The following is a 138820-nucleotide window of genomic DNA, read 5'->3' as shown; positions in this document are numbered from 1 at the left end:
CTGTCCATAAAATACACCACTGATGGTGGCCTTCCAGGGGTACTGAGGCTTACGGCCCTGTGTCCACAGCTGGATGGGGGTGGAGAGTGTCCATAAAATACGCCACTGATGGTGGCCTTCCAGTGGTGTTTTCAGAAGCAAAGCTAACTCATTGTAGGTTGAGTTCCTGAAGAACTTGCTGCCATCAGCTGACCTGGGCAGCCCTGGCTTTGAATCCCAGCACAGGACTCTGTGACATTAAACAAGGGAGTTAGCCTCTGTGAAATCCTGTCTCCATGTCTGTAAAATTAGGACATTAATGCCGGCTCACCAGGATTTTAAATTTTAAATTACGTGGAATAAGCAGCGAGTGCATGACAGAATTCTTAGGCTCTCACACGTGCCCAGCACAAAGTAATTCCTGCCTCTTTCCCCTAAAGCTTTCACCTCCCAGACTTCACGGTCCTGGTTCTACCTAATTTGCCACAGCCCTTTAGTTTGAGTAACAGCTGCGTAGGGCACTTCTGAAGGTTTGGAGAACCCTTGGCGACGTTACCCAGCAAAGCACCGGGCGTTATGAACAACACAGGCAAGCGTATGCAGCTGGGGGCGTCAGACAGAAAGCAGCAGGCGGGGGGCTCACCTGCAAGCGCATGCAGCCAGGGGCATCAGACAGAAAGTGGCAGGCAGGGGGGTCGGGAGCATTTCAAATGGACCTATGTCACAATTGCGTCTCAATCCAACCCTGCACCAGCCATCATTTTTGGTTTCTCTCCAGATTAAAAATAATAAGCAGGAAAAATTAAAGACCTATGACCATCCTGGGCAGAAAACCTGTCTATGTGTCCACAGGCCACAGGGCCGCTCTGGGCGGTCACCGGCTGAAAGCCCATGAGGCTCCGAACGGAAAGTTTTGGCACCAGCTCATGCTGTCATTCACGCACTCTCGTGGAGTCCAGCAGCCCTGCCGGCGGTGGGTGGTGGATGGGTGTCTGGTGGAAACGTGACCACATCGTGGAGTCCAGCAGCCCTGCTGGCAGTGGGTGGTAGATGGGTGTCTTGTGGAAATGTGACAGCAGGTGACTCATGGCTCCCGTATTGGGCTCTTGTATTTTCTTTGAATGAATGTCACTCACTGTCTTGCAGATGCCCACAGCCTGGCAGTAGGTAATTTTCTAAACAAGGACCGTGGAGCTTGAGTGTAGGGAGGGCATGGGTGGCAGCAATGGCCGGCGCTTGGCAGGCCTGATTAATTCACCTTTTTAGCATGGCTTGGGTGAGAGGCCATTGGAAATTCTTCCTTAATTATGAAGAAATTAACATGGAAGGTTTGTACCTGTCAGAATGCACACAACTTCAACATGAAGGACACGGCTTACCCAGTGTGGAAGGCTGAATCATGATGCCCGCGGTGCCATGCCCTAATTCCCAGAATCTGATGCCCGCAGTGCCACGCCCTAATTCCTGGAATCTGATGCCCGTGGTGCCACGCCCTGATCCCTGGAACCTGGGGATGTGGCCTTGCGTGGCAAAAGGGACTTTGCAGATGTGATTGAGGAAAGGGCCCACAGAGGAAAGATGACCCTGATGATCTGGGTGGGCCCTAAATTTCCCGAATTAATCACAGGCGTCCCTGGAAAAGACAGGCAGAGGGCCGCTGACCTCAGGAGAGGGAAGGGGCCCTGGTGTCAGGGGCAGGGGTTGAAGCGATGTCCTCTGAAGATAGCGGGGGCCAGGAGTCGAGGACCACGGTGGCCTTGGAAGCTGGAACAGGCAGGAAGGGGTTCTCCTGGAGCCTCCAGAAGGGGCCACCCCTGTGGACACTTTGACTTGGGCCCAGTGGGACTAATTTCTGGCCCACGGAACTACAAGATGGTAGATTTGTGTTGTTTTGAGCCACCAAATGTGTGTGGTTTTTGCAGCTGCAGTGGGAAAATCACACGCCCCATGTCATGAGTGCATCGCCCAGCAGGGCTGCGTGGGACTCGGGCTATGTGGGACTCGGACTCGGGCTGTGTGGACTCGGGCTGTGTGGACTCGGGCTGCGTGGGACTCGGACTTGGGCTGTGTGGGCCTCAGGCTGTGTGGGACTCGGGCTGTGTGGGCGTCAGGCTGTGTGGACTCGGGCTGCGTGGGATTCGGTCTACGTGAGACTCGGGTTATGTGGGACTCAGGCTGTGTGGGACTCGGGCTGTGTGGACTCAGGCTGTGTGGGACTCAGGATGTGTGGGACTCAGGATGTGTGGACTCAGGCTGTGTGGGACTCAGGATGTGTGGACTCGGGCTGTGTGGGACTCGGGCTGTGTGGACTCGGGCTGTGTGGGACTCGGGCTGTGTTGACTCGGGCTGTGTGGGACTCGGGCTGTGTGGGACTTGGGCTGCGTGGGACTTGGGCTGTGTGGACTCGGGCTGTGTGGGACTCGGGCTATGTTGACTCAGGCTGTGTGGGACTCGGGCTGCGTGGGACTTGGGCTGCGTGGGACTTGGGCTGTGTGGACTCGGGCTGTGTGGGACTCAGGATGTGTGGGACTCAGGATGTGTGGACTCAGGCTGTGTGGGACTCGGGCTGTGTTGACTCAGGCTGTGTGGGACTCGGGCTGCGTGGGACTTGGGCTGCGTGGGACTTGGGCTGTGTGGACTCAGGCTGTGTGGGACTCGGGCTGTGTGGGACTCGGGCTGTGTGGACTCAGGCTGTGTGGACTCGGGCTGTGTGGGACTCAGGCTGCGTGGGACTTTGGCTGTGTGGGACTCGGGCTGCGTGGGACTTTGGCTGTGTGGACTTTGGCTGTGTGGACTTTGGCTGTGTGGACTTGGGCTGTGTGGGACTCAGGCTGTGTGGACTCGGGCTGCGTGGGACTTGTGCTGCATGGGACTCAGGCTGTGTGGGACTCAGGCTGTGTGGACGTGGGCTCTGTGGGACTCGGGCTGTGTGGACTTGGGCTACGTGGGACTTGGGCTGCGTGGGACTCGGGCTGTGTGGACCTGGGCTGTGTGGACTCGGGCTGTGTGGGACTTGGGTTGCGAGGTACTCAGGTTGTGTGGACTCAGGCTCCGTGGACTCGGGCTGCGTGGACTCAGGCTGTGTGGACTCGGGCTGCGTGGGACTCGGGCTGCATGGGATTTGGTCTACGTGGGACTCGGGCCGCGTGGGATTTGGTCTACATGGGACTCGGGCTATGTGGGACTCAGGCTGTGTGGGACTCGGTCTGTGTGGACTCAGGCTGTGTGGGACTCAGGATGTGTGGACTTGGTCTGTGTGGACTCAGGCTGTGTGGGACTCAGGATGTGTGGACTCGGGCTGTGTGGGACTCAGGATGTGTGGACTCGGGCTGTGTGGGACTCGGGCTGTGTGGACTCAGGCTGTGTGGGACTCGGGCTGCATGGGACTTTGGCTCTGTGGGACTCGGGCTGTGTGGACTCGGGCTGTGTGGGACTCAGGCTGTGTGGACTCGGGCTGTGTGGGACTCGGGCTGTGTGGGACTTTGGCTGTGTGGGACTCGGGCTGCGTGGGACTTTGGCTGTGTGGACTTTGGCTGTGTGGACTCGGGCTGTGTGGGACTCAGGCTGTGTGGACTCGGGCTGCGTGGGACTTGTGCTGCATGGGACTCAGGCTGTGTGGGATTCAGGCTGTGTGGACGTGGGCTCTGTGGGACTCGGGCTGTGTGGACTTGGGCTACGTGGGACTTGGGCTGCGTGGGACTCAGGCTGTGTGGACCTGGGCTGTGTGGACTCGGGCTGTGTGGGACTTGGGTTGCGAGGTACTCAGGTTGTGTGGGACTCAGGCTGTGTGGACTCAGGCTCCGTGGACTCAGGCTGCGTGGACTCAGGCTGTGTGGACTCAGGCTGCGTGGGACTCGGGCTGCGTGGGATTTGGTCTACGTGGGACTCGGGCCGCGTGGGATTTGGTCTACGTGGGACTCGGGCTATGTGGGACTCAGGCTGTGTGGGACTCGGTCTGTGTGGACTCAGGATGTGTGGGACTCAGGATGTGTGGACTCGGTCTGTGTGGACTCAGGCTGTGTGGGACTCAGGATGTGTGGACTTGGGCTGTGTGGGACTCAGGATGTGTGGACTCGGGCTGTGTGGGACTCAGGCTGTGTGGACTCGGGCTGTGTGGGACTCGGGCTGTGTTGACTCAGGCTGTGTGGGACTCGGGCTGCGTGGACTCGGGCTGCGTGGGACTCGGGCTGTGTGGACTCGGGCTGTGTGGGACTCAGGCTGTGTGGACTTGGGCTGCGTGGGACTTGTGCTGCATGGGACTTAGGCTGTTTGGGACTCAGGCTGTGTGTACGTGGGCTCTGTGGGACTCGGGCTGTGTGGACTTGGGCTACATGGGACTTGGGCTGTGTGGGACTCGGGCTGTGTGGACCTGGGCTGTGTGGACTCGGGCTGTGTGGGACTTGGGTTGCGAGGTACTCAGGTTTTGTGGGACTCAGGCTGTGTGGACTCAGGCTCCTTGGATTCGGGCTGCGTGGACTCAGGCTGTGTGGACTCGGGCTGTGTGGGACTTGGACTGTGTGAGATTGAGACTCTGCCTCCTTCCGGTCACTCAGCTTTGCTCCTTCCGGTCACTCAGCTTGCCCCAACTTGCGTGTGGTCATTCTCAGGCTAGGTGTAAGAACACACCATTGCACCTAAGTAGACGAAATCCAGTGGAGAGGGGAAAATCTCAATCTCTCCGTATGTCTTTTTTAGAGCAAAAATCCTTCCCCAGAAACTCTGCAGCAAACCTTATTTTTGGACTAGTGAGGGTGTATCCCTGACAGCTGGGGTAGACTCAGCTTCCTCTGAGAAGCACCCGCTGTATCCAGGGCATTGAGCAGACGGCACACTCTGTGGAGAAGGAGAAACGGGGGGTGAGCGGGAGAACGGGTCCAACAGGCAGCTGATGGCACCTGGGGTAGAATCAAGGAGTAACCTCAGGAGTGTGTTCCAGTTCTGATGCTGATTTATTAGGTTGCCAGGGAAGAACAGTTTGAAAATAAAGTTGAATTAAATCACAGACAAGCAAGGACTGCTGACAGTTCTGGGAGAGGCTCGAGGGACTGACTGTCTCTTGCTTCAGCCAGGAGAAAAGAGAGGTCCCGGGGGCCTGGCCGCCCGAGCTCAGGCGTCAGCCGGTATCAGAGCCGGAACAGGAGGACTGTGCGGGAGATTGTTGGACTCACCGCGTCCCAGTGGGACTTGGCAGCTCTGGCCAGTTGAATATGAGTAGGTGTTTAACTCAAGTAGAAGAGGAAATCGGAAGGATCTATCCATCAAACTGTGCAGCTGGGAGGAGCTCGCCCACACAGCTCCATCTGCAAGAAGCACGTGGCCACACGGCCTGCGTCAGAACTGTCTTTCGGGGACGACCCCACCTCCAAGGCCAGGGGTGCCTGGAGACCATTCTATCAATGTCAGCCTTCCCAGCTGCATGGGCAGGGGGAGAGTGCAGACCACAGATAAGGAATTCTCAGGGGCAAGAACCGCAGAGACACTGAGGTTCCCAGAGCGCAGAATTCAGAACTAGCAGGTTTTTTCTGAGCTCCGCCCAAGGCTGTGTGGATATCAGAAGTCAGGGAGAGGTGACCTGGCCTGGAGGTCATCACGGTGGTGAATTCCAGGCCTGGAAGAGGCCGGGAAGAGTGGAAATGCCAACATCAGATTTAAACACTCACTGATTTCTTCCACTTACATTCACAGCCGGAGGCTGGTGGAAGAACAGAAAATGCCCACAAGAAAAATTCGAGTGATGACCATGTTGCCACGGGAATGAGCCAGTCCTGAACCCGGCCTGTCTGCCACGCCCAGCACTGTCGCCAGGATGCAGGTTCCAGCAGCTCCCTTAAAGGGAACGCAAGAAAGGCTGCCAGTGTCACTCCGGGCGGTGCTGGGGAATCCCTGGAGTTGGCACTGGGCTTCTCCACCATCACCAGGTGGGGCCCTCCAGGAAGTGGGGGGCGGTGAGGGTCTTGGCCCTTCATTCAGCTCTACGTCCTGGCTGCTTCACGACGCCAGCCTTCGCAGAGCCCTCTTTGGAAATTAAATACATACTTTACTGAATCAACAGATCACTTAGCATCTTGTGGTATGAAAATGCAAACCCCAAACCAAAATCAAACCAAACCAAAAGCCCCCAAGAGATGCCTGTACTTTAAAAACGCATTTAGCCATGTGCGTCTGGGACAGGGCCCTCTCCGCAGTCTCAGGCTTTTATTTTTACATTTTAACTACAGGAAGATTACAAACATCAGATTTTATGAGGCCCTGGAAAAAAGATATATTAGCTTAGATATTCTAACTTATCAAATGTGTGGACACCATTATGTTGATAAATTTAAGATGTTTACAAACAGACATATGGAGAGAGATTTTTAAGGGAAAACCATTTTAAAAAATTATTCCATCATATTGACCTGCTTCTAGAGACAGATGGGCCAAGAGTCTAGAGCTGGTACCCAACCTTTGATTCGATGTGGCTATTAAAATACAGGGTAATTAATTCTCATATTGAGTTACCTCGCTAAGAGCAGAGCCGCACAGCAGCGGGGACCAACCATGCCACAAAGGCTGAGAGGAAAGGCCAGGTGAGTGGGGGAGGCCCAGCTGCACCTGGTTCTCGTCTGTATCACATCACCCCAGAACAATTCCTCTTTTACAATTTTAAAAGGTAATTCAAAATTAAACACGGCTGTCCCGGCTTTTAAGATACAAAACCAGATTCGCAACTGCGTCTTATTACTAAATATCCATGGGCCATTTTCAAATAAGAACCCCAGTTCCTAACTGAGTATGTGGGCGGAATACCCTAGCGTTTACCTTGGCACTGATATTCCTTGTCTATAGTTGGGCTTTCTCATGCCTTCTCTCACTCAGGCTCAAAATAATACCCACGGCTGCTGTTTTAGGACTTTTTTTTTTTTTTGACAGGACCTCGCTCTGTTGCCCAGCCTGGAGTGCAGCGGCACCGTCACAGCTCACTGCAGCCTCAAACTCCCAGCCTTGAGCAATCTTCTTACCTCGGCCTCTCAGGTAGCTGGGTTACAGGTGTGTGCCACCATGCCCAGCTAATGTTTCTATTTTTTAGAGATGGGATCTCACTTTGTTGCCCAGGCTGGTCTCAAACTCCTAGCCTCAAGCAATCTTCCCACCTTGGCCTCCCAAAGTGCTGAAATTACAGGTGTGAGCCAACACACCCAGCCTGTTTTAGACCATATTTTTAAAATTTTCTATCATAATAAATTTTCCTTAGACACAGCTGACTATATTGCTGAAAAGAAAAGAGCCATGGATTTCTATCTCCCAGATTTCCCTGTCCACATCAGCCTCAGGATGTCCACAGGAGCTCATTCCCAAACAAAAACAAGAGGCAAGATGGGGCTGAAGAGGCAGGGGGAACAAAGGCCCTGTGAGGGGAAAGGCAGAGACTTTTAGGGGCTGGTCTAATCCGGGAGAACGTAGGACCGAGGCAGGGCCACGGGTTCCCATCAGAGGCTGCAGGCAGTGTGGCAGCCAACAGGGATCACTCTCCAGGCACCTGTGAGGTATCCGAGAACACTGCTTTCTTTAATTGGCACAATTGTATCAAGTCGTCATTATTATGTTCATCTTACAGATAAGACATTTGGATCACATGTGGTGATTAAGTTTCCAAAGCTAAATAGTGACAGAAATGAGACTCAAATCCACCCATCTGCCCCCACACCCATGCACTGTAACCTGCCCCAGGGACCTGTGGCTTCTCCATGGAGAGTCACTTTGATGGAGGGCAGGCTGGAGGCAGGTCCAAGGCCCACTCCCTGTCCCAGGGGAACGGTTGCTGGGCTGGCCTGACAATGGGTCTGGGGTAGGCCATCATGCCATGACTCTGTTGGGGAGGCACCAGGCTTGCAGCGTCCATAGAGGTGGTGATCCAAGATCCCTAGCCACCGGGGCTCGCGGTTTCTTGGCATCAGAACCTTTTTGCAAACATCATTCTTTGAAACCCCAACAAATGAAATGAGAAGAGCAGGGCTGACGGGGGAGAAGGGGCTGAGGGACCGGGGGTACCTGCTGTCAAGCACCCCGCCCTAGGTCACGTCTGCAAAACCCCAGCGCTCAGGGGACACAGTGCAAATGCCACTGCCCTGGGCAGCCGTGGAGTGGAGTTCACATGTTTCAGCAGCTGGCTAGGAGGACTCAGCTTCCAAAACCAGAGGTGCCATAGCTGAGCCTGGTGTCTGTTCTCACCCTGGGTCAGAGTGAGATCTGCCCGAGATCCCTCAAACAAGAGACACTGACCGCAGCCACCACAGGGAAGCTGCAAACAGGGCTTCCTCCAGCCCAGCCTCGGCGAGGAGGAGCCGGGAAGGCAGGGTGCCCTCAGCTGGCAGCAGACTCTGGAAGGAAGGGTCCCTTCCAACAATATCCCTCCCTTGTGTCGTCCAGAAAAGGGAAAAGGAGTCCACTTCGCACTTGCGACCCAGGTGCCTCGCGGGCTCTGTCCTTCCCAGGCTCCGAGGAGCTGTACCCGCCGGCTGTGTGGATGGCCGCTGGGCTGGACCTGAGCCAGCCCCCCGGGAGGCTACGTGCAGCCAGTGGCAGAAGAGGGATGGCGGGAGCTGGTGGGAGGAAGTGAGTTGAGTTTCACCTGAGCCTGTGTCTGCTGGCTGGTCATTCATGGGGTCCTGAGACTGGGACCATGGGAGGGTCTGGGTCCCTGGGTTGAGCCAAGAATCCTCAGCTCTGGAGCATCCATCCCCACCGCTCCTGGATTGCTGGAAATCACAGCATGGAACACAGAGGCTGAGCAGCTGGCCAGGCCTGGCCTCAGCCTCCCCTACTGTGGCATCCAGCCTGGACACCCACCTCAGCCAGCAGTTTAAGCCCTGGGATTTGGGCATTGAACCCCAGCTCCTTCTCCTTCCCTGGAGGACACCTTGGCTTGATACCTTTATCAGCACCTCTCTTACTTCTGGAAAAAGCAACACCATGTTCTATTCCTTGTCTTTAATAATTGCATGGGAAAAAACTACTTAAACTGTATCTACCGTAAAACGTTCTCCAAACTGACCATCAGAGAGAGTTTAGAAGCATGGAAGGGATCTGTCATTCCCATTCTTCAATGTACCACATTTGCTTGAAGAGTACATAATAAAAATAAGGAGAATGATTATTTTGCCACCAAATTCTGCACACTCATTGGTGGAAGAAGCTTGGGGCCTGTGGGCTGTAGAGACCCTGGGGAGAGCCTGCATCACAAAGGTGAAGAAGGGGCCTCCGGAGGTGCCAGGGACAGGACCCGGGCAACAGAGGCAGGCATGGGGGTCACACTGACTCTCAGTGTGACTTACGCCGGCCACAGAAGTGCAGTTCTGCCCTGGTGACTTCAGCCAGAGAGGACAGCAAAGCACATCTCCCACCTCTGTCTCCAGGGAGGATGAACCCTACCCAGGCTTGGGCCTGCAGCAAATGGATGGAAACACCACAGCTTGACCGCAGCGCCCACGTCTGAGCCTGACCCACAGCTCGGGCCATTTCCCTTGAAAGAGTTACTTTCTTCCACCTTCTTCAATTAAAAGAAAAAAGGAGTTATCTCCTTTTGATGCTGTCAGTTTTCTGATGAAAAGGGAGAACTGCAGATACGGGTCTTTCTAGGTAAATAAAACACCGTATTGGTTGGAAAGCGAATTCTCATCGCGGGCTAAGTCAACACAGGTGTTCTTTCATGGATGCAGGGCAGGTGGCCGTTTGTTTTCCTTTCCCTTCACAATCGTCTCTTTCTCTCCATTCGGTTCACATCTGAGCCCACATCCCTACGGGCAGCCACGAGGAAATGTCACCTGGCCCTTGTTAGGTATGAAATGTCCTTATCAATAACGGCCTGCTGTGCCCCAGCTTATCCAAGCTACAGGCACCTATAAAGCAATAAAAGGCGATTAGGAAGAGCTGCCCCTGCGGAGTTCTACGGAAGGTCTCAGCTCGGTTAGGGGAACCGTTGCTCCAAATCAACAACATTGACTTCTGAAGGAGCAAACGTTCACATCAAAGTAGCCTGGGTCTTCAAGGGAACCAAACATTGGCCATAAAATGAGCACAGCCCGGTGAATGAGGCTTTGTTATCCTCACCCAGGTGTCAGCTCTAAGACCTTCCATGAGACCACTCTTTTGAGAAAGAGACAGGCGGCCACACAGAATGGGTCATGGCGCCAGCCCTGGGTTTGAGGGGGAAAGCCCAGACGCTGCCTCACCATGAGACAAAGACCCCAGGGGCAGCCCTGAGCTGGAAGGCCACACGCCTGGCCATGGCCCAGCCCGGGATGTGGGTACATGCTGCACACATATGTGTGGGCGTTCATGTGTGTGGGCATGTACATGGGCCCAGCCTGTGATGTGGGTGAGTGCTGCACACATATATGTGGGTGTTTTTGTGTGTGTGCGTGTACATGGGCCTGGCCTGTGATGGGGGTGCATGCTGCACACATGCGTAGGCATTCATGTGTGTGTGTGCATGTACATGGGCGTGGCTACATGTGCCTGGGCCAGTGTGCATGTGCATGTACACCTGGTGCTGCTGGGCCTGACCTCTGACGCCTGGCTCCAGTGCCTCCGGCCGTTTTCGCCAGCTTGGGTCCTGGGTGTCTAACCAAGGTTCCTCCCAAAGGCACCTGAACAGCCATGATCATTCCTCACTTCTCCCAACATCCCCTCCCAGCCCTCCGGGGAACTGCATGTGGAGGCCAGGATCACCAGGCCACGGCGTCCTGGGCGGGTCTTTTCAGAATCAGAGTACAGAGCATGGGAACAGCACCACGTCCCTGAGAAGTGCAGGTCCCGGGATCAGTTTCCCCTCTGAGGAGGGAGGAGCACTGGGGGGCCCGTCCCTGAGGCTGCAGCACCGTCTAATGGTGGGAGAGCCACTCCTGCAAGTCCGTGACCTTCTGCACGGGGGACAGGAGGCACCTCGGCGGCCTCCCTGTCCATGCAGCCGGACCACTGGCTATGGGTTCAATTGTGTCCCCTAGAAAGAGGTGTCCCATCCCTCCCCTCAGCACCTATGAACATGAACTTCCTTGGAATAGACTCTTTACAGATGTACTGCAATTCAGATGAGGTCATCCTGGGTTAGGGCCAGCCCTCATCCAATGGCTGGTGTCCTTGTAGGACGAGGAGACATGGCAAGATGACTAGAATCAACTCTACCCGCAGGTTAAATCAGACCTGAGGGACAAGCTAAAAGGTGGTATCAAACACAAAACACTGTTAGTCATTTTCTGAAGGGAGGTGATTTTCCTGTCAAGCTCTGGAAACGAATTTATTCCCATCATCAGTCGTGGCCACAGGAGGTGTGCAGCTTTTCCTAAGATCAGTTCGTCTCAGGCTGGTCACGTGAGGCTCAAGCAGTCATTTCTTTTTAAATTAGTCTGATCAGTGATGGCAACAAATAGGTCCCCAGCAGCTCTCACCTCTGACCCTGCGGGATCAAACGAGGCATTTCACAGTGAGGAACATGCTGGTGGGCACCTTCAAACATTTGCCGCTTAAAAAGTTGGTGTTACTTTAGAGCGAGCCTCGTGGAAATGTAGCTGGCTCCAAAGCTAACATGAGAATGGTTAAGGGCAAGTGATGTAGGGGAAAAGGCAGGGCCCTCGCTCCCCAAATCCTGCCTAGGCTGTTTCATAAACACGTGCATCTGGCCGGCAGCCTCATCTCTCCTGACTTTCCAGGCTGGGCTCCTGTGCTGGTCAGATCGTGGCTTCTGCCTCCTTCTTTCAAAGATGACAGAAAGGGGGTCAGGCAGCCTTGCATTTTCTGATCAAAGCATTCATTACAAGCCAGGTTTGCAAAATAACAATTCGTCCGCGTGGTGTTTTTCTAAATCACACAGTCCTGTGTATCCTGGGGTGCCACGTGCCCACCAACCTGAGGGGACAAAGCGGGGACACAAGCTCTGCCGCTCCCGGGGAACCACACCCCGACCCTGCGGCCACGACATCCAGGGCCCAGCCTGGACTCGCCAAGACGCCTTGGAAAGATCCCCCCGGGCTCCTGCCGTCAGCCGATTGACCCCACGCCCTTCCCCGCTTTTCTCGCCTGCTGCGCCGCTGACATCACATCCGGGTCTCTCCGGCCACTCAGAGAGGAGGCACCTGCTCCTCGGGAGGCGTGGTTGGCTCTAGCGTGGTGGAGAGAAGATGATTTGAGGTTGGGTGTAACCGAGCTTGCAGGGAGTTGTGGAGACCTCTGTGCACGTCCACTCGTCCCAGGACTCTTTCTGCATCCCAGTGGAGGGTCCCAGCCCGGGCGCGGACAAGGAGGAGGGTCCCAGCCTGGACGCAGACCCAGAGGAGGGTTCCAGCCCGGGCACAGACAAGGAGAAGGGTCCCAGGCCGGATGCAGGCCCAGAGGACGGTCCCAGCCCGACCGCGGGCAGGAGGGCCGGGCTCAGCGTGAGCCGAGGGTGCCCCCTGGTGGCAGTGGTGATGCTGTCCAAAGCGGGCCCTGCCACGTGAACACTTTAATTCAGGAACAAGCGCGGGAGAGGGAGGCCGGCCAGGCCTCCCCAGCTCCGGGCAAATCTTCTCATGAATTCTTAATGAGGCAGTCACAGCCCCTCTCCTGTCTGTCAGCTCCTGGGCACTATAGCACAGAGTTTATGGGTTCATTTTATTGTAACAATAAAAAGAAACAGCATTGTATGTTACCAATAAAGTAACTCTAAGACACAGCTCACACTTGTGCTGATTGTTCATTTTCTCATTGCACCGAAAACGTATTCATCATAGAAACATTGTGTACAGTCGGATGTGACATTATATTGAGGGTTCAGGTCTATAAGCAACACACTGTGATTTTATGTTGTAGGGACGCAGCGTCAGGTACAGCATGAAATGTAAACGTCACGTGGATGACCTGCTGGTGAGCGTGTGCGTCTTGTGTTTTGTGTGCACGCACCACACGAGGCCCACGTGGGATTTCTCCCTGGGGCTGGAAAGCAGCTGTGGATTGGTGTTCAGCATCTGTCGGGATGGAAGGGGCTTTTCCATCCAGAGCTCTTTCCTACTTTTAGTAGGTGATAGAATCAATTAACTGTGGGAAAATGGAAGCATCTTCCTGTCTTTAAAAAAAAATGTAAACAAGAAGCTCAACTAGATACATTGTTTTAATTTAAATACCAGAGCAAGTATTTGAAGAGCCTAGCACAGCACTGACCTGAGCCTTCCGTTCCTTTTTTTTTTTGAGATGGAATCTGGCTCTGTTGCCCAGGCTAGAGTGCGAACGGCGCAATCTCGGCTCACTGCAACCTCCACCTCCCGGGCTCAAGCGATTCTCCTGCCTCAGCCTCCCAAATAGCTGAGATTACAGGCACCCACCACCACGCCTGGCTAATTTTTGTATTTTTAGTACAGACGGGATCTCATCATGTTGGCCAGGGTGGTCTCAAACTCCTGACCTCAGATGATCCGCCCGCCTCGGCCTCCCAAAGTGCTGGGATTACAGGCATGAGCCACTGCGCCCAGTCCTATTCGCTTTTATTCCCTCAAGGAAAGCTCCTGGGTTTCCGTCACGTGGGCTCTGCTCCAGGTGCAGGACACAGGGAGGAAAAGAGGGGGCTTCTTCCCACCATGGTGTGGGGAGCAGGGTGGGGTGCAGGGTTGAGCAGTACATACAGAAGGAGGGAGGCAGTGCTGGGATTTGCACAGGTGGGCACTCGAAAGATGGGTGTGGGCAGCCACCAGGATGGGACAGAAGGAGCCGCAGGAGGTAAGACCTTCAGGACAGCAGAAGGGGCAGCGCTGGGCCAGGCAGGCTGAATCCTGGGGTGGGAGGAAAGCTGAGAAACACAGCTGCAGAAGGCAGGCGGCAGGATAAGCTGTGTGGTCTCACATCCGTTTGGCTGTGTGTGCATTCGACGGTCCTGGAAGCAAGATCACACTTGGCCAGGTGGCCTCACTCCTATGTCCATTACTGCTGTTACCTTCTCCTGTGTTTTGGTCCTGACCTAGGCATTGTAATTGGTATGTAAGCAGGGAGAGGACCAAAATAAGGAGCCTGGGGTGGGGGGTGGATACTTACAGTCTGTGTCTCAGGGAATTTCCTGAGGCCTCCTTTCTGCTTGGTTTCCCCAAAGGAGCTTCCTGGATGGACCTGTCCTCACAAAGGCCTTCAGCTCCTTCTAAGTAAAGGAACAGGCAACCTCTGCCTTCCCCTGCCACGGATTCTCTGATTTTCGGATTCTCTGTGAGTCCGTTGATGTCCCAGAAAGCGAGTCCAGAAGTGACCTTCTTCTTGGGAAATTCTCCCTCCTGAAGCCCCCGGCTGACTTGAACACATTGCCAGGTTTGCGAAACACCGTGAATAAGAGAACTTTTTCCAAAGGATGTCGCACATTCCTGCCTCCAGGAAAGACCCTGCTATCCTGAGGAAAGGAGTATTTCACTGCATTACAGTTTAAAATCTTGAATAATTACTGTTTTTCCAGTTCTTCTTTGAAATTCAAAGAGAGAGGATAGAAGGAACAAATGCATGGCAAGTTTGATTTCTGCCACGGAAGGAATCCAAACAGGACTACTCACAGCTCATGGCAAGTTTGATTTCTGCCAGGGAAGGAATCTGGACAGGAAGGAATCCGGACAGGAAGGAATCCGGACAGGACTGCTCACAACTGAACTGGAGTGCCTCCTCCATCTCCAGTGTCACGGCCTCTCCTCTTGCTAAACTTTTTGTTTAAATGCAACACTCTTTTCTCATTTGTCATGGCATTTGTCAGAACCTTGAAAAGAGATTAAAATGGAGTTGCAAAACACTGAGAGATTCAAGGAGAGCCAGTGAATCTGCAAATAATTTTTAAGATAAAAATGAAAATAATAGTAACGCTTTGAGTGTCAGTGGAATTTGACTGTAAGTACAGTTTTACTAAGACGAGGTTTTCACCTAGAGGCTCCAACTAAGAACATAATTTTAATCTGCCCAGCATTGGGTTAATCTTGACTGCATAATAGTAAAAGGTATTAGCGATATTAGAGAGCTGTTTGCAATTTCTTGGGGCCGTATTCGCATTGATCATCTCTGATGTTACTCACTGTGTTTGCAGATGGAAGACATAAGGTTAAAAGACGTCCAGATCCATTTTAGAGACGATTGAAGTGAAGCAGTGAGATCATCTATCATCTGGCAGAAATTGGGCCAAAACCAGACATCCCCCATCCAGCCAAGCTGCGAAGCCTTCCAGCACAAATGCGTCTGACCACAGCTCACCTGGGATTGTGGCCAGGAGCCAGTTAGCCGGGATTGGAGAGCAAGCATGATAAAGTGCAGAGGCTCTCAGCCCTGGCAGGATATTTAGAACATCCTGGGGAGCTTTAAAGTCCTGATGGCCAGGCCACACCCCAGGCTGAGTGAATCAGAAGCCCCGCGGGACCGTGCACCCGCGTTTTTAAAGTTTCCAGGTGATTCTCAGATGCAGCCAGGACTGGAACACGCCAGTGTCAGGAGAGCCCTGAGGTCCGGCCCTGCCGCCGATGGGCAAAGCAACCCGGAGTGTGGTTTCCTCCGTGGTCAGTGTGTGAGCCTCAGACCCGCTTGGGCTGACTTCCTTTCCTCTACAGGATAAGAATATCAGACATGGGCACCTCTGTGCACATTTCCTTTGAGAGCCTGACTTCCAAAGTTGATCAATGTGAATGTTTTGTAAATAGGCCTCAGGAAACAGCCTTCTTGTGATTTTTTTTTTCCTTCTCCGTGAACCTGGAGTAATACTTTCTTCTTAAAATAATATTTATGGAGCAGTGCTTCAATATATTTTAAACGTTGAAATAGATTTACTTGATTTTTCCTAAATATGAAAGATACACGTGTTTTGTAATAATCAATATTGAAAGTGTAAAATAAAAGATAAAAATAACCCAAAATTCCTCTATCCAAGGATAGTAGAAGTGACACATATCCACCACTCAAAATTGTCCTTCCAAAATTTTCGTCATGTATGTTTCTACCAAAATAAAATGATGATGTGCTTTTATTTGTGACCAGTTTTCCTCACCTGTTGATATGCATGCAGTCAGATTTATTACTCTCTTAATGGCTACACCTGAGGTACAGGAAACAGCGAACCACACCGCCAGTTCTCTAGGTCCTAATAAACATTTTCCAAACAAGTGACTGAATGAGCACCAGGAAGGGAGGAGGAAGTGTGGCCAGATATGGCGCAGGGGACACTGTTGGAAATGCTTGTTCTCCGGTGCCGCAAAGAAATAGCACTTGAACATAAATTTAATTTATTCAGCAAGGCCATTTTTACTTTGTGCAGAAAGGGTACGCTCGCCAGTAGTTTTGCCACGAGAGTACACTGAACAAAGGAGACAGGGTCTTTTATAACCTGATGCGTCCACCCTACTGCTGTGTCTGGTTTCCATTGGATGGAATGGGACCTCACATTCTGTATTTGTCCCGACTACCTAGCAACTTAGAACTTTTTAAAAGAGGCAAAGGCAGCGGAGAACAAAGGAAGGAGGAAGTAACTTGTGGAATGCTGAGAAAGGTAAAAACACCTTCAAATAAGGAAGAGAAACAGGCTATGGCCTAATGCCCGCTTGGACCAGTGTAAGCATGCCAGGGCAACTATTTAGGCTAAATTGTGGGAGCTAAGAGCATAAAGTACATTGATTTATTACGGCTAGCAGATATTTAAGAATGTCAGCACAGGTCTTTGGATAAATTTTGCTTTGCTTCTAAGAGAAGTTACTGTTTATTTCTAATAAGACAGGGAGGAGAGTCTCTTTGAAGGGGAACCTCTACTTTACTTTTTACAACACCGTTGGTTTTAGCTGCTCCTAATTCCAGCAGTGACTCCATGGGGACTTGGAGCCCTGGCCCTGGTAGGTCACGGTGGGGTCGGTGTGGAGACGTGCCCCGTGCTGCCGTCAGTCGTGCTGACCCTGGGAGACCAGAATGCAAAGGCGGCAGCTCCCAGTCCCAGGGAAAGGATCCCGATGGAGAGTCTGGGCCCGCTCACCCCGCCCAGTGGTCCTGAGTGCTCTGAGGAGCCTCTCGGTGGCTGCAAGGTGACAGCCCTCCTAGACGCAGCTGCTTAATGACTTTCTGCTCATGTGTTTCTTCCCAAACCCATTTCTGCATAGCGGAGAGTTAGAAGGTCATGTTTTCAAATACAAAATGTCTAAGTTTTATTTTCCTAGGAGTCCTGAACAAAGTAAAATGGAACATTTCCATATTCCTTCGGAGGAGTGTTTTATGCCAGTGTGCGTGCCTGGACTCTTGACCGAGCCAAGGCCCGCCTTTATGCCCGGGGTGCTTGGAGCAGAGCCCTCGACCCAAAACTGCGTGGTGCCCACGGAGGCTCCAGGTGTCTGTGCATTTCCACACCCAGGAGGTTGAGTGGAGGAGGGAGCTGACACCAGTTCTTGCCCTCCCCTCTCTGCAGGCCAAGGCCGAGCCCCTGAGGGTGGCTCCCCAGCGCCAGGCACCTTCTGGGGTAGAGCGCCTCAGAGCAGAGGCCCCACACTGGCCCCAGGACCGGCTCCTCTTTGCCTTCCCCGACCCCGGCCCTCTTACCTCAGGCGTCCGTGTGCCCGGAAACGAATTTTGTGTTGGTCCCTCCTGCAAGCCCTCGTATTCAGAAGAGGAGACTGAACAGGCTCCCGTGCCCTGTGTGGCGGCACGGACACGGGCTCAGACCCACGCTGGCCTCCACAACCTCCCAGAGACTCCGTGTCGTGACCAACGTTCCCAGCGTGCTCCATCTGCAGGGCAGCTCCCGGCCGCATCCTCTACCACCCAGGCGACACAAACCCTGCTCTCTGGAAGCGCATCTGAGAGCCCTGAGAAAGGGCGGCCCGTCCACATGCAGCCTGATGGCCACACACTGCCTCCCCCACGTGCCTGCTCTGGGTGCCTCTGCTGCCATTTCTGGCCATGCTGGACGTTTGAGGAGAGTAACCGCCGTGGTGATATTTAAAAGGAACATTCACACCTGGGATCTCGGGGATGGAGCTGGGCTGTCAGTGGGCCTCCTCCTGATTCCCCGGACTTTCTTTTTCCTTCAGCTCCCTGACAGCTGATGCCTGCTGTGCTTCCTCCATGGCTCCCGGCCCACATGCAAACTCCACAGCCACCTTCCAGAGCCACCTTCCTAGGCCACCTACCAGGATCACCCCACAGGGCCAACACCCAGGGCCACATCGGGATCATCCCCCAGGGACACTTTTCAGGGCCACCCCCCCAGAATCACCTCCCAGAATCACTGCTCGGAATCATCTCCCAGAATCACCTCCCCGAGTCACCTCCCAGAATCACCTCCCAGAGTCACCTCCCAGAGTCACCTCCCAGAATCACCTCCCAGAGTCACCTCCAAGAATCACCTCCCAGAATCACCCCTCAGAATCACCCCCCAGAATCACTTCCCAGAATCACCTCCCAGAGTCACCTCCCAGGGCCACCCCCTAGAATCACCCCCCACAATCACCTCCCAGAATCACCTCCCAGGGCTACCCCCAAGAATCACCTCCCAGGGCCACCTTTCAGGGCCATCTTTCTAAGCCCCTTCTGGGGCCACCACTGGGCCGTCCTTGCCCAGGTTGACAGCTTCTTAAAGAATGTCTTGTTTTCTCCCTGTATTTCTTTACTCTCAATTTTTTTCTAATTAACGCCTTGATGGCCCCCTCCCGGAAGATATCTATGCCATTCTAATTGCTGTTAAATCAGCATTAACAAGCTGCAAATGCCCCCTGTTGTGTGTGTTGTGTGGCGCTGTTTTACCTCCGCTCCTGCCTCAAGATGTTTTCTTTTGCATGTGAACTAAGCAGACACAGAAAGGGCTGGGGAACTCCTCTCTCCCCTTTGCCTCCCTTTGCTGCCGTGGAGACCACGTCTCGCCCATCAGCTCTGTGGGGTCCCAGGACAGGCTCTATTCCAGAGCCACAGATGCCCAGTAAGGGGTGAGGGGTGAGGGGCAAAGGGCAAAGGGCAGCTTCCCTTCCAGGCTGCATGACCAGTGTGTCTCAGTAGAAGCCAGGTTAGTTTTCAACACCACCTAATACGTTAAACAAAGATCAATTTCACATGCCAAGATTACGTTAGACAAACAAAAATACTTTTATTATATAAATAACGAGTTCCAGAAACACTGCTCTGTCATCACCCACACCTGGCTTCATCTCCAGCACTAGCTCCAATCACAGCCACCAACTTTTCAAAGGAAGAAAAGCTTTATTGATGTTTTTCATCCTGGGAAAGGGGGGTGGTTCTTGATGGTTCTCAAAGAATGTCTTTTAATAATAGGCACATTTAGAAACACACTTTAAATAGCACATCATAAGCAATAAAGCATTTTTGAAAGTATGTGAGGCGCCCACTTGAGAATCGCTCATGCTCTCTCCCTCTCATCTCCCTCCCTCTCTCCATCTCAATCTCCCCTTCCCCCTCCATCTCCCTCTCGCCCTGCATCTCCCTCTCCCTCTCAATCTCCCTCTCCCCCTCCATCTCCCTCTCCCCATCCATCTCCCCCTCCCCCTCCCCTCCATCTCCCCCTCCCCTTCCATCTCCCCCCTCCCCCTCCATCTTCCTCTCTCTCTCCATCTCCCTCTCTCTCTCTCTCCATCTCCGTCTCTCTCTCTGCCTCTGTCTTACTCATTGCATATCTATTGATAGATGACATAGATAGATAGATAGATAATCATCTGAACTTCCTCTGCTTCAGCCATTTTTATGGGAGGAATATAATGCTAAAAGTTCTAAAATGGCAGACTTGCTTTCTCATTGGAAATGTATAACATTTTCTTGAATGATTCTGGGAACACAGGTGCTATCATGGGGGTGGACATGCATTTCCTGTAAGCTACTAGGTAGAAATGTACCAGTGCCAGTCACCCACAGTTAGATACTAATGTGGTAAATGTGTTTCCTTTTAGAAATGGAGTTGGTTTTCCACACTTCACATCATTCTGGCTTCTTAGGAGTAGAAATGAGGCTCCCGAAGCCTCTTAGAAAATCCCTTAGGTCTCAAGGCAGAGCCGTGAACAAGAGTGGCATGATCCGTGCATTTGCTATAAGCTTTGGGGGTAGGGGGCAAGCCCGGACTCTGGTTCCAGTGAAGGTGCGGCACAGCCCACCTGCAGGGCAGCGCTCCAGCCATGCTCTGCCACACGGATGCACCTGCACTGACCAGGAACCACCTAGATCTGGGCAGAGATCCTGGTTTTGGAGGAATCCAAGCAGAAGTTCCTAGTGAGGTCTTTATAACCTATGGGTCTGAAGCCAAGCTAGGCTGTGAAGCAGTGAAACTAGGCAGGAAGCATCCATTTCTGTTCCTAAACAATGGGGACTAGCTGGGCCTGGTGACCCCAGGCAGCTCCAGATTTCGGCATGCCTTCCAGATCACCAGGGGCTCCTCTCAGCCATCACCTGGACAGCAGATCAGTGTGTCCAAGCAGTGGGGTGCGATGGTCCTACCAGGCCACAGCCTTGATTGGAAAAGAGAGAAGGGGATGTGTGTGTGTGTATGTGTGTGTGTGTGTGTGTGTGTGTGTGTGTGTGTACCATTCACTCCTATTTTGAAAAAGAATGGAAAAATAAACCAAGACAATTTTTATTTCGGCAGAGGGAAGGAAGTGGGTGCAGGTGATAAGGACAGAAGTGACACTTCTCTCAGTGTTCCCTGTTTCATGGTTTTGATTTGGGAAACATATGTATTTAAATACAAAATGAAATGAAAAAGAAAATAGGCACCAAAATGGAAAACAAATAAAATTGATTATCTTTCGTTAGTGTCATAACATGGGAAACCTTTACTGCTGGTAACTTTCGTTTGTTTTTTAACTTCTTAACAACTTTACTGAGGAGGCGTCATAGGCATACAATTTACCGCATATCCACAGTGCAGCTTGATGCCCTCTGGCGTTTGGACACCCATGAGCCCATCGGTTAGGACGGGCAGCGTTGCCCTCTCCATGGCCATGGTGTCTCTCCCAGCTGCCCCATCCTCCCTGGGCCCCTCAATGCAGGACTGCTGCTGCTCTGCCTCCTGCCACAACAGATGACTCTGCATTTTCCAGAGTTGTATGCTCATGAAATCACACAGCAAATTGCCTAGAGAGGTCCAGCTCCTTTTGCTCTGTCACGATTCTGGACCTGCCTGTGCTGCTTTATGGATCAATAGTGCCTTCCTTTTCATTGCTGAGTAGTATTCCATTTTGTCAATATACCACAATTTGCTTACTACCTATGACCTTACTGCTGGCAATGTGAGTTGTTTCTAGTTTTTAGCTATTACAAATAAACCTACTGTGAATATCTGTGTGCAGATGTTGTAGACGCTTTATTTTCTCTTGGGTACACACCCAGGGGTGGGACAGCTAAATCACATGGTGGGTGTGTTTATCTTTCAAAAACCCCCCATACCATTTTCCATAGCTGCGTCATTTTGCTTTCTCACCTGCAGTGCACGAGAACTGCAGTTTTTCCACATCCTTGCCAACACCTGGCATGGTCATTCTTTATCATTTACCCATGTTAAAGTATAGATGGAGGCCTCATTGGGGTTTAAATTTGCATTTTTTCAATCTCTAGTAATGTTGAACATCTTTTCAGGTCCTTATCTGCCATCTACCTATCTTCTATAGGGAAATGTCTGTTCAAATGTTTTGCCCATTTTTTAATCAAGTTGTCTGTTCTCTTACTGAGTTTTTAGAGTTCCTTATGTTCTCTGGATGTAAATCCATCATTATCAAATATGTAATTTGCAATTAGTTTCTCTCAGTTTGTGGCTTACCTTTTCATTCTCCTCACAGCATCTTTTAAAGAGCAGAAGTTTTTAATTTACGTAATTTATGTTTACAATATGGGTTTTGTATGTGTGTTGGGTTTTGTTTGAGATCATGCTTTTGGTGTCATATTTAGGAAGCCTTTTCTTAATCCAATGCTATAATGATTTTGCCTATGCTTTTCTCTAGGAGTTTTCATAGTTTTAAGTTTTACATTTAGTTTTATGACACATTTAAAGTTTTTTTAAAATATAGTGCATGGTATGGACAGAAGTTTTGTTTGCTTGTTCGTTTGGAACACATAGGTATACAACAGTTTCAGCACCATTGGTTGAAAAGATTATCCTTTTTCCACTGAATTGTCTCTAAACACTTTCTGAAAGTCAAATGTCCACATATGTGTGGATCCATTTCCAGACTCTCTAATCTGTCTTGTTGATTTGTCTACCTTTATGCCAGTGATACACTGTTGTATATAATATGTTGTATACCACAGGTTTACAATAAATCTTATTTATTATGGTAATCTAAATATTATCATGCATTTACAATACATCTTGAAATTAGGTAGTATCGGTCTTACAATTTTGTAATTATTTTTCAAAAGGCAATTTCAATCAAAATCGCTTACGGTATTTTTTTTTTTTTTGGTAGCAATCGACAAGCTGATCCTGAAATGTATCTGGAAATGAAAAGGCTCTTGAACAGCAGAACATCATCTAGTTCTTCACACTGTGCTACCACCTCTTCTGTAGGTTTGTGATTATTTGAAAAATAAGTGTAGTTTTTAAAAAATTAATCAATTATATTTCCCAAAAAGTTGAAATCCCTGCGTTCAGCTCTCTTTCGTTCTAGAAAATAGCCCTTCAACTTTCTTGTTCAGAAATAGAAAAACGAACTTCATTCCTCATGTATCCTCATCGTGGGTCCCTTCAGTCTTCATGTTATCACCTTTTCTGTGTTCAGCTGTGACGTGCATACTGATTTTAAACAGGATTAAAACATCATTTTGTTTTCTTACCTCTCTCTCCAAAATTCTGACGTCCTCGAGAGTTTCCCACAGTTGTTAGTGATTCCCCATTTCTAAATATGGGATCGCACCTCCCACAGTCCTCTCAGGCTGCGATTGTGCACACATATTAAAGTAATTACGGGACCCTGGGAGGACAGCAGTGACTGTGTTTGCTTGTGCTGACGTGCTTCGTCAGCGTAGCTGTGAAATTACACACAATTAGTTGAAGATTCTCCTTGTGAACAAAAAAATAACGCCATCCACATAATAGGTGGTATCGTCATCCCTGAAATTCCAGGCCCTTACAATGAGCAGCGTACGAAGACCTGCGGTTTCCTCCCACCCACACGTGAAGGGGAAAGGGTCCTCGTTACCAGCCAGTGTGAGCCAAACACATCCCTGATGCGAACTGCTCATCAATGCCCCTGTTGAAAGAAAAATTCTAGCAGAATTAAGTTTAACAGAGTTTAATTGAGCAACGAAGGGTTCATGAATCAGGCAGCCTCCCGAGCCAGAACAGGTTCAGAGAGACTCCAGCACAGCCACGTGGTGGAAGAATATTTAGGACAGAAAAAGGAAAGAGACGCACAGAAGACGGAAGTGAGGTGCAGAAACAGCCAATTGGTTACATCTCGGCACTTGTGGTGTTTGAGCATGGTTTGAACAGTTGGCCACCTTTGACTGGCCAAAACTCGGTGATTGGTGCAAGAGTAGGCTATGGTCCGTTTACACCTCTACAGAGAACCTGTAGGTTGAATTTAAAATATGCAGACAGTGTAGCTTTAGGCTACACTTGATTTAAGAGATCGCAAAAGCTTCCCAAATGCTCAGCTCTCAAACGTGCCGGTTCCGCCAGCTGCTCAAAGATGTCTCTTCCACCTCTGCATGCAAATGATTCTGTGTGTTAGATAATCAATAGTGCAAGCAAGAACCCTGCTGCACCAGTAAAGTGGTATTTGTTAGCTAGGAGAACAAAACCATTTAATAGTAATGATGATAATTAAACATTCAGATTGGTGTCTGACAGGAGCGTCCTGCGGGAGGACAGACGCAGCTGAGACAAGGAGCAAGAGGACTGGCAGGAGGAAGCACCGGAGCATGGGGTGCTCACATCCACTGAGGGCTGCCCCTGCTGAGCACCGTCCTGGGCCCGCTGAGGTTCTCACACCTGCCTGGGGCCGCCCCTGCCGGGCACCGTCCTGGGCCGCTGAGGTTCTCACTCCTGCCTGGGGCCGCCCCTGCCGGGCACCGTCCTGCGCCCGCTGAGGTTCTCACACCTGCCTGGGGCCACCCCTGCTGAGCACGGTCCTGGGCCCGCTGAGGTTCTCACACCTGCCTGGGGCCACCCCTGCTGAGCACCGTCCTGGGCCCGCTGAGGTTCTCACACCTGCCTGGGGCCGCCCCTGCTGGGCACCGTCCTGGGCCCGCTGAGGTTCCCACACCTGCCTGGGGCCGCCCCTGCTGGGCACCGTCCTGGGCCCGCTGAGGTTCTCACACCTGCCTGGGGCCGCCCCTGCTGGGCACCGTCCTGGGCCCGCTGAGGTTCCCACACCTGCCTGGGGCCGCCCCTGCTGAGCACCGTCCTGGGCCCGCTGACGTTCTCACACCTGCCTGGGGCCGCCCCTGCTGAGCACCGTCCTGGGCCCGTTGAGGTTCTCACTCCTGCCTGGGGCCGCCCCTGCCAGGCACCGTCCTGGGCCCGCTGAGGTTCTCACTCCTGCCTGGGGTCGCCCCTGCTGAGCACCTTCCTGGGCCCACTGAGGTTCTCACTCCTGCCTGGGGCCGCCCCTGCCAGGCACCATCCTGCACCCGCTGAGGTTCTCACACCTGCCTGGGGCCGCCCCTGCCGGGCACCGTCCTGGGCCGCTGAGGTTCTCACTCCTGCCTGGGGCCGCCCCTGCCGGGCACCGTCCTGCGCCCGCTGAGGTTCTCACACCTGCCTGGGGCCACCCCTGCTGAGCACGGTCCTGGGCCCGCTGAGGTTCTCACACCTGCCTGGGGCCGCCCCTGCTGGGCACCGTCCTGGGCCCGCTGAGGTTCCCACACCTGCCTGGGGCCGCCCCTGCTGGGCACCGTCCTGGGCCCGCTGAGGTTCTCACACCTGCCTGGGGCCGCCCCTGCTGGGCACCGTCCTGGGCCCGCTGAGGTTCCCACACCTGCCTGGGGCCGCCCCTGCTGGGCACCGTCCTGGGCCCGCTGACGTTCTCACACCTGCCTGGGGCCGCCCCTGCTGAGCACCGTCCTGGGCCCGTTGAGGTTCTCACTCCTGCCTGGGGCCGCCCCTGCCAGGCACCGTCCTGGGCCTGCTGAGGTTCTCACTCCTGCCTGGGGTCGCCCCTGCTGAGCACCTTCCTGGGCCCACTGAGGTTTTCACTCCTGCCTGGGGCCGCCCCTGCCAGGCACCATCCTGCACCCGCTGAGGTTCTCACACCTGCCTGGGGCCGCCCCTGCCGGGCACCGTCCTGGGCCGCTGAGGTTCTCACTCCTGCCTGGGGCCGCCCCTGCCGGGCACCGTCCTGCGCCCGCTGAGGTTCTCACACCTGCCTGGGGCCACCCCTGCTGAGCACGGTCCTGGGCCAGCTGAGGTTCTCACACCTGCCTGGGGCCACCCCTGCCGGGCACCGTCCTGGGCCCGCTGACGTTCTCACACCTGCCTGGGGCCGCCCCTGCTGAGCACCGTCCTGGGCCCGTTGAGGTTCTCACTCCTGCCTGGGGCCGCCCCTGCCAGGCACCGTCCTGGGCCCGCTGAGGTTCTCACTCCTGCCTGGGGTCGCCCCTGCTGAGCACCTTCCTGGGCCCACTGAGGTTCTCACTCCTGCCTGGGGCCGCCCCTGCCAGGCACCATCCTGCACCCGCTGAGGTTCTCACACCTGCCTGGGGCCGCCCCTGCTGGGCACCGTCCTGGGCCCGCTGACGTTCTCACACCTGCCTGGGGCCGCCCCTGCTGAGCACCGTCCTGGGCCCGCTGAGGTTCCCACACCTGCCTGGGGCCGCCCCTGCTGAGCACCATCCTGGGCCCGCTGAGGTTCTCACACCTGCCTGGGGCCGCCCCTGCTGAGCACCGTCCTGGGCCCGCTGAGGTTCTCACACCTGCCTGGGGCCGCCCCTGCTGAGCACCGTCCTGGGCCCGCTGAGGTTCTCACTCCTGCCTGGGGCCGCCCCTGCCAGGCACCGTCCTGGGCCCGCTGAGGTTCTCACTCCTGCCTGGGGTCGCCCCTGCTGAGCACCTTCCTGGGCCCGCTGAGGTTCTCACTCCTGCCTGGGGCCGCCCCTGCCAGGCACCATCCTGCACCCGCTGAGGTTCTCACACCTGCCTGGGGCCACCCCTGCTGAGCACGGTCCTGGGCCCGCTGAGGTTCTCACACCTGCCTGGGGCCACCCCTGCTGAGCACCGTCCTGGGCCCGCTGAGGTTCTCACACCTGCCTGGGGCTGCCCCTGCTGGGCACCGTCCTGGGCCCGCTGAGGTTCTCACACCTGCCTGGGGCCGCCCCTGCCAGGTACCGTCCTGGGTCCGCTGCGGTGCTCACACGCTTGATCTTCTCGGCGTTTCCAGAAGTGGATGCTTTTGCACATTCATCTCACAGGTGAGGAAAGTGCAGCCTGGGGCGTTTCCAAACTCAGGGAAAAATATGTTACCGTTGGAGCCCGAATTTGAACCCTGGTCTCCCTGAGTCCAGACCTGCAGGAAAGAAGGGAGCAATTTAAAAAGAAGCAGAAAGAAGGTGCCAAGGGAGGCACGGAAGCAAAGGGAAGGGGCTAGGTGTGGCCCCGGGTTGTTTCTGCAGACAGCGTGTCACCGCCTGGTGGCCGGGGCCGCTGGATGTGAGATGTGGAGACCTCGCGTCGTTTGTCATTTGCTGTAAGTGCTGGGAGATTTCTCTGTAATTCTCATAAGGAAAGGGGATGCCTTTTGCTGCGTTTTTGGGAGGATTCTCTGCAGCTGCCTCTTTCTGGAGCCCTGGGTCAGGCTGAAGATCCCCGCGTCCCCCCTGCGTGGACACCAGGGGGCACCCCACCCGCACCAAGGAGGTGCAGACTCCCACAGCCATAACAGGGAGGAAGAGTCCAACCCACCCACGCAGACAGGCGGCTCACACTCAGTGTCGACCTGAAGCAAAGCATTTGGAGTTTCCGTGTGCTCTGACTTTGGGGAGCCAGGCTGTGCGGGGACCGAGTCCTTAAGTGCAGAGTTCAGCTGTGACCGGGCTGACAGTGACCCTGCTGTCTGTCCAACACGCAGGGCAGGAGGCTCCTTCTAGAAGCTGCTGCAGTCTGCAGAGCACGGTGGCTCTGGGGGTGCCCCTGGGGTCCAGTGCAGGGTGGCACGAGGCCAGGTCAGCTCCAGAGAGATGCAGGCAGCACTGCCCACCGGGCCCCACTGCCACCCCTAAGACAAAAGTCCCTGTTTTTGTCTCTTTGCAGACACCTGGGCTTTTTATTAAAACACAACATCCCTAATCAAGCAATAAAGATGGAATCTGAATCCTATCTCTGACATCAATTGTCTTCTCCTTTTTTTTTTTTTTTTCTTTACTGAGACGGAGTCTGGCTCTCTCACCCAGGCTGGAGTGCAATGGCGCAATCTCGTCTCACTGCAACCTCCACCTCCCAGGTTTAAGCGATTCTCCTGCCTCAGCCTCCTGAGTAGCTGGAACTACAGGCGCCCCCCACCACGCCCGGCTAATTTTTTATATTTTTAGTAGAGACGGGGGTTTCACCATGTTGGCCAAGCTGGTCTTGAACTCCTGACCTCAGGTGATCCACCTGCCTCGGTCTCCCAAAGTGCTGGGATTACAAATGACATCAATTTTCAGTGAACTGGGTTGGAACACTTTTTAAGACATCGCAGGCTGTTCTCTAGGCAAGGGTACAGGGAAACTGTATTCTTAATCTGCGCCGGTTGTAATTACAGTGGTGTAACAATTGCTCTAGGAAAAGTACCCAACGACAGATGGCAAAAGCTACAGAAATACTATGTCCTTTACCTGTTAAATCCACACAGAGGAATCTCAGCTAAGAAAAAATCCTAAGTATGGAACGTCATTACATATAAAATATGTTCATCAAAATCCCATTTCTAATAAAAATTGTTCAAAAATTATTTGAAAGCCTTAAAGTAGGGGTAATGTAACTCTGCTGAGTACCTCCACTCGGTAGAATATGGTCCAGGCCTTAAGATCTGGGGTCATCATTGTACACAACATAGAAAATGCCCTTTACCGCATTTGTGACTATGTAAAAGACAGGCACAGGAAAACAAAGCTAGAAGAAACTAAGCCAAAATATTAGTGCATTTGTGTTCCAATAATGAGATTCTAGCTCTTCTTTTCTGGGCTTTCGAAATTGTATGTGATATGGATTTATTTTAATTAACAATTGGAAAATAAATAAAACGTATTTCTTTTTTAAAATAGATTTTAAATTGTATTATTATGAGAATACTGACTGTTGCTCAATAGAAAGCCAAGATCTACCGTGACTAAGTCTACACCTCCAAGAGTGCATTAGCCAGAGTGCTCCCCAGAGTGACGACGTGCAGGCTTGGCAGGAAAATAATGGCAGCCAAGGCTGGGGAGAGCCTGTGGTCCCGCTCCGCAGCCCAGGGGAGGGAGGCTGCATCAGGGTCGGCAGCGAGCAGAGGACTCCTGGGCAAGCTACTTCCCTCTGCTCTGCATCAGTTTATCCGCCTGTAAAAGGGGTGTGAAAATATGCCACACCTTGCAAGCTTTTTGCAAAGATTCAAATGAAATAATTCATATTGGGCCAGGTGCAGTGGCTCACGCCTGTAATCCCAACTCTTTGGGAGGCCGAGGTGGGCGGATCACGAGGTCAAAAATTCGAGACCAGCCTGACCAACATGGTGAAACCCCATCTCTACTAAAAGATACAAAGAAATTAGCCGGGCATGGTGGCACATGCCTGTAATCCCAGCTACTCCAGTGGCTGAGGCAGGAGAATCGCTTGAAACAGGGAGGCAGAGGTTGCAGCGAGCCAAGATCACGCCATAGCACTCCAGCCTGGGCGACAAGGCGAGACTCCGTCTCAAAATCAATCAATCAATAAATAAATAATAAAAAAGAATTCATATTAAAACTCTTGTATAAAAGATGATTACAACAAAAAAATCCATAACAATAGATGCAGATCAGGTTTCCTCTTCCAGGTGACACAATATTAATTCATTCATTCACCAAAAATGTCTTGGTCTCATCTAACATGCAAAGCATCCGTCAACGTGCTTAGCACTGAGGACCTAAAGACAGAGGAGACATGATTTCTTCCCTTGAGCATTTTACAAAATCCATATGGAAAAGCCAAGAGAATCTTCAACAACTAAGTCTAATGCCGTGCTTCTCTGGTTGGGGATATGCTCTATGTGTTTGCATTAGTGGAAGCAACCTCGAAGTCACTTTATGTCACCCCACACTGTGGTAATTTCTTGATTTTTAAATTAGTGTGAATTTTTGTTTCTTCCTGGATTGTTCTATAATCACCCTTGTTCTCTGGGAAAAGAAGCACTTTCCATTTTAAAGAGGAAAATAATTTTGGAATTTTGTTTATGTGGTTTAAGTGGCAAATAAGAAAGACAAATGAATTTCCATATTGCCAGATAACCTCAAGGAAAGGAGAAATGCTTGAGGGTCATTCCTCCTCCAGTGTGGTTAGTCTGTGGATATAATTTGCCTCTGTCTGCCTTGACTAGATGCTCCCAGGGGCCCCACCCATTCTCTGGTGTCCAAAGGGCTTTTTCCCCTGCTCTTCATTCATTTTGGCATATTAAGAAATTGGGTTTCATGTTCCACCTAAAACCACAGGCGAGGTAGTTCTCTCGTGCAGGTGTGTAGCTCTCTCGCCTTGCAAAGCAGCACACACTAGGACACTCCTCAGGAGCCCAGCCTGGTTCGGGTTTGTATCGCACTCCGGGTTTCTCTCCAGAGTAAAGATGACTTCACGGTGGCAGCAGGGGCTTCCCAGTCGCTTGGAAAATCCCACCAAGAAAATTGTTCTGTTCATTCAGTGAATCTCGCTATTCCATTTTTAAGTGCATTACCCTCTTCTGGAACCTCACAGTTGCCCATAATAATCCACACAAAAAGCCTCATGTGTGTGTGTGCTTGATCATCGGGCAGTCATGCCAGTTCTATCAGTGGTAAGTAGAGGCGTGTGTTCCCACTTTAGAACGCTTTGCTCTCTGTGTACCCAATGACGAAAACAGAAAAGCAAGGAGCATGCTTCTGTCGTTTATCATAGCAGAAGAAAAGCATTCAGCCAACATTTGCTATCTTTCGACTTCCAGGTAACAGCCCTTCTAAGGGATGTGAGGTGTTATCTCATAGTGGTTTTGATTCGCAACTCCCTGATGGCCACTGATGTTGAACACCTCTTCCTATACCTGTTGGACATTTTTATGTCTTCTTGGGAGAAAATGGCGATTCAGATCATTTGCCCATTTTTTAATAGGGTTTTCTACTATTGAGTTGTATGAGTTCTTTATACATTTTGGATACTAACCCTTGATATGGTTTGGCTCTGTGTCCCACCCAAATCTCATGTTAAATTGTAATCCCCAATATTGGAGGTGATTAGATCTTGGGGGCAGAGTTCTCATGAATGGGTAGTATCATCCCTCAGTGCTGTTCTGGGGATGGTGAGTGAGTGAGTTATCATGAGATCTGGTTGTTTAAAAGTGTGCGGCACCTCCCCCCACCTCTTTCTCCTGCTCCAGACATGCCACGTGCTGGCTCCCTGTTGGCCTTCCGCCGTGACTGTAAGTTTCCTGAGGCCTCCCAGAAGTTGAGCAGATGCCAGCACTGCTCCAGCCATGCCATGTGCTGGCATTCTCCTGCTCCAGCCATGCCATATGCTAGCTCCCTGTTGGCTTTCTGCCATGACTGTAAATTTCCTGAGGCCTCCCCAGAAGCTGAGCAGATGCCAGCACCATGCCTCCTGCACAGCCTGCAGAACTGGGAGCCAATTAAATCTCTTTTCTTTATAAATTACCCAGTCTCAGGTGTTTCTTTATAGCCGTGCGAGAATGGACTCATACAGCCCTTTATCAGGTCTATGGTTTCCCAATCCATGGGCTGCCGTTTTATTTTGTTGATTATTTCCCTTGCTTTGCAGAAGCTTTTTAGTTTGATGTAGTCCCATTTATTCATTTATTTATTTATTGCTTTTGTAGCCTGAGCTTTTGATGTGACATCCAAGAATCACTGCCAAGGCCAATGTTAAAGAGCTTTTAGCTTCTGTTTTTTTCTTGTATTTTTATGGTTTCAGGTTTTACATCAAAGTCTTTAATCCATTTTAAGTTGATTTTTCTGTTTGGTGTAAGATAAGGGTCCAATTTCATTCTTTTTCACATGGAAATCCAGTTTTCCCATTACCATTTGTTGAAGAGACTGACTTTTCTCCATTGAGTCCTCTTGGTGCTCTTGTCAAAAACTAGTGGACCATCCATGTTTGGATTTATTCCTGGGCTCTCTATTCTGTTTCATTGGTACATGAGACTGTTTTTATGAAAGTCCTGTACTGTTTTGATTACTATAGCTTTGTAATATAATTTTAAATCAGGAAGTGTGATGCCTCCAACTTTATTTTTCTTTCTCATTCTTGTTTTGGCTATTTGGAGTCTCTTATGTTCCATATACATTGTAGTTTTTTTTTCTATTTCTGTAAAGAATGCCACTAGGATTTTGATAGGGGTTGAATTAAATCTGTCCATTGCTTTGGGCAGTGAGGACATTTTTGCAATATTAATCATTTCAAGTCATGAACACAAGATCCTTCCATTTATTTGTGTCTTCTTCAAACTTCTTTCATCAATGTTTCATCGTTTTCTGCATACAGATCTTTCACCTCTTTGGTTAAATTTATTCCTTGGCATTTTGTTTATTTCTATGTGTTGTAAATGGGATTGTTTTCTTGATTTCTTTTTCAGCTAGGTTATTATTTATATATCCTACAACTTAACTGGATTCATTTAGTAGTTCTAACACTGGTTTCATTTTGTGGAACTCTGAGGTGTTTTACACATATGATCATGTTCTCTACAGATGGAGATAATGTTACTTCCTCGTTTCTGCGGATGCCTTTTCTTTCTTTTTCTTGTTTGATTGCCCTTGCTAGGACTTCCATGCTATGTTGAACAGAGTGGCAAGAGTGGGCATCCCTGCCTCATAGCAGATCTTGGTGGAAAAGCTTTTAATTTTCCCTCTTGTACACAGTTGGTGGAAATGTAGATTGGTACAGTCATTATGAAAAACAGTATAAGCTTCCTCAAAAAATTCAAAATAAGAACCACCATATGACTCAGCCTTTCCTCTGCTGGATATAGATTCAAAATCCATGAAACCAGTGTCTCAAAGAGACGTCTGCACCTGCATGTTTATTGCAGCACTGTTCACAACAGCCAAGATGTGGGGGGGAAGAAAACCTTAAGTGTCTATTGGCAGACAAATGGTTTAAAAAAACTGTGGTACATACACATCATGAAATATTATTTAGCCCTAAAAAGGAGTGAGATCTTGTCATTTTGCCACTGCATGGGTGAACCTACAGAACATCCTTCTGCTGAGTGAAATAAGCCAGACACAGAAGGAAACATATTGCATAATCTCACATGTGGAAACTAAACAAATATTTTAAATCAAATATACAGAAAGAACAAAACAGTGGTTTACAGGGACGTGGTGGGCGAGGGGAATGGGGAGATGTAGCAAATGTGTAGGTGTCTGGAGATCTCGTGTACAACATGGAGAGATGTAGACATGTAGGTGTCTGGAGGTCTTGTGTACAACATGAGGACTGCGGGGAAGGAAGCATTTGGAATTCATGCTGAGTAGATTCTTGCCACTGCTGTGGTCAGGCTGTGTGTCCCCACCCACCTCTTCTTGAATTGTAATCTCCAGGTGTTCAGGGAGGGACCTGGTGGGAAGTGATTGGATTAAGGGGCTGTTTCCCCCATGCTGTTCCTGTGACAGTGAGTGAGTTCTTACGAGATCCGGAGGTTGTATAAGGCACTTTTCCCTGTTCTTGCTCTCTCTCTTTCCTGCTGCCGTGTGAAGAAGGTCTTTGCTTCCTGTTCAGCTTCCACTATGACTGTAAGTTTCCTGAGGCCTCACCAGCCATGCAAAACGGTGAGTCAATTAAACCTCCTTTGTTTATAAATTACCCAGTCTCAAGTAGCATCTTTATAGCAGTGTGAAAACAGACTACTACAGCCACCTTGTCACAAAATCAAACAAACAAAATGAGTAACTAGGTGAGATAATGGATATGTACTTTGGTTCATCATAGTAACCTTTTTACTGTCTATCTGTACCCCATAATATCATGTTGTATACTTTAAATATACACAATACACACACACACACACACATATATATATATACATATATATAATTTTTTTAAAAAAGAAGCATTTGGGTCTAAAATAGGCAGGGTTATCTGGGAACCTGAACCCCTAATGTTTCTCTTCCACTCTCCACTCATCTCCACGCCTGGAGGAACAAATTCTGATGACATCGAGCATCAGAACCCAGCTCAAGCCCAGCATAACTTTGCCCTAAGAAACAATTTTATGGAATTATTCATGAGGATGTACTTGCAGACCAGCTGAGCATAACCTACGTGTCTCTCTCCCTTGGAGGTCTCCATGATAAACGTAGGAGGGACCTTTTCTTTAGGTGAACGTCTGCCTTCTGCAGTGGCTGCCATCTGGGCCCTGGGCTGGAACCCGCCTTGGGTTATTCTCTGTGTAGATCCCTCCTGACAACAAGGGCACGGACCTACACTCCATAAAGGGCAGGCAGCTGCCGTGGTTTCGATCAGCCCTGTTAGAGTGTTTAACTGGGGCTTGCAACAAGAAAAGAAACTTTTTTTTTTCGAGATGGAGTTTCACTCTTGTCACCCAGGCTGGAGTGCAGTGGTGCAATCTCGGCTCACTGCAACCTCCGCCTCAGGTTCAAGCAATTCTCCTGCCTAAGCCTCCCAAGCAGCTGGGATTACAGGCACCCGCCACCACACCCTACTGATTTTTGTATTTTTAGTAGAGATGGGGTTTCACCATGTTGGCCAGGCTGGTCATGAACTCCTGACCTCAGGTGATCCACCCGTCTCGGCCTCCCAAATGCTGGGATTACAGGCGTGAGCCACCATGCCCAGCCAAGAAAAGAAAATTTCCTAGAGTAATTTATCATAGAAGAGACTGATTTACGAGCAAAAATCACTGCAGGCCCAAGTGTGCTGGCAGCATCTAACGGTGCCCGCACCTTCCAGGGTGAGCATAGGGCAGTGCAGCACCTGAGGCTGGCAGCGGGCAGCCTTCCCAGAGGCCTGGCCCAAGCCTGCATCCCTCTCTCCAGACCCGCTCTGCTCTGCACCTGCTTTTCATGCCAGGGTCAGCAAACTGTAGCCCACCAACTGTCCTTGTAGTGTCTGTGAGCTGAGGATAATTTTATATTTCAAAAGATTTGAAAAAATAATCAGCAGAAGGAGAAGACTTCGTGAGGGGAAAATTATATGACAGCTAAATAAACATCCATGTCTAAAGCTTTGAATGTCATCTTGGCTTTCTCTGCTGCCACCTAAGTACCTACATCGTACCCTCAGTTTTACCTCCTGTCCCACAAGGGCTAAAACACTTGCTCCCTGGCCCTTTGTGGGATAAGCTCCGACCCTGCTCTGTGTGGGAGTGACTACGCTTCCCCTGCAGGAGGCTGCTGCCGCCCCATGAGACAGACCCAGGACGAAGTGTTGACTCTCTTAATTCTGGCCTCAGGGCCGTGCTCCAAATCCTGGTCACTTCTTTCTGGGCCAATTCTGAACCGTCCCCATGAGGTGAGGGGGCTGCTTATTTGTGCCATGTTTGCTTATCTTCATGAGCAATGAGTTCACGTTACATGGAAGGGATGGGTGGAGGAGAGGGGCCTGTGAGCTGGGCGGGCGGGTGCCCATGGTCAGGAGAGGGGCCTGTGAGCTGGGCGAGCGAGGAAGGGGCTAGGACAACAGGGTCTCCCCACAGGTGAGCGAGGAAGGGGCTGGGACAGCAGGGTCTCCCCGCAGGTGAGCGAGGAAGGGGCTGGGACAGCAGGGTCTCCCGGCAGGTGAGCGAGGAAGGGGCTGGGACAGCAGGGTCTCCCCGCAGGTGAGCGAGGAAGGGGCTGGGACAGCAGGGTCTCCCCGCAGGTGAGGGAGGAAGGAGGTTCCACCACTTGGGCAACACTCAGCTTAACCAGCGAGTGGAACGCGTGCTTGCAGAGGGCGCCAGGAGACACGTGTAAGCATGTTGAGCAGCATGGTGGTGGGGATGAACGCCCTGCAGGCAAGAGGCCTGGAAGAGCAGCTGTGGCGGGATCACGGAATACGGCACTCTACAGTGAACACGTGGACCAACTGCTCTCCACACATCAGCAAGCACGGACCCGAAACACGGCACTGAGTGAAATAGCAGGTCAAGCTTACAAATAACCACGGCTTCCATTGGTGTTCAAAGGTGGCACTTCTACTAACTCACTAATACAGTCACTTAAGACATACAGATTATGATCATCCATTGAACAGATCAGGAAACTGAGGCTAGGACATCACACCGCCTCTGAGTATCAGAGCTGAGACCGGAAGCCAGGTGCCTGGAGGGCTCTTCACAGCAATGCCATAATCAGAAAAACACAGTGTGATTCCCTTAATATAAAGTTCAAAACCAGACCAAACCACAGATGGGGAAAATGTTTAAAGATAAAATTGGGTGGGTGACAACCCCAGCCCCTGAGTAGTCCCTCCCGCTGTGCGGGACGAGCCTGTGCTCTGGGCGGGTTCTCGGGAGTCTTGCATTTTTAAGCAGGACAGTGGTGTTATGAGTGCTCCTCTTGCTAATTCATACTCTCTAGATGTCTGTGTTCATTCCCCACACTCCTGTACCGAGACCCGCCCAGCCCCAGTAAAGCCTGCTCCATCTCCCTTCAACACTCTGACCCAAACATGGGACTGTGGTCACCCCTCTCTCACCCAGCAGAGCCAAGACAGGGTGACAGCACTGACTCAACAGAGATAAAAAGGTGATGTGGACCTGGGAGTCACCATCAGACAATGTGGCTTCCACAGCAGCTCCTGGAAAGCCTCTCTCATCAGGACCTGGTTCGACCCAGAAGCCTGCACTGTGAACGAGCCTCCCGCTCCATCACCCGCACCCAATGCTCAGGGCCTCCAGGACCAGAATTTGGGAACCACCAATCTAGAAAACGTAGCCCACAGCTAAGCTCTTCCCTTCACACTTTCACCTGCACCCATGCCTTCAGGAATTCAAGTGTTACTGAGCACCTGCCATTGCCTGGCCTCTCTTCTAGGAGAGGTGAGCACAGTATTTATACAGCCTGAATGTGCTGGCTGCAAAGAAAACTGAGCAGGGTGCAGAAGGCCGGGGGCAGGGAGGCCCCAGGCAAGTCCTGGCTGGAAACATGGGCCTGGAATGCACACCCACCGCCTGGAAACCTCAAGGTCCCCACGAGCCAGAGCAACCCAGGGTTTTTCACGTCTCTCCTAGTCTCACCCCCATAAATGCTCCTCCCTGTTGCGGGGTGGGGTCTGGGGACCCCCCTTCCCTGGGGGAATGGCCTCCCTTCCCCGTGCAGGGCTCCCAGGCACCTGGACGTGGCAGTATCCACCAGGTCAACGAACAGCCAGGCAAGAAGCCCTCTGTCCATCTGGCTCCAGAGGATGTGGTTTGTTCCTTCGGCCTCTGAAGCCAGAGTGAGTTTCGGACGGGGTATTCTGGCCCTCTGGGGTCGCGTCCTTCTCTGCATCCCTGACAGCTGCCGGGCATGGACTGGAGCCACAGCAGGACTCACCCAGTCCCCTTGCGCCTCCTCCACACGCTGCTGGTTCCCGTGGAAGTGAATGCGTACACAGGCACCTCTGCATCCGGCTCTAAAGCGCTTGGTGACTCCATGCCCTCCCTCTCCGGCCTGGCTCTGGGGGCTGAGCCTGGGCAGCAGGCGCCCTCCACACCCACACTCCCTCCTCTCCCAAGGGGACCCCTGGCTCCTCATGCTCATAGCTTCCCCTGGCTGCCCCCCAGCTTCCCCCAGCTGTCCCCCGGCTTCCCCCGGCTGCCCCGGCTGCCCCCCGGCTTCCCCCAGCTGTCCCCCGGCTTCCCCCGGCTGCCCCCCGGCTTCCCCCGGCTGTCCCCCAGCTTCCCCCAGCTGTCCCCCGGCTGCCCCCCGGCTTCCCCCGGCTGTCCCCCGGCTTCCCCCGGCTGCCCCCCGGCTTCCCCCGGCTGTCCCCCGGCTTCCCCCGGCTGTCCCCCAGCTTCCCCCAGCTGTCCCCCAGCTGTCCCCCGGCTTCCCCCAGGGGCCCTCCAGTTTCCCCCAGCTGCCCCCCGGCTGCCCCCCAGCTTCCCCCAGCTGCCCCCCGGCTGCCCCCAAGCTTCCCTCGGCTGCCCCGCCGGCCGGGGGGGGCTGTGCTCACTCCTCCCTCAAGGCCCAGCACAGACGTGCAGGGAAGGGGTGAGGTCCTCACCCCAGTGGTCAGTGCCCACGGTGTCCACGCTCAGAGCTTCCCCACAAGCACTGGGACTCAGCCCAGGCTTCTTCCTCCCCCAGGGCGTGAGGGTCCTGAGGGTTCCTGCAGCCCCACCCCCAGGGGAGGCGGCGCAGCCCAGAATGTTCCATGGACAGGACGAGGCGCCCGCGCTGGTGACTGACTCGCTGGACGTCCTGCTTAGGACGCCACGTCGCTGGCATGGGTCTCTCCTCGCCAAGGTTTTCACACAAGCCCAGACCACCCCCTGCAGGGACTGCCCCAGTGGTTCCTGATCCCTACCTCTAAAAATCCGGCCTCACGGAGGGTGCTCTGTAAAGATTTCACTCCCTCCCCTTCTTGCCAGCAGGTTCACACCGCACGCCCCTCTCCCCGCAGGGTGGGAATCAATTCTGCTTTAAAAGACACCTAGGAAAGGGGAGTCCCACAGTCGCAGAGGAGACGTCCTCTGCTGTTGTTTGCAATCGGCTCTCGGCTCCTCCACGGCACCCACCTGCTTGTCTTAGCTCTGCCGTCTCTTCCCACAACAGGTCCAAGTGGGCTCTCGGGGAAGCTTCGCCGACAACCCTGTGTTCTGAGCATGTAGATCCGGCCTCTCCTGGCTGCACAGTTTCTGTCACAGGCTCCTTCTCTGTTTCCACCTGGATTTGTACCCTTTACTTGAGATATTTACTCAACGTGCTAGTCTGCTGCCCGGTATACAGGGAAAATTCAAATGATGGCTGCTGTTATTATTTCTCATTCCATCTAGATTCCAATCCTCTCAGGGACAAAACACTACCCTTTACTATTGTAGCCTGACCCTAATATTGCTAATAATAACTGACATTTATTGAGTGCTGGCAAAGGGGAAGGCCTGTTCTAAGAACTTCATGCATATGAGTCATTAACTCCTTACAACCACTCCATGATGGTCAACACCATTTGGAGACCCAGTGTACAGATATGGAAACTGAGGCACTGAGGGCCTAGCACCCCACAGCCAGGCAGTGCCAGAGCTGGGCTCACAGATGCAGAAACTCAGGCACTGGGGGCTAGGCCCTCACCCAGGCAGTGTCAGAGCTGGGCTCATAGACAGCAAGAGCTACTTAACCTGTTGTTTAATGCCTAGGGCTGTTCATGCTACAATTGTGGGCTCAGCCATTTTGGTTCTTAAAATAATGTGTTTGTATTCTTGGAGACGGAGGAAGAAGATGGCCATATTTAACTGGAACACTTCTCTCCCTGAAGGACCAGCGCTCTACCCAGTTGTATGCAGTTTCCTGGAAATGTAAATTTTCCCACAACTGGTAGGTGTAGCACTAAGCTGTTGGGGCCAGGACTTGCCGTACGTAGAAATGCACAAATCTCTGCTGTTTCTTGTTACTCACGGGAACTCAATCAACAGCTTCGCTACCAGATTAAGCTGCAACAGCGGGAAACACCCTCTGAAGAGCAGCTGCCAGGACCTTGAGATTTTATGTGATTAAGAAAATCGCACTCTCTTTGCTAGGAAGCCTCTGGTGCTTGCACAACACTTTAAGACCAAAACTCATAAATAACATCGGTAGTTTAATTACCCAGGCCAGCCTGAGAAGCTAAATCGCCATCTCCCCACCTCAAGTTCTCAGACATCCGTCAGTGACGCCCAAAGTTAACACGTGGTCTAAATGCATCAAGTTCCTGTTAACACTTTCCACAGGCAAACAAGGGTCCCTTCCTGTGCCCCGGGTTTCTGGTGTTCACCAGGGTGTGCTGGATATAGGATCAGGTGTCTGGCCTTGAAAAGCACCAGGTCTCCAACTGAGGGGCTCTGCAGGGGCAGGTTCTCCGGGCAAGCACATTCGGTCACCTGCAGAGCTGCACGTAGACCAACCATGGAGAGGCTGGCTACACCATGTGGGGAGGGATGGGGAGGGCTGGCACGAGTGACTTTTCATAGTTGCCCTGTAGCTCTCTAACAGGCAGCCAGGGTGAAGGCAAGTGCAGAGGGAGGCTCTCCTTGTGGTGGCCGGAGACCACGCAGGACACCTGGCAAGCACGTTCACGTCAGGCACAGAATCCGCACGTGGTCCTCCCGTCTCCACAGGTGGGCTCCCTGTACCCTTCCTGGTCTCCACCCATCATCCGGTTTTCTCCACAGCGCTTCCCCTTCAGTATGTTAAGGTTGAAAAGGGGTGCGAAGTAAAGAAGTCACCACACCACGTGATCCAGCTTGAGTCTTGCTCTGCTGCAATTTTTATCCTGTGTCTGGGGTGGCAAGTTGGTCCTGCCCCGCTTGCGGAGAACTTTGCAGGCACACAGCACCAGGGTCACTTGAGCCACTGGGAGCTTCCCCTCCTGAGCACAGAACATTAGGAAGCAAGCTGGGGTTCACCTGCAGCGAGCTGTCAGCTGGGGCAGTGGCACTCCCTTTAGGAACCTGTATCAGCGACAAATCAGACCCTTCTCACAGCCACTCACAGCAAGGCTGAAAACACACCTTTTTCCTGAAAAGTCGGTCGATTTCTTAGCATCTGAGATTCTAACTCAGGCCAATTCCTAAAAGACGTATTTCTTCTGACAGAAGAGTAAGTTTTCCTGAGCTGTCAACACTCACAGCAATTCAGGTCCCCCAGGGCACTCCCAAGCCGTCCTTCTGGCTCCTCGCTCCTCACCACAGGCTGCTTCTCCACCAAACACGGAAGGCGTGCGCCCCGCCCGCCCAGAAACAGGACGAGCCTGTCCAGCCAAGGTGCCGTGCCTTTCCATCAATCTGTCACTCCTTACACCTCTTCTGGACACATGCCCAGCAGAGAATTAGTCTCTGAAACCTGCAGACTTCCTGACAAAGAGGAGGTCTTCTGGCTCCGTCCAGGGGAGCCAAGCAGGGCCTGGGTGCCGCCAGGGCGTGTCTGAGCCAAGCAGGGCCCCGGTGCCGCCAGGGCGTGTCTGGACTCAGTGGGTCCTTTGCGCCAACTCATTGGACCCAGGCGTCAATTCAAATGCGTGGCATTAAAATGTGAGGAGAAAATAATAAACCCACATGTCAAGAATGACCCCTTGATCAGGAGGAAAGTGGCCCAAACCACCCGCTAGAGACCCAACTTTCAGAAGGCTTTTTGATGAATGATGAATTTAGGCAGCCGGTGGCACCTGCCAGAGCTCTGCAATCTGATCAATCCGTTCTGAAATCAATCAACAGCAAAGTATTGAGTACTTACTGCAGCCTTCCACAAATGATGTGCTACAAGTGAAGTCCAGGCATGTAGCCACCTTCCAGCACCTTGCAGTTTAATGCGGCACATAAACATAACTCACAGGAAGAAAGGTTTAGAAAATAACCACGCAGATGTTTTCCACCTACATACCAACACACACCGTTACTGTTTTCTAGCAAACGTCCACCGCTCTGCCACCTACAACACTCCCCACTGCCTTAGACACTCTTTCCAAATTAGAAAACAAAACAAAACAGCCAAAGTTGCTGGAGTGAAAATCCAAGCTGAGTATGAGAGTGGACACGAGAGGCTGGAGGCAGTAAGGGTTCATGGGACCGAGTTCTGTTGGGGAAGGTGTACAGGGTCTGGAGGTGGATGGTGGTGATGCTCACACCGCAGTGTGAATGCACTTAATGCCACTGACCTGCACACTTAAAAATGGGTAAGACATTGAATTTTATGTTACATATGTGTTAGCAAAATAAAAATATCTATTAGTTGGAAACAGGGAGAGGATGAGAAATCACAGTTATAATTTTTTGCCAGATAAAGTGATCTCAGTCAATTCATTCGACTGCTGCTAAAGAGAAAAAGCAACAAAATATTATTTCTCTCATTAACAATTTTCTTTTGGAAATTGACATCGAAGTCCTGCTTGTTTCAAATCTTTGGCAATGAAAGAGAAACTGACACACAATTTATTCAGGGACACTCACGAGGTGACCACAGACTTCATGACAACCCAGAATTCCTTCCTTCCATGTTCTAGCTGGACACGCTGCTGACAGAATGTCCCTATGTCTTACTGCACTTACTCAAGCTCAGAGAACCCTCAGTTTCATAAATGGATGCCATCAGTTTCTGGACACATTGCCCAGAAGGCTGAAGGGATCCTACCACTTGCTTGCATTTGGTCTGAGCACCTGGCCTGAGTGCCTGCTTGCTGAGTGCATTCCTGACATGGGCTAGACACAAACTGAATGAAATGGCAGTCTGGGAATTCAAGCAGAAAACATCCCGAAGTTGTCTGGATTCTGTAAGGGTGAAGAATGGGCAAAATTCGCCTGCAAACCCCACCAGCTCCCCTCCACCATGAAACCAGTCGTTAAGGAGGAGCTAGTGGTGGGACGCATCCTCCACAAAGAGGAAGACATGGATGTGTCTTCGCACCGATTCTAAGACAGGTGACCCGAGCCCACAGAGGGAGACGAGGCCCTGAGTGGCGTCAGGGAGGGCGCATGGTAGGATGGGACATGGGAGAGGCCTGGGGGGAGGGCAGGTGCATGTCCTGGCACCTCAGGGGAGGCGTTCACAGCCAAGGGCACCCTACAAGCAAAGGGGCAGCATGGCTGAGTGAAGGCCCAGACTGGACCTCAGCAGGCCATGAGCTTGAGAACAGGAGGGACCGGACCAGGCAAAGCCCGCAAGGGACCATCTGGATTTCCTCCATGGAGCCTGCCAGGACCACATGGATGTACCTGCATCCACCTGGGGCCCCGGGGACCACACTGGGCACCAGTGATTTATCACCAGCCGCAAATGGCAAAGGCAGCGTACCATGGGAGAGGTGTTTCTCCAGAGAATCTTGCGGAGCAGCAGAGGCATTCCATGTGATTCCTGTAGGCCCATTTCCTCGTAGACAATGGGATCCACAGTGTGGCAGCTTTGAGGTCCCTAGGAGGTCTGCCTTCAGAGCCTGTGCTCTTAAACCACAGGATCCCCTCCTCCCGTGGTTCACTATGAAGTCTGACATCCTCAGGCCACAGGCTGGCCTAATACGGGCCTTGTGTCAGTTACTGGGATCCAGTTTCTCCATTATATAATGGGAAGACTAATGAATATTCATAGGTTACTTATGAGGAATAAACAGACCAATGTTTCTAAAACACAGTGCCTTATATAGTAAATGCCTTATAAGAAGAAAACGGTCTAAAAGTTAGACTATACATAGAATTTAATTCCCTTTAATTCCTTGCCTTTCAGGATTATCTAGTTATAAATATTTATATTTTGTTGATTTCATATTATTTAAATAGTTTATACTTATTTTAAATTAATGCAATTAAAAAATAATAATCAGTCTAGCAAGGCTGTGTGGGAACACAGTGCCTAGGCGTGGCTGTTGAAAGCGTGAATCAGTACAACTTTCTGAGGGGCAACCTTTTCAATGTACATAAGCCATTCACCTTTTGTGTCTGTTTTCTAAAGATATAAAATAGAGATGAACACGTATTTAGCTGCCAGTGGACATGTCGTAGCAAGTGTGTCCATCGAGGTCGAGTCGGGAGATGATGCAGACCCAACGACTTAACAAAGAGAATTCGACATAAATAATCACTAGCTGTGAATTCAAGGACTGAAAAGAAAACACCGAGGTGCTCACTGAGTGAGCTGCAGGAAGTGGAAGGAGCAGGCTGGTGCTCCCAGGGACTTCCTGGCAGGAAAGACACAGATGGCCAAGTGTAGGCCCAGACCTGCAAAGCCAGCACTGTGGGCGATGGGGGCTGAGTGAGGAGTCACCCCGTAGGCAGCACAGCAGGGATGGGGTAACTGCATCCAAGCTGCAGATTCATAAACTGTTACATGCACCAACAAAGATTGAACATCCATGTAACCATGAGCCAGGGCAGGTGACAGAGACAGAGGACAGCACTCACCCAATGCCAAGCAAAGAGCGCAGGTTACCTGTGTGATGTAGTGTGGCTCTGTGTCCCCACCCAAATCTCATCTCGAATGGTAATCCCCCCGTGTCGAGGGAGGGAGGTGACTGGGTCATGGGGGCAGTCTCCCCCATGGTGGTCTCGTGATAATGAGTAAGTTCTCACAAGATCTGATGGTTTTATAAGCATCTAGCATTTCCCCTGCTTGTACTTCTCTCTCCTGCTGCCATGTGAAGAAGCTCCTTGCTTCCCCTTCATCTTCCACCATGATCGTTAAGTTTCCTGAGGCCTCCCCAGCCATGCGGAACTGTGAGTCAATTAAACCTCTCTCCTTCATAAATTACCCAGTCTCGGGAATTTCTTTATAGCAGTGTGAAAACACACCTATAGTGGTGTAAATGCACTGTGTGCACTATGTAATTTCATTTTTAACATAAAATATAAGGCCCCCAAAAGATAGAAATGCACCCTAAACAGGGTTGTAGAAATGTGACTCTGGAAGGTGAGATTGTGAAAACTGTTTCTTTTTCTTTCTTTTGTTTTTTCCAATTGTTCTATAATAAGCATGTATTACTTTTGTAATGGCAAGAAAACAGTACGTTTTTTGTTGTAATAGATTAAATGTATGAACAAACAGGTGAGTCTAGTTCACATTTAGGTTTGGGCTGGGAATCCTGTCTGGGGCTGGGAATCCTGTCTGTTCACACCACAGAGCAATGACAAACCCGGTTCCCAACACTCACCCCACTCCAGTTCCGGGCTGATGCTCCCAGAAAATACCTTCCTGCGGGGAGTTTTGCAAATAGGAATCTTTCCAGTGATGGTAAATATTGGTAAAGATACCAAAACACTTCTTCCTCTGGAGGCTGTTTGCTTACTTCCCGGTCACCCTCGGTTTCTGCCAACCATTCTTTGAAATCTCCGTGGATTCTGTTTAAATTTCCCCTTCTCTTTGCTTAAGAAAATGTCATTTTTTTCATTTACTAAGTATTTATTATTGACCCAGTTATTTATACCCCTCCTTATTTTATGAGGAACTTAATAAAGTTGGCATTCATGTGTAAGCTTACCAACATACAATTAAATTACATGAAATGGTCAATATTCAACTTTTTTTTTTTTTGACACAGAGTCTCACATCTCACTCTGTTGCCCAGGCTGGAGTGCAATGGCACAATCTCGGCTCACTGCAACCTCTGCCTCCCTGGCTCAAGCGATTCTCCTGCCTCAGGCTCCCGAGTAGTTGAGATTACAGGTGCCCATCACCGCACCTGGATAATTTTTGTATTTTTAGTAGAGATGGAGTTTCACCATGTTGGACAGGCTGGTCTTGAACTCCTAACCTCAGGTGATCCGCCTGCCTCGGCCTCTCAAAGTGCTGGGATTACAGCACTTTGACCCACCATGTCATAGGCATGGTGACCTACCATGCCTGGCCTATTCAACCTTGTTAAATTAAAAAAAAAAAACAGCAACTTCACATGGTTCAGTCTAATGTAAAACACGTGTCTAATACTGAAACACACTCTGTAAAATTAATTTGGATTTTATTTTCCATTCAACTTTTGTTTAATTGGCAGATCACATAAAATTGCATATAGCCATGTACAATGTGGTGTGTTAATACATGTTTACATGGTGGGATAATTAAATCAAGCTAATTAACATATTCACCACCTCACATACGTACTGTTTTTGTGGTAAGAAGATTTAAAATCTACTCTTTTAGCAATTGTGAAATATATATTATTATTAGGTGGAATTTTACTACACATTGGGCAGATTCTGATTATAACACTGAAATGGATTTAGGTTTTACATGGATAACTTTTAGACCATGTTTACCTGTAAAACCTATGCCTTTCTTCTACATTCTTGTTTTCCTTTCCCCTATCCTCCAAAAAAAAAAAAAAAAGCATGACTCTGACATGCTTTCTTCACATCAGAAAATATTTTACACACATTTCTATTTACACTCTCCAATGGTTGTAATTACAAAATCTATTAAAATGTTTTTAAAAACTTTAAAATATCAAACACAACCACATATGTGCACAATATAATTTAAAAAGGAAAACAATCATATTTCCCCAATGAAACCTAAAATCTGTATTTCCTAAAATATTCTTATATGATTTATATTTTTTTCTTAACTATAATTCACTAAGATAATGTTATTATTTTATTGTGTACTGAATTACTACATATTTGGATATCCTCTTTTATATCATAGTTCTAGCTAAACTGGTTAGTATTTGTGAATCTTGTTTTTTCTCTTAGCTCCCCATTCCTTCCAGCATATGCTGGAAATTTTCTGTTATCTTCAGCATCTTTGATCTGTGTGGACAGAATGCTGAATGTAGGTGTGAAACTTAAATGCAAATGAAACTTAACTGAAATGCTACATGCTTTCCGTTTTCTTCAGTAAGAAGCATGCACATGACTAGCACTAGCTAATGCAGTCTGAGTACTTGCAAGATATCTAACATTGTTCTAGTTGCTTCATGTCTGAACTCCTGTATTTCTGCGATTTTTGTTGGTGATAACTTCTGTTAGTACCCTCACTGTGCAAATAATGAAACTGATGCACAGACAGCAACTAAGTGGCCAGAGGTCACACATAATCTTTGTGTTTAACTGGTAAAGCAGAGAAAAAAGCAAGGTTCACCTCACCCTCATTACTGAGGATGCAGCAGTGTGCATGTGTGTGGGGTGCTGGTGCAGGAAAGGATGGCGGCTACTGGAACGAGATCCCCACTCACATCCTGGGAAAACAAGGTGGCAAAGGAACACAGAGGGCCACAGTGCCTCTGCCTGGACCCTCAGGACCAGCAGGCCAGTTCAAACTGAGGCTTAGCTGCACACTCTGGCTCTTAGAGTCCTTGGGCTGCACGAAAAGAATATGCAACTTCATGCACCTTCTGGAATGGCTACCACGAAACAGACAGACAACACCAGGTGCTAGTGGGATGTGGACTGACAGGGGCTCCTGCACACTGCTGGTTGGATATGCAATGCACAGCCACTCTGAAAACTGGCAGTTTCTTAAAACATTAAGCATCTGTCTACCCTATGACCTAGCCACTCCACCCCAAGATATCTACCCATTTCCAAGAGAAATGAAAACACATGTCCACAAAACGTCTCATACAAGAAGAATCAGGAGAGTTCGTCTATAACAGCCACAGACTAGAAATAACCCAAATGCCCATCCACTGGTCAACAGACAAAAGCGGTTGCAGTATCACCCTCAAAAGGAGGGAAGGATGATTCCTGTAAGATGGACAAATGTCAAAAGTTCTGGAACAGGCAGGGCTAACTTAGGGTGCTAGAAATACCAACAGTGAATGCTTGGGGACTGGGCCAAAGAAAATGTATGAGCTATAGAAATGCTCTTCCCTGACTCCATATATGTGTGAGTTACACGGGTGTATACAACAGTCAAAACTCATTAGACTGTATCGTTATGATTTGTCCATTTCACCATATGCTTAAATGAAAAAGCAAACAAATCACAAATATGCATAATCTATGATCCAGCAATTCCACTTCCGTGTATATCCAACTAAAAGAAATGTGCAAGTGTCAGGGCAGCAACAGCCGAAAGAGGAAACAACTGGATCTTGTGTTAGTAGCAGAGTGGATAAACTGTACCTATGTTCATGAGGATATATTATTATTCATTCTGCTGCTAAACTTAACTATATCCCCAGGGATATAGTTACATGCTGCTACTACATGCAGCAGTAAAAATGAAGGAAATGGCCAAGTGCGCTGGCTCTCCCCTGTAATCCCAGCACTTTGGGAGGCCGAGGCGGGCGGATCACAAGGTCAGGAGTTCAAGACCAGCCTGGCCAACATAGTGAAACCCTGTCTCTACTAAAAATACAAAAAGTGAGCCGGGCGTGGTGGCACCCGCCTGTAATCCAGCTACTCAGGAAGCTGAGGCAGGAGAATCGCTTGAACCCGGGAGGTGGAGGTTGCTGTGAGCCGAGATCTTGCCACTGCACTCCAGCCTGGGTGACAGAGTGAGACTCCGTCACACACACACACAAAATGAATGAACTGTTGCTACGTGGCATACCATGGGTGTGGCTCAAACATAATATTGAACAAAAGAAGCTAGATACAAAAGACAGCATGGTGTCATTTATAGAAAACTCACCAAGAGGCCAACTAACCTACAATACTGCATGGCAGGACATGTTAGGAGGTGGTGGGGGCGGTGACAGGAAGGAATGCACCAGAAACATGTGGGTGACAGGTCTGTGCCTACTTGCTAACGGGTGTCTCCACGTGTCAGAATTCTGTCTGCAGCCTGGTAAAAGCAGGTTGTGGAAAGACGCGATACCCTTCCCCTCCCTCTTGTTATTCTTGGAACTGACATATCCTGAACAGAGCCTAGCAAATGGTAATAATCAGATGGGTTGGGTCCGTGTACAACATCAACCTGCTGTTTTCTGTTTGTTTGCCTGTTTTGTTTGTGCTTGTGAGTTCTCTGTCAAGGCCATACTTTGGACATTTGGGGACTCACAGCTGGGGCAAATGAAGAGGTGAAAACGCTCTCAGTCCTCCTTTGCTATCAGGTCAAGAACTAAATTACAGAAAGATCCTAAGAAAATCAATGTCATCCATGCTCGTTTGAATAGTTTGCCCCATAGAATAAGTAAAAAACAAACATAAAAAGACCCACAAGTCCTCTTTTGAAGTCTTTCTTTTCATTTTATATTTTTTTTTCCAGATAATTTGCAGATTGCAATCTCACCTTTTCAAAGCAATTGGACGCGTCTTCATACCAAATTTCACTCAAGGGAACCTGTGTGCTCGTCTGCAATGCACTCTGGGCAGGGAACCTGTGTGCTCATCTGCAATGCACTCTGGGTAGGGAACCTGTGTGCAAGTCTGCAATGCACTCTGGGTAGGGAACCTGTGTGCAAGTCTGCAATGCACTCTGGGTAGGGAACCTGTGTGCTAGTCTGCAATGCACTCTGGGCAGGGAACCTGTGTGCTCATCTGCAATGCACTCTGGGCAGGGAACCTGTGTGCTAGTCTGCAATGCACTCTGGGTAGGGAACCTGTGTGCAAGTCTGCAATGCACTCTGGGCAGGGAACCTGTGTGCAATTCTGCAATGCACTCTGGGTAGGGAACCTGTGTGCAAGTCTGCAATGCACTCTGGGCAGGGAACCTGTGTGCAAGTCTGCAATGCACTCTGGGCAGGGAACCTGTGTGCAAGTCTGCAATGCACTCTGGGCAGGGAACCTGTGTGCAAGTCTGCAATGCACTCTGGGCAGGGAACCTGTGTGCTCATCTGCAATGCAGTCTAGGCAGGGAACCTGTGTGCTCGTCTGCAATACACTCTGGGCAGGGAACCTGTGTGCTCGTCTGCAATACACTCTGGGCAGGGAAACTGTGTGCAAGTCTGCAATACACTCTGGGCTTTATGTCTAAAGGTATGGTCCTTTGCTTTATTCTCTACCTTTGCCCTAAGAGATAAGCATTGCTTGGAGCAGTTCCATAGCAATTATCATTAATCTTGTTGTGTAATTGTAGAAAGGTCTCCTAACCTCTAAATCATCTTATTTCTTCAGTCAGTCAGCAGGGTTTTTTGCAAGCGGAATGCAGAAGCCATGTAAGGCCACAGAACAGTTACAGACGATGAGGAACAGTGAGCGTCCCCCTCCCATTCAGTGGGAGCCACCTGCGCAGGCCCACCCCACAGACCACAGCGAGGATGCGCGCCTAAGAACGGTGGTGGTTGGAACTAAGGTATGAGGACTATACACCATAAATATTCCTGAATTACTTAGTTCAGAGGTAGAGAGAGTTAACATAACTGCTTCTTTTAATTATATGATCTAAAGTATACACGAGAATAATCACCAAACTCCCATGCTAGGCGATATGGTGTGGGTCTGTGTCTCCGCCCAAATCTCACATTCAAGTGTAACCCCCAGTGTTGGAGGTGGGGCTGGTGGGAGGAGCTGGATCAGGGGGGTGGATCTTCCATGAATTCCTTAGCGCCCTCCCCTCCATGCTGTTCTCTTGAGGGAGTTCTCAGGAGATCTGGCTGTTTAAAGGGCGCGGCACTTCCTGCCTCTATCTCTAGGTCCTGCTCTGGCTTTGCCTTCCACCATGAATGAAAGCTCCCTAAAGCCTCCCCGGAAGCAGACGCCACCATGCCTCCTGCATAGCCTGTGGAGGAAACCTCTTCTTTTCCTTATAAACTAAACCTCTTTTCCTTAAAAATTACCCGGCCTCAGGTATTTCTTGATAGCAATGCGAGAATGCACTAATAACACCAGGTATACGCCAACAGTAGAATAAATATTCATTTAATCCGATACAAAATTATTTAACAGTTACACTTATACAATTACATATATTCCCCCAAAGTTTATTATTTCTCAAAGATTAAGGTGTATCTTTACTTTGTAGTCATAACTGAGTGTCTGCTTGTTAATGGTATTGCAGTTTATATAAAATAAAAATGGTGGAAACAGCGTGTGCTACTTTCCGGACTTGCTGCCCCCTGTGGGGTGTGTGTGCATCTGCAAGTGAACCTGTGGTCTGTGTCTCTCCTGTAGCTGCTCAGACCACTGGAAGGCACTGCCTTCCCTGGCCTAAGCATCAACGCTCGTTTTTATCTCCATGAACTTCAATAAGCTTCCTTCTAAAATACATAATTCACATGTAAAGAAATTATTCCTTCTGTATTTTAATTTCCTCTCAATCACTTAGGGTCCTCACAATGAACAAGATTTTGGTGCTAATTTTCTATTGCTAGTGACCTCACACATTACTGAGCTCTACCCCTTGCATTGAGTGGCCACAGATTTCCTCTATTTCATGTTATTTTTGACATCCTCTCCCGTAACTTTAATACAGAGCTCTTACATACCAATAATAAATATCTCGAGTAAATTTTTGATAAATATTTAAACAGATAATACCAGAGAAGGTGTACAAATATATAACACATGTCAAAAAAGTTCAATCTTAATACTAATCCACGGGAGTGACCCCCTCCTTTCTTGGGGGAAATTTCTTTGAAGTTCAGTGGAACTTCTTGTGCAAATGTCCCATCTTTTTGCTGCTCTCTAGAGACAGGATGATGGCAAGTTTTACTCCCAAATCTTTAAATCTACAGTTTATACTGAAAAACTAAACTATGTAAAATTCATCAGTCACCTCATAAACATTAAGATGCCTTGGGAAACTCATACAAAAGTAATGGTTTAAACATGACTTCAGACTTAGTAAATCATCCTTTTAGTTTTGCAAAACAAAGTAAAACATCCATTATATTTAACATCTCTATTATATCAAATGTGGGGCACATCAGACAATTGAAATGTCACCAGCCACAAGCAGCCCATGGAGAAGCGTGTGTGTTGAGCGTCCTGCTGGCAGAGGTGCACGGGGGCTCCATCTCTGAGTATGTTTCACAGCTTGTACCATTTACATGTCACCGCCTTAAGGCAGAGCTCTCATTCCCCTTCTTAAGCAGGTAGTTGGAATCACGTGGAGCTGTGAATTACACAATCCATTAGCAGCTTCTCCTCGCCCTACAGGGAGGCAACTCCCATTGTTCTCAACCAACAGCTGCATGCAACAGAACTCCATGCCCGGGAACCAAACGAAGATGGAGCCAAATGACAGTAACCACCACCACCTGAGCCATAGACACGCCGAAGTCTTACCACGAAGTAACCGCCACCACCTGAGCCGTAGACATGCCAAAGTCCTACCACGAAGTCTACAGGGGGGAAATTATGAGCTTCTGATAATATTTTATGAGATTCTTTTATACATAAAGGAAAGTCATCTGCTGACTGATGAACTTAGGCAGCACCTACCAGCATAATCCCAATGTGCCTTTAGCAGTCATATAATTATGAACTTCATATGGTTGCTTCGTCATGCAGAGAAGTCACATATATTTGCTGTAACTTTATTAACAGCCATTTCCTTTAATAAAACTAAATAAGCTGCTATAGTGTTTATCGAGTTTTAGATGAGGAGTACCTATAATTTCTCCCACTTTAAAATTTCTCTTGACTACTCACAGATGTGAGGCCTGAAGACTAGATGAAGTTGGTGGCTTTATTTTATACTTCAAGGAGAGTCACTAATTGTTAAACTTTTGATTTAACGACACATTTAATGCTTTAATGATTTACCCATATGTAACTAGTATTAACGTTGTAAATGTGTAATGTTTCACACCTTTCTATGCACAAAATACCCACGTACACCACATGCACACACACACACATGCACACACATGCACAATTTTTAATTAAGCCAATGTTTTCTAATCTGGTCTTTTGTCCTAAAAAAAATTATGAACAATTTTCCATGTCAACAATATCCGTGTACTTTAGTGAATGCCATCCTGAGATGCCAGAGTGAGTGATCAGTGTGAGGAGAGATGAAACGGGTCAGCAGCAGAGGCTGCAGAATCCAAGGACAGTGCCAGGCATGCAAGCGTTGTGCAATATTGAGAGCAGGTCAAAGCAGCAGGGATGGGGAGTCCATTTAGCCAGTGCCACGGTGCCAGAATAATCAACCACATGGGAAAGATGCTAGACTCCTACATCATACCACATGCAAAAAGAAATTCTGGGTGAATGAGAGATATACATTTAATATTAGAATGTGTGTAATATCAGAATAAAATGTACCAAAGTATTGCCTTCATGTTGAAATGGGAGAAAACTTTACAATGGCACAGGAGTTATGAAACACATTAAAAAAAGGAAAAGAATTACATGCTGATAAGTCAAAGTTACCACAAAGCTGTGGAAAAAGATAGATTGGGGGAAAATATGTGTAACACACATGGCAGGAAACTGGCAGTAACCTGCATCTATAACAAGATCGCACAAATTAATAAGATTTAAACAGTGAAAAAAATGATATGTGTACACGATTCCCAGTGAAAGACACAGAGCTTGCTGACGTACACACGGAAAGGTGCTCAAACTCACTGCAAGTCACGGCACCGCATGCTGAATAAATACTGAGATGCCATTTATTTACGACTCAAATCCAGGGGAAAAAAGTTGTAAAATGATGACATTGGTGTCAGCAACATATTGGGTGTGGAGTTAGCCCTATAACACATTGCTTGTTATGGCAACAATAAGAAATAATTGCACAATAATAAAATAAAACTACACATGCCCACTGACATCAGGAATCCCATCTTAGAGAATACAGCCTATGGCAATAAAACCGACGGCACTAAGGCGATACGTATGTGCTTGGTAGCATTGCTATACATAGTGGGAGAAAACCAGCAACTGAATGTTCATCAGTAGAAAAATGATTGAAGTATATCACGTAAGGAAACTTTTTATTAAAAGTTTATGATTTTTTATTAAAATGTTTATTTTTTATTAAAAGATGAAACTATAGAGTTATATGTACAGTATGAGTGTATAGTGTGAGTACAGAAGTGATAGATAATAGGTAGATAGAGAGAGAGATAGATTTGTGAAAGACTACACAATAAAATATGTAAGGAAGACTTGACTCAAGGACGACGGAGAGAAGACATCAAATTTTCCTTAATATCTATTGCATATTGTATATTATTTTGTAATAAAAACACTTCATAATATTTAAAAAATTATGCAACACAGGAGATGATTTAAAAGACCACGGTGCAGTTTTTAATTGTTCTTTGAGCTCAATGACGAACCAATTACCATGTCTTTATGCAGCAAGTATTACTAGACAGCTACCTCAAACCAGGTATATTGTTCTAAGTGTCTAAAATACACCAGTAAAAAAACTAAAGGTCTCTAATCGCACCACTCTTACAGTCTAGTGGGGAAGGACAAACAAGGAGTAATCATCATTTTAAAAAGGCAAACTATGAAGTATGCGAGGAGATAATGTGCTGTGAAAACAACAGTGCAGGTGAGGGCTCAGGAGGCTGCAGAGTGGACGGGAACCCTCCCAGAAGAGGGCACAGCATGGAGCTGAGAGGGCACAGCATGGAGGGAGGGCTCAGGAGGCTGCAGGGTGGACGGGAGCCCTCCCAGAAGAGGGCACAGCATGGAAGTGAGAGAGCACAGCATGGAGGGAGGGCTCAGGAGGCTGCAGGGTGGACAGGAGCTCTCCCAGAAGAGGGCACAGCATGGAGGTGATAGGGCACAGCATGGAGGTGAGAGGGTACCGCATGGAGGGAGGGCTCAGGAGGCACAGAGTGGATGGGAGCCCTCCCAGAAGAGGGCACAGCATGGAGGTGAGAGGGCACAGCATGGAGGGAGGGCTCAGGAAGCTGCAGGGTGGATGGGAGCCCTCCCGGAAGAGGGCACATTATGGAGGTGAGAGGGCACAGCATGGAGGTGAGAGGGCACAGCATGGAGGGAGGGCTCAGAAGGCTGCAGGGTGGACGGGAGCCCTCCCAGAAGAGGGCACAGCATGTGCAAAGGTCTCGGGCATCTGAGAAACAGCAGATGCAGGGAGTGAGATGAGACAAGGGGAGGAGAAGGGGTCCGAAGGAAGAGGGTCTCAAGGGCCATCATAACCTACAGCTTTTCTCTGCGTGAAGCTGGGGGCCATGCCAGGGTTTTGAGCAGAGAAGTGACAAGGTCTGACACCCACTGTTGTGTTCAAAACAGGCCATGTTGGGGAAAGCACAGGAGCAGGAGGGCCTGTTGGGGATCCCTGCAGTGGAGCAGGCAGAACAAGGGCTCCTGGTGACCCAGGGCTGAGAGGTCATTGGACGATTCCAGTCCATAGCACACTGCTTAGTTGGAGCTCGGTATTTTCAAGAAGTTTGCTATTGATGTGGTATTAGTCTGTTTTTACACTGCTATAAAGATACTACCCAAGACTGGGTAATTTATAAACAAAAGAGATTTAATTGACTCACAGTTCCACATGGCTGGGGAGGCCTCAGGAAACTTACGATCATGATGGAAGGGGAAGCAGCCCTTTCTTCACAAGGTGGCAGGGGAGAGAAGAGTTAATGAAGGAACTTCCAGCCACTTATAAAACCATCAGCTCTTGTGAGAACCCACTCACTATCATGAAAACAGCATGGGGGAAACCCCATGATCCAATCACCTCCCACCAACACCTGGGGATTACAAGTCAAGATGAGGTTTGGGTGGGGCCACAAAGCCTAAACATATCAGGTGTTTAATGGCTAATATTTAACCAACAGTAATGTTTATTTATTTATTTATTTAATGACGTTGTATCCTTATAAACAGTGGTTAAAGACCAAAAATCACTCTCTGGAGCACCAGTTTTAATAATCTCATTTATTCTACATATATATCATGATTTATTCAACCAAGTACTTACATAGATTGCTTCCAAATTTTGCAGTTATAAAGAGTGTTCAAATAAGCAGCCTTATAGAGTCATCTTAGAATGTTCCGCTGATTGGTTCTTTAGAATACATTGCTAGAAGTGAATCATGGAGCATGTTCATTTTAAGGCTTTTGACCGTTCTGCGGAATTGCCCTCTAGGAATTTTCTCCTGATTTGCAGTCCCACTAGCAGTCTGTTGCAAGAGGGTACATTTCCTCCCTAGCAATGAGTGTTATTATTATGGTTATTCTTTTTGATCTCTGCCAATCTGATTGGGGAGAAGGAAGTTTTCTAATTTGATAAATCGTGTGTGTATTAATGTTGGCTTACTGCACAAGTAAATTGATCAACAAGAAAGTAACTTAACTCAATAGAGAAAGTGACCCACAGCCACAGTAAACTTACAAAAAAAAATGTTTCAATTCTCTTATGCCTCTAAATGGACCCTGCTGACAGGCATGCACGCTTTACATGTACTTATAGTCATAATGTAGTTACAATTTTACATGCGGTTTCTTCTTCCTGGCACTTGGCATCTTATAAACATTTTCTTCATTGCTATGTAGTATTCCAAATTATAACTGTAACGGTTATGCGATACGTAGTAATTGACTAAATTGTGTACTTTAGGAACCTCTGATGATGATCAAAGAAAAGGAGGGGAGAAGGCCTGTCCCTCAGAGCTGGACTTGCTGTCACCTCTGTGGAGTTTAAGAGGGACATGAGAAGGAGACGCACGCCTAACTATGTGAGCCTTGAAAAGAAAGTCAAAGGTAGAGAAACAGAAAAGCAGACATCACACAACATGGGTAATTTAGAAAATACAAACAAAATTAGTATTCAGAGAGAGATTCAAGAAGCGATTGCATCCAGAAAATAAAAAATTGTAAAATATGAACGTGACCCAGAGGCTAACAAAGACCTATTAAAAATTAAAAATATGATCAATAAAATAATAGAAGTGCTGGAAGCCAAAATTGAACAAAATATTCAAAAACAAAAAGTAAGATAGGAAATATGACAGAAAAAATAAAATCAGAAAGGCTTAATCATGGAAGTCCAAACGAGAATTAAAATGTTGCAATAAGGAGACAGAAGAGATAAATAAAAAGGAGAAATTATCAAAGAAATAGAGAAGAATTTTTCTAGAGTCAAAGAACAAAGCTCCTTTCATGTTGAAGTTTACCAAATGCTGAGTGTGATGATTAATTTTATGTGTCAACCTAATGCCTGCTGAGCCACAGGCATTTGGTCCAATGTTATTCCGGATGTTTCTGTGAGGGCGTTTTCAGATAAGATTAACATTTACATCGGTGGACTCTGAGTAAAGCAAATTGTCCTCCCTGATGTGGGAGGCCCTCATCCAATCAGTTGAAGTCGTGAAGAGGAAAAATCCGACCTCCCTTCACCAAGAGGGATTCTTTATCGTTGTAGGGAGAGAAAAACAAAGCTCTGATAAAATGGGCAAAGATTCCAAGTTTATGGTAAGTAAATGGTAGGACCAGTGAAACAGGAGGTGGGGTGAAGGAGTCGGAAAGCTGGTAAAATTGTAAAATTGCCACAATCTGGAAGTGAGGTGGGACCTTCCTACAAATCAGTGTGAAGACCCTTAGTCCTCCTTGTGGAGGCCTCAAAAATGTTCCCTGAGCCCAAACTCTTTCTCAGAGGCACCTGTGATAGTGCATGTCATCTTGTGTGTGTGAGAGAGAGAGAGAAAAGGAGAGAGAGTGCAAAAAATCCAGCACATCCTACAATCAACATAAATTTATATGACAAAAGGGGAGAGTACGATTGAGACAAATAAACCAAGTCTAACTTTTCCAGACCTGTTTTTTTGCCTGTGACCTTCTGAACAGGGGACAACGGCAGAACAAAGGACTATGCAATCACTGGAATTCCTGACCAAGCTCACATTCTAGGACTCAAACTGAGATTGCATCAGTGCCTTTCCTCTGGAGGCTACGCTAACAGAGCTAGTTACATCCTTTACCCCAGACAGCTCTGAAGGAGACACAGTTCATGCAGGCAGTGGTCCCACGGTTCTCCTCCAAGTCAATGCTATGACACAATCTAAGATACAGAGGACCCAATATTTACCCAGTAACAAGCTCCTGACGACCACCAATGAGGGCTGAGCTATGCCGATAAGGGAGAGAGAAGCCAGCAAGCCAAAAACTCATTTTAAGACATTAGAGGAAATAATCCAGTGAAGCACGCCCACAGAAAATAGGCAGAAGGAAGTTGAGAAGGAAAACAGCACGCGTGGATGAGTTAGAAAGCAGACACCAACAGAGAGGACCACCAAAGCCAATAGCTCTTTCTCTGAGAAACTGATAAAACTGTGAAACCGTTGCCAAAATGTAGAGAGAGCACAAATAACCAATGATAGAAAAAATGTGAGGAGGTATCACGGCAGATTACAAGACATCTGAAGATACTAGCTCAGGTCATGACGCCAGCACACTTGAAAACATGGACAAAAGGAAGAAAACCCTATGGAATAATACATCTGCAACAAACTGACATGAAAAAATAAAAAGTCTGAATAATCAAACAACTATTTAAAAGCTTGTATTCAAAATTAAAATTTTCACACACAAAAATCCCAGGTAGAGATGGCTTCATTAACAAATTCTGCCAAATATTTAAGAATAAAACGGCATGGGGCTTACACACATCTTCGCATAGACTATCAAAAGAGGGAATGCTTTCACTCTATGAGGTCAGCATACTATTGATTCCGAAAACTTGAAAAAGACAAGAAAGGAGAATTATGAGCTAATCTCCTTGGGAATATAGATGCAAAACTTTAAAACCAAATACTACCCAACTAAATCTAGCAATATATAAGTGGGACAATATGTCATAACCAGGTTGATTTATTCCAGAAATGCAGGGTTGGCTTTATATTTGCAAATCAATCAGCATAATTTATGAAATAAATAGGGAAAAAAGGAGAAAAATATTTTAATTCCCTCAATATCTTAGAAAATACCTTTGATAAAATTCAACATCATTCTAGGAACAGATGATTATTTTATTAATCTCATAAAGGGCATCTTCAAAGCACACACACCATCGTCTCAGTGATGAAATATTGAAAAGCTTCCCACTGTCCTTGAAAGTGACACATGGAAAAGGAAGCATGATAGCATCACCATTCAACATTCTCTTTGGGGCGCTAGCCACTAAAATAAAGCAAGAAAAATGAATAAAAGATTTAAGGGTCAGAAATAAAGACATAAAACTGCCATTAATCTCAGATGATATGAATGTATATGGAAAAAAATCCCAAAGAATCTCTAGATAAATGATTCAAATGAAAAAATGAGTTTAGCAAAGTTGTTAGATTCTTTGTTGGTATTTTTATCTATCATCAACCAAAATAAAATGAATTTTTAAAAGGTAACTGGCAATAGCATTAGGGAATCAGGAGCCCAGGAGAGCCAGTGTAACGCCATTTTAAAACCAACTGCCATCCTGCCTCACGGTCCTAAGATGTTTACAGCTAAGGAAACAGCTCGGTCATGCCTGCAAGACAAACTCCTACCACAACAGAAAGTCCAGGTGTCCCAATACCTGTAACAACATATGCCTTCAAGATAATTATAGTAATGCTCCGACGTACTTACATACTGAAATGTCAAGAATAGTTTTCTTTAAATCAACAGAATAATTCTGTCCTGCTGTCAGCCCACCCACATATAGTCACAGCTTAGCATAGACTTTACATAGCAAGACCCTATATCAGAAAAACTTAAAATGAAGAGGTGAATTCCTCCACTTGCTGTATGAGGACATCAAACTCAAACTCTGCAATGGAGTAGTATCTAAGAAACTTGCTTCTTTCACTGCACTCTGCCACTCACCTTGAATTCCTTCCTGCATGGGATCCAAGAACTCTCTCTTGGGGTCTGAATCAAGACTGCTTTTCTGGTAACAATAGCATCAGAAAAGAAGAAGAAGGAGAAGGAGAAGGAGAAGAAAGTAGGGACAAATCTAATGAGAGTTCTACAAGACTGCCACATCTTTCTATACAGAAAATTATAAAATAATAATTAGAGATATTAAAAGAAACGTCTATGTACATACATACCATGAAACACTACGCAGACATAAAAAAGAACTAGATCATGTCCTTTGCAGCAACATGGACAGAGCTGGAGGCCATTATCCTAAGTGAACTCATACAGGAACAGAAAACCAAATACCACATGTTCTCACTTACAAGTGAGAGCTAAACATCAGATACACGCGCACATAAAGAAGACAACAGGCCCCAAGGCCGATTTGAGAGTAGAGGGTGGGAGAAGGGTGAGGAAGGAAAAACTATATATCCAGTGCTATGCTTATTACCCGGGTGACAAAATAATCTGTATGCCAAATCCCTGTGGCATGCAATTCACCTATACAACAAATCTGCCTATGTATCCTGAACCTAAAAGTATTAAGAAAAAGAAGAAAACTTTTATAAATAAAGGGGTATTCCTTGTCTGTGGATTAGTAATAGAATGTTCAAGATTGTAAAGATGTAATTTCTCCCCGGATGGACTACAGAGTCAATGGAGTCTTATCAAAATACAGTAGACTTCTGGTATTTATTTCCTTGCTGATTCTAAATTTTATGTAATATAGCAAAGTACCAAAGATATTCAAGACACCCTTGAAAAATATGGTGGGAGAACTTGCTCTACAAAATATCAGCATTTCTTTTAAAGACAAAACAATTATGACAAGTGCAAGAACAGACAGATGCACTAGCCACATGGAGACTAAGACCCAGAACATTCCGGAAAACACACAGATATTTTACTCAGGACAAAGGTGGCGGCAACATGCAAGAGTTCAAAAAGGACAAGATTTTTCAATAAATATTGCACTGGAATATGTGCTTAAAAACAAGTAAATTGTGACACCTCCTCCAAATACAGCACATGAAAAGCCATTCTGGGTGGATTATAGATCTAGATAAGAAAGGCAAAATGATAAGGTTTCTAGAAGACAGCATTAGGTAATGTCTTCAATAACCTGGGTGAGTAAACATTTCTTCAAAAGGGCACAAAAAGATTAATAATAAATAAGACTATGTAAAAATTAAGACCTTCTGTTTACCAAAGGACACGATTCAGAGAGCTCACATACAGGGAGAAGACATAACTGATAAAGGGCTCACCTCCAGTCTGTCTCTCTCTCTGTCACTATCTTCATCTCTCTCTATCTTTAAAAGGCATCTAAGACAAACCCACAGCTGACGTCATACTTAACAGGAAAGACTGAATGTTTTCTTTGGCCCTTTCTGTTCAACATGGTGTTAGATGTTGTAGCCAGAACAACTTGGCAGGTAAAAGAAGTAAAAGGTACCCATCCTGGAAAGAAAGCAGTAAAACTGTCTCTATTTCCAGATGACATGAGCTTCTAGGTAGAAAGTACAAATAAATTCACATGCACACACACACACCCACACACACACACAACTATTAGAACTAATAAACAAGTTCAGCAGAGTTGTAGGAATCAATATACAAGAATCTTTTTTTTTCTTTTTGAGACAGGGTCTCACTCTGTTGTCTGGCTGGAGTTCAGTGGTGCAAACACAGCTCACTGTAACCATGACCTCCTGGGTTCAATGGATCCTCTAGCCTCAGCCTCCCTCCTGAGTAGCTGAAACTACAGGTGCATGCCACCATACCCTGGCTATTTTTGTATTTTTGGTAGAGGCAGGGTTTTGCCATGTTACCCAGGCTGCTCTGGAATGCCTCAGCTCAAATGATCCACGTGCCTCTGCCTCCCAAAGTGCTGGGATTACAGGTGTGTGCCACTATGCCTGGCCTTCCAATCAATATTTAATTTTTATACACTAACAATGAATGTTCTGAAAATAAAACTAGAAAACAATTCCATGTACAATTGTGTCAAAAATAATAAAATACTTAGAAATAAATTAAGCAAGTACAAGACTTCTATGCTGAAAACTACAAAGCACTGTCGAAAGAAATTAATGAAGACCTAAATAAGTGGAAAGACATCCTATGTTTATGGTTCAGAAGATTTAATCTTAAGGTAGCAATACCTGCAATAGGTAAACAAATTTAGTTGCAATTCCCATCCAAATCCCAGATGACTTCTTTGCTGAAATTGACAAGCTGATACTAAAATTCATATAGAAATCAAAAGACACGGGCCAGGAGTAGCAGCTCACACCTGTAATTTGGGAGGCCAGGCAGGCGGATCACCTGAGGTCAGGAGTTAGAGACCAGCCTGGCCAACATGGCCAAGCCCCATCTCTACTAAAAATACAAAAATTAGCCAGGCGTGGTGGCATGTACCTGTAATCACAGCTACTTGGGAGGCTGAGGCAGGAGAATTGCTTGAGCCCAGGAGATGGAGGTTGCAGTGAGCCAAGATCGCACCACTGCACTCCAGCCTGGGCAACAGAGTAAGGCCCTGTCTCAAAAAGGAGGAGGAAGAAGAAGAAGAAGAAGAAGAAGAAGGAGAAGGAGAAGGAGAAGGAGAAGGAGAAGGAGAAGGAGAAGGAGAAGGAGAAGGAGAAGGAGAGGAAGAGGAAGAGGAAGAGGAAGAGGAAGAAGAAGAAGAAGAAGAAGAAGAAGAAGAAGAAGAAAAAAGAATCAAAAGACACAGATCAGCCAAAACAATCTTGGAAAAGAAAAAATTGGAGGACTCACATTTCCTGACTTCAAAACTTATTACAAGGCTACAATGATTGAAACAGTGTGGTACTGGCATAAGAATAGACATATATTGCAACGCAACAGAACTGAGAAACCAGAAACTGATTTCTGGATCAACTGATTTTCAACAAGGGTCCCAAGACAATTCAACAGGGAAAGAATTGTTTTTTCAACAAATGGTACTAGGACAACTGGGTATGTAAAAGAAGGGGCCCCTACCTCACACCATATACAGAAATTAATGCAAAATAGAACAAAGGCTTAAATGTAAGTGCTAAGTCTACAGCAAAATCTTAGAAATCATAGCTGTAAACTTTGTCTTTGGATTAGACAATGCTCTGTTAGATCACCCAAAGCATAAGGAACAACAACAAAGTAGATACACTGGAATTCACCAAAATTACAAACATTTTTTGCTGCAAAGGACACTATCAAGAACATGAAAAAAACTCACAACATGGAAAAATTATTTGTCAATCATGTATTTCATAAGGGAAGTGCAAATCATGTCTGATAAGGGAATTGTATAATGAATACTCACATCTCAATAACGAAAAGACAACCTAAATTTTAAAATGGGCCAAGGATCTGAATAGACAGTTCTCCAAAGGAAGTATACAACAAGCACATGGAAAGATGCTCAACGTCCTTAGCCATCGGGGAAACACAAATCAAAACCACAGGGAGATACCACTTCACATCTGCTGGACTAAAGACAGCGGTTGGTGTGCACACTGAGGAAATGGAACCCTCATACCCCGCTGGCTGCTGTGATTCCACTTGGAAAGCAGCCTGGCAGCTCCTCACAAGATTAAGCACGGTAGTCACCTACGATCCAGCCATTCCTCTCTTAGGTATAATGAAAACATATTGCCACACAAAAACTCATACAGGAATGTCCTTGCAGCGTTATTCGTAATAGCTAAAAAATGGAACAACTCACATGTCATCAGCAGATGAATGGATAAACAAAACTTGGCACAGCCATGCAGTGGAGTATTATTCAGCCACACAAAGGAATACAGTTCTGACGCAATCTGCAGCACAGACGCACCTTGAAAACGCTCACCAAAAGGAGCCCCCACAGAGACCTCCTGGCGTGTGACCCCATTTCCATGAACTTCCAGAACCTGCGGGGTGGTGGTTCTATGTGTGGGGGTGCAGGAGAGGGAATGGGGGTAGCTACCGATGAGAACAGGGTTTCTTTTGGGGGTGGTGAACACAACTTCGTTAATATACTAAAAACGAACTGTACACCTTAAATTAGGTGAGTTTTATGGTATGTGAACTGCATCTTAAGCAATTATTTTAAAAATTTAAAAAGCAAGCTGAGCAGCCTGGCCAACATGGTGAAACCCCATCTGTACTAAAAATACAAAAATTAGCCAGGTATGGTGGTAGGCGCCTGTAGTCCCAGCTACTCGGGAGGCTGAGGCAGGAGAATCGCTTGAACCCGGGAGGCAGAGGTTGCAGTGAGAGGAGATCGCGCCACTGCACTCCAGCCTGGGCGACAGAGCGAGACACTGTCTCAAAAAAAAAAAAAAAAAAAAAAAAAAAAAAAAAAAAGCGAGGTGCGGTTTCCAAACTGCAGATACCCATTGGGAAACGTGGGTAACACGGTTTTGAAATCTCTACTGCGTCTGTAATGGTAACACGGTCCTTGCAATGTGATAATGTCCCAATAGTTTATCTTTATAAACATTTTAAAACATTAACAAGCCTTTCTCCGCCTTTGTTCCACTTGCGCCTCTTTGCCCCTCTCCCCCGGGCTCCTCCTCCCGGCTGGCCCTCCCCGCTGAAGTCACGGAGGCGCTCAGCTGGCCCCGGGGTCTGGGTGCGCCCGCCCTGCCCGCAGCCGGCGAGGGGCCCTGGGGGGTCGGCGGGGCGGGTCCGGGGGAGGCCGCGGTGACCTCGGGGCGCGTGCAGACCCCGCCCTCCGCGCCTGGCCACAGATTCCAGCCCACCTTGGCGACCTGCGGAGCCGGGGGCGGAGAGAGGAGGCGCAGGAGGACCCGCGACACAGCTCGGGATCCGCGCGCGCTGGGCCTCCGGCGCCGCTCGTGGGGTTCGGGAGGCCGGGACCCTGCCCGGGAGATGTGGACGCCGGGCGGACCCCCGGGGTCCGCGGGCTGGGACCGCCGTAGGTTGGGCGCGAGGTTGCGCGCGGCGTTCGCGGGGCTGCAGGAGCTGCAGGGGCTGCGAGCCACGCAGCAGGAGCGGGTACGGGGCGCCCTGGCCCTGCAGCCCCCGCCCGCGCCCGCCGCGCCCTGCGGCCCCCACGGCCTCCACGGCCCCGAGCAGCAGCTGGAGGCGGCGCTGGCCGCGCTGCAGGAGCAGCTGGTAAGGACCGGGCGCCGGGACTCGGGGCTGCGAGGTGTGCGGGCCACAGGCGCTGCTCCTTCGGCAGCGACTGTGTGTTAGTGGGACGGGGGTGTCTGATGGATGGAGGGGACGTCCTTTGGGATTTGAATGGAATGCAGTTCGGTCTCCAAGGAGGGGGACATGGAGGCCCCGCGCGCAGGTGCCTAGAGGTGAAGCGCACAGGTGAGGACCCTGAAAACTGCCCGGGGCTGCAGCCCGCGCTCCGCCGTGCGTGGATGTGCGCCTACCCACGCCAGCATCCCGAAGCTGGCAGATTTGGGAGAGACACCCTGTTCGTTACAGGGTTACAGCACTGATCTGACCTGCAGGCACTGACCGGCGTTCCCCTGGCGGAGGTCGGCTCGGGATCCTGGCATCACTCCCCCCCCGGGGACCAGGTCCCCCCTGCTGTCTTGGGTTAGGGGCAACAGTGTCCGCGTGGTAAAGCGCACCCCGACTTGTCCTCAGGAATGTGCTGACTTTTCTTAAGGTCGCGTCACTGTAATAAAGTATTGGGGGAAAGCATGTAACTGACAAAGGCCTCTTCAACTTTAAAATGTGACCTGACCTGTAAGGAGAGGCGTGTCCTCTGATCCAGAGGAGAGAGACTCTGATTTCCCTGCCACGGGCCCTCTTCAGCACTCCCTGGGCGCTCTGAACCCCTCCTTTCACACAATGAAAGGAACTCCACTCATTACCCCTCTGCTTATTATGTTATTGTATGATTTTGTTAAACTTACTGGAAACAACTCACAAGCGTTTTCGTAGTTGCTGTATTTTCTTAAAGACAAACTAAAAAGGCTGGAGAAAGATATGTTTACTTGTGTTACCTCTGTTACACTAAGTGAAATTTCTTTTACATTAGAAATTTAAGTCTGTCCTGTTAAAAGTTACTGCCTTTAAATGTTGCCCAGGTGAAGCTGCGGCATGACCGTCTGCCTCGCTCGCTCAGCCAGGTTGTTAACATAGCAAACCCTTCTGGATTAAAGAATCAGGAAGTCCAGTGTCTGGGACGCCTCCCAGGTTCCCCGTTATCTCCTGACCTTGTGGAAGACGGAGGTGGTAGACTGTGTGGGATTAACCTGGGCCCCCAACTCTGCCCCTGATGCCTCCTGAGAGGAAAGTAGCTGGTGTACAGACTTTGTTTACTCACCCAGTGACCAAATCCTGGCCGTCTGTTTAGGTCGTTTGTGTGTTTGCACCAGACACAATCGCAGCCTCTGTGTGACCTCAGCTCAGCACACGACAGCCACAGACGTGTTACACATATGTGATGGGAAGGGAGGTGCTGCTGAGATGTTGTGTGTTTGCACCAGACACAATCGCAGCTTCTGCGTGACCTCAGCTCAGCACACGACAGCCACAGACGTGTTACACACATGTGATGGGAAGGGAGGTGCTGCCGAGATGCTGTTGTGTGTTTGCACCAGACACAATCGCAGCTTCTGCGTGACCTCAGCTCAGCACACGACAGCCACAGACGTGTTACACACATGGGAAGGGAGGTGCTGCCGAGATGCTGTTGTGTGTTTGCACCAGACACAATCGCAGCTTCTGCGTGACCTCAGCTCAGCACACGACAGCCACAGACGTGTTACACACATGGGAAGGGAGGTGCTGCCGAGATGCTGTTGTGTGTTTGCACCAGACACAATCGCAGCTTCTGCGTGACCTCAGCTCAGCACACGACAGCCACAGACGTGTTACACACATGGGAAGGGAGGTGCTGCCGAGATGCTGTTGTGTGTTTGCACCACACACAATCGCAGCTTCTGCGTGACCTCAGCTCAGCACACGACAGCCACAGACGTGTTACACACATGGGAAGGGAGGTGCTGCCGAGATGCTGTTGTGTGTTTGCAGCTCAGCACACGACAGCCACAGACGTGTTACACACATGGGAAGGGAGGTGCTGCTGAGATGCTGTTGTGTGTTTGCACCAGACACAATCGCAGCTTCTGCGTGACCTCAGCTCAGCACACGACAGCCACAGACGTGTTACACACATGGGAAGGGAGGTGCTGCCGAGATGCTGTTGTGTGTTTGCACCAGACACAATCGCAGCTTCTGCGTGACCTCAGCTCAGCACACGACAGCCACAGACGTGTTACACACATGGGAAGGGAGGTGCTGCCGAGATGCTGTTGTGTGTTTGCACCAGACACAATCGCAGCTTCTGCGTGACCTCAGCTCAGCACACGACAGCCACAGACGTGTTACACACATGGGAAGGGAGGTGCTGCCGAGATGCTGTTGTGTGTTTGCACCAGACACAATCGCAGCTTCTGCGTGACCTCAGCTCAGCACACGACAGCCACAGACGTGTTACACACATGGGAAGGGAGGTGCTGCCGAGATGCTGTTGTGTGTTTGCACCAGACACAATCGCAGCTTCTGCGTGACCTCAGCTCAGCACACGACAGCCACAGACGTGTTACACACATGGGAAGGGAGGTGCTGCCGAGATGCTGTTGTGTGTTTGCACCAGACACAATCGCAGCTTCTGCGTGACCTCAGCTCAGCACACGACAGCCACAGACGTGTTACACACATGGGAAGGGAGGTGCTGCCGAGATGCTGTTGTGTGTTTGCACCAGACACAATCGCAGCTTCTGCGTGACCTCAGCTCAGCACACGACAGCCACAGACGTGTTACACACATGGGAAGGGAGGTGCTGCCGAGATGCTGTTGTGTGTTTGCACCAGACACAATCGCAGCTTCTGCGTGACCTCAGCTCAGCACACGACAGCCACAGACGTGTTACACACATGGGAAGGGAGGTGCTGCCGAGATGCTGTTGTGTGTTTGCACCAGACACAATCGCAGCTTCTGCGTGACCTCAGCTCAGCACACGACAGCCACAGACGTGTTACACACGTGATGGGAAGGGAGGTGCTGCTGAGATGCTGTTGTGTGTTTGCACCAGACACAATCGCAGCTTCTGCGTGCCCTCAGCTCAGCACACGACAGCCACAGACGTGTTACACACATGGGAAGGGAGGTGCTGCTGAGATGCTGTTGTGTGTTTGCACCAGACACAATCGCAGCTTCTGCGTGACCTCAGCTCAGCACACGACAGCCACAGACGTGTTACACACATGGGAAGGGAGGTGCTGCCGAGATGCTGGCTTCAACTGTTCTGTCAAGGGGGTGGGAGTGCAGGTGATGATTAACTTGGCTTAAGAAATATACAAATCAAACTTGCAAGCGCTCAGTCTCTAATTACAAGTAGCCTTTTGGAAGAGAAGATCAAACAGATTTTTGTTTATTTTATTATTATTTTTTAATGTGGGGACCAGAAGGAACACGCAGACTTTGTTTTGAAACTTTGTTCTCGGGACAGATTATGTGATCAAAAGAGAAGAATAATTGAATTTGTGTGACATCAGCCCAGGGCTTAACACTTTTACATTTTTCTTACAGGGAAAAACATTAGGAGTGATAGCAGTTCTATAGTGTTGAATACAATGAACAGCCTTGCTTGCTGGAACAGTTACACACTCCAGCAGCTCCCGGCTAACTCAGGGTTCCCTCCGCCCACCCTGGTGCTCACCTGTCCATTGGTCATCATTCAGGTGTGAAGGCAGGAAGAACATTTATCAGACCTTGAGCAGATTTAGCCTGCAGGAATTCTCAGGTGAGAACGATTGTTACCATTTGCAGGGATTTAAACAGTCAGGAAAATAGCAGCACTCATCACTTCAAGGCTTGTCGCAATGTGCTGCAGCGTTTTAATTACTGTGCCACAAGAGAGTGCAGTAGAGGGTGCTTAGTAGGATTTTGCTGAATAAATAGATGAGTGACTTGTATTGCTGCAACAAAAGGGAAAATGATTTCAGAAGTTGGGATCTCCCTGTTCTGGGTTTCTAAGCTGATGAGATCCCCGTGCCCTCCGACCCAAGTGGGTTTGCTGCTGTGTGGCCAGTCCAGAGAGGGTTGACTGTGTCCTCATGTATGTCTGTGAGGAAACTTGTCGTTCCCAAGAAGTGCCGGCCATTCCCATATTCATAAGGGTTAGGTTCCCCAACAAGCCCTAGATAGAAGGACTTCATCCACTCCCTGGAACTCAGGGCCCATGAGTAGACTGAAAACCCCATCCTTCACCAGTGGGCGCTGTCTCCACAGCGGGAGAGACACAGAAGGGCTCCGGGAGTCTGCAGTGAAATCTTATCCTGAAGAATTTCCCCGTCTTGACATGGCTGGTCATGACTTGTTCTGAAAGTGGCAGCTTGCAACAATTCCTTTTCCCTGGCAGCTTCCCACATTCCATGCTGCAGGAGCAAGCTGCGCGTCTGATTCTGCCGCATCAACATGATGCCTGGCATTTTTCTTGGGCCGGCTGTGCTTGCTTTGTGAGCACACGGGAACCAAGGGAGGCAGGGTGAGAACTTGCTCAGGGCCACGCATTAGAGCCAGGCAGCCCCAGAAACCTGCAAGACTTCAGTGCTCCTTTTTATCCACAAGTCCAGTCTGTGGACCAGGGACCCCTTTGCTGTTGATTGACAGACCTCCTTTAAACTTAGGTAACAGCATTTACCTCTCTCCTGAATGGAGGGGATAGCCTTGGAATTCAGGCATAGAATGTTTCCTTTGTGCATCCTAGCTCTCAGGGATAGAAAGGAGGTGTTTCAGATCCCATCTCCATATCCTGAACAGTAAGGCATTTTTCATGTTTATCCTCCACATGTGCCGTAAAGGTGTTGCGATGTCTGGACTGTTGACTTGCCCAGGGAAAAGGCACAGCACAGGGAAATCAGGTCATTCTCTTGTGGTGCGTAAAGAATGCATTGCAAAGAAAGGGATTAACTTATTTTTTTTAACGGTACCCCCTGGAATAGAAATCCTCAAACTTTTTGTTGTCTTAAGGAACTTGTGTGGTCCCTGGGAAGCTTGTTAAAATGCAGGTTCCCAGGCTTACCTGGTAGAGTCTCAAGAAACGAGTGGGGCCTGGAGCCTGGGGTCTGCAGGTGTGCCCAGCTGATCCCACTGCCTGGAGAGGCTTGGTATGAGCGCCTTTATACCAGGCCCTCATGCCCCTTCCCCAGGCCCAGGGGTTTGGCATAGATGCCCCCAGAGCACACCGTGAGCAAGGCCGCCTGGAGTTAGCCTGAACGCTTGCAGAGGGAAGTGGAGCACGGCCATCCAGGGCTCGCTTGCTGCTGTGGAGTGAGTCGGTCCAATCATGGACATGCGTGGAGATCACGCTCTAGGGCTGGCCTTGCAGTGGACTGTCCTCCTTCCTGGCCACATATATTTTGTGACTGTGAGCACAATGTCTGACCCTAAGAAAGAGTTAATGAAAACCACAGTCAAACAAACCCCAAGTTCGGGACAGCGGTCGGGGTTACAAGCGCGGTCGGGGTTACAAGCGCGGCGTGAATCCTGAGTGGTGGAGTCCTGCAGACGTAGACGGGACCTGAGGACGTAATAAATAACCTGTGAGTGCCTGAGAGCTCTGTGTGTCCTGCAGCCCCTCGACCATTAATCAGAAACCAGCAACTGAAGGCCTGGCTGGCCAAACATTAATCACAAAGCAATTAACCCAGCACAGACACGGGGGCGGGAACGGGGCTGGGGGAGGAGGACAAAGCTGGCTGGGGTGCAGGGGCTTCCCTCCTTCAGAAGAAGGAGAGTGTGATTTGGAAGAGGACAGGGCACTTAGATCCTTTTAAACGTTGAGGTGTGGCCTCACAAAGGAACTTAATTTTCTGTCAGTACCATGGGTTTTGTTTTACACCAGGAAAAAGAAAATTCCTGTGCTGTAAGGATCCACCCAGCCCCTTTGTTTGGATCCAGGCTTCCTCTTTGCATAGCTGGTGTGGGAGAGCCCGCCTGTGTGTGCTGCTCAGGCTTGGCGGGTGGTGCTATTCACTTGGATAGTGGTTTACCTGTGTAAAAGTGTGCAGGGTAAGGAGCCAGTATGTTTACGTGAAGCTGGGTGGTTCTGGAAGCATAACATTTTGATTAAATTCAGGATTGGTTTTTGCCATGTTCACATTCACAGATAATATTATGGCTTCAGAGGCCGGGCGCGGTGGCTCATGCCTGTAATCCGAGCACTTTGGGAGGCTGAGGCGGGCGGATCACGAGGTCAGGAGATCGAGACCATCGTGGCTAACATGGTGAAACCCCGTCTCTACTAAAAATACAAAAACTTAGCTGGGCATGGTGGCAGGCACCTGTACCAGCTACTCGGGAGGCTGAGGCAAGAGAATGGCTTGAACCCGGGAGGTGGAGCTTGCAGTGAGCTGAACTCGCGCCACTGCACTCCAGCCTGGAGGACAGAGCGAGACTCCGTCTAAAAAAAAATATTATGGCTTCAGATTCTGTCACTGTGCAAACTTTGGAGGTTGTTGGGAGGCCCCTGAGTTGGGTCCTGGAGGAGGAGGTCTGCTCCTGGCACAGAAGCTGTGTGCTGGGTCGAGCCTGGCCTCCATCCCCTCACCCGTGCTGATAGTAGGCACTTGCGTTTGGAAAATCTGAGAAGTCATTCTCTCATCAGAACAGGAAACCATTGCTACCTGCCTCTCTCTTGTAATGATTTCTCATATTGTGGAAATTACTGAAGTAATTCCCTGAGGCCTAGGTTATGGGGCTCAGGGGAACTCCTCATTTCCCACGTAAATTTTGAAATATAATTAATCATTTTCTTAAGAGAAACAACCACATAATTACATTCATTAATTATTTGCCTTAATCGTAGTTGTTCATCAAAACAAGAAATGTTTTAGAATTGAAAGACGCACACACACGCACACATGTACACACACACACATGCTCATTATAAACCCTTTAGAGTGGGGGAAGCTGAGGCCAGGAGAAGGCGCAGCCTCTCAGGGCAGGGCTGTGATGGAAACTTCTAAATACACAGTCCCTTGGCCAGGCACATGCCTGTAATCCCAGCACATTGGGAGGCCAAAGAAGGCAGATCACTTAAGTCCAGGAGTTGGAGACCAGCCTGGGCAACATGGCAAGACCCTGTCTCTACAAAAAATACAAAAATTAGCAGGGCGTGATGGTGCATGCCTGCAGTCCCGGATACTTGGGCGGCTGAGGTGGGAGGATCACCTGAGCCCGGGGAGGTCGATGCTGCAGTGAGCCGTGATCGCACCACTGCACTCCAGCCTGGGCAACAGAGCAAGACCCTGTCTCTAAAACAAAACAAAAGATCCTGAAGGCCGATTTTCAAGCTGCATTTATTCCAGGTAAAGCTGACATTTTCCATGTTTTGCTGAGAACCTTCTCCCCTGGTAGCTCTGCCGAAGCCTGTAACAGTTCAAAATGCTACTTCTTCTATCAGGGAAGGAGAAGGGACTTATAGTGAAGGGGGAGCTTTTCTTTCTTTCCAAGGGACTTTCTTACCTTCTTGAAAAGTCAAAAGGTTTGTGCTCCCCAGGCACCAAGGACCCAGAGGCGGCCGAGTGAAAGGACGCCACCGCACCTGGGCATGAGATGCGTAAAGCGTTAGTACAGGAGAGTAAACCCTTACGCAGGCTGAAAAACGCAGCAAAACAGACAGTGCAGATAGTTCCTGTCTGCCAAAAGGAGGTGTTGTTTTTGATCCTGATTTCACTCTCATAAGCTGTGGAATTCTGTATCCTTATAAAGAAATGTAATTTGAAAAGTGAGGATAAGTAAAGCAGTCTGATCTGGAGAAAACCCATGTGTGTATGTGTGTGTGTGAGTGTGTGTGTATATGTGTGTATGGGTGTGTGTGTGAGTGTGTGTGTGTGGATGGGTGTGTGTGTGTTTGTGTGAGTGTGTGTGTATGTGTGTGTGTGGATGGGTGTGTGTGTTTGTGTGTGAGTGTGTGTATGTGTGTGTGGATGGGTGTGTGTGTGTGTTTGTGTGTGTGTATGTGTGTGGGGGGCGATGGGTGTCAGTAGAGCTTTCTTTTTGTGACAGTGGAACAAGGAAATTGCTTCAGAGTGAGCAGGGGCAGCTGCCGGATTTAGAAGATGTATTTCGCGTGGACTTTGGGAGTTTAAATTGCATTCACAATGCATGTTTTCACCCCTTTGAGCCTTAAGTTTTGCTTTCCATAGGTACAACAGTTCCCTTTCTCTTCTTTCCCTTCTCAGTCCCGGCTGAGACAACAGGACATCGGCCTGAAGACCCACCTGGACCAGCTGGACCTGCAGATTAGCAAGCTGCAGCTGGATGTGGGCACAGCCTCAGGGGAGGCCCTGGACAGCGACAGCAGGCCCAGCTCAGGTACCAGGGCGCCCTGACCTCCCGGACACAGGGGCAGGCACGCAGCACAGGCAGAGGTGAAGCCTATCCCGCCAGCCCCTCTTGGGCTGAAATTCCATTCCAGGTATCCTAGTGTCCGTGCAGGGAGATGGCCGCTTCGTCAGGCTGATCTGAAAGTTAGGAGGCAACACTGAAGCCTTTCTCAGGGCATATATATTAATTGGCTACCTCGCTCTTATTTTTTTAATTTGCAAAAATCACATTGTGGTCTAAGTGACGTTATTGCACTCAGGAGGCCTGTGGCTGAAGCACCTCCCCAGACTGGTCTCCTCAACTTGGCAGGCACCAGGGAAGAAAGAGAGAGACAGGGGCCAGAGGCCTGTCCTAAAAGGGCTGAAATCCAGAGGAAGAGGCCACCTCTTAGGCAGGCATCGACCACCCAGGACTAAAGGCACCACTTGCCAGGAAGAGGGAGGGCCAGGGCTGCAGAGTGCAGGTGGAGTGGGCTCTGACCAACCCACTGGCAGCTCCTGGGAAGAATCCTGAACATTCTCACCTGAGCCACTCTCTCCCAGGCCGGCCGTGTGGACGATGGCACACAGCCTCCGGTAGCCTCAGCTCAGGGGTTCCCCTGGGCCCACCTGTGCCGTGACAAGCTCAGGAGGAGAGGGGGCCCTGGGCTTTTCTGGATGGGGGTCACTGACCTGCCTTGTCTGCTCCGTCCAGGCTTTTACGAGATGAGCGACGGTGGATCCTGCTCCCTGTCCACGTCCTGTGCCTCCGTCTGCAGTGACCACATCTCTCCCTCGCTGGGCAGTTTGTTGCCTGTGGCCCAGGCCCACAAGGCCAGGCCCAGCATGGGGGACTGGAGGCCCCGGTCGGTTGATGAGACTACTGTGCCAGCGTGGAGACCCCAGGCTACCGAGGAGGGCGCCAGGCCCCCAGGGAGCGTGGAGGATGCAGGCCAGCCGTGGGGCACATTCTGGCCCAGGCCTGTGTCTACAGGTAAGAAACTGCCAGGGAAGGTGGGGGTCTCATCTCAGGCACAGGGGATGGCAGAGTGCAGTCCCCAGCTGCTGAGGGCAGAGCCGGGGACCCTACACGGAGCACGCTGTCAGGCTCTAAGGGACGCTGGAAGGCCTCCGTGGGCCACGTGGTGGTTTGGATGGAGGCAGGAACCAAATGCGGCTGTGCGCATCACCACCAGCTCTAATAACACACAGCACTTTTCCCTGTATTTAAAATGGACATCAGCAAGCTTAAAAAAATCCTTCAAAAACCCTGGATCCACTGGTGTTTGGAGTGAGAGTGGGGTTGAAAGCGCTGGTGGGGAGAGAACCGGGCTCACACCTGGATCCCACCCGCTGGCCCAGGAGGGGCTGTAGTTGTCTTCAGACTGTCTCCAAAGGCACAGATGTCATTTTTGGCCTTGTTTTATTTCTAATACAAGGCCTGGTTTAGTAATAACCATTTGGTCTTTTCTTACTGAGAAGCCCCGTGGTTTCCTCCAGGGCATCTGCAGGGACCAGCTTCATGCCCCTGGCCTCCCTTGGGGCTCCATCCCACTGCTGCGGGGCCTCTTCAGCCTCCAAGCCCTCAGGGAAATGAGGGCGCTGAACTGGCGATTCTCCCTGCCCATGCACTCTCCCGCAACGGGCAGGATCAGAACAGGCTGAGGGGGCCGCGCTGCAGGCGCAAATAGGGCCCCGCACCCTGTGTCTACACGCAAACGGCCCCGCACCCTGTGTCTACACGCAAACGGCCCTGTGCGGTGTCTAGATGCAGACGGGCCCCACGCCTGTGTCTAAATGCAAATGAGGCCCTGCACCCTGTGTCTAAACGCATTCCCGTCTGCCCCGCGCCCAGTGTCTTAAACGCATTCCCGTCTGCCCCGCGCCCTGTGTCTACACGCGGACCTCAGTGACTGTGAGTCGCCGTCTCCCATGGGACCCAGGAGTTCCTCGAAGCAGTGAATGAGCAGCGTTTCCATCCCAGCTGCCACGCATGAAATGAAATCAACAGTGCACTAAATCGTCTCCGTAGTTACGTGTTTGTTCATTTTTCTCGCTCCCAGGTGATCTTGACAGAGCCCTGCCGGCGGACACGGGGCTCCAGAAAGCCAGCGCGGACGCCGAGCTCCTCGGGCTCCTCTGCCAGGGGGTGGATATCCCGCTGCACGTGCCGGACCCCAAGTATCGGCAGGACCTGGTGTCCCAGGGCGGCAGGGAGGTGTACCCGTACCCCAGCCCCCTGCACGCCGTGGCTCTACAGAGCCCCCTGTTTGTCCTGACTAAGGAAACCCCACAGAGAGGTGGCCCCTCGTTCCCTAGGGAGAGCCCCAGGGGCCCCGCAGGTCTGAACACCATCCAGACTGGGCCGGTCCTCGAGGCTGGCCCGGCCAGGGCCAGAGCTTATATCGACAGGTTGCTGCATCTGTGGGGCCGGGAGACCCCAGCAAAGGGTAGCGAGGGAGAACAGGGACCTCTAAGGCATGCAGCGTCCCCATCTCCACAGAGGCAGGGTGGCTGGAGTACAGACGGTGGAGGGCGACTGCTGGTCTTCGCCCCAGGGAGGGAGGACGAGGGAGGGCCAGCTCAGAGCAGGGGTGCCGGCAGGGGCGGGCCCCAGCAGCAGGGATACATGCCCCTTGAGGGTCCCCAGCAGTCTGGCAGCCTTCCAGAGGAGGGCTCCAAGCCCTCAAACAGCTGTGTCCTCAGGGAGACCATGGTGCAGGCTTCTCCCAGCTCAAAGGCCCAGCAGACACCCTCAGCTCAGGACTATGGACGAGGCAACATCATATCCCCATCCAGGATGCTGGACAAGAGCCCCTCACCGGCCTCTGGGCACTTTGCCCACCCATCCTTTGCTGCCAGCCTGAAAATGGGTCCCCCCAAGAGCAAGGCTGAAAAAATCAAGAGAAGTCCCATGGACAAGGTGCTGAGGTTTGCAAGGCAGCCGCTGCTTCTACTGGACAGGCCTGAGGGAGCCCATGCAGCCCCCCAGCCATCCCTGGAGTGGGACCCTGCCCACTGGCCCACAGGGAGGGGCGGGCTCCAGCGGAGGCCAGCCCTGGCCTGGGAGGCACCCGGGCGCTCCTGTTCTGAGTCCACCCTCTACCCCATGCCTGTCCTCGTCCCCTTGGCAGTGGCCCCGCAGGAGAGCCACCGGACCTCAGCCCAAGCCCTGTTCCCCTTTGAGGCGTCACTGCTCACCTCAGTGGCCAGGAGGAAGCATCGCCGCTGGCAGTCCACCGTGGAGATCTCGGCCCGGGCCCGCCTGGCCAGCTGTCCTGAGTCTAACCTGGGGCCCCCCAGGCCCGTGGCCAGGAGAGCAGGTGGCCCACTGGCCCGGGGCCGTCCCTCACTGGTCCGCCAGGACGCCTACACCAGGAGCGACTCAGAGCCCTCCAAGCACTCGGCCGAGTGTGACCCGCGGTTCCCGTCAGTCATCCCGGAGACCAGCGAGGGAGAGTCCAGTGACCACACCACCAACCGATTCGGAGACCGTGAGTCCAGCAGCAGCGACGAGGAGGGCGGCGCCCAGAGCAGGGACTGTGACCTGGCACTGGGCTATGTGGCGGCCGGGCATGCGGAGCTGGCCTGGACCCAGGAGGCCCCGGTCAGCTCGGGGCCACTCCTGTCCCCCGTGCCCAAGCTGTGCCGTATTAAGGCCTCCAAGGCCCTGAAGAAGAAGATCCGCAGGTTCCAGCCGACGGCCCTGAAGGTCATGACCATGGTGTGAGGTGCAGTGACTGCGTCAAGAGAAGCCTGCTGCACACAGGGGCCCTTTCCATGCAGTGTCCTGTGCATGTCTGGGTTTCAGTGTCGTCTTGCCAAGTCGCTTTATCTTCCGAGGCCACCGTTTAACAGGAGTCCCCGCAGATGGGTTCTGCCCTGTGGAGTATGGCCGTGAGTCCCCGCCCCAGCAAAGACTTCCATGCGGAGCTCTGGTTTCAGATGCCAGCAGCCTCCCCGGCCGACCTAGTGTCTCTTTTCAAGGTCTGCCCAGGATGCTGCTTCCCGGCATGCACCTTGTTTCCATGTTGTCATCCTCCCATGGCTTCCCCTGCCCTCACTCCCCTCTGGCTGGGGAAGTGTTTCCCAATCCTTTGACCATTCCTCCCCAAAAGCATTTTAAAGAGGCGGTTGCAGGACTCTGAGCTGGAAATTGAATTTGAGTTTAAACTCCACGTTAAGCTGTCAGCATACACAAACACCCAAATTATGCCATGATCTCAAATAAAAGGAACATTTTTTTTCCCTCTTTTAACCTCTTCCTCCCTGATTCCTTGTGTGGCACATGGTAGGGTCACCATAATCATCATGCCTGCCCATCACAGGGCACGTGCCAGCTTTGGGCGGGGAAGGCATCTTATAAGTGAGTAGAGACTAAACTCTGGTTTTAGTATAAAAAGTAAAGCATAGGCCGGGCGTGGTGGCTCACGCCTGTGATCCCAGCACTTTGGGAAGACAAGGCGGGTGGATCACAAAGTCAGAAGATCAAGACCATCCTGGCCAACATGGTGAAACCCCGTCTCTGCTAAAAATACAAAAAAAAAAAAAAATAGCTGGGTTTGGTGACATGCACCTGTAATCCCAGCTACTTGGGAGGCTGAGGCAGGAGAATTGCTTGAACCCAGGAGGCGGAGGCTGCAGTGAGCCAAGATTGCGCCACTGCACTCCAGCTTGGGCTACAGAGTGAAACTCCATCTCAAAAGAAAAAAAAGAGGGGGCATAAAAGTGTTTTGGGGAAAAGAAAAAAAAAACTTTTTTTTTGGTGTTTACTTTTCCAAAGGGAATTTTCCTCAAATTTTCAAGAAGAAAGATAGCAGTGTTTTCAGGTAAGCTGCCTGGTGAGGGCCACAGCATTTTCAATTCAGAAAGCAGCTTTCTCCTGAAAGATTAAAAGAATTTTACATGAAGGTGGAGAAGGCCGTTGAAGTCCCCGCAGACGTCCTGGGCCCCTCAGGGCTGATGCAGTGGGGCAAGATCGTTGGGAGGAAGCCAGTCAGAAAACCAGAGGAGGACAGGAGTAGATTTGGAAGGAGGCGTGAAATATTCCTGGAACAAGGAGTTGGTTTGAGATGCCTGTAAGGAACTTCACGTCTGGAACAAAGCGTAGGTGAGGGGAGGCTGCTGCTTAGCTCCCTGACAGTGAAGACAGTGGAGGCAGGGTCTGTTCTCTGTGCACACCACGAGAAAATGCAAGCATTTCCCAGGGGTCAGAGCAGACAGATTCAAACACCCATTGAGCTCGTCTGTGTGCAATTTCACCTGCCCTTCCTGAAATCTGCTTCCTAACAGAAGGCCAGAATCTTCCTCAAGCTTTCTAAACACCTGCATTGAAATTTAAAAGGATGATTCAAACCCACTCATGGATGGGGGTGTTATTGTAAAAGTTAATTCACAGGGTATTTTATAAAAATGACAACATTTTTATAATGAAGCGTGGCTTCTCCAGGACCACTTAGCAGGTGAGGCTGTGACGACAGCCCCGTAGCCTGAGTCCTCGTCCTCACTGAGGACTGTGGGCGCAGCCTCAGTCCACGCATGTTTTTGTAGCTACCGGGCTGAAGACGTGGCTAGGAAGTTCCATTGAGTCACACATTCTGCTCACTCATTGGTGCTTTTCGCAGGAGCTTGAGTGCACTCTCCAGAAAGTGCAAACTTCCTGTTCATCCTCCGTGGTGACCTAGCTTGTATCACAACTCTAGGCAGCTCCGACTCCGTGTTGCAGGCCAAGATCACAGGGAATCAGCCCATAAGGAGAGTGAGTGCAGTGGGTCTGGGCTCCTCAGGGTTTTCTGACAGTGCCCGTCTTTTAGAAAGCTAGGCGTGGTTTCCTAGACATTCAGCTTCCAACCTGCAGCCCGGAGGGGTGCATTCCAGCCAAGCGAATTCCTTCCTGCTCCGCACAGTCCTGCAAGCTGACCAGGAGAACCATGCAGACTCCAGACAAAATGCAGCCGTTGCATCGGGGGCAGGAAGGGTCCTCAGTGATCTGACAGTCCAAATCAATCAATCAATCAATCGTTCTCCTTCCCTTGTCTCTCCATCCTCTCTCTCTTCCTCAATAATGTGCTCTCTGGCTTTTGCTTTCTCTCTCTCTCCCTCTCTCATGCTCTCTCTTTCTCCCCCATTTTAACTGTGGAGGCCCAAACATGCATTTCAGTTTGCCTGAGGCCCAAGGCCTTGCCAGTGCTCTTCTACTCTCCAGTAGCTTTGGAGTAAAGAAGTAGAATTCTCACAGATTCCATGGGGGTCCTCGGAGGGTTCCCTAGCCCTCCTGCCCCGTCTACCCGGCACCCTGGCTCCTTGCCTCCGCTCAGTGTTCTGCGGGACCAGGCAGCCCAGGACAGGAGGACAGCTCTGTCTCCAGTTCCCATCCCGCCTGGCCTCCTCATAGCCTGGCTGAGTCGGCTTCCTCCTTCATCAAATGAAGCTGATAGCTCCTCAGGATTTGGAAGGAGGCGTAAGCTGGCAGTTTGAAAATGGGACCCACATCTGTCTGTGCTCCCCACAGTAGGGGCAAGGGGTGAGTCGGCCCAGGTTATGGCCTCCCTATAGTGTGCAGAGTTGGTGAGCCTCCCTGACCCATCTGCAAACATCGCCCAGGCACCACCAGGAAGAGCGGGCAGATGCCACGTGCAGGCCCAGGGCAGATAGCAGCCTGGGGAAATGCTTTAAAACACAGTTAACAATTAGAACGCCAGTCATAAGAAGCCCGTTTTTGAGAGGGCTGACGACAGGGTGCTGATGGGCGTGGCAGAGTCTTAAGCACTGTGAATTCAGAGAACAGGGATATTGCAAGAAGGCCAGGTGGCCCAGGCAGGCGCGCAGAAAGAGGATGGATGGAGATGCCCTGTGGTGAACATTCGTCTCCTGAATGTCTTATGTTCTGTGCATATTTTTCCTCTAAACAGACATAATTGTAACCACTCACACAGAAGCAGAAATGAACCAGGAAGCCCACTAAGGCAGAGCGTGGCCTGTCATTTGAGGGGGTGTGATTGATTAGATGACGGGGGCAGACTTCAAGTGCGTTGGAAGACAGAGGAGCTGTTTCCCTCTCTCTCAAGTGATTAAAAAGTAGACAATGTAGAATTTGACTTCCGGGGTCTTTAGAACTAACTTCTAGCATGCTTACAATAAAAATATTTTAACAAAAATAAAAATAACAGGATAAAGTTGCTCTTTATCCTTTCTATCCTAAAATATCCTATCCTCTTCTATCCTAAAATGAAAGGATAAAGAATTAAAGTTAAGCTAAAGTAAAAAATATGTCAGGAATTCTAAATTATAAGAATTTGTGAAAGATTTAATTATAATATTAGGGAAAATGTCCCAACCTACTTTAGCAAATCATACGTTATCATTGAAGAAAACAGAGCGTATCATTACTGATCAAATTCAGGAATATAAGCGGGCACCCCAGCAAAGTTTTCTCTCTACATCCTCTTGCTCCAGCTTGTAGAATAATTAAAGCCTGTCTTGGTCCATTTTGTGTTGCTGTAACAGAACTGGGTAATTGAAAAAGAAAAAAGGCTTATTTGGCTCATGATATGCATGGCTGGAAAGTTAGACAGGCAGTGGCATCTGATAAGGCCTTTATGCTGCTTCTACCCACGGTAGAAAGCAGAAGGGGACCGGGCGTGTGTAAAGAGACACATGGTGAGAGAAGAAGCAAGAGACAGAAGCCGAGGAAGCCATTCTTTTAATCACCTGCTCTCTCGGGAACTAGGCCATTCCGCCAGAGCGAGAACTCACTTAGCTCTGAGGGACTGTGTTGGTCTATTCATGAGGGTTCTGCCCCCATGACCCAGAAACCTCCAGGACCCACCTCCCAACACCACCACATTGGGGATCAAATTTCAAATTTTGGCAGAGGTTTTGGTGGAGACAAACCACACGCAAACCATAGCAGAGCCCTCTTATGACAGAATCCGAGGTTCTGTACAGTTACTGGATCCTAAACGTTAAATACATAAAGCCTGATGGAAAACGGGAGCGCATCTGGAATGGATTTAATGCCGTCCCACCTTACGGGTCAAGTATGTATTTAATCTCTGCGAATAAATGAAAGATCAGTGAAAAAAGGGCAAAATTATTATATAATACAGATTTCATGTGGCTTTAATGTGATGGTGCCTAGTTTTTAAATGGTTGATAAAAAGTATATTTATTTTTAAAGATTAAAGTCCACAAGAATTTGTTGACTGTCTTTTTCAATCACTTGCATAGTTGGCCCTGCTAGGCTTTGAAATGATGCTGTAAACTGGGCATGTTCACACACCGCGGCCCTCAATCACGTCACATGGGCCCCGCCACTATCCAGCAGACACAGCCCTTTTCAAAGGGGGCTTGTCTGGTGAAAGCCATACACAGGGTGTGTTCTTTCATTCACTCAGTTACCAAATGTGCTGAGCTCACTGGGTGGCTGCCTGTGCAGTCAAGGTTGGGCGGTGCAGACAGGAAGGGGCTCCTCCCCTCCTCTCCTGAGCACTGGGGCTCCTTAAGGCAGACTCATCCCTCCCTCCTGCTGCAAACCCTTCCCTCACATAGCCTTGGGCTCCTGAATCCCACTAAATAAAATCAAGCTATTGCATAGTTGAAATGTTTGCTGGTTCAACTATCCAAATTATTTTTACCTCAATTGAGTTAAATGCTGCTGCAACTTTTATGGCCTGGAGTAGAAAATGCAATCACATCAAAAGGTGCCCTGGAAATGATAAAGAATTATGAAAACAGCCCTCTCTGAAAACAGGTTATGTATATAGCAAGAGCAGTGGTGGGTAAATGGTCCCAAAAATATGGCTAAGAGAAGAGGACCATGGTTCAACATTCCTTACACATTTGGGGACAGCATTGCATTTGGGGGCCCAGCTGGAGCAGAGTTTTAGCTCTCTGCTCGTGGAAGTAGAGCATGGCTGTAATACCACAGCTGCTGACTCAGCCCCTGCTGCCAACCGCTGGGAGACCAGACCCAGGAAAGGATAGACAAGCTGGCTAATCAATAACCCAAGGACAGCAGAGTCCTACCTGACACTGGGCCTTCCTGAGGAGACGGAAAGCAGTGAACCTCTGTAAAAGCTTAGAGGTAAGCGGCGGTGAAGCTGGGCAGTGAGGAGCTGGATGGGGGTCGGGGAAGAGGCAGGCGGAGGGAGTGGGGAGAGGAAGACAGGCGAGTGGAAGGAAGAAGAGAGAGAGATAGTGCAGGAGCAATCCAGGGAGAAGAGCGGGCCCGGAGCCGGGAATGAAGCTGGACAGTCACCAGGTGTGGACTTGTGGGTCATCCCATAGCTCCCAGTTCCACCTGGGACAAGGGGAACAGCCACTGCCGGCTTTGAAGTGTGGAATAAACAAAGGCCGCCGGGTGTGGACAAACAAAGGTTGTTTATTCAGGGCTTGCCGCAGTGAGTGGGCTGGGCAGGCAGAGATGCTCACAACAGGGAAGCTTCCCGTGAACACACAGAGCCCCAGCTGTGCCCTGTTGGAGGCCAGGCTCTGGGGACACCACAGCTCTAATGAGAGGCGGGCATCCTGGGGGCGTATCTCGCCTTCTCTGGTTGGTCCCGAGTGGAAGCAGGGACAAAAATTAGGAAGCTGTCAGGACTGATCAAGTCTTGGCCCTCCGGAGCTGATTGTCACAGAAGTTACTGTTGAGCTTCCTGGGCTCTCACTAAAGATGGCAATGTGGCTCCCTGAGAGCCTGACCGGGCCACTGGCCTCCTGGGCTGTGTATTGCAGAAAAGGAGTCGGCTTTCTGGGCAGGTGTGGGTCAGAGTTCTGCTTTTAGATACGATCCAGCCTTGGACCCTTGTGTGTTCGGTTCCTCAGAAGCAGAGGTGTAGGGGGAGAATGTAATTACATTTGTGTTTTAGAAAGACCCGTTCTCTGGGAGGCTGAAGTTCCAGAGAAGGGGCCTGGCCCAGGGTCTGGGCATGGGGACTCCATGCCTGTGAGAGAGGCCCACACAGGCGGCTGCCACAGGAGGATGCAGAACTCCAGGCTGCTCGGCCTCCGGAGGCCCCGGTCGCTGGCCGCTGTCACAGGCGACAGCAACAACGGGCTCCAAGAAAACCGGAGACTCTTCCATGGCGCTTCTTCTTCATCCCCAGCAAGAAATGAGAGTTTTTGTTTTGTTTTGTTTTTGTTTTTTGTTTTTTTGTTTGTTTGTTTGTTTGTTTTTTGAGACAGAGTCAATCTGTCGCCCAGGCTGGAGTGCAGTGGCACGAACTCAGCTCACTGCAACCTCCGCCTCCCAGGTTCAAGCGATTCTCCAGCCTCAGCCTCCCAAGTAGCTGGGACTACAGGCACCTGCCACCACGCCTGGCTAATTTTTTATATCTTTAGCATAGACGGGGTTTCACCATGTTGGCCAGGATGGTCCCAATCTCCTGACCTCGTAATCCACCCACCTTGGCCTCCCAAAGTGCTGAGATTACAGGTGTGAGCCACCACACCCGGCTGAGAGTTCTTACTGAAATCAGAATATTCTTATAGAAATAATGCTCTAGTCAATCTTTTAATTTCTATTTTTGAATTTTTAATTCCACTTTATTTCTGTTTTTCTTTTGGCTACAGTCTCCTAAGCAAGGGCAGGGCACACACCGGGACAGAACAGCAAATCGATGACTTTAGTCGCTAAACTAAAGCTTCATTCTCCTTAAGAATGACTCTCCTCCATCGCCACCCCTCACCCCACTTGAGGACTTATCTGGAATTTCAAATGTTTGTTCCTGCAAATGCATCTTCCATCCTGGGTGACAGGAAGTGTCTGGTTCCATGACGATGAAGCAGCCACAAGGCCTCTCTGTGTCAGTGCTGGAGAGAGAGAGCTTCCTTCCTCCTGTCCTGGACCCCTCCTGGAGGGACGCTCCCAAGGCTGAGATGACACAGTCATTTCCCGCATGCTGTCTAGCACTGACCCACCCATCGCCCTTGTCCTGGTGCTGGTCTGCAGCAGCAGTGAGGGGGACCCCTTTGTGTGAGGGCTGCACTGGCCATCGTTCAGGAAAAGGCAATAGAGCCTCTGCAGTCTTTGAACGCCCTCGGTGCCTCCAGCGCATTGGCCTTAGGACAACACTCCTTACGGGGGGTCTCTGAAGTCTGCCCGGAAGACACTCTTCCAGCCCACCGGGTCCTGCAGCCAAAGTGCATGGTGTCCCCTGGCCCTGGAACAAGTCTCTGTGTGACCCTGAGGGTCCCTGTAGAAACAGCCACATGGCCCCTCCTTCATGGAGCCCAGCGTTCCTTGTTGATTTTCGGCTTTCTTACCTGGCCTCCGCTGTCCATCCTTGAGGTGGGCTGGTGCTCTAGGGACTTCCTGCAATGACGGGTTTGTGTTGGGTACAGAAAGAAGCTATTGTAGAACCGTCCGACGATGGAGCCTTCAGGGACGCGGTGGCCCCGGAGCACATGGTGACATGCTGGAGAAGCTGGGCAGTGCCCAGGAGTTGGCACGTGGGGACTCGGTTCGCTGAGTTCGCTGAAAGCAAATCCGTGTTTTGCATGAGCGGCCTGTGTGTCTGCTGGCTCTAAACCTGCCTTGTTTTGTCCAGCTGTGGCTGGGATCTGTGACTCCTTGGAAGGCATTTCACCTCACTCAGAGTCACAAAATTCAAGCAATGACAAGAACAGTGCCTGGAGTAGAATACCATTTAAATTTTATTTATATTCATTTATTCACTGTCAAATATCCTTTTTATTTAACCAAATTTCAAACTGTTAGAAACAGTGGAGGTTATGGAACCCAGAGTCAGGCAGATCCTCAGAGTTTGTCTTTATTTGCAGCTGTGAGCACAGAACTCACGTATGTTCATCTCAGAAAGATCACAGAAGCACAGGTGCTTAGAAGAGCTGACACCAAGCATGTGGAAGGAATTTAACTTCTTCATGTATTGGTACAACTGAAACAAATTATGCCTAAGCTGGGGAGACCTGCACCAGCTACTGGATTGGTTGAGGAAGATGAGATAATATGATACCCTATTTAATAGGAAGATTATTTTACATATAATTTTCCACATATAATTTAGGGAAAATAGTAATTTATTAAAGGACTCTCAGGGACTTGTAGTTGAGAAAATGTTAACTATTTGGGTTAAGGGACATGTTCACTAACTCTGAGATTTATAGCATAGTTGTGAGTGGCTGACATTTACTATCTACTATTTATTTTTAACGAGTATATATGATTAATAATTAGTATTTACAAAGTACTTCCACAAAAATCTTCTTCTGGTGCCCATGACAATCCTGTGAGGTAGATATTGTGGGTATTTTATATCTACACTATATTTTAAAGCTAAAAGAACCAAAGCCGAAATGAATAGTTGGCTTGCTCAGGGCACCCACCCAGCCAGCACGTGGAGGTGTCTGAAATTAACCTCAGGCTTCTTATTTCCAAAACCAATCTGTTGCCCAAGGTCCCAGCTCACAACTAGAGCAGAAGCCTCTTTGAACAGATCACAGCTTATGTATGTATTCACGTGTAATCTCCACAGTAGCTACGCTAGGTCATTGCATGTACATGAAGGTACGTGAAGGAATGGATGGAATTATCTTACATTAGGGAAGATGCTAACCTCCCAGCTGAATTTTGGCGTTAGCATGACACTTAGCATCTTTCTTGGCTGTTAAAATAAAGCATAACAGGGTGGCAGGAGAGGATGATATACCACCACTAAATACAGTTGGATCCCAAAGGTGTGTACTTGGCCTCTCTGTTTCTATTGGTTCATTGCCTTTTTCTTATTCAAAAACATATTTAAAATTTTGAAGTATTTAAAACAAAAAACAAATGCAAGTACCACATACCCATTCCTCATGCCCTCGCCAAATGGATCTGGGGCAAGTTAGAATGCTGCTCCATTTCCTTCAAATAGTTAATTTTCAAACAATAAGTAATGTGTAAAAACTGTATCTAAAGCCTCTCCCTCCATCACAGAGTTAGCCACAGCTCTGAAGTCAGGACGGATGTCTGCTAAGTTTGCCTATATTTACCTATTTTTTCCTATACTTATAGGTACATGCGTGTACCTGAAACACCGCCAAGCATCCTTTTACATTTTCATGCTTTGAATAAATGTCATCATTTTTCCAATGTGTGTGTTCACTCAATATTACATCAGGATATGTGACAATTACCAGGAGAATATTTACTGAGCTCTTTGATAAGCCAGACTTGGTGCCATTCACTCACACAAGTTCTCCTACAGACGTGTGAGGAGTAATCACTCCTCACCAGGGGCTGGGACACGGACCCACCCGGGCTGCGCCGACACCTCCACACGCCCGTGTCTGCCCCGTGCTGCCCTTGACTGGGCCATTGCCCCACTGACCAGGCCAAAGTTCATCCGTCCATTCCTCTAATGATGGACTCTTACGTTGCCGTTTCAAGCAACGCTGCAGCAAACATCCATCTCTCTGTCTTTCTGTCCACGCAAGCAAGACTCTCTCTGTATAGATACCCCATGTCTCTCCCAGGTAGCTGTATGTGTTTCATCTGTCACAAACTACCACAGACTTGGGGGCTTAAAACACAGCAAATTTATCCTCCTACCATTCTGGAGGGCGGAGGTCCACAATCATTCTCCCTGGGCTGAGTTCCAGGTGTTGGCAGGGCTGACTCCCGGAGGTTCTAGGGAAGAAGCTGTTTCTTTGCCTTTTGCAGCTTCTAGAAGCCAGTGGCTCTGGGCCTCCTCTTCCACTGTGAAAGCTGGGAACATCTGTGAGTCCTTCTCAAGCTGTGCCTCTCCTATTTTCTCCCTTATGCTTCCCTCTTCCTCTCATGAGGACCCCTGTGATTATCACACTGGGTCCACCCGGACAATTGGGGATAGTTTCCCCTCTCGGGTCAGTTGATAGCCACCTAATTCCCTTGGCAAACTTCATCCCCCTGTGCCACATCAACTGACATATTCACAAGTTCTGGGGATTAGGACGCGGACATCTCTGGGGGACCATTGTTCTTCTGACCACACTCCCACCTGCCATGCCCAAGACTTCCAACTTTCTCACTTCCAAAACATGGTATTGTCAGGCCTTTGTAATGGTGCCAAATCAAACAGATATAAAATGGTGTTTAATTAGGGTTCATTATGTGCATTTCTCAGTTTATAATGAGGTTGAACAATTTTCATATTTTTCTTGGCCTTCTAGTTTCCTTTGTGAATTAACCTCTACATACCCTTTTCCCCCATTTTCTCATTGTTTTCATTGATGTGTAGGAGTCCTTAAATGTGGACACTAGTTTTTGGTGAGTGGTAAGTTACAGGTTTTGCGAGTATCACTTCCCCAGCTGAGGCTTGTCTATAAATTTGTTGATGGTGTTTTGGCTGAGTGCAGGGTTTTGGGTCAATGTCATCATATTTAGGGATCTTTTCATTTATGATTTGTGGGTTTTAAAAAGTTGTATTTGTAGAGCTCCTATGCAGTCTGCTATTATACAGCTATTCCTTATTGTTATTAGCAGTTTAGCATCTTTGCCTTTTGCCTGGAGGTGCCCGTGATACTTGCCCTTGTGTAGGAGGAGAGCTCTGCTGCTGATTCCGGGTGCTTGTCCTCCATGACCATCTCCTCACCGCTGTGGATGGATCCACTCTTTCCCTGATTCTGGGTGCCTGTCCTCCATGAGCATCTTCTCACCACTGTGGATGGATCTGCTCTTTCCCTGATTCTGGGTGCCTGTCCTCCATGACCTCCATGACCATCTCCTCACCGCTGTGGATGGATCCGCTGTTTCCCTGATTCCGGGTGCCTGTCCTCCATGACCATCTCCTCACCGCTGTGGATGGATCCGCTGTTTCCCTGATTCTGGGTGCCTGTCCTCCATGAGCATCTTCTCACCACTGTGGATGGATCCACTCTTTCCCTGATTCTGGGTGCCTGTCCTCCATGAGCATCTTCTCACCACTGTGGATGGATCTGCTCTTTCCCTGATTCCGGGTGCCTGTCCTCCATGACCATCTCCTCACCGCTGTGGATGGATCTGCTCTTTCCGTGATTCCGGGTGTCTGTCCTCCATGACCTCCATGACCATCTCCTCACCGCTGTGGATGGATCCACTCTTTCCCTGATTCTGGGTGCCTGTCCTCCATGACCATCTCCTCACCGCTGTGGATGGATCTGCTCTTTCCGTGATTCCGGGTGTCTGTCCTCCATGACCTCCATGACCATCTCCTCACCGCTGTGGATGGATCTGCTCTTTCCCACTGGCCTGTGCTGGCTCCAGCTACCTGGGCATCACGTACGTGAGGTCTCCTCCTGGGGACACAGCTATTCTCTTTCACAGTTTATTTCTTCATCCTCCAGTGACAAATAAGTCAACTCTGCAGCTTTTGAATAAGGCTTGATAACGACTCTCAGCCAAATATCGCAGCTTTTCTTCTTCCATGCTGTCTTGGCCATTTGGGTTCTTTATACCTGTGTGGATCACAGGATCATCTTGTCAAGTGAAAAGCCTCTGTTGGGTTTCAATGGAATTGCATTTATATTTATAGGCTGACTTGGGAGATTATGACGATCTTCATAACAAGTCTTCATGTCAGTTAACCTAGTTCTATTCTATGCACCTCAGTAAATTTTTAAATTTTTTTCTTAAAATTATGCCCATATTTTCTTACATGTATCCCTATATGCCTTTTCTGTATAATAAATAAAATTGGAATTTTAAGTTAGGTGCATGTACCTGTATGTATGTTACTGTGTTTATTTTGTATCCTGCAGCCTTATTAAACCCTCTCACTAGTTTTGGGAATTTGCCTGTGGGTTCTGTGGGATTTTCAGTGCCTGCAATCAAACCAGGCAGAGTGTCTGTTTGAACCCAGTAAATAACACTCCTCTTTCCTACCCAGGTTCTGAAGCAAAAGCAAAGTCAAAATTTAAGCAGCCAAAGGTTATACTATCGATTCTATTTGAGAAAATACTGGTATTATATCTGCGGAAAAGTGGGCTACCCAATATTGAGCTGTGAATTCACAGATTTGCCCACCTGATCCTCAGAAGATCCTGTCGGGGTGAGGGCCTTGTCACTCAGCTGCCCACGCGGCTCAGGAGAACAGTTGGAGTGGCTCCAAACAGCAGAGGAGGAGGAAGGGGCAGGACTGCTGCCAGGGCCCCAGCATATGCTTGGGACTCAGCACCAAAGGGAAGATGCTGAGCCCCTTGTTCCACAAGCAAGACTCGGTGCTGTGAAAGGCACTTGAGTATAAAGCAGCTCCTTTTCATGCCACGGTTTCTTCCTCAACTTGTCAGGATGTGTATTTGCTATTTAATGTCATTCAAAGTATAGAAAATTAAAATTTTAAATTGTGGGCATGAATTCTGTTGTTTGTCTTTATACTGCATGCCAGTGTTATAAAATCTAAGTTGCATGCAGAATCATTGAAGCTGCAGAATCGCAGAATCGTTGAAGCTGCAGGTGTGTTCTGTAGCTCTCACGCACATTTGCATTTTGTTCTTACCAGAGCTGTGCAATGCTCCAGGTGAACTTGACATGCATGCTCCGCCTGCAGGCTGCACCTCCAGTTCACTGACAGGTAGGGAAGGATGTTCTTCTTTATATGTGTATATATATATATATATATATATATACACACACACACACACATACACACACACACATATTTTATTATACTTTAAGTTCTAGGGTACACAGAAAGGGGAACATCACACACCGGGGCCTGTTGTGGGGTGGGGGGAGCGGGGAGGGATAGCATCAGGGGAAGGATGTTCTTAGCAGAGCCGTGCAATGCTCCAGGTGAACCCCACGTGCACGCTCCGCCCACGGGCTGCACCTCCAGCTCGCTGACAGGTAGGGAAGGACTAGGAGGGGAGAAGCGTGGCCGTCCTCTTCCCCTTCCTCTGTGTCCTCACACCTAGCCCCAGTGAAACGGCAAGCATTCGGGGACAGATGTGACAGAGCTCCTGGCACTCATGTTTCTCAGGATGGCATTGCCTTCTCTCTGTGTTAGGTGTAGGTTCTGGTTTGAGAGGAAAGTGTGGCCTCTGTGGCTGTCAGCTCCCTTTCTGCTCAGTGGTAAGTGCTCCATGCTCACTGTCTGTGTGCTTCGGGTCTAGCTGCACAACTGCCATCGCGGGTCTGTGCTCATGGGCATCGTGGGTGCTCTGTGGGGACGGGGAGGCAAAGAGCAGTAGCAGACGTGCGTGTTGGATGGACCTCCTCTACTCACAAGTAATCTCTGTCATCCCTGGGGACGTCACTTACAGAACACAAGTTCAAAGACAAAATCATCAGGAATTTCAAGACAGCAATGACAGAGCACTACACCAAGCTGGGGGCTGCATTGACTGACCAGTCACAGGCTGGAAGTCGGGTCCTGGCCACAGGCCCAGCTTCTTCTCCCGATATCATCGGCCCCCCTCTGCCCGCCAAGTCACTCTGCTTTCCCCACAGTGAGCCAGTGGGAGCTGCAGAGAAGTGTCCAGAAAGGACTGCTGGTCAGTGGAATTTCCTTTACGTGGAAAGTTGAAGTGAGGGAGTAATGGACGTAAGAGAGAATGGTTTCTCCCTAACAAATAGACTGGAAATTCCAATCCTTCTACTTTCTGTGTGTTTTTCTAGCATGACTGCAAGTGCTGGGGCCATAAGCACCATGTTCAGCAGCACCCAGGAAGCAAAAGTAGTTGACAGAATGTTAGTGAGCATTCCTTCTTGTTTTTATTTTTTTTTAAAGCCCCTTCTATATTTCATAATTTTTGTGATTTTGGGTAAATACAATGTTATCATAAGTTAAGGAAAAGTTAATCTTTTTAGGCTAGGAAAAGTTCCAGTTTACGTGCATATATATTATTGCAAAATGATGTGAAAATTTAATATTTTTTGAGATAATTGATATTTTTCATTCACTATGTTAATAAGATGAATCATATTAACAAAATGTCCATTGCTAAACCAATCATGCATTCATAGGATGAACAATGTTTGGTTATGGTGTTTTTGTTTGTACTTTTAAATGGTACTTAAACATAATTAGGGAGAAGATGAGCTCCAAAGCACCTGGCACAGCTCCAGCAGGCTCAGCTAATGGCCGGTCTTCTCATTTACCAAACCCACGTGGCCACCCCGACCTCAGACGAATTTTTTTTACAAAGTCCAGACATTCAATTATTTACAATGTGTCTTTTTAGGACACTGCCAGAATTAGGTTGTAAATTTTTTTTTAGGATTGTATCTTATGTTCATAGAAGAAATTGGCCTATGAAATTTCTTTCATATAATACTCACATCTGGTTTTCATCCCAAAGCTAAACCAGCCCATAAAAGCAGCTGTGATGGTTTTCTTCTTCTTATATTTCAATAAATGGTATGTAAAAGACAGGAATCATATGTTCACTCAAAATTTGTGGACCTGATTGTATAACCTTCTGGGTTTTTGTGAATTTTTGAACATATACTCTCTTAAATGCTTTAGTCTCACCAAGTTTCTCTCTATATTTTCAAGTCGGCTTGCAAATGTATGCTTTACTAGGAAATCTTCTATTTCATCTAAATTTTTAAGTTTAGTAACATAAAGTTGCACATGCATTTCTCTTAAGATTTGAAACATCATTACCACGGATGCAGCTATATCGTTTTCATCTGTGGCACTGCTTTTTTTTCTGCTTTCCCCATTTTCTGCGTCTGATCAATCTTGCCCAGGGTATACCAATATTATTCCTTCCACAAAAGGAATTGTTTTTGTCTTTTTCTAACTTTATTTTTTTAGATGATCTTGCCAGCAGTGTGTTAATATTGCCCGTTTTTCTAAAGAACCAGGTCTTATTTGCACTGATGTCTCTATTTTTCCTTCATATTCTATTTCATTAATTTCTGCTCTTGCTTTCATTATCCCCTTCTTTTGGTTTTCTTTGGAGTTATTCTGTGTTTCCAAATTGTTTGCTCAGCTAATGGGTTTTCAGTCTTAGTACCATGTTAGCTAGCTCCGACAACTTTGGTATAGAGTGTTTTTGTTGGTATTAATTAGTAATTTTTTTGTACTTTCATTATTCTTTCTAATTTGACCATAAATTATTTAAAAGGTCTTTGTAAACTTACAAACCGAAGGGGTTTTGGTGAGTTGTCTTTTTGTTATTATTTTCTAATTTATTGTGAGGTCAAACACTCTAGACTAGATGCTGATGATTCTTATAGTTTTGTGGTTGTTGTGTTTGTTGAGACTTCCCTTGTAATCTCCTGGGGTAAGTTTTCAGAGATTCTCCCTGTGTGCTTGTTGCTGGCAGGGTTTCAACCATATTTATGAAAAAGTGAGCCCTTCACTTCCTCTGTGTGTGTACATTTTTATTCTCTGCTTGCAGGTATGGTGAAATATGTTGCTATGTTTCTAGATTGGTGCATTTGTCTTTGATTGTTATCCTTTTTTGCTTTATACAGTTGAATACTGTCTTGTTAGGTCTGTACTTTAGAAGTGCTTTTTTTTTTCCCCCTGAATGGCTCTTTTTATCATTACACATTGGCGATTTATGCCCCTAATAATGCTTCTTTCTCTAAATTCACTCCAGCCTGTCATGTTGTTATAATGCCCTCTCTTTGGCCTTTGTATTTTCCTGTTAGCTCTGCTCATATCCCTTTACATTCAGCCTTTCCGTGATACTGTATTTTAAGTGTGTCTCTCTCTCACACTTTAATAGCTAGTTAGATTCATTTACAATCATTGAATTTATTTAAATTTATTTCTAATACCTATTTTATGTTTGCTCATTATCATACTTTTTCTTTGTTTTGTCCATGTGAGTTTGATTGTAATTTCTTAAATTCTTTTTATTCTCTCTACTAGTTGGAGAAGTATATATTTTATTTATTTTATTTCAAGAGTTGTTTTTACATATTTTGACACACATATTTGTCTTAAGAAAGTTTAAATTTATAACAATTTTTTTCTTCTTTCATGCAATGCAAATACCACAGAATGCTGTCAATCCATGGACACCTTGTCCAGCCTCCTGTGCTATTACTCACTGTGCTTTAGTTCCATCCTGTCTCATTGCCTCCATGGACAGCATCACTCTTGGAGTGATCGTTCAGTCTTTCCTGGATCAGCCCTCCATGAATGGCATCGCTCTTGGAGTGATCGCTCAGTCTTCCCTAGAATCAGCCCTCCATGGATGGCATCGCTCTTGGAGTGATCGCTCAGTCTTCCCTAGAATCAGCCCTCCATGGATGGCATCGCTCTTGGAGTGATCGCTCAGTCTTCCCTAGAATCAGCCCTCCATGGATGGCATCGCTCTTGGAGTGATCGCTCAGTCTTCCCTAGAATCAACCCTCCATGGATGGTATCGCTCTTGGAGTGATCGCTCAGTCTTCCCTAGAATCAGCCCTCCATGGATGGCATCGCTCTTGGAGTGATTGCTTGCTCAGTCTTCCCTGGATCAGCCCTCCATGAATGGCATCGCTCTTGGAGTGATCGCTCAGTCTTCCCTAGAATCAGCCCTCCATAGATGGCATCACTCTTGGAGTGATCGCTCAGTCTTCCCTAGAATCAGCCCTCCATGGAGGGCATCGTTGTTGAAGTGATGGCTGTCTTCCCTGGATCAGCTCTTTAATCGGCATTTGCTGATTTACCAGATGGTCAAAAACAAGGATATAGGAAGTGAAAATTAGGTTAAGATGAACAAGCATGTTATAACTAAAATGAAGAAGAAAATAAATAATAGGAGAAAAAGAAAAACTTGGAAGCAAATTATCCTATCTATCTATCTATCTATCTATCATCTATCTATCCATCTATCAGCTTTGGATAGAAAGGGGAGAACTTTAATGCTTCATTTGAGACCCTTCTTGGGGTTAAACAGCACTGATCCCCTCAGTTCAAAGGTCAACATCAGTGAGTTGCTGGATTCAGAAACCCCACTGCTGAGTCAGGACAATTTGTGCTTAATGCAAACACAGAGGGGCAAAGCCTGGCATCTGCAGAGCTGCAATGGGGTCACAGTGGCCAGGGAGGAGTGACAGTTGTGCTCCCAGTCCAGCCAGCGGACAATCTCCTATCCCTGAGGAATCATAAGCCACAGCTGCAGACTGGGTTTCTAAGACCCTTCCTTCCAGATAAGCACTCCTCTCCCTTCTCCACCCATGTCACATCATCTCCTGGCACTGTTTGTGCTGAGAAGTCTCTCAGGGCCAAGCATGTGGTAAGGCCAGAGGTTTTGGACATTCATCCATGCTCAAGGTCACAGTGGTGTCATCAGGTCTCAGGCTATGGGCACAGGGCAATCCTCTCCCCTCAGCTGCTGAAATACGGCCAGAGATAAAGCAGGCATGAGTTTCTGCCTTCAAGAATAAATGTCCCTCGGCAGGGGTGGGCAGTCAAGGGAGAAAGGCCAAGCACCCAAATTAATGATTTCAGACCACAGATACTGAAACACCAAAGTGATAAGGGGGCAGGTGTTTCAGTTAGCTACTGCTGCATAACAAATGACCCCAAAGCTTAGTGCCTTAAAATGGTGATTTGTTATTCTTTATCATTCTGTCAGCTGGGAGGTTCTTCTGCTGGCCTCACCTGGGCTCATGCACAAGGCTACATTTAGCTAGGGTGTCAGCTTGGGGGTGGGCATAGCTGGGACGCTGTGTCACCTGAGTCTTTCTTTGCCTGTGGTATTGTTTGAAAATATAGGTTTTAGTGCTGCCTCAGGATGTAAAGCGTAACAAGGGGGCCGGGGTGGGCAACGTGGGCCTGTGAGGCCTGTGGGTGCCCACGTTCCCCCACTCCCCCCGCAGCTGGCTCCGCAGTGGTTCGCTCCGCTTGCCCGGTGGGGATCTGGGTTCCAGATGGAATGCTGCGTGTTGTCCACGACTTGTTGTGGCTGGGGTTACTGCAGCAACCGCCAGAGCAGCCTTGGCGCTACGGAGGACCCTAGGGCTACCCCTCAGCCGTGCTTGGGGCTGATCCTGGAGTTGCGACGCAGGGTTGTGGCAGCACTGCCTGACGGTATGAGACCGGATTCTCATCCTTACGGTTTTCCATGGGAATTGGTGATACATGCAGCTGCTGTTGGATTTTTTGCTGTTCCCTTTTTTTTGTGGAGAAGTTTTAGATCTGTTAGGAGTCGGCTTTATGTGGGAAGAGAGAAAAAACTTGCTGTAGCGCTTTCTGGACTAATTGAAGAAAAATGTAAACTACTTGAAAAATTTAGCCTCGTTCAAAAAGCGTATGAAGGCTATGAAGTAGCGTCATCGTTAGAGGATGCCAGCTTTGAGAAGGCGGCAGCAGAAGCACAAAGTTTGCAGGCAACCTGTGAAAAGCTGAACAGGTCAAATTCTGAGCTTGAGCATGAAATACTCTGTCTAGAAAAAGAGTTAAAAGAAGAGAAATCTAAACATTCTGAAAGAGATGAACTGATAGCAGATATTTCCAAAAGGATACAGTTGCTGGAAGATGCGTCAAAATCCCTCAAATCACAAATAGCTAAAGGCAAAATGACTTTCAAGACATTTCACATGAACGGAGAACAACTGAAGATAACAATAGAAGATGCTTTGAATGAAAATTCTCAACTTCAGGAAAACCAGAAACAGCTTTTGCAAGAAGCTGAAGTATGGAAAGAAGAAGTGAGTGAACTTAATAAACAGAAAAGAACATTTGAAGACTCCAAAGTACACACAGAACAAGTTCTAAGTGATAAAGAAAATCGCATCGAGACTCTGACCGAACGTTTGCTAAAGATGAAAGATTGGGCTGCGAGGCTTGGAGAAGACACAACGGATGATGGTAACTTAGAAGTGAACAGTGAATCGGAAGATGGTGCTCACTCAGATGATCCCTCCAAAGGAGCTTTGAAGAAGCTGATTCCTGCCGCTAAGTTAAATGCTTCTTTGAAACCTTAGAAGGAGAAAGAAACCAAATTTATATTCAGTTATCTGAAGTTGATAAAACAAAGGAAGAGCTTACAGAGCATATTAAAAATCTTCAGACTGAACAAGCATCTTTGCAGTTAGAAAACACACATTTTGAAAGTGAGAATCAGAAGCTTCAACAGAAACTTAAAGTAATGACTGAATTATATAAAGAAAATGAAATGAAACTCTACAGGAAATTAATAGTAGAGGAAAATAGCCGGTTAGAGAAAGAAGAGAAACTTTCTAAAGTAGACTAAATGAGCAGCCATGCCACTAAAGAGCTGGAGACCTACAGACAGCGAGCCAAAGATCTTGACAAATTTGACAGAAATATTCATTTTTATCAAAGGAAGATTATTTCCCATGAGAAAAAGGCACATCATAACTGGTTGGCAGCTTGGGCTGCTGAAAGAAACCTCGACGATTTAAGGAAAGAAAATGCTCACAACAGACAAAAATTAGCTGAAACAGAGTATAAAATAAAACTTCTAAAAAAAGATCCGTATGCACTTGATGTTCCAAATACTGCATTTGGCAGAGAGCATTCCCCATATGGTCCCTCACCACTGGGTCGGCCTTCATCTGAAACGAGAGCTTTTCTCTATCCTCCAACTCTGTGGAAGGGTCCACTCAGACTCTCACCTTCGCCTCCAGGGGGAGAAGGAAGAGGCTCAAGAGGCCCAGGGAATCCTCCGGACCATCAGATTACCAAGGAAAGAGGAGAATCAAGCTGTGATAGGTTAACCGATCCTCACAGGGCTCCTTCTGACACTGGGTCCCTGTCACCTCCATGGGAACAGGACCATAGGATGATGTTTCCTCCACCAGGACCATCATATCCTGATTCAGCTCTTCCTCCACAAAGGCAAGACAGATTTTACTCTAACTCTGGTAGACTGTCTGGACCAGCAGAACTCAGAAGTTTTAATATGCCTTCTTTGGATAAAATGGATGGGTCAATGCCTTCAGAAATGGAATCCAGTAGAAATGACACCAAAGATGATCTTGGTAATTTAAATGTGCCTGATTCATCTCTCCCCGCTGAAAATGAAGCAGCTGGCCCTGGCTTTGTTCCTCCACCTCTTGCTCCAATCAGAGGTCCACTGTTTCCAGTGGATACAAGGGGCCCGTTCATGAGAAGAGCACCTCCTTTCCCCCCACCTCCTCCAGGAACCAGGTTTGGAGCTTCTCGAGATTATTTTCCACCAGGGGATTTCCCAGGTCCACCACATGCTCCGTTTGCAATGAGAAACGTCTATCCACCGAGGGGTTTTCCTCCTTACCCTCCCCCAAGACCTGGATTTTTCCCCCCGCCCCCACATTCTGAGGGTTGAAGTGAGTTCCCTTCAGGGCTGAGTCCGCCTTCAGATGAGCCTGCTACGGAACATCAGAACCACAGCAAGAAACCTGACAATATTTTTGCTCTCTTCAAAAGTCATTTTCACTGATCTCATTTTCAGTTTAAGTAACTGCTGTTACTCAAGTGATTACACTTTTGCTCATATTGAAACTTAATGGAATTATAATTCTTAGGATAGTATTTTGTAAATAAGGATGATTTAAATATGAATCTTATGAATAAATTGTTTCCATTTTATTTTATTCTAGATAGTATAACTATTTTAATTTGATTAACTAGTCCACTATTATATAAAAATAGTAGGAGTTTTATATATGTAATCTTGCAGGTGGGGAGGCTTTAAATTCTAAAGGCCTTGTCTTTATGCCAAGAACTGTATTTACTGTGGCTGTAGGCAAATGTGTAAGTAACTTTATGCTTAATTAAATAAATTTTAGTTGATTTAAGAAATAAAAAAAGAAAGAAAAGGGAGGTGAGAAGACAGAGGCCAAGCACTGTGTGGACTTAGGTGCTCGACGCACAGCGTGCTCGTGCTCAGGTCTGGGGTCACCCTCTCATTCTTGTGCCCCGGGTTGAAGCACACAGCAAGGACAGACCCAGACACCAGGCAATGAGTCAGTTCAAGGGAGGAGCTGACCGTTCCGAGCTCAGGCTGTGCTGAAGGTCCCCAGAGTCGGGCACTTTTGTCCTCTGCCTCATCAGTGTGAGCTCTTGGCTTCAGTTCCCACACAAGCAAAGACGCTGACAGCAGCGTTGTGTGGGATCCCGGAAAATGGGCCCAGCTTGCGGATCAGTAGAAGAAGACTCACCAAATTCTGGGTTGTTGTAGCTTGGAATATAGTGCAGACATTAGGATAATCGTTTTGGATATCTCAACAAGAAAGGGATTTTGTAAGATGGCAAATACTATAAAAATGTGTAACATAGCAGAGTACAAAGGCTGAATAGAGAATAGGAGATCGAGATTAGAGAAGATTGGGGAATAGCGGTTATAGGAGGCTCCAGCCATATAAAAATGCGAGCACAAGAGGCCGTCAGAACTTTATTCTTTTAATCACTGAGGGGAAGTGCTTTTTGCCCAATTTTCCTATCAAGTTTTCATACCATTTTTATAAAGGAACAGAGTTTTCCAGTCACGGAAGGAAACATTTCCCATGCCAGTCCCAGGCAGCGGCGTCTTGCGTGGTTAATCCTGAGCGGGGCAGCTTGGGTGGATCCCGGTTTTAGGCTGACGCGCTGCATGAATCCAGACGACCTCCTGGCTCCTGGCGGTCTGGCCTGCTCGGTGTGGATTGGGGGTGTCATTACCTGGCCCGCGGAGGGATGCGATAATGCCGAGGTGTCTGCACTAGCAGAGTTAGAGGACGTGCTCCATAAATGGTCACTGTCGTTATGAACACGATCAGGTGCTGGGGTTGCCGGCAGCGTTAGTTCCGTGGGCATACTCCTTATTTGAGGTGCATCATTTTTTTGTTAAGTTAAAATGTACTATCTTTGTATAAGTTTTCGAGGGCTGCCATAATTAAGAACCACAGCCTGGGTGACCTAAACAGCAGGAATTTGTCGTCTCCCAGGCCTGGAGGTCCAACGTCCGAGATCAAGATGCCGCAGGGCTGTGGGTTCTCTGAAGGAGCAGGGGAAGGGTGTGCTCCAGGCCTCTCTCCGTAGCCTGCAGACAGCCGTCTTCCCCTCTGTGTCTGTCTGTCTCTATGTCCAGATTGCTCCTTCTTATGAGAACACCAGTCATATTGGTTTAGGGCCACCCTAATAATCACTCTCTAACATAATCACCACTGTAGCAGCCCTATTTTCAAATAGAGTCACATTCCGAGATACTGGGGGTTAGGATGCCAACATATGCTTTTTGGGGGCAGACACAGTTCAACCCATAACAGTCATTTATCTAAAGACTTTGAAAATTCTTGCAAATTAGGAAAAGGTACATCGAGTTCCCCGTTGTAATGAGTTCCCCATTTGTGGGTGATGAAGGCACCCATTTGTGGGTGAAGAATGAAAAATGGATACTGGTTGGGAGGCCACTGCACCAGTCCAAGCACAAGGTGGTGATAGTGTCGACGAGGGCGTTTGCGATGGAGGTAGGGTAAGTGGCCTAAGTTAGGGTATGTTTTGCAGGTGAGCAGAGCCCATGAGACTTGTGATGGGGTGTGAAGCGGCAACTCAAAGAGGACTCCAAAACTTTGTCCTGCATGTTTGGAAGGATGGAGTTGCTGCCTCCTGAAATAGGGAAGGGGAATGGGAATGTTTAGCAGGAAGATCATGGGTCCATTTTCAGGCTCATTTTGAGGGCCCAGACATGCACATGAGCATTCCAGGACCCACGGGGACGGGAGATGCCCTTCCATCCAAGCCAGCCCCTCCTCTTCTCTACAAAGGCATAGCCACAGGCAGTGGGTTGGGCAAGTTGGTGGCCAGAGTGGGAGCATGGGGGAGGAAACAGCTGGTAGGGGAGATGGAGTTCATGGTGACTGTCATCCAGGAAGCCTCGGAATTGTGCCTCAAGGAATGTGAGTCAAAGGCAGAAACATACAGAGAATGAGTTGGGCAGGACCAGAGGGAGAAGGAGGAGCATGAGCCGGAATGGAAGGTGCTGAAGGTGCCTGTCTGGGAGGCTGTGGCTCTGTGAGGAAGCAGGGCTGGCCACATCTGCATGAATCTAGACCTCACCCTGGCTCTCCCCAGCCGTGCCCCTCGGGTGAGCATGCAGCACCCTGCACCCGGCACACGCTCCTACCTTCCATGCTCAGAGCCGTGCCCCTCGGGTGAGCATGCAGCACCCTGCACCCGGCACACGCTCCTACCTTCCATGCTCAGAGCCGTGCCCCTCGGGTGAGCATGCAGCACCCTGCACCCGGCACACGCTCCTACCTTCCATGCTCAGAGCCGTGCCCCTCGGGTGATCATGGAGCACCCTGCACCCGGCACACGCTCCTACCTTCCATGCTCAGAGCCGTGCCCCTCGGGTGAGCATGCAGCACCCTGCACCCGGCACACGCTCCTACCTTCCGTGCTCCGGCTTGCTGCTCAGGTGTCTACATGCACACCACTGGCACCATCGGGATATGGGATGGCCGAGCGGCTGGGTGAGCTGGTGGGCCTCCGTGGTGACTTGTTCATCTGGCACCTGCTCTCTCCTTCATGCAGGCTTGCAGGTGTATCTTCAGTGACCCATTTCCAAACCCCAAACCAAGCATCAGGCCATAGCCAATCGACGTGAGTAGCCAAGGGTCTAGCAAGCATCTATGGGTTCCTCTCTCCACGCATGCTATGTGCACCTCTACCAGCACCTGCAGAGCCCTGGAGGGCCCCTCACCGCAGCCTTGCAGGAGCCCCCACTCCCGGGACTGCATGGGCCTGTCTGTCCTTCAGAACTTGTGTGTTCCCAGCTGTGTCCTCGGCTGCTGCCTCGGACATGACCTGGGGCTTCAAGCAAGAGACTCATTGCCCGCGGCGCTGGAGCTAGAAGTTCAGAACCCAGGTGGCGGCAGGGCTTTCTCTCTCTCTCATCTTCTGGGGTACCATATGCTGAGAGTTTGTGTCCCTCCAAATTACCGAAGTCCTCCCCTCCCCAAGGTGACGGCATTAGGGGGGCCTTTGGGAGGGGCTGGTTTCTTGAGGGTGGAGCCTCATGGGCAGGGTGAGTGCCCTTATGTAATGTCCTACAGGAGGCCCAGAGGGCTCCTCACCCCTTCCACCACGTAAGGGCACTGCGGGAAGATGACACTAGGAAGCAGCGCTCACCACACACTGAATCTGCCCTGACCTTGGACTGCCAGCCTCCCGCCCGGACCTTGGACTGCCAGCCTCCGGAACAGTGGCGGGTGAATGTCTGCTGCTGATCGGCCACAGAGTCTATTCTCAGAGCCACCTGAGCAGTCTGAGACATGGTGGTCTCTGGCTCTTCGTGGCATTTCTGGCTTCTATGGAGACAGGGCCTGCAGTCTCTGCCCCCATCAGGACCTGGCTGTTCTCCCTCTGTGTGTCCCACAGTGCTCCCCTCTCAGGTCTGTCCTCTTATTATATGGACACTATCATATTGCACTAAGGACCACCTACCCCACTGTGACCTCATCTTAACTTAAATCATTTTTTTTTTTTTGAGACAGAGTCTTGCTCTGTCACCCAGGCTGAAGTTCAGTGGCACAATCTCGGCTCATTGCAACCTCCACCTCCCGGGTTCAAGCGATTCTCCTGCCTCAGCCTCCTGAGTAGCTGGGATCACAGGTGCCTGCCACCATGCCTGGCTAATTTTTGGATTTTTAGTAGCGGCAGAGTTTCACCATGTTGGCCAGGCTGGTTTCAAGCTCCTGACCTCAGGTGATCCACCCATCTCGGCCTCCCAAAGTGCTGGGATTACAGGTGTGAGCCACCAAGCTGGACTTAATTTGCATCTTAATTGTAATTGCAATGACCATATTTACAAATAAGAACAGATTCACAGGTTTCAGGGGCTAGGACTTCAGCATATGGGTGGTATGAGGAGCAATTCATTCCACTGCACCAGGCAAGGCTTTCTGACCCTCTGGGCTGGACACACGTGCAGTCCTTGCCACCTCTGCCCTCCTCATTCCCAATGTCACACCATCCATGGATAAACCTCCTGCCTGGACCGTGAGCACCTGTCATTGAAGAGTGTACAAATCAGAGGGAGTTCTATGTAGGGCATTGAAGTACTGGGCCTTGTTTCTAGGGGAATGCCAGGGAAGACACATTCTGGAACTTTCTGAGCACTTAGGATTTGCAGTCAAATGAGAGTCTCATAGTGTTTTCATGTAGAGAAGAGAAAATCAACGCTGAGAAAGTATTGATCTTAAATGCACAGGCACACAGAAAGCCCTGCTAGATGCGATGGAGTGCTGCCCATGAACGTGCCCTGTACTCCCTGTGGGTTGGCTCAGGCCTGGGCACACTGACGTCCACACCCCGACCACAGCACTCGCTGGCCCACACAGCCCTTCAATGCAGCCTCAGTGAAGGCACCTCCAGAGAGGAGAGCACCACACAGTCACGAAGAAAAATAAAGTGCAAAGTTGAGGCCAACATACTAAGTTAAAAAGTAGATTAGAAAACAGATTTTATGGAGCCAAATGTGTGATGTATTCAGAAAAACATTCACGCAGTGACGATGTGATGTGGTAAGATGATGGGTGTCCCACACGTTCGCGGCAGTGACGATGTGATGTGGTAAGATGATGGGTGTCCCACACGTTCGCGGCAGTGACGATGTGATGTGGTAAGATGATGGGTGTCCCACACGTTCGCGGCAGTGACGATGTGATGTGGTAAGATGATGGGTGTCCCACACGTTCGTGGCAGTGACGATGTGATGTGGTAAGATGATGGGTGTCCCACACGTTCGCGGCAGTGACGATGTGATGTGGTAAGATGATGGGTGTCCCACACATTCGCGGCAGTGACAATGTGATGTACTAAGATGACTGGTGTCCCACCTGCTTTCACATTTCCCAGCATAGGGAGGTGTTTCTCAGAGAGATGAATGTGCTTTTCCTTTTCAAACTTCCCTTAGTACCAGCTGCAACCTAGCCTGAGGCATTCCTTGAAACTTCCAAAGTAGGATTTTAAAACTTACAGAGAAACAATGATATTGCAAGTCAGGCTTTGCTAAGGAAGAAAAGTGACTTCTGAACCCCAGAAGGCCTAGAGGAATGGAAGCCGGGATTCAAGCCCCAGGACACAGCTCCGGCTCGGCAGGGGATGGTTAGGGAGCTCTTGCTCCTAAGAGGAAGCTTTGGAATGGCTGAGCAAGGGTTGACCAGGCTTTGCAGTGGCAGAGCGTCATTTCCCATGAGACCGCCTTCCCTCCCCACCCGTGGATGACAAAGAGGCACGGAAGTGAGCACACACAGAGGGGGTGGAGAGGTGCGGCCCCAGGGCTCGACCTGCTGGGCTGGACAGGACCGTGTGCAGCCAATTGACCGTGCATTGACCCTCCCTGACACCTGTGTTCCTGGTTCATAAATAAGAGCAACGGTTGTGTTCACGTGACTTGAAGAGGAAACTCAGGGATGCAGCGTTGTGCCTGCTGCTCTGAAAATGAGGCACTGCTGTTGGGAGGCTTGGTCTCCATGTGCAACCCCTTGAGTTTCCAGCTCTGAGTATGGACTTGCTTTGCCTGTTTCTCATGTGTACACCAAATGATGAAATGCTTGCCACTGGCTTACCCTTCAGAGGAAAGGTATTTCCCAACACGGAGTCAATGATGTTGACAAGGCTTTCAGAAACTCCACATAGACCATCAACATCAAACTGCAAGGTGGTGCTCGCATCTTCAGTGCAAGGCACCCCTCTGTGTGTCTTGTGCTGAGCTCGGTGTCACTTGTGTGCCACTGTCAAAGGCATCAGTCGGCAGCCCACGAGGCATCTGTTCCGCTTTTACAATTAGTGCCGGGACTCTTTGAAGCTGCAGAAGATGCCTCCGAGGTCTTCTCTGAAAGGCCCGGTTGTATTCAGCGTGGTTATTTTTGGAGCTGGCTGGAAGAAAGATCTGTGTAGATGCAGTGCCTAGAAGCTGGTGTAGATCACAGCTCTCGCTTCTTCATTAATTTCAAATGAATTAATTCACATTTCCATCAGCATGAGGCGCTGAGTGAAGGATGATTGATGTGCAGTCCCGGCTGCAGCCCCCACAGGAGCACACAGCGGCCTTGAGCACGCCCTCCCCATCTCCCAACCTCTGTAGGAGGGACGTGGACAGGACAGGGCTGGGCCGGGGGCTGAGGACTCTGAGCGGGGGACGGGAGTGACACTGGAAGCTGGCGGAGTCTCTATATCCTGGGGCTGCCCCACAGCTGGGCCTCACCCTCTGTGACATTGCCCACCCCAAGCACCCAGCCTGGGAGGAGAGGAGGAGTGAGCCCAGGGACCATCTGACCCTGTCCGAGCCCAGGGACCCTCTGACCCCACCGGGAGGAGAGGAGGAGCAAGCCCAGGGACCCTCTGACCCTGCCTGAGCCCCTGGTGCCGCTTTTCGCTATCGCCCTGGACAAGGGAGCCCAGTTCTCAAGCTTCCTTCTCCGTGGCAGTAGAATAAGGAGCCAAGTGCGACCGATGGGATTGAGGCCAGGGGAGCCCAGCCTGGGACCTGCGGGGCATGGAGACTCCCCCTAGTGCAACCTCGGCCGTGTGTACAACAGACAGCGCAGCCCAGATTCCGAGGCTCATTCAGCACGATGGGTCAAGGATTGTAGACCCTGCTCAGCCTAGGAGGCAGGAGACCGGGCGGCGAGTTTGCACAACCTTGGCAGATGATGAGCTTGTGGGGGGAGAGGCTGCCCCCGTGGGGAGGGTCCTGTCCTCGCAGGTGGACACCCGGAGGGCTCACGGCACCATCCTCTCTCTCCTGGGCGGCTGTGGCAACACCACGGGGGCTGCTGAGCTGTCCCTGACACTGCCTGTTCCATCTCCATGGGTGGCACCTGCTTTCGAGGTGGCAGAGGAGATTCACCACCACACAAACGTAACTTGCCTGACACGTGATGCTTCCTGCCTTCTGAAAATGCCTTCTAGTCCCTGGGAAAGCCCAGGAAAGGGATTCCACTGTTGGCATTTGTGGGTCCCACTAACAGAGACTCGAGACGTTTCTAACTATGCTCTGTGTTGGGTGAGCCAAAACCTGTCCACTCACGCGACGAGGCCTCTGGGGTGCTGGGGAGCCTCCCTCTCATTCCGTTTCTGGCCCTCACGAGCTCTTGCTCCCTACAGTGAGCTCAGAAGCAGACACGCACCATTCTCCTCCTTCCCATTCTCTCTGGGGAGTACACGGGAGGGTGTGGTCTAGATGGGCGGTGCCTGTGTACCTCTTGCGGAAAGCAGGAACTCACAGCTGACCTGGGCTTGCTAGTTAGATGCTCCTCACCAGGACAGGAGCAAGTGCCCCAAGAGACGTGAAATCACGCCAGTGTTTGTGGTGGCTGGAGACACCCCTGCAGGAGAGGAGCAGGGCCGCTCCGTGGCTCACCCTGTCTTAGATAAACCACGGTGGTGACTGGACAGACCCCCTGCAGGAGAGGAGCGGGCTGCTCCGTGGCTCACCCTGTCTTAGATAAACCACGGTGGTGACTGGAGAGACCCCCTGCAGGAGAGGAGTGGGCCGCTCCGTGGCTCACCCTGTCTTAGATAAACCACAGCTGCTCTGCCACCACTTCTGGGCTAATGAACAAGAAACAAATAAAAGAGACAAGGGCATTTGGTCACAATAAGTGTTACTGAGATTTAAAATGAGGAGGGATGACAGCAAGTGACCAGACGCCTGGCCCCTCCTGCTGGAGAGGGGTGTGGGGTCCCCCACTCCTGCCTGGTTCACAGTGCACCTGAGGGAGCAGCACCCCCGGAGCCACTGTCTATCACCTGAGCAGCCTTGGTCCTGCACAGCCCTGTATCACGCGGTTTTGCAAGATGGTGCTGGGGGTTTGGTTTTATTCTAACTGTGTCGAGCAATCAGTGGACAGATTTTGAGCAGAGAGAGGCATCATCTAATTTAATTTTGCTTTTCAGATGCTCCTATCTTCTGTGTAGAGGACAGATTATCATTGAGAAGAGTGGAATCAGGGAAACCAAGATGCAGCCGAGGCTATGGCCATGGTCCAGGTGACAGGTGATGGAGACGTAGGCCAGAGGGGAAGGAGCAGGGATGAGAGAACTGGATGGGCGTGGTGCACCTGATGCTATAGAATAAGGTGGTGCATGCAATGTAGAATAATATGGAACATGTGATAATAAAGCAGAATGAGCATGACCCATGGGTGTCGACGGAGAAGAGCGTGGTGCGTATGACATGGGGTGAACGCGGCCAATATGATGTTGTAGAATAGTGTGGCTCACGTGATGTAGAATGGCATGGCTCAGATAATGTTGAATAATGTGGCTCACGTGGTGTAGAGTGGCATGGCTCACGTGGTGTAGAATAACGTGGCTCATGTGGTATAGAAAAGCGTGGCCCATGTGATGTAGAATAACATGTATTTTTTGGAATCTCATTAAGTTTACATTGACTGTAAGTCTACCCATTGGAAATGCTGAGTAGGCAGCTGGAATTCTTAACTGGAAGCTCCTTGGAATACGAAGCGCTGGAGAGAGTTTGGGGAGTCACTGGCACTTGGGTAGAACTGGTTGAGGTCACCCAGGGAGATGGCATAAAGAGGGGAAACAGGGACCCGGGACTAAGCCCTGAGTCACTCCACTCTCTGTGGGTTTAACAGAGGAGGAAATACTGCTAATAAGCGTGAGGAGCCAAGAGTGAAGGGGCAGGAACCCCGGACACTGTGCTATCAGAGACAGGAGAAAGATGCTCTCTCAGGACGGGAGCTGCCGCTGGTGAAATGCTGCTGGAATGCAGCCCAACTAAGGCCACCTATGGGCTCCGGAGGGAGGACGCTGCTAGGCTGGGCTGGGGAGGAAGTGGGAACCCTCACACCTGCTAGCTCTCCCAAGAGCTACTGCTGCTCAGGGCTGGGGAGAAGGGAACATTGCGTGGCGTGCGGTTTGGAGTCCAGCTAGCGGCCTGTTTTTGCAGGTGCTGGCTCCTGGGGCCAACACGTGCTGGTGGCTGTCATCATCCAGCCCTACAGGGAACCCTGAGGAGAAGACAGGCCAGGTCCGCGGAGCAGGGTCTTTGCTTTGTGGACGCCGTACAGCAGCTGCAGAGCTGTGCTTGACGGGCCCTCGCCCTCATCCAGCGAGGAGGAGACGATGAGCTCCCCTCCAGTGGCCCTGGTTGTTGAGACGTGTGGGGTTAGAGTATCAGCTGAAAGTGAGGAGGGGGAAAGGTGTGTGTGTGAGGGCAGAGGAGAGCTGTGCAGGGACGGTCCTGGGACGGGGAAGACGCTGGCGGTGCCGCTTTCTCCGCAGCTGCGTGGCCGGACCCAGAGTGCGAGGCTTGCTCCCCTCGGATGGGTGGAGACTTATAAAGAGAATGAAATGTCTCCAAATGGCAACCAGCACACACTGGTAGCCAAAATTACGAGATATTAGAAGTCTAAAATCATAAAATTGAAGACAATAAAATGTTCTGCGGATGGTCCTGTGTCACGTACATGCTAATAGGCGCGGCCTTGCGGGCCCTGGAGCCCCCTGCACTCTGCTGGGATATTACAAACCAATCCACGGAGCCGGACAAAGGACCCAGGGCAGACGTGGGCAGTCACAGTGAAAGGACCCAGGGCAGACGTGGGCAGTCACAGTGAAGTAACAGTCACGCATCGCGGAGCACGAACTGCCGCTTCCCGTGGCTCCAGCACATGTCAACCTTGAGTCCTCTTCGTGGTTTTAAAAGCAAATTTAATAATCATCTTAAAGACTTGGTGGGATATACAGGAGTCCAAGCTTTGGCAGTAGTTCTTTTGTTCAAGAGCAGAGAAAAATTGGAGTGAATAATTCAAATACAGCAGGAACTCAATTCTCCACTGGAATTATTTTTCATCCTTTCAGTGAGGATTAATCCTGATTATGTAATCTTTCAGAATTAGGATTCAGTCAATTGTGATAAAAGAAGGCTTTGGAATCACTCCAAGCATCCTGTCACTGAGCACGGGAGAGCCAGCCCTTGGCTTGGTCCACCTCCTCCACCTCACATCCCACCCATTCACGTCTCCCTCCTCCTGTCCCCTCAGCCCCGGGCCTCTCTGAGCTAAAGGAAAATGTCCCTCATCGTTTTCCCGTGGTGTGTCTCTCAGGCCTCGCAGAGAACAAGACGGAGTCCAAGGCACTATGGAGGAACCTGGGGCCTGTAGGGGATCCTGGGGACAGTCAGGCACACCAGAAACTTTAGGGGACCCTGTGGGCTGTAGGGGACCCAGTGACTATAGGGGACCTCCAGACTTTAGGGAACCCCAGGGACTGTAGGGGGCCCTGCAGACTACAGGGGACCCAGGTCTACAGGGGACCCCCAGACTGTAGGGACGTTGAAGACTGGAGCAGCCAAGAGGGGCCCCTTCTCCCTGAGACTCGTGCTGTCACAGAGTTGCTCCCTCCAGGCTTGGGAGCGTGGCAGAGCCAGGTCCCAGCACACAGACGAGCTCTCCTGGCTCTCAGAGGGAGTCTGGTTAGTACCGTCGTGGCATCTCTAGAATAAGGAATCAGGCAGGAGTGCAGAGATGAGAGGAAGGACACTGTTCCGGAAAGGCTCTGAAGGAAAGACACTCTAAACATCAGAGAGAAGCTCTTAATTCTAACAGGAGCTGCAGTTACACAGAGAAGAGAGACTCCTCCGCCCCAAGCTGAAACACTGCCTGCACTTCCCAACACCAACTGGAGAAAGTTACCCATCCCTGGAACCACAGGTGTGCCCCTGTAAGTCCAGCTGAGGCTGCCTTGGCTCACTGAGGGCCAGGCTGAGATGGGAGGATGCTGGCCCAGGCGGCCCTGTAGGCAGCACCTCTGGAGTCTGAAGCCCTGAGTTTAAATCCCCACCTCCACATGCTTGTCTCGGGCAAAGGATGTTAGCCTCTCTGCCCCCAGTTCCTTCTCTGAAACAGGATGTTCACCGTGTCTCGAAAGCAGGGCCTGGAGAGGAGGGAATGCCAGCGTGGGTGGGATGCAGGAGGGAGCTCCAGCGTCAGTGGGATGCAGGAGGGAGCACCAGCGTCGGTGGGATGCAGGAGGGAGCACCAACGTCGGTGGGATGCTGTGTTCCTGGCACGCAGGATGCCCTCAGAAAGCAGTTATAGGGCCAGGAAGCCCAGCTGCTAATTCTAATGCAAACTCCCTTTGCCTTAGTTTCTCTGCACACAAAATTCGGGATCTGGATCTCCCCACTGTGGGGAGGTCCCTAAGCTGTGCAGCTCAGGCCCAGGGCATGTTTTTAAAGAGAAAATGCAACTGAAGCAACACAACTATGCAGAAAGTAAGAGAAAGAAGAAAGAAAGACAGGGAAGAAAGAAGGGAGGGAGGGAGGGAGGGAGGATTAGAAAGAAAGTTTATTAATGAAATCAGCAATTGCCATCCTGCAGTGGCAACTTGCAGTGCTTGCCTCTGCAAACCATCCGCGACCTCGGCCTTGCCTTTCCTCTTCCAGCTGCACTGCTCCCTCCTGCGCCCCCATTGCCTGGGGTGCAAGCGATGTGGGAAGCTAAGATTCATGCTTTCCCCTGGTCTCTGAGGTGCAAATGCTGCCCTATCCTGCAGGCCTCAGGCTGGAGAGGCCACGCAGAGGCCATTGCAGGGAGGGAAGGGGCATGTGTCCCTGGGAGGGGCATGTGCAAAGGGCAGCTTCAGGTGCCAGAACCTAACTTTCTGCCCGTGTTTGCAGACCTGTCCAATGCAGACCCTTGTCGAGACTAAGATTTCTCAAGTTAAACAGTCAATTAAACAGGATTGCGTTTAGCCAGTCCTGTGGGTTAAACATTAAACCAGACCAGAGGAAAAGCAATCCACAATGAGACATTCTTCCCCCATCAGGACCTGCCCCAGCCGTACCATGTCCTGTGGGAGCTGTGGACACATTTATAGGAGAAGACAGAGACCTGGTGGCCATCCTGTCCATCCAGACTGGGACATGGGACAGGGATGGGGTGTTCCTCGCACTGACTTAGGGAGAGCAACCAGGTGCTCTCTGAGGACGGCCACCTCGTTTCCCTGTCCTGTCCTTGTGTCCTGGGGAAAGGCAGCAGCAGAGTTGGGGGCAGGGCGGGGCTGGGACCTGTTCTTGTGCCACGATAGGGGGCTCTTTGATCCACCCCTGGGCATTGTAAAGGGTGGGAGGGGAGTCTCTGGGCTTGGGTGAGAATGCTCCCGTGCGGGATCCGTGCCGGGTTTTCAGGAGACTGGTGACAGCTCAGTGGGGACTGGGGCGCTGTGTGCTGTGAAGGGAACCCGGCCCACCCCCCCCCCCCCCCCCGCACCCAGCAGCTGTAAGTGTGGTTCCTCCCATGGTGCTGGGCTGGGTGGAGCCAAGACGGCCACCGCTGTGGAGAGAAGGGAGTGGCTCCCTCAGCAAGCCCGCTTTCTCCTTCCATTAGGCTCTCAGGGGGAACTAGGACAGTTGACGGTGAAACAAAATGCCAGGGTGTGTCTCCCCAGGCAGTCTGCTGGCCGCCTGCTCTTCCCAGGGTGGCAACTTTTGCTGAGTCCCGTATCCCACCCCACACCGCCAACCAGGGCCCTGGCCAGGGGACACAGCCAGTGTGGACAGCGACGCGGGTGGGGACCCTGCATGCTGGCCTAGTTACCTCTCATTCTGATGTGGCATAAAAGAAAACTCTTGTTCCTGCTTTTGGATGGGAGAAGCAAAAGCAATTGCCACTGTCCCCATGAAACATGAACATGAAACATGAAGCAATCGGCACCGTCCCCATGAAATGCGAACATGAAACATGAAGCAATCGGCACCGTCCCCATGAAACATGAACTTGACTCTGAGCTGCAGGAGAGCTCTCGGTGGGGACCTTCCTCCTCCTGGAAGCCAGGGGTCCCCAAGGCCCAGGCCTAGCTCCTCAGGCATCAGCCCAAGGGCGGCTGTGGGGGTGGCTCCCCACACAGAAGTCCAGGCCCCCCTTCTGTGGGCTGCAGAAATCTTTAAAGAACCCGTCCCAGTGTAGGACTCATTCACACAGAGGGCCAGGGGCTTTGGCTCAGGCGTCTTGGTGAAAGGAGAACCGGAGCAAACACCTTGCAAATCACACCACAGTTTATCACTTACAGGAAAATCCCTGAAGAAGAAAAGATGTCATGGCAGGAATGTCAAAACTGTTGTTATATAAATAAGAGATTTAGTGGAAATACCTTCCCCCTCTTAAGCCTCTGCACAGACTTGCTAATTTGACAGACAAGCCAAGCGTGAAGACTTCTTGGATGCTTAGTAGAGGGTCACAGCTCTCATGGAAATCGAACAGGAACCTCCTCGGCACCATATTCTATTTTGACGTGTAATATGCCACTTAAATCTCCCATGCAGTACTGTGAGACGAATTTCTGTAAGCTTTTTGTGTAAGGAGGGTTTCACACCTCATTTTAGTTTTTAAAAACACATTTACTATAAATGTGAGATTTTGGCTCCGAAGAAAACAGGATTTACTGTGCTTTGTCCATTCCAAAACTAATTTTGTGTGTTTGCTCCAGCAGCCAAGCAGTTAAGTTGCCCCATGAAAGGTGGCGAGATGCGCCTGCTGGAGTTTATCTCTTATCAGCTTCAACAGGGCGGCACGGACATGAATAAGCTGGTTTCTGCAGCTTTTAAACTTAGACGACTATGAAAAATTCTCTAGAATGGCAAAGAGTTGCAGGAGACAATTGGCTGGACTTTCAGTGAAAGGTTTTCCAGCCTCTAAAAGAAAGCAGAGACTAGTTTTCAGCTTGTAGAATAGTGCCTTTGCAGGGCTACTCCTAGTCAAACCGCATCACACGCGTTCCCGGCACTTCCTGTCAATCAGGGACCGCCTCCAGCAGGAGTGTTGGGTCCCCACAGGCAGAAAGCCAGGAGCAGCTCTCGGAGCATCTCTCAGGGATTTCCTCTAGGGCTTTACCTGTGGTTGTGTGTTTTGTTTTAGGGGTGAAACATTTAAATGTTTAAGGATGTTTGGGGAGGGCAGTGCACAAGCTGGGGTTGGAGTGTGTGGTAGACAAGCGAATGCAGACCTCATGTGTGTGAAGTCCAGTATTTTATTCCATTCAGCAAACAATAAAGTAAGAGACCTACTCTGTCTCCTGGAGCCACTGCTGATGCCTCCATTGAGAGGCATCGATATGAACAGACATCAATATCACGTCAATAAAAGGGGCAGAGCCACGTCTTTTCACTGCCTTCGCCTTCAGCCCACCCGAGCCAGCCCAGGCCTGCCTGCATTTGCCACACGCCTGTGGAGCTGGGTCGCCACCGCTGGGGCTGTCCCTGTGCCGCTTCCGTGTTGCTGCTGTGCGTGTCTAGACACTGTGGGATTCTGAGCGCTGGCGTTGGGCTCTGCTGGGCCTGTGAGTGCGATTTCTCCTGGGCCAGCTGGGACCCCGTCCTGGGGCGCAGACAGTTCCGAGCTTTGTTTAGATGGGTGATAGTACAGCATTTCCACATTACATGGATATGCTCGGATTGTCTCTCACTTCTGCTGTCCCGGGGCGAGGTACCTGGAGGGAGGGAGGATCCCTCGGCAAGACACCGTCCTCTGGGTCCCTGCAGCCTGCACAGGAAGCGTGTGGCCGCCCAGGCAGATTTCAGCGGGAACGAGGATTCCAGCATGTGTGCGTGGCCCTGTGTGCGTACCTGGGTGGGAAGGGGGCGGCCGCCCAGGGATTTCAGAGGGAACGAGGATTCCAGCATGTGTGTATGGCCCTGGTCCTCCAGCACCTGAGTCTCACCTGCCTTGTCTGGCTGCTTGGTCAGCCCAAGCAGAGCACAGGTCCTCTCAGTGGAAGGACTGGGAAGGTGAAATGGCCGGGCGCGGTGGCTCACGCCTGTAATCCCAGCACTTTGGGAGGCTGAGGCGGGCGGATCACCTGAGGTCAGGAGTTCGAGACCAGCCTGACCAACATGGAGAAACCTGGTGTCTACTAAAACTACAAAATTAGCCGGCCGTGGTGGCACATGCCTGTAATCCCAGCTACTCTGGAGGCTGAGGCAGGAGAATCACTTGAACCCGAGAGGCGAGGTTGCAGTGAGCCGAGATCGCACCATTACACTCCAGCCTGGGCAACAAGAGTGAAACTCTGTCTCAAAAAAAAAAAAAAAAAGAAGGAAGGTGAAGGCAGATGTGGACAAAGCGTCTTGCACCCTCCCAGAGGGTGGCCACCTCCTTTTACGAAGTACAGAGAAAATGTCAGCTTTCTACCTAGTGAAGCCCAGCTCGATGGGGACAGGCGACTCTAAATCCCCTCACCCTAGAATCAAGGACAAGCCCCATGCACTTGGCAGGAGGGAGCAGTCTCATTGATCTGGGTTCTGTATCCCATAGCGAGAGCAGTCCCTCGGGCACGTGGACTGGGTGCGTGGGAGCCTGAGATCTGGATGAGAGGTTTGTTTTTTCCTGGAGGGTCAATGGTAGGAACCTCTATTGACCAGACCTGTGATGCCGGCTTGTGTTTTGTGTCGTTTGGCAGAGTTCCCACCTGTAGCTTGTCAGGCAGGGCTGGCCTGTGTGGGGTTTTGTGACCGCAGTTGATGGGAGTTGTGGGGCACCCACTCAGAGGAGCCGGGGGCAGGAGGCACCTCCATCCCTGGCACGGAGCCTCCAGAGACAGGACAGCTTCCCCTCCTAGGACAGCTAGCACCCACTCGGGAGGCTGTGAGATGGGGGGCCACTCGCTGGTCCCCCACAGCGGCCATGCCCTGAGACGATGCATGTGTGTGAGACAACATGGGGTGTATAGTGTGTGTGCATTATGTGTATCTGTGGTGTGTGCATATGGTGTGTACTATGTGTGTGTGTTCTGTGTGTATGTTGTGTGTCGAGTATGTGTGTTCTGTGTAATATGCGTGTGTATGGTCTGAGTTTTGTGTGTGTGTGTGTGTGTGGTGTGGTATACATGCTGTGTGTGGGGTATGTAGTGTGTGTGTGTGGTGTGCATATTACGTGTATCTACAGTGGTGTATATGGTGTGTGTAGTGTGTGTGGTGTAGCTTATATGTTGTGTGAGAGGAGGGTGGCGTGTGTGTGGAGTGTGTATTATGTATGTGTGGTGTGATGTATATGATGTGTATGGGGTGTATGTGTGTGGTTTGGTGTATATGATGTGTGTATATATGGTGTGCCTGGTGTGTGCAGTGTGGCATATTTATATGGTGTGTGTGATGCGTGTGTGTGTGTGTGGTGTGAGTATATGGTATGTGGGGTGTGGTGTATTATGTATATATGGTGTGGGGTGTGGTGTGTGTATATGGTGTGTGTATGGTGTGTGTGTGGTGTGAGTATATGGTGTGTGGGGTGTGGTGTATTATGTATATATGGTGTGTGTGTGGTGTGTGTATATGGTGTGTGCGTGGTGTGTGTGTGGTGTGCAGGGTGTGTGCACATGGTGTGTGCATGTGATCCTGTGGTGTGCTGAACAGAGCGGCTGCTTAAAAGGGGGGGTGGGGAGTGAGGACTGCAGGGTCACTATGTTCACTGATGCTCACATTCTTAAGGCACAAAACAGATGGCCTGAGGAGTTGGCCCCTGAGTTCTTAAATAAGAGAACCAGGGAAGAGGTAGGACAATTTATTAGGACAGTGTTTTTCCTAGGGAGGGAAAATAGGACCCTAGGAAAAAGAATCACAGACCGTCACACATGCTGCCATACGGCTGGCGAGGCTCCCTCCAGGAGGCACAGCACGGGTGTCAGCATGGACACGGCTCCCGCTTCTCAGGACCGCAGCCTGCTGCCCGCAGCCTGCCAGGGAGAAGTGGGAACCAGGGAGGCCGGGCACAAAACACCTCGCCCGTGTCCCTGGATCTGGGGTCCCGGCATGTTGTGCGGATCCTTCTAATGTTAGCTGTAATTGGCTCAGAGCTTCCACTTTCCTGCCCCAAATCAGCAATTCCTCATGTCCCCCATAATCCTCCTGTCCCCCCTAACACTCATGTCCCCTCAACCTTCATGTCCCCCATAATCCTCATGTCCCCCCAACCCTCATGTCCCCCTAACCCTCATGTCCCCCTAACCCTCATGTCCCCCTAACCCTTCACTCTAGAATTTGGCCACATGCTTGACAGACCTCTCCCCTCAAGTGCTTCCTGAGAGCCCAGCACACCCCAGGGACCCTCACCCAAGGCCTCCTGGGAGATCCAGCTCTTCCTTCCTGCATCGCAGTCACCAGAGGGGCTGGGGGCTCCCTCACCCTCCTGGAGCTTGGGTCCCTCTCACTGTCCCTGGGGCTGGGGTCTCTGTCACCATCTTCAGGGCTGGGATCTCCCTCACTGTCCTTGAAACCTTCTGCATCAGCTCTACCTCCCCCTGGTCTCTCTTCTGTCCCCAGGCAAACTCCTTGAAAATTGTGTCATTTTCACAGCCCACGTTTCCTCCCTCCCATTCACTGTTTGGTTTTGCCTTTGTGTAATGAGTTTTAACCAAATAAGCTATGCATAAACATCATGACTCCACCACTACAAATGGCTTCAAGTGTGGCAGAAGACCAGGAATCCAGCACCTTGTCATCCCACATAAGAAGTGCTAGGCCCTGTAGGTCCTTCTGGAGGGACTCCCCTCTCTCCCCACCCCCAGTCCTGGCTGCTGCCCTCAACTTTCCACTGATCTTCCCCAGCCTAAGCCCTGCCCTTCTAGGCCAAGGACTGGACACTCATTGGCCATGCACAGTTCTGTTGATCAGCATTTCCCACACTTGTAAATTTGGTCTTTTGATGTTCGACATTCTGCTGTCTCATTTTGGTTTTAACTTGCGTTTCCCTAATGACTGCTGACGTTGAGCTCCTTTTCATGTATTTGCAAGCCGTGTGGACAGCCTCTCTCGCGCTGTTTCTGCTCAAGTTCTCTGCTGAGATTTTCTTTTGGTTTGCCTTCTTACCAGTTTGCAGGAAATCTTGTTACATTCTTGGTGTGTGGGTATTTACTGAATGCATGGACTGCAAGTTGCCTTCACTATGCGGAGCTTGCCTCTTCCTCTCCTAACAGTGTATTTTGATGAACACAAATTATTAATTTTTCATAAAGTTCCATTTTTTTCAAACTCATTTATGATTAGTGCTTTCTTTGTCCCATTTAAAAAATCTTTGCCAAATACTTTCACACTGTTGGTGGGAGTGTAAATTAGTTCAACCGTTGTGGAAGACAGTGTGGCAATTCTTCAGAGACCTAGAACCAGAAATACCATTTGACCCAGCAATCCCATTACTAGGTATACACCCAAAGGAATATAATCATTCTATTATAAAGATACATGCAAATATATGTTCATTGCAGCACTATTCACAATAGCAAAGACATGGAACCGACCCAAATGCCCATCAATGATAGACTGGATAAAGAACATGTGGTACATATACACCATGGAATACTATGCAGCCATAAAAAGGAACTAGATCATGTCCTTTGCAGGGACATGGATGGAGCTGGAAGCCACTATCCTCAGCAAACTAACACAGGAACAGAAAACCAAACACCACATGTTCTCATTTATTAAGTAGGAGCTGAACGACGAGAACATGTGGACACAGGAAGGGGAACAACACACACTGAGGCCTGTCAGAGGGGACAGAGGGAGGGAGAGTATCAGGAAAAATAGATAATGGATGCTGGGCTTAATATCTAGGTGATGGGCTGAGAGGTGCGTGAAACCACCATGGCACATGTTTACCTATGTAACAAACGTGCACATTCAGCACTTGTACCCAGAACTTAAAATAAAAAATAATGTTTAAAAATCTTTGTCTGCCCATCTTCTTGAAGACAGGCCTGTGTTTTCTTCCTGATTCTTTAGTGTTTTACCCTCCACATTTACACCTTCAATCTACATGAAATCAACTTTCGGAATGGTAGTTTGAGGCAAAAGAAAATATTTATTTTTCCCCTAAAAATACACAATTGATCCAGCCCTAGTGTTTTTGAAACTGTCTTTTCCTCAATCTGTTGCAGTGATCACTCTGTCATATATTAGGGGACGTGGGGGGTCTGTTTCTGGAGTTCTGGTTCCCTGCCTCGGATCTGTTTGTCTGTCTTCTAGCCTGCATCACGGAAGAGTCTGACTTCCGACCTTGTGATCTAAGATCATTTATTGTCTGTAACTGGCCCTGTACATTTCAACATGCATCTTCAAATACTGGAGTCACCATGTCAATTTTAAAACGTGTGTCCCTCTCCCTGTCCCCTCCAAAAAATATCACCTGTGGATTCTTTGGAGGGATTCCACTGAATCTGAAGGTCTGTTTCTGGAGAATTGGCATTGTCAAGTGGTCGAGGGTCCATGTCAAGTGGTTGAGGGTCCCGCAGCAGCAGCAGCTGCTAGGCTGGGTGCACACACTTCCAGAGATGTGCCTGGCCTGGACACGAGAGCACCTGTGGTTTTAACATTTATTGCACACACCGCACACAAGCAAGATGGCATGCTGCAAGCTCTGTGTCTCTGGTCCCACAAGACAACACGGAACCAGAGCCCCCCCCGCTTCACTGTAACCAAAAACCAGGTGAGTTGCTCGCCGCATGCAGAGTTCCATCAACAAGAGTGAGTTCTGATACAAAAACAGTGAATTTACTCTGAAGCTATAACTTGGGGAAGGGGCACAAGACATCCTGCCTTTAAATGTGCTGCTTCACCTTTGCAGCAGAAAGTGAACTCTTTTTTAAGCTAAGGGCAGGGGCCCTCTGCTAGCCTGGTGCCTTATCTACCAGACATCTGAGGTGGCACCTTCTTGGTGACTTGGGCAGAAATAAGTTGTAAAGGTGGCCAAAGGGGCTTGCTTTCGCAATGCGCTTCTGGTGGAGGAAAATCCGGGGCAGCTAGCTGGAAGGGATGCTTTCCTCTGCAAATCCGGAGAGAGCTGTCTGGGCACACAGGGTTAGAAGAACTTGCCCGCGGGGAATGTCTGGTGAGGAGGAGGTGAAAGGCTAGATTTGCATTTCTGAAGGGCTTAATAGGAAGTGAGCAACCAAGGAAAAGAAGAGAGAGAGGGAAAAAATTATAAACCACCTCTTAGAAAAAGGGGGGTACTCAGTTACCCCATGACTGCATGAGCAGCCATAGGCTCTGCTGTCGGGAAGTCCCCCCATTCTCCAGCAGCAGATTGGAAGCCTGCAGCTGTCTCCTGCGGGGTGAGGTGGAGACTCCCACCCTCATTAAAAGCAGGAGGCTACTCCTCCCACAATGTCCAAGGGTCACACGCCACTTGCTATGACCAGCCAGGCAACGGCAAGCCTGACCTGTGGCCGATGTGGGTTCCTGCAAGGGTGTCAGGTGCCATGGCAGAGCCAATCCCCTACGGAGACCCTTCTGCACTGGTGAAGCTTCCATCCTCTCTGTCTCACCTGTCCCCCACTCACAGTGACCTTCCAAAGTTTGCTGACAGCGGGTCAGTCTCCAGACACAAAACATCTTTAATGTGCAGCTCCTAACCCCATCAGGTCTCCTCCAACAAACCATCACTTCTGATCCATGGAGAATGTTAAATCCTAGTATAGATTTGAATCCACTTAGGTCGCGTCTATTCCAGGACAATGGAAAGAAGGGTGGGAAGGAGAGTGAAGAATGAATTCCAGATGTAGCCATCCCATTGTCGGGTTTTCACGCATCCACAACCACCAGCCTGCACACTTTTGCCTTTAGATTTGGGGCATTTGGGAAAGAGCCTTGGTCTTCAGATCTCCGTCTCCTCTCAAGCCACAGAGAGCAGGTGGGAGCGGAGTGCCGGGATGCACCGACCAGGGGTCCCACAGAGGCTCCGGTGTGTGATGGGGGGGGGCCGCAGCGTTTCCTGATGTGCCCACATGTTCCTCACCATGTCCAGCATTGTCTCGGGTCAACATCCTTCATGATCCACATGGGACAGTCGCAACCAGAGCCCCTCCCATAACACGGAGCCTGAAGCTCCTATCCCTGATTTGAGACGGCCACCTAGTGACGTCTCTAGCCCTGGTCTGCTGATGCCCAGGGGGTCTTCGTGTTAGGAAGGGAGGATTCTTCCAGAAGCACAGTTCTCTGCCTTCAGGAAAAAGGGGCTGAGAAGGTAATAAAGCATAAAATGCAGTGTAAAGGTGCAGGAAAGCTTTGGGATTTAAAACAGAGGGAGAATTGGAGGAAGGATGTGAGCCAGGGTGTCAGTCCAGCGCCTCCCAGGAGGATAGTCGCTTGGCCTGGGGGGTGGGCCGGGCACCTCGAGCTCCTTATCTGGCTCAGGTGGGCCCATCCCTAATCCCCTAATCAATCGGTGTTTGAAGAGACAGTTTTCCTGCATGCTATCTTCCCAAATGCCTTCAATTCCACAGCACTTCGGTAAATATGTTTAGCAATCCTCTCATCCAACCAGCATGTCAGGGCTTGGCACACAGGGGCAGGGACTGCCCAGAGTATGAGGAGCCTTTTTACATGGCCTGTCATGTAGATTTTAAAAAATCACTTGAGGTGGAAAGTGCTATATGGTTTCCAAAGACAAGTCCCAACACCTGACCCTTTCATGAGCTGGAGGCGGATCTGTCAGGGCACCGGTGGTTAGGAGGCGAGGAAGGAACGGAGGCCTCTTCTCCGACCGTCTGCATGTGCCACGAACAGCTGTGAGTAAGTCAAAATAGACAACACGCAGGAAAACAAAGTCAGCCCCACAGTTTTGTGACTGCTATGGGGAGAGTCACGTGGCCAGAAGCCAGCGGTGTACTTTGGACAGCGTTATGCGTTCTGGGGCCTGTTTCATCACTTTTTTTTCAGTTATCCCTCACGTTTTTAGAATTTTTTCCCCTCCTTTACAGTATTCTAAGTGTGGAGGAACATTTGTGTTTTCTCTTGGTGGTGAATGCACACGTTTCAAGTAATTTACAACTTAAAATCCTGGAGACTGGGGAGGGAAAGGGCTGAGGACAAGTGGGCTGCGGGTGAGGGGCGCTGGTTCACGTGGGCGCCTTTCGGAGAATCCCAACAGCACTAACCTAAAGTGTCTGCATAATTAAATTAATGACTTTTAAAATGTTGGGGAATATATTGCTTATTACAGTTTTTTTCTCACTTTAACAGTTCTAAGGGCCCCAACACCTCTTCTTAAGAAAGTTAGTTCGGCTTCTCTGTATTAATATTTAATATCCAAGCCAGACAAATATAGTTTATAAATTTAACAGAAAATTTAACAACTTTATAATTATAAATCTAAGGAACTTAAAGAATCACAAAGTAAAAAACACTTGGATAATAAAAATGGAGTAAAACAAATTTACATTTAATTATGTTCACATCTAAAGAGAAACATTACAAGGGAATAGGTAGGAAAAATACGTTTTTAAATATATTTTGTTATTTTAAAAAAATACACGTGTGTATTTAATTACAGCACTGTTCTCAAAGTGTGGCTCAGCAGAGAGCCTGGTCTTAGACCCTGGGAGGATGTTCAGGTCCCACAGATTGTTTCTAACAGGGAGATGGGGGCTGGGGGGCGGAGGAGGAGGTTCAGCTACTCTGAAGCTAAATATACATCAGTTTGGGAATAAGAGATGCAGAAAAACCAGAGCTTGTCTTGGGCTTTCTTCTCCACCTGGCAGTGATCGTCTGCAGCAGCCCACAGAAAGGCCTCAGGCCGCAGACAGACTTGAGGCTCTATCCCGCCCGTCCCAACCCCCAGCACCGGCGTCTGTGCCGTTCCACGCCGGCTCCTGCTGCCAGCCGAGCCCTGAGGTGGGGCGCGGTCTCTGAAGGCACCAGGCTAAGGGGCTGGAAACCAGTGTCCAGTGCCCACTCTCCGCGCGTGTCTTCAGCTTTTCAGGGGAGTCTGTGCCCACAGCTCCACCTCGTTGGAAGCATCAGGCAGTTAGAAATCAGCCTTCGGGAAGGCTTCGTCAGTTTCCTTCACGGAGAGAACCCAGGAGCCTGGTGCGCCTGCCCTCTGAGGCTGCGGCGAGCTTTGCGTCTGAATTCCTTCTCCAGCGTGAGACAAACCGCCCGCTCTGTGCTGCTTGAAGGATATTTTTCAAAGTGAGGAAACTGAGGCCACGCGTCATGGTGTCATAATCCACCAAACACATTTGTCGGACGGTTTTCCTTTTCGTCTTAATCTCAAGGAACGCATATTTACAGCTCAAGTGCAGAGCTGAGCCTGAAATGCAGGCATCACCCACCTGAGGCTCAGGCCTATTAAAATATGGACACTGCTTTGCACTTTGTTCGTTGTAAGGAGTCTCTTTCTAGAAAATAATAAGCTTGTATTTGCAAATACAGATAAAAGGGCACTTTGGGCTTTAAGATGCTGGTAAGTTTTAGTGGCAGAAGATGGATTTGCCCCAGTCTGGTGATTCCAGACTGTGGGATCCGGAATCAGGAGGCCCTCCCTTCCTGCAAGGTGAGTCCCTCTGGGCCTGGGGCCAGGACTCGGCAAAGTGTCAGCCCGTGTGACCAAGGACTCTGAGGAGAGCCCAGCGGCGGAGCCCAAGGCTGGTGTGAGCCCAGGCTAATTTTTTTTTTTTTTTTTTTTTTAGACACAGTCTCACTCTGTCGCCCAGGCTGGAGTGCAGTGGCGTGATCTTGGCTCACCACAATCTCTGCCTCCCAAGTTCAAGCAATTCTCCTGCCTCAGCCTCCTGAGTAGCTGGGATTACAGGTGCTCGCCACCACACCCAGCTAATTTTTTATACGTTTAGTAGAGACGTGGTTTCACCATGTTGGCCAGGCTGGTCTTGAACTCCTGACCTCAGGTGATCAGCCTACCTCGGCCTCCCAAAGTGCTGGGATTACAGGCATGAGCCACCATGCTTGGTCTCTTTTTTCTTTTTCTTAATTTTTTTTTTTTTTTTTTTTTGAGACAGAGTCTCACTCTGTCACCCAGGCTGGAGTACGGTGGCACGACCTCGGTTCACTGCAAACTCCGCCTCCCGGGTTCAAGTGAGTCTCCTGCCTCAGCCTCCTGAGTAGCTGGGACTACAGGCACCCATCACTACACCCGACTCATTTTTGTATTTTTAGTAGAGATGGGGTTTCTCCATGTTGGCCAAGCTGGTCTTGAACTCCTGACCTCAGGTGACCCGCCTGTGCCTTGGCCTCCCAGAGTGCTGGGATTACAGGCATGAGCCACCGCGCCTGGCCCCAGGTTAATTTTTAACATGACTGTGAACTCTCAGAGACTCCTGAAGAATAAACAAAAGCCTCTCTCGCCTCATTGTCCCCGAGGGAGAGAGCCCGGTGCCCTGCGAGGGAGAGGCTGAGGGTCCAGAGGAAACGGGAGGCTTTCCACGGCCACTGCAAGTGTTTGCTTTAAACAAATATTTCAAAAGTCAAGATCCCGAGAGCAGCCATATGCCTCCTTCTGAGGACCCATGAGTCTCTTTCATCTGCAGTTTATTCAGTGGGACTTTGGCCTTCTCCGACTTCTGAAGGTCAACCAGCCGAAGCCAACACACCCTCTTTACATTGACTCACAGCGCAGGCCAAGTCCGCTTGAGTGGAACATGCTTCTGAGAGTGAATTTCCTGGAAGGACGTGGGAAAAGGGAATTTAAAGAGGAAATTCTCATTTTCTTTTCAGTGTTTGAACTCAAGTAAATAGCCACAATTATAGGATAATTTAAGTTTATCCTTACCTTTTCTTACATAAAAATCCACTTTTATAACATAAAAGTTATAACAAATTAACTTCTTGTTTGAATGCACTTTGTGTTTTGAGAGCTAGTAGTTTTTCAAAAAGGCTTCAAAGCTTGTTCATCCTCAGCCTCACTCGCTGTCCCACAGGGACTCTGGTTATTGGGATATCTGGGGTATCGTAGGATACACATGGCTCAGCCCATGGGGCATTTGTATGTCCAGAAGGGACACGGCCCAAGGCAGCCTCTGTGGTCAGGGGATCCCACTCTTCTCTGTCTGTGGACGTCCCCCTTTCGGGGCGCATGGGAGCAGCTTCAACACAGCAGCCCTTCCTGGCGCTCTCCCCTCCCACCCTGGTGGTCTCCCCAGAGCTCCGTATCACCTGCCTCCGCGGGACATCACCTGCCTCTGCGGGGCGTCACCTCCTTACCTGCCCTGGCAGAATCAGGTGCTCCTGCACAGAGTTTGCTCCCAGTGATGGAGGTGTCACATGCTGTCCTGAGAGTTGAGATGGTCGATACAGTGTTTGAACTTCACAGAGCACATCAGGCCCACAGGAGTAAAAGGAAGAACTTTATTTTCCAAAGCGTCCCCTTGCCTCCCTCCTGGAGCTTGACCCTCTGTAAATGAGAACCATTGGCTCTTCCCAGTGTAAATCAAAGTGTGTGCTTACAGATGTCCCTGTGAAAATGAAACTATCTGGGCCCTGCCTTTTATAAACAGAAAAAACAAAACAAAGTGTCTGGTGAAGGCCATTCCTTGGGCTTCATTCAGCACCCACGAGGCTCTGGGAAGAGCCCATCCATGCGGGAGATATTATTACCAATGGACCCAAAGAACAATTGGTGGATGACAGGGTGGACAACATGAAATAGACAAACCAGCACTGGAAGAGCGCCCGGGCTGTGCCCCCTGCCCCGCATCCCCCACCCACCGCCCTACAAGGTCAGCCTGTGCAACGTCGGCCCCACGCAGGCGGCCTCTCCAGGTCGAGGGGTTTCCGTCGGTGCTCAGAGCCATGCAACTGCCCTTCCAGAGGTGGACAGGCTCCAGGGGTGCCGGTCAGCCCTGTGCAGGCCCGAGAGGGCTGTGGAGGCAGGTTTCAATGCGTGTTTTGTTTGGGGCTCTTTAACCTGTGGAAGGAAATGCCCAGCGGTTTAAGCCAAGTGAGGGGAGGGCTGGGGCTTTACAGGCAGTACCCGGGTTCCCGCGGAGACCCAGAGGGAGAACTGGAGGACCCATCCCCCCAGGACCTAAGCCTGAAGTCTCCACCACAGCCGACAGCTTTCCTGTGTTTCCCGGACTGCAGCTCCTGAGAGCATGCCGAGGGTCCTGCTGCACACGCGGTCAGCTGTGGTGTACACAGGATCAAACGACCTCCCTGATCTGATCTCAGTTGGTCAGGGAGCTGCGCAGGGCACGACAGGCTCTGGGAAAAAGTACCATATGAACGTTAAGATATCAGCCAAGGCCAGGCACGGTGGCTCACACCTGTAATTCCAGCACTTTGGGAGGCCAAGGTGGGCGGATCACCTGAGGTCAGGAGTTCCAGACCAGCCTGGTAACATGGTGAAATCCCATCTCTACTATAATCACAAAAATTAGATGGGCGTGGTAGCGAGTGCCTATAATCTCTGCTACTCGGGAGGCTGAGGCAGGAAAATCGCTTGAACCTGGGAGGCGGAGGCTGCAGTGAGCCGAGATCATGCCACCGCACTCCAGCCTGGCAACAGAGTGAGACTCTGTCTCAAAAAAAAAAAAAAAAAAATGCACCTAAAATGAGATGCACAAGGTGCTAGTCGCTGATCTCATGGAGGGTAGAGGAGGAATCTGAAGGTGTCGGGTTGTTATTTAATAGAGTCCTAACCTGAAGCTGAACAGGAACTTAAGGAGCTGAGCCAAGTCCTCACCTTCTCACAGGGAAGCCAGGCCCACAGGGGACAGTGTAAAGGAACACAGCAAACTTTCACTGGCGCTGGGATGGCATTTGAGGCCTGGTGACCCACAGACCCGGGCTGCACTCTGCCTCCATGGCTGGTCTGTAGGGTGGAAATGCTCCTGACAGGCAAGCTTGATGGACTGTGAGTATTTCTTCCATGACGATAATATTTGAGGTTTAAAGAAAAATCACAAGTACTGGAAAAAAAAAAAAGAAAGAAAGAAAACTCTATGAAGTAGAAAAAGAGAGAGAAAGAGCTCCATGTTTCCATAAATACTTTATTTTTTTAAACTTAATTTTAAGTCCCGGGATACATGTGCAGGATGTACAGGTTTGCTACACAAGTAAACGTATGCCATGGTGGTTGCTGCACAGATCAACCCATCACCTGGGTATTAAGCCTCACATGCATTAGCTCTTTATCCTGATGCTCTCCCTCCCACCATGTCCCTGAAAATACTTATAAAATTAAACAAATAAGTTACCATGTGTTAGGACGTTAGGAGTGCTTTTGGGGCAGGCGTATTATAATTAAGTGGTTATGTAAAACTTTTAAAAATGTGATTAGTTTCCACTGTTTCTGTTCTTGTTTTCATCTCCAGCAGAAAAGCAATTCAGAGTCAGTCTCAGGGAGCGGAGAGAAGGCTGGGAATCTCAGCTTTGCTGAAGGTAATTGCGGGGCCCTGAGGAAATCATTTAATTTCTTGACATGCCGTTTGTGCACAGGACTGACCCAATGGCTTCCTTGTATGGCCGTCCTGGGTAGCAAAGGCATCCGCACGCATGAGCTGTGGTGGGTATGGTGATGCCTGGTGAGGCACATGCTCCATGCACCATGGATGCTATCTTCTTTAGGTATGTCCTGAAAGACTTGACTTCTCGGCCGGGCGCGGTGGCTCACACCTGTAATCCCAGCTTGGGAGGCCAAGGCAGGCGGATCACAAGGTCAGGAGATCAAGACCATCCTGGATAACACGGTAAAACCCCGTCTCTACTAAAAAATACAAAAAAAAAAACAAAAACAATTAGCCGGGTGTGGTGGCGGGCGCCTGTTGTCCCAGCTGCTTGGGAGGCTGAGGCAGGAGAATGGTGTGAACCCGGGAGGCAGAGCCTGCAGTGAGCCAAGATTACACCACTGCACTCCAGCCTGGGTGACAGAGTGAGACTCCATCTCAAAAAAAAAAAAGGCTTGACTTCTCTACATTTTAGGATACGCTCACTTTTTATTTGAAGGATGGTCAATTGAACGCACTCCAATTTTGGGCACCTATTTGCACAAAAATGACCTCATAGAGCCATAAAGCACACACAGTGAGGCCAGAAGTAGTTTAAGTTAAAGACATTCATTTCATTTATTTGTGTTTGCTGTCATTCCCCTGCAGCTTTTGCATTTAGTAATTTTTATCTTTCCATATTGGTTGTTTCCCACAAGCTTTGGGTGACTTGATGGGGGCTGGGTCACTGTGGACGTTCTCTCCTTTGTACAGTGTCATGGAGAAGAGAGTCACATGGACAGGGAGGGGCCGGGGTCGCCATGCACATCTCTTGTCCAGGGAGGGGTCTGGGCAGCTGAAAGTCTCTGATTGTCCTACTGCCTGGGCCACCCTGAGAACCATCATCTGATGTCTTAACTACCAAGTGATTTGCCCTGCTATGAGCTCATACCCTTATAAAATGAAAATGCCCCATAGGAAAAGGTCATTTGTTTACCTAAACAGAACTTAAATTGTGACTGATGTTCTGCACTGAAGGGATGGTCAGAGAACACCAATTCCCTCCATGGGTCAGCGTCCACGTGCATGCCTGCAGGTCCTCACCATGATTCTGAGTGACACAAACTCGCTGTGTTGAATGAACTCTTTTCCTCACCATTTCCGTCGCCCCCTCAACAAGCACAACGCCCTAAAACCACCGCCATGTTTAGACCTTCGTCTATCATGGAAGAGTCCTCCACAACTGTATAGATCACCCCGACAGGTAAACTTGTGATCCTGGCAGAATTAAGAATTCTTTAAACAGACGTTTTCTAGATTAAAAAAGAATCGTCTTTCCCTGGGGTTACTAACCTGAGAGCGTGCTAATCTGCGTGGGTCATCCAGGGATGTGGAAATTGTCTGAAGAATGAAGCCAAGAAGAAAATGACAACATGAGAGACAAATGGGGAATGGGGAGAGGAGAAAGGGAGAGAGACAGAGAGAGAGGGAGAGAGATAGAGACAGGGAGAGAGACAGAGACAGAGAGATAGAGACAGAGAGAGAGACAGAGACAGGGAGAGACACAGAGACAGAGGGAGAGAGACAGAGACAGAGGGAGAGAGACAGAGAGAGGCAGAGGGAGAGAGACAGAGACGGAGAGAGAGAGAGGCAGAGGGAGAGAGAGAGAGACAGAGGGAGAGAGACACAGAGAGAGGCAGAGGGAGAGAGAAAGATAGGGAAGAGACTGAGACAAAGGGAGAGAAACAGAGAGAGACAGAGGGAGAAAGAGAGGGGGCAGAGGGAGAGAGAGATGGGGGAGAGATTGAGACAGAGGGAGAGAGACAGAGGAAGAAAGACAGAGAGAGAGGCAGAGGGAGAGAGAGAGAGGCAGAGGGAGAGAGAGAGAGAGGCAGAGGGAGAGAGACAGAGACAGGGAGAGAGACACAGAGAGAGAGAGAGACAGAAGAGAGAGGGAGAGAGACACAGAGAGAGAGGGAGAGAGAAAGAGAGAGAGGCAGAGGGAGAGAGACAGAGACAGAGAGAGACAGAGAGGGAGAGAGACAGAGAGAGGCAGAGGGAGAGAGAGAGATGGGGTAGAAATTGAGACAGAGGGAGAGAGAAACAGGGAGAAAGAGAGAGAGGCAGAGATGGGGAGAAACAAAGATAGAGGGAGAGATTGATACAGGGGGAGAGAGACAGAGAGAGATGGGGGAGAGATTGAGACAGAGGGAGACAGAGACAGAGAGAGACGTAGAGAGAGAGAGACAGAGAGGGAGACAGAGAGAGGGAACCTGACTCTGCACCATTAGTGGCGCTGGCTCAAGACCCTGATTCTGTGCCCCTCCCTCTGATTCTGTGATGCACCTATGACCCTGCTCAGCTGTGAGCCCATAACACCCCTGGGTTCTAACCTGGAAGCTGAACATGTTAGCCTGTTTCAGGATGAGTTCCCATCACTTTGAACTGAGAGATTCTGTCCACTGAATGATGACCACATTCATACGTTTGGAAAGGAAAGCTTTATTTCTCATAAAGGGCTGTAGCCTGTAGGTGGCCATTCTGACCACTTGGAAAGGGTAGCCTCCAGTCAGAAGCTAGAAACAGACATGTAGAAGGTGGGAAGAATAAGACAGGGATTGATTGAGCAAGGTGGCCAAATATACATATTCAATAAGCTATGGGGGGAGTCATGAATATTCATGAAAGAAGAAATACATCCATGTGCAATTGAGTTTCATGCCCCTTTATGGGTCCCCTGTTCAAAAATGGCCACATTAGCATAATCCCAGGGTGGAGTTTTTGTCCCTGTGATATCAAAAAGTGAAGTAGAGGACACGAAAACTCACTGTGCATCCTCAGTAGACTGGCCAGAGCCACTCTGAGGTCAGTGGTCTCTGTCAGGAAGGAATAGCGGTCAGTGGTTTTGTCAAAACTGCAAAGGGAGGGGCAGTGGCAGGTAGTTGATTGATATCAATGGCAGAGCCTTTTGAAAGGGCTGGTTTCTACCCAGTCCTTAGGGAAGGAAGCCTAATGGCGGTGAGGCATGTCTGATCTCCTGTCCTATCATGGCCAGGAACTCAGTTTCAAGGTTTCTCTGTGGTCCTCTTGAACAAGAGATGATCTATTCGGTTAGTTGGGGGCTTAAGATTTTATTTTTATTTCTCAATCCTGACTGATACATGGCCCTTGACTTGCACTACAGCCATGCCTCTATTTCTATGTAGAGGGCTGTGTCTGAGCTGTCTGACTGCTCAGGAGAAGCGAGATGGGGGTGCAGTGCCTGGACAGCAGCTCCAGGGGTCTTTGCATGCACATGGAGCAGGTCAGTGAGAGCTTGAACAACAGCTTTCCTCAGGTCTAAGGAATAATAAGTAGGAAACAAGCCAGATGCCAGAAAAGCACATGAATTAAGAGTGTGAAAGCAAAGAACCCAAAGTCATCCTTCCGAAGAGGATGGAGCTCATTGTCCTTGGTCACTTAATGCATGAGGATGGGTCAGCTGGCTTGGGTAGACACCAGTGTTCCCCAGAAAAACAGAAACAGTAAGATGCATACATAATATAAACAGAGAGAATTGGGTCATTCATTACAAGGATTATGGGGGCTGGCAAGTCCAAAACCTGCAGTGTGTGCTGCAGGCTGGGGACCTGGGAGAGCCCATGGTGCAGCTCAGCCTGAAGGCCGTCCACTGGAAAATCCCCTCTTGCCTGGGGAGGCCGTCCTCTTGTTCTGTTCAGGCCTTCAGCTGACTGCAGGAGGCCCACCCAGATTACGGAGGGCAACCTGATTTACCCAAAGTTCACAATGTAACATCAATCTCACCAAAATCACCCTCCAAGTTAACACATAAAATTAACTGTCACAAGTCCATCCCATGTCAACTTGGCACCAGACACATTTCCTTACACCATGCCCAATCTCCAGGTAAAAACAATAATAAGGCTACACTTTTGCCTAAAATGGTACAACCATCCTACATGCAACCAAGTATGCACAAACTCCCTCCCCAGAAGAGGAGGCAAAGTCCTTTAGTGGCATTTAATCATCTCCCTGATATCCTGTGACTTACATGCTATTATAAAAAGGGGACAAAAGAAGGAAGGAAACAAAGATATTTGATACACCCACATATTCATGGCAAAATAGAGAGGAAGCACTCAAGACAGTGGCAGCCCTTGATTCTGTAACTGGTCCGATGGGCAGAGCTGGTACTCACAATGACCTTCTTCTGTGTTTCATTTGCCTGCAGGAAGACCTCAGCTGGTCACAATTCTGTATTTGCCGGGGTGACCCAAATCTTCATATGTGAAGGGTCTGGGCCATTCGTAGTCTGCCTGGATTGGGTTGAGGTGGTTTTCCTGGATTGGGTTGAGGAGTCAGTAGGACAATGATTTCCCACTGACTCCAGGCCAGGGTCATGGGTGGCTGGAGCCTGTCCCGGCAGCCCAGCCCATCCCACAAGGCAGACCCTGTCCTGGGCAGGTCTCACTATGTTGAGCCTGGTCAACATAGTGAGACCCCATCTCATAAAAAAAACAAAACAAAAACTAAAACTTTTTAAAAAGTCTGTTTTAATTTTATAAACCAAGACCATAAACCTGTCCTTAAACACTTCAGATTGAGAGAAGCAACTGGTCCTATTACCTTGGTTTACAGGTGGAGAAACCAGAGAGAACCATCTAGTTGAGCATCACATTGAATTAATATTGATTCCAGCACTTGAACTCAATTTTTCTCATTCCTGGTGAAGTGCCCTTTGCATCACACACAGTGAAAAGCATCCAATCACATTCATCATGCTTGATACTCCTTATTAGTAAGGTTCAAAAGCCCATGAGAAAGAGAGACATGGCTTTGATTTCCAATTTATTTGTTGAGGAGACGTATCAGATTCATCATTCAGAGGTGACAGTGGTTGTGAGACCTGGGGGCCCTGAACATACCCTAACTTGTATTATCACAACAGGGGCACACTGCTCCTGATTGGTGCTTTTCAGCTTGGCCGTTCATGTCCTTCACAGCCCCTGGGGGAGAGAGGGAAACACAGCTTTTCCTTATGTTTGGAAACTTGTGCTTCCTGACGCGATGTTAGGAATTGGTCATCGTGCTGCTTGTGGGAACAGAGCTGGACTAGGGAGACCCAGAAGGCCCATCCATGGCCTGCAGTGTAGATGCAGCAGGTCCTCAGATGATGTCATTTTGTTCAATGTCATTTTGGTGTAACGTTGATGTGAAAAAAATCGAATTGCCACCGGGGCCACTCTCTGGGTGGAGCTCAGGGCTCTCCGGGTTCCTCCCACATCCCACAGATGTGCACAGGCTCCAGCCACCCATCACCCTGGCCTGGAGTCAGAGGGAAATCATTGTCCTACTTGTTTTTCTCAATCTTTCTTAAATGTCTGTATAGCTCACACTTATTTCCATGTTTCATATGAGGAGTGTTTTGGTCTTTGTTTCGAGGTATGGTGATAATGTTTTTTGGCCAGAAATACGTTGTAGGAATGTAACTCTTGTTTCTGTCAATTAACCGATGGCAAATTGGTTTTGTTTTATGTCATTTCACCTCAAGTTGCTATTTCCGAGTGTCAGAGCAGGAGAAGCACCATCATCTCGGACAAGCCCTGCCCCTTTTAGTTCCAGTTCCCTTTCCAGCCTCCTGCATTTCAAGGAAATCACTTCTCTTCTAACTACAAGCAGCCAGAAAGAGCAGACAGTAAAACACAGATAAGACAGCTCTGGCACCAAGGGAGGTGGGGGAAAGTCTCTTGGGTAACGGCCAAACTTCACCCTCATACAATGGGCCCCAGTAAAACAGTGGGCCTTAATAAGCACGTTGCTTTCCCTTCCGGTGCACTAAGATAGGGAAGCTAAAGGCATACTCAGGGGTGGGGTGGGGGGTTGTATGCCTGCAGCTGCAGAAAGGCACAACTCTCCCTCCCAAAGAAGCACAACAAAGAAACACAGAAGCAGCCCAAGCCTCTGATAAACTCTCCCTCCCTAAATCCTTAAAAACTCTTAGTCTGTAAGGGAGTGCAGCTTCTGACCTAACTTGGCCAGAGGTCCCTCCCAGGTTTGAAATGTTGACTGTTAAGACACGCTTCGTGGCCGGGCGCGGTGGCTCACGCCTGTAATCCCAGCACTTTGGGAGGCCGAGGCGGGTGGATCATGAGGTCAGGAGATCGAGACCATCCTGGCTAACAAGGTGAAACCCCGTCTCTACTAAAAATACAAAAAATTAGCCGGGCGCGGTGGCGGGCGCCTGTAGTCCCAGCTACTCGGGAGGCTGAGGCAGGAGAATGGCGTGAACCCGGGAAGCGGAGCTTGCAGTGAGCCGAGATTGCGCCACTGCAGTCCGCAGTCCGGCCTGGGCGACAGAGCGAGACTCCGTCTCAAAAAAAAAAAAAAGACACGCTTCGTGTTTCTCTCCTCTTTCTATAATTCTTACATCGAAAGCCTATCCCCGATGTCCAGTGAGGACCTACTGTGCCAAAGCTATGTCTCTCCAGCACCTTCTCCAGCAGCATCCACACCTGCTGAAGGACCTGGAGCCAGCTGGTGAGGGGTTATCCTCTCTGAAAATGACCTCATGTGGCTCTGGAGCCTTGAGTGTGAGACCAGAGGAAGGGCCCAAGGTCATGGCTCCCAAGAGGAAGGAGCTCGTGTCCAGCAGCCTGTGGTGGTTCTCACTGGTACTGGGTGAGGGTGCCTTCCACGGCGGGCACTGTGCCAGCTGTGTGGGCATTGCCCCATCTCCACTTCTCTACCCTGCACCTCAGCAAGAGCAACTCTGGAAGAAATCAAGACACAGAGGTGAAGGGCTGTCCAAGCTTTCCCACAAGCTCGCATTCAAATCCAGTTCTCAATTTAAAACTAGAAACCTTAATGATCACCCCCTCATACAGCCTCTAAGGTGTAGGTCAGTGAATGACAGCATACACATATTTCAGGTTTCCTTTATATGATTCTAGGTTTTCCACTAAAACAAAGACGTTCTAGGCCTTCTGGAGAAGGAATTTTCATGGAAAGATGCCCACCTCTAATCTCTGGGCTCTTGTTAGAGCAATGCGTGGTCCACTGGCCAGCATCACCCAGGACCTTGTTAGAATGCAGAATCCCAGGCCCACCCCAGACCTTCCAAATCAGAGCCTGCATCTTAGCAAGAGCCCAGGTGGCTCAGACGCACATGAGAGTTTGGGAAGTCTTATGTCAGGTCATAAAGGGCAAAACCTTTGGTGATATTGAAAGATCGAATGCCTACTATAAAGTGTTTGATGGGAAGGCAATGCTCCAGAACCCTGAGTGTCCATTTAATTTGCTCTCTCAATTTTGTCCACAAAAGATTGAAAGAGAATTCAAAGAATTTAGGTCATGCTTTGTCACTTGAGGTGCAATCTAGTTTTGTAAGTTTGCTAAGAGATTGAACAATTAAATAGTTATAACTACAAAACATTAAGATGATGATGATCAACAGAAAGAATGAGAAAAGGTACATGATTAAAAGAAAAACGCCACTTCCTTAAAGTCCCGGATATTTTGATTCTCTTTTTCTATTTTTCAATTCAGCGTAAACATTCTCTTCAGTTTGATTTTTTATTATTACAGAAGAATATGTAATCATTGTAGAAGATTTAGAAAGTACAGGTAAGCAAAGAAGGAGGGGGAGAAGGAGAAGGAGGAGAAGAGAATGGAAAGGGGGAGAAGGAGAAGGAGGAGAAGAGAATGGAAAGGGAGAGAAGGAAGGAAAAGGAAAACCTCTGTGGTCTCACTAGCCAGAGAAGACACAGCAGCTCCCATTTTGCTCTAGGTACTAATACTCAAACACTGAAGCATGCGCATACTTACAAATGAGGAACTGGATGATGAAACTATTGTAAAGTAAGTTTTTCACTTAATAAATGCATCAAGGACTTCTTCCCAAAGAACATTTGCTTTTGATCTGATGATAAATAACAGAACTACTGATATAATAGTAATAAAACTATAGCTATTTTTAAGGTATTAAGAGTAGAGAAAAAATTAAGGTCAGAAAGGGTAAGGCATTTTTTTGAAACTTGTCAAAATACACAGTCATTCTGGGAAGCCATGTTCAAAACTACTTATTGACAGCAATTAAAATTCTTTATGATGATTTAGAGCAGTGAGGTATTGAGGGAAAACTAAAAAACACACATTTGTCAGCAAAATGCCTTTTCCAAGGGAAGGCATGGTGAAGCCACCTTCTTTTTTGGGGTGATTTTGTTATTGCTCAGGATGGGAATTCCTGGATTCCAGAGTCTGTATTCTGGCGGGAGCTCCCATCTGGGTGAGGGGTCCAGGAGGGGCTGATCTACGAGATGAGCGAAGGTTGGCTTGGCCTTTGGTTGAGAGCTCTGGACCCGTGAGATTTTGAGGTGGATGGGGCATGCGTCCATGTCCTCATGTCTGGGATCTCCAGGCTACCTCTGAGACAAAAGGTTAGGGCAAGTGATGGCCTGTTGACTGCCCTTCTTTTCTAAATCTGAAAGAAAAAAAAAACCTCAAAGCTGTGTTATGTTCTGGCCATAAAAGTCACAAGCCTTTGTCTCCTGGCTGGTGTGTCCGTCCCCTTTAGCAGCGAGTCTGTGCCTTCGTCCTGTGGAAGAGCCAACGTTGATTCTCAGGCTGTGAGCAAAGCCCTCTGTGCAGACAGAGCTCCAGCCGTGGCAGGTGGCTTCTCATCACCGCCCACCGGTTCCTCTTGGGCCTTGCCCAGCCCGGGTGCTGGGAGGTCCTCAGACAGTGCTTGCTGAGTGAAGCTGAGACCTGGGGTGGTTTCAGCAGTGGCCGCCTCCAGGCTGCCCAGGCTTCTTGCCCTCACCTCCCAGACCACGAACCAACCCACAGTCCTTGCTAACCGAGAGTCCTTCCTAACCCACAGTCCTCCCTAACTGCCACCTCAGGTTCTTCTCATCTGTCACCTTTGTGTTTGGTCTGGAAAAATTCCTGAGCTGCATGAAGCTCCCTGCAGCCTTCATAGGTAGGTAGAGCAGGTTCTGGGAGGGAAAGAAGCCCAGGAGATGTAAGCAACCCAGACAGTGGCTTGCACTGATCCGGGCCCCCCCACACCCGTCCCTCCCTGGGCGAGAGTCCTCGAGACGGGAAAGGCTCTGAGATGGGAAAGGCACTGGCTTCTCCTGTCTTCCTGAAGTGTAGGCGTCCCCGACAGGGCTGAGCTATACCAGCGGAACTGCGCTGTGGAAACGTGGGTTCCCATCACACTGTCATAGCCAATGCAAGCTCCCCTGGATTTCTGTGGGAGCGACTTCCCATCCCTGAACTAAGACAGCACAGACCTCATGATGTTTGGATACTGCTCCTGTTCACAACAAACATACGTCATGGACAGGTGCACTTTGGCACCATACGGCACCCACATTTTATTCACTCATTCATTCATGAGAATAGTTTCCCACCTACCAAGTGCTGTGCACTGCACCAGCCTCACGCAGTTGGGAGAGGACATCCTGCCCAGGAGCAGCTTAGGCTCAGAGCAGAAATGGCACTGTGAGTCTAGGGCCATTAAAATGGACAGGGGCAGAAACCCAACTGTGCGTGGAGGATTAGTTACAATGGAGACTGTGACCTGGACTCTGCCCCACTGGGACAGGAGAGCCCTCATTGTGTGTTGAGCAAATGACTTAATAAAATCATGAAATCATATATAAATATTTACAATAATTCAGTAAGTCATTAGATTGATAGGTTTAGATCCTGTGTGGCAATGAACCAGCTTTATTTTTCAAAGCAATCATCCGTGTATTCTAATCTTGTCTTCATGCTTTATTTCATCAAGTTGATCTTCAGTCTCTGATATCCTTTCTTCTGCTTGATCGATTCGGCTGTTGAGACTTGTGTGTGCTTCATGAAGTTCTCGTGCTGTTTTTCAGCTCCATCAGGTCATTTGTGTTCTTCTCTAAGCTGGTTATTCCAGTTAGCAATTCCTCTCACCTTTTTTCAAGGTTCTTAGCTTCCTTGCATTGCCTTAGAACATGCCCCTTTAGCTTGGAGGAGTTTGCTATTACCCACCTCCTGAAGCCTACTTCTGTCAATTCATCACACTCATTCTCCGTCCAGTTTTGTTCCCTTGCTGGTGAGGAGGTGTGATCCTTTGGAGGAGAAGAAGTATTCTGGTTTTTGAAGTTTTCAGCCTTTTTGCACTGGTTTCTCCCCATCTCCGTGGATTTATCTACCTTTGGTCTTTGATGTTGGTGGCCTTTGGATGAGTTTCTGAGTGGACGTCCTTTTTGTTGATGCTCTTCCTTTCTGTTTGTTAGTTTTCCTTCTAACAGTCAGGCCCCTCTGCTGCAGGTCTGTTGGAGTTTGCTGGCAGTCCACTCCAGATCCTGTTTGCCTAGGTATCACCAGCGGGGGCTGCAGAACAGCAAAGATTGCTGTATATTCTTTTTCTCATAAAAATTTAGTGCAAGGAGAAAAATAATCCTCCAACCAGTCAGTAACCATCCTTCTAAAAGCCACCACAAAGCCCCAGGAAAAGCCGCCAGTCATCAAAGAGGCCAGTTCCAATCAACGGCCTTTGGGGGCTGGGGGAGGCATAGGGCTCTTCGGCATCAGACCTCCAGATGGTGTCAGTAAGAACACAGTCACCCTCCACCCAGGCACCAAGGCAGCCGGTTTCACCACCGCCCAGGACGCACAGGCACCCCAGGAAACACAGCCAGCGGGTCAAAGCCCACCTCAAGGACCTACTTAGCTCTAGGCTGGTGGGACTTCTAAGTATGTTTTTCTTTGTTTGTTGGTCTAATGCGGCAATTATTTCTAGCCTAAAACCACAAACTATGTGAGGTTTGCTTATTCTAACTTAACAACAATTTGAGGTTTCCAGTTTAAACATTGTTATCTAGAAATGTCTGATCTAAGCGCTGCAATATACATTTTTATTTCTATTTGTTACCTTATTGATTTCATTACCCAACGGCATTTTCCAAACTTGACATATTTGACACCAAGGATACTCTGTGGACTTTGTGATATGGATTTACATAGCAATGGAAATGCTAGGTGCATGCCCACATCTGCAAGGAGCAGGGGTTGCTTGGCAGCCAGTTTTCTCCAGGATGAGGGCTGTCCACAGTGACGTGACATGGTGGGGTGGGGGGAATCCTGAATTCCCTCTTCCTTGGCATCAGGTGGCTCTGCGGAAGCCGAAGCCAGCAGCGAGGGTTGAAAAGCTCCCTTTCCACAATTATGCCTCAGGCCTTTATTGCCCTGACAGAGCAGCCATCTCTCTGGCATTATCAAAGCCTCACAACCTCCCTTTGCAAGGCAACAGTGGCGTGAGGGCGGTGCCCAGAGAGCTGATGTCGATCCCTGGATGCAGTCCAGCCCTGGAACTAATTTCCTGAGCTTGCAGAGAAATGGCAGCGCGAGAGCCGCTGACCTCCCTGGCGCTCACCCTCCATCTGTCCCATGAACACCAGGATTTTGCTCTCCTCTGAGAGCCATTAAGGTGGCTAAAAATAATTACAGAGCTCGTCATAAAAGCGCAGTGTTATGTAAACAGTGCAGGAAATCCCCCATTGAGCAAATAACACTAAGATAGTCTTTATGAGCCAGCGATGGGTGAGAAACAGAGCTCAGGTTTTCTAGCATCAGCACTTTACTTCAAAACTAAGTTGTAATAGCGACAACTCTAATAAGTTATTCTTGTTTCGATCATTCTCACCTCATTCATCAGTGAAAAAATAGCGAATAGGCACAATTTGGTGTATATAACTGGAGCTGTGCTTTTCAGAACAGCACTGCATTTCACAAATTAATAACTTTCCCAAAGACTCTTAAATTCCATAGAATGTTCAGCTCTTAAGCAACATCTCTCCAGTCCGTGAATTATAGAATCTTAATATAAAGTAACAGGACTTTCTGTATGGAATGTCTTACTCTGAATACCTTATCAAAAATATTTTACAGCATCAATTACACCTCACACACTGCCCAGGGCTCAGGATACAATTGTGTGCATATTTTACAGGAGCCTTTTTTGCAGATAGAGTGGAGTACAAATTTACACACACCCAATGTGTATGCACTGCTTTCCCTGTGCATCTCCTAGGTGTGTCACTGTAACAATGCAACATGAACAACTCTGATGCTCAGACATGAGAATTACCAACTCCCTAGAAGTAATTCTGATTTAATTGGGAAGCAACATGGTCTATTAAAAATTAACACAGACTTTGGAGACATCCAGCAGTGGATTCAGTTCTGTGTCACCCTTTGAGCCTACATTTTCTCCTCTATGAAATGGGGCTCACCCTCCTCCACCTCCATGTTTCTGGCTGAAAGTTGGATTCGAGGCTGTATTTGAGATGCAGGCTTGGGGAGCCTGGGAGTGTAAGCCCATGATGTGCAGGTTGCATTTCTGCTTTTATGGTTTACAGATAACAGTGGAAATGTTAGGGGCGGTGCTTGTGCTGTGCACATCTGAAGCTGTCGTAGCTGCCACACGAATAAGGAGGAATCAGATGGTGTGTTCCTGTGATTCTGGGCATCTGAGAGCTGAGGTGTGATGCCCTCAATCCACACAGCTTCTCAGATTCAAAAGAAATCCACCTTCTTGCCCCAACCCTCCTACACTGCGTTGGTTGTAGGAAAATCACTCAGTGGTCATTCAAGGCTACAAGTTGTATTCAGCTGCGTAAGTGAATATTGGATTACATCTTTGATAAACTGTTTTTCCTACCTCTCAAATATACAGTATGCTTTAAATAGAAGAATGGTTTGTAGCAGATTAGATTCAGTTCATGAAAGGAGTAATAAATATTCAGTTCACTCCCAACTGTGTATCTTTTTAAAATCATTCGATAATGGCCACTTTGGGGGTTGCTTCTGATGATTGAAAATTCCTGAAAGTTGCTTTGAACATCCCGAAGAAGGCTGCTCTATCCAGAAATTTCGGGTGCAGATTAGAACATCCCGAAGAAGGCTGCTCTATCCAGAAATTTCGGGTGCAGATTAGAACATCCCGAAGAAGGCTGCTCTATCCAGAAATTTCGGGTGCAGATTAGAACATCCCGAAGAAGGCTGCTCTATCCAGAAATTTCGGGTGCAGATTAGAACATCCCGAAGAAGGCTGCTCTATCCAGAAATTTCGGGTGCAGATTAGAACATCCCGAAGAAGGCTGCTCTATCCAGAAATTTCGGGTGCAGATTAGAACATCCCGAAGAAGGCTGCTCTATCCAGAAATTTCGGGTGCAGATTAGAACATCCCGAAGAAGGCTGCTCTATCCAGAAATTTCGGGTGCAGATTAGAACATCCCGAAGAAGGCTGCTCTATCCAGGAATTTCGGGTGCAGATTAGAACATCCCGAAGAAGGCTGCTCTATCCAGAAATTTCGGGTGCAGATTAGAACATCCCGAAGAAGGCTGCTCTATCCAGAAATTTCGGGTGCAGATTAGAACATCCCGAAGAAGGCTGCTCTATCCAGAAATTTTGGGTGCAGGTTAGAACATCCCAAAGACATCTACTCTATCCAGAAATTTCGGGTGCAGGTTAGTCTGACAGCCGGCTGCCCCGGGGCTTTCGCATTTTTGTGTGAATTGGATTCAGGGTTTCTTTTTTTCTGAGCCATGTACTTTTGCGGAAAGCCTTGCAGCTTTGAAGGGCTCTGAGTTTACTCAGCACTGGAGCCAGTATTGTTTGAACTTGGTGTGTACATGTTAACAGACAAGGTTTTGTTTCCAAGCTTGACTGAATTTTTCAAGTAGTGTAAACCAACTTCAGTCCGTAAGCTGTTATTTCCATTTCAGTAACAGCACACACAGCCAGGCCTGTGGAGAGCATCCTGTGTACTAAGGCCAAAGCTCATCTGTGAAATTGTGAACTGGGTCCACGCTAAGGGGCCTTAGACAGTGAGCAGTGGTACAGTGGCAAGAGTGGGGATGGGGCTGCATGATTGGATCTGCCCGCTTTTGGGGATGGCCCAGAGGGGAGGGGGTAGATAATTGAGGAACCACGAAATATTGGCACTGCCTGGTTTCTATATGGAGGGGATCGTCATCCATAACTCAGGTGCTGTCCTGATGGGGCGGGCACCCCTGGCCCTGTCCGCGAGAGCCTCTGCAGCGTCGGCTGCTGCACTTGGCGTCCCTGAGCCGGAAGCAGTCTCCTCGAGAATCTGCGCAGAGCTACGCGGGAAAATGGAGTTTATGTTGAAGGGGTAAAGCATTTGTACTGACTTGCCGGGGGAGGGGTGTGTGTATAAAGCTGTAGCATCTCAACCTCTTCATTATAAAAAATACCACCTCTTCATTTAAGAACTAATCTTTTCTTCAAAATCAGAAAAATAATAGGCAAATCTGTCTCACTGTGCAGAAAGTTGTAGAATCTATTAAGACCACCCCCACTCACTTCTTTTTTCATAAATTCATCCAACCCTGGGATTAACTAAGTCTTTCTCACCATCTTACAAAGCCAGGAAATGTCAGCTTTTGCCCAAAGTGAAGCTCAGCTGAGACAGGACCATCCCAGTAATGGAAGCGTTTGCACGTATGGTTGGAATAGACAGGCCATCCCAGTAATGGAAGCGTTTGCATGTACGTTCGGAATAGATGGGACCATCCCAGTAATGGAAGCATTCGCACGTATGGTTGGAATAGACAGGCCATCCCAGTAATGGAAGCGTTCACATGTATGTTTGGAATAGACTGGACCATCCCAGTAATGGAAGTGTTCACATGTATGGTCGGAATAGAAAGGGTAGTTTACAAACACTGAAAAGGTGCCTGTGTTGTGTTCATATGAGTGAGAATGAAAAAGAAAACCTCCGATGGTGCAGCAGGTGCCCCCCCCTTCCCCACGAGAGCCTTGTGCTTCCAGGAATCCCCCTTCCCACTGAAGGTGAAAAGAGGGCCTCGTGCTTCCAGGAATCCCTCTTCCCACTGAGAGTTAAACGAGGGCCTCGTGCTTCCAGGAATGCCCCTTCCCACTGAGGGTGAAACGAGGGCCTTGTGCTTCCAGGAATCCCTCTTCCCACTGAGGGTGAAACAAGGGCCTTGTGCTTCCAGGAATGCCCCTTCCCACTGAGGGTGAAACAATAAGGGCCCTGTGCTTCCAGGAAGCCCCCTTCCCACTGAGGGTGAAACAAGGGCCCTGT

The 138820-nt window shown here is 49.4% G+C and overlaps 1 protein-coding gene, 3 long non-coding RNA genes and 1 pseudogene across 9 annotated transcripts in view, besides 19 other annotated features; 3 read left to right on the top strand and 2 right to left on the bottom strand.

The window, feature by feature from the left end:
* Nucleotides 1–12570: 12570 nt before the first annotated feature.
* Nucleotides 12571–15255, bottom strand: LOC107986549 (uncharacterized). Its single transcript, XR_001743904.3, has 3 exons — nt 15024–15255; nt 14017–14713; nt 12571–13858 (listed from the first exon to the last, which is right to left on the bottom strand). It is a non-coding gene; the product is annotated as an uncharacterized LOC107986549 (long non-coding RNA).
* Nucleotides 23531–24510: an enhancer, noted in NCBI's record as "H3K27ac-H3K4me1 hESC enhancer chr6:168759025-168760004 (GRCh37/hg19 assembly coordinates)". NCBI's record gives its function as "activates a minimal SCP1, AML or CMV promoter by ChIP-STARR-seq in primed H9 embryonic stem cells {active_cell/tissue: H9 hESC(primed)}" and the evidence as "EXISTENCE:reporter gene assay evidence [ECO:0000049][PMID:30033119]".
* Nucleotides 34845–35345: an enhancer, noted in NCBI's record as "H3K4me1 hESC enhancer chr6:168748190-168748690 (GRCh37/hg19 assembly coordinates)". NCBI's record gives its function as "activates a minimal SCP1, AML or CMV promoter by ChIP-STARR-seq in naive H9 embryonic stem cells {active_cell/tissue: H9 hESC(naive)}" and the evidence as "EXISTENCE:reporter gene assay evidence [ECO:0000049][PMID:30033119]".
* LOC105378139 (uncharacterized) lies at nt 48468–49604 on the top strand. Its single transcript, XR_943290.4, has 3 exons — nt 48468–48554; nt 48693–48870; nt 49211–49604. It is a non-coding gene; the product is annotated as an uncharacterized LOC105378139 (long non-coding RNA).
* Nucleotides 50243–50913: an enhancer, noted in NCBI's record as "OCT4-NANOG hESC enhancer chr6:168732622-168733292 (GRCh37/hg19 assembly coordinates)". NCBI's record gives its function as "activates a minimal SCP1, AML or CMV promoter by ChIP-STARR-seq in naive H9 embryonic stem cells {active_cell/tissue: H9 hESC(naive)}" and the evidence as "EXISTENCE:reporter gene assay evidence [ECO:0000049][PMID:30033119]".
* Nucleotides 50452–50746: a silencer, noted in NCBI's record as "tiled region #8937; HepG2 Repressive non-DNase unmatched - State 23:Low". NCBI's record gives its function as "represses a minimal TATA promoter and a strong SV40 promoter by Sharpr-MPRA in HepG2 cells {active_cell/tissue: HepG2}" and the evidence as "EXISTENCE:reporter gene assay evidence [ECO:0000049][PMID:27701403]".
* Nucleotides 60161–60329: a silencer, noted in NCBI's record as "fragment chr6:168723206-168723374 (GRCh37/hg19 assembly coordinates)". NCBI's record gives its function as "represses an EF-1alpha promoter that drives an FKBP-Casp9 reporter gene in an ReSE screen in HepG2 liver carcinoma cells {active_cell/tissue: HepG2}" and the evidence as "EXISTENCE:reporter gene assay evidence [ECO:0000049][PMID:32094911]".
* DACT2 (dishevelled binding antagonist of beta catenin 2) lies at nt 63078–90025 on the top strand. 6 transcript variants are annotated; one of them, NM_001286351.2, is made up of 6 exons: nt 63078–63467; nt 71571–71703; nt 72409–72687; nt 88151–88222; nt 88658–88722; nt 88914–90025. In NM_001286351.2, the coding sequence occupies exons 1-6, from the start codon at nt 63222–63224 to the stop codon at nt 88959–88961; spliced, it is 843 nt and encodes a 280-aa protein (NP_001273280.1). In that variant the 5' UTR covers nt 63078–63221; the 3' UTR covers nt 88962–90025. The 6 variants fall into 6 exon arrangements, 5 of the variants coding, with proteins under 5 accessions (NP_001273280.1, NP_999627.2, NP_001273279.1 ...); NM_214462.5 differs by lacking the exons at nt 88151–88222; nt 88658–88722; nt 88914–90025 and adding an exon at nt 73757–75951; XM_047418255.1 differs by lacking the exons at nt 63078–63467; nt 88151–88222; nt 88658–88722; nt 88914–90025 and adding exons at nt 63499–63671; nt 73757–75951.
* Nucleotides 68224–69149: an enhancer, noted in NCBI's record as "H3K27ac-H3K4me1 hESC enhancer chr6:168714386-168715311 (GRCh37/hg19 assembly coordinates)". NCBI's record gives its function as "activates a minimal SCP1, AML or CMV promoter by ChIP-STARR-seq in primed H9 embryonic stem cells {active_cell/tissue: H9 hESC(primed)}" and the evidence as "EXISTENCE:reporter gene assay evidence [ECO:0000049][PMID:30033119]".
* Nucleotides 69150–70074: an enhancer, noted in NCBI's record as "H3K27ac-H3K4me1 hESC enhancer chr6:168713461-168714385 (GRCh37/hg19 assembly coordinates)". NCBI's record gives its function as "activates a minimal SCP1, AML or CMV promoter by ChIP-STARR-seq in primed H9 embryonic stem cells {active_cell/tissue: H9 hESC(primed)}" and the evidence as "EXISTENCE:reporter gene assay evidence [ECO:0000049][PMID:30033119]".
* Nucleotides 72184–73171: an enhancer, noted in NCBI's record as "H3K4me1 hESC enhancer chr6:168710364-168711351 (GRCh37/hg19 assembly coordinates)". NCBI's record gives its function as "activates a minimal SCP1, AML or CMV promoter by ChIP-STARR-seq in naive H9 embryonic stem cells {active_cell/tissue: H9 hESC(naive)}" and the evidence as "EXISTENCE:reporter gene assay evidence [ECO:0000049][PMID:30033119]".
* Nucleotides 80052–80306: a silencer, noted in NCBI's record as "fragment chr6:168703229-168703483 (GRCh37/hg19 assembly coordinates)". NCBI's record gives its function as "represses an EF-1alpha promoter that drives an FKBP-Casp9 reporter gene in an ReSE screen in phorbol 12-myristate 13-acetate-treated (for megakaryocytic differentiation) K562 erythroleukemia cells {active_cell/tissue: K562(+PMA)}" and the evidence as "EXISTENCE:reporter gene assay evidence [ECO:0000049][PMID:32094911]".
* Nucleotides 81203–82191: an enhancer, noted in NCBI's record as "NANOG-H3K27ac-H3K4me1 hESC enhancer chr6:168701344-168702332 (GRCh37/hg19 assembly coordinates)". NCBI's record gives its function as "activates a minimal SCP1, AML or CMV promoter by ChIP-STARR-seq in naive H9 embryonic stem cells {active_cell/tissue: H9 hESC(naive)}" and the evidence as "EXISTENCE:reporter gene assay evidence [ECO:0000049][PMID:30033119]".
* Nucleotides 88839–89339: an enhancer, noted in NCBI's record as "H3K4me1 hESC enhancer chr6:168694196-168694696 (GRCh37/hg19 assembly coordinates)". NCBI's record gives its function as "activates a minimal SCP1, AML or CMV promoter by ChIP-STARR-seq in primed H9 embryonic stem cells {active_cell/tissue: H9 hESC(primed)}" and the evidence as "EXISTENCE:reporter gene assay evidence [ECO:0000049][PMID:30033119]".
* CTAGE13P (CTAGE family member 13, pseudogene) lies at nt 93530–96056 on the top strand (annotated as a pseudogene).
* Nucleotides 100778–101977: an enhancer, noted in NCBI's record as "BRD4-independent group 4 enhancer chr6:168681558-168682757 (GRCh37/hg19 assembly coordinates)". NCBI's record gives its function as "activates an origin of replication core promoter dependent on BRD2, P300/CBP, MED14 and CDK7 cofactors, and independent of BRD4, by STARR-seq in HCT116 cells {active_cell/tissue: HCT116}" and the evidence as "EXISTENCE:reporter gene assay evidence [ECO:0000049][PMID:35650434]".
* Nucleotides 100778–102600: a biological region, named in NCBI's record as "BRD4-independent group 4 enhancer GRCh37_chr6:168681558-168682757".
* Nucleotides 101142–101326: a silencer, noted in NCBI's record as "fragment chr6:168682209-168682393 (GRCh37/hg19 assembly coordinates)". NCBI's record gives its function as "represses an EF-1alpha promoter that drives an FKBP-Casp9 reporter gene in an ReSE screen in K562 erythroleukemia cells {active_cell/tissue: K562}" and the evidence as "EXISTENCE:reporter gene assay evidence [ECO:0000049][PMID:32094911]".
* Nucleotides 101292–101945: an enhancer, noted in NCBI's record as "H3K4me1 hESC enhancer chr6:168681590-168682243 (GRCh37/hg19 assembly coordinates)". NCBI's record gives its function as "activates a minimal SCP1, AML or CMV promoter by ChIP-STARR-seq in primed H9 embryonic stem cells {active_cell/tissue: H9 hESC(primed)}" and the evidence as "EXISTENCE:reporter gene assay evidence [ECO:0000049][PMID:30033119]".
* Nucleotides 101946–102600: an enhancer, noted in NCBI's record as "H3K4me1 hESC enhancer chr6:168680935-168681589 (GRCh37/hg19 assembly coordinates)". NCBI's record gives its function as "activates a minimal SCP1, AML or CMV promoter by ChIP-STARR-seq in primed H9 embryonic stem cells {active_cell/tissue: H9 hESC(primed)}" and the evidence as "EXISTENCE:reporter gene assay evidence [ECO:0000049][PMID:30033119]".
* Nucleotides 103255–103909: an enhancer, noted in NCBI's record as "H3K4me1 hESC enhancer chr6:168679626-168680280 (GRCh37/hg19 assembly coordinates)". NCBI's record gives its function as "activates a minimal SCP1, AML or CMV promoter by ChIP-STARR-seq in naive H9 embryonic stem cells {active_cell/tissue: H9 hESC(naive)}" and the evidence as "EXISTENCE:reporter gene assay evidence [ECO:0000049][PMID:30033119]".
* Nucleotides 108996–109708: an enhancer, noted in NCBI's record as "H3K4me1 hESC enhancer chr6:168673827-168674539 (GRCh37/hg19 assembly coordinates)". NCBI's record gives its function as "activates a minimal SCP1, AML or CMV promoter by ChIP-STARR-seq in naive H9 embryonic stem cells {active_cell/tissue: H9 hESC(naive)}" and the evidence as "EXISTENCE:reporter gene assay evidence [ECO:0000049][PMID:30033119]".
* The window catches only part of LOC101929420 (uncharacterized), a 19641-nt gene continuing 1097 nt past the window's right edge, over nt 120277–138820 (bottom strand). The window contains exons 2-5 of the long non-coding RNA NR_110870.1: nt 123479–123987; nt 122965–123190; nt 121485–122187; nt 120277–120943 (exon numbers count right to left, since the gene is read on the bottom strand). This is a non-coding gene — a long non-coding RNA (uncharacterized LOC101929420). The remainder of the gene's footprint in view (nt 120944–121484; nt 122188–122964; nt 123191–123478; nt 123988–138820) is intronic.
* Nucleotides 134458–134958: an enhancer, noted in NCBI's record as "H3K4me1 hESC enhancer chr6:168648577-168649077 (GRCh37/hg19 assembly coordinates)". NCBI's record gives its function as "activates a minimal SCP1, AML or CMV promoter by ChIP-STARR-seq in primed H9 embryonic stem cells {active_cell/tissue: H9 hESC(primed)}" and the evidence as "EXISTENCE:reporter gene assay evidence [ECO:0000049][PMID:30033119]".

The sequence above is a fragment of the Homo sapiens genome, chromosome 6 (assembly GCF_000001405.40).
Source record: "Homo sapiens chromosome 6, GRCh38.p14 Primary Assembly".
Lineage (NCBI taxonomy): Eukaryota > Metazoa > Chordata > Mammalia > Primates > Hominidae > Homo > Homo sapiens.
The sequence above is the reverse complement of the archived record's forward strand: the minus strand, read 5'-3'. Positions and strand labels throughout refer to the sequence as shown.

Coding starts and splice junctions, on each gene's coding strand:
- DACT2 (NM_214462.5), top strand. CDS start 63,222: ATGTGGACGCCGGGCGGACCCCCGGGGTCCGCGGGCTGGGACCGCCGT. Junction 63,468..71,570: donor CCGCGCTGCAGGAGCAGCTG/GTAAGGACCGGG, acceptor TTCCCTTCTCAG/TCCCGGCTGAGACAACAGGA. Junction 72,688..73,756: donor GCCCAGGCCTGTGTCTACAG/GTAAGAAACTGC, acceptor TCTCGCTCCCAG/GTGATCTTGACAGAGCCCTG.